Here is a 119,943-nt window from a genome sequence, read left to right as displayed (position 1 = left end):
CATTTTCATAGCCATTGTTGAACAGTTTTAAGTGACAATCTTATTCAAAGTCACTACATAGACATGTATAACAAACATAAATTTTGAGTCATAAACACTCATCTACTTACTAAATAATGCATTTTTGCAAAATATTAACTACTGATAAGACTAGTATAACTGTGTGTTTAAGAGCTCAAAACGCAAAAATATTAAATGACTGATGAATGCTAAAAGTCCGGTTAGAACAACTACAGTAATATTTATTTATGTCAATCATTTCAACTAGCAAGTTGTACATGAGTCCAGGTTTATTTAGAAAAAATGCAATTCGGTTTAAACTTCATTTACTAAATCACATAAGACTCGAACGTTACGAAATAAGTGACGGTCCGTGTTGGAATAAATGCAACTGTTTTATGAATATCAGATACTTAGATCAGGTACGGTTAAAAGCACAACAAGTACAATATACACAAGTCAGGGCTTTTCAAATCAACGACGGTCCGTTTAGAACCACTAAACATGTATTAAAGATTTGTCAAAGATTCTTAGATTCCCAAATGCTTAACAGAAAGCTGCTCAATGTCACGAGACCATTATTTGTTTCACGATCTGCATTCACTACGTTTAGTCTTCTCTGAATGTGACCATTTTCATTTTCCATTGTGCAAATAACCGTCTTGATATTTAATCTGTACACAATTTACTGATCTTGTGTGGTTCACAGTCACATGTTTTCACTTTCTCACTAAGTGTACTTATTTTCGCACTCAGTGTACTAATTGTTTTACAGTGTACTTATCGATCTCGCCCCAATCAGCATTTTTGCTCACAGTGTAGTTCATTAGTCCTGTGTATCATTTTGTTATTGCAAGGTCTTTTTTTACTGAGCGACATAGATATTCATATATTTACAAGTTCCGAGTTACAGTTAATGCACATGAGCAAGGGATGAATGCATTGACAAAATTACACTGGTTGCCATTTAATGAATGAATTATTAATAGTGTTGATTGTATCTACGGAAAGGCGAGCAATGTCATCGTATATACATGCTATATAGTACATGGAGTATGTCTAGGGCGCTCAACTAAGACCTACAAGTTATCTATATTTTCTGCTCCAAACAACAATTTTGAAACACAATACTTGACTCCGGAAACATCAAATTAAGTGCTCGCAGCAGAACGTTGCTACATTTAGAACTAACATTATAACTAACAGTAGATAGCATGTTTCATTGTACAATGAGTATTATAATAAGCTATAATAGATAAACACGAATCAAATCCAGGTGACTGTGCAAGGTCCTTTCAATGAGCAAGGGCGTACATAAAAATTAATTGATGAAAACTTTGAAAAGTTGTGTTGTTTTTCTGAAATTGTTCGCCAGTATATTTGAGTCAATAATTAATTGTTCTTTGCATTTCATAGTCTTGCAGCTTTATTTTGTTTATTAGGGGGTATGCGATACCAAAGAATAATCAATGATTTTTTGAAGCCTCTCAGTCGATGATATGATCTGCCTTTGTTTGTGAAGAAACATAACACCGCACTAAAACTATTGTAGCACACTTAAAAGCAGAAATCTCGTCTCTTTTTGCATTTTACACTGCAGGAATAAAGGTCCTTCCGGTTGATATGTCAACTTCAATAGTGTATGTGGAGAAAGACGGAGAAAAGGGGAATATATATACCCTGAAGATTGGGACAATAATGACGCCCAAGTCATGTGTCAACAGCAGGGTTATAAATCAGGACACGCCCTCAGGCCCCGGTATTGAGGAACACCGTTAAATAAAGTATAAGTAACCAACGACTGTAGCCGTAATTAAGATAGGGACAGTCAATATACATAAGAACGAATATGATAAGACGTTGACAGTTTACATTTTCAATGCAACTTTATAAAATTACTTTACTATTCATTACATGTAAAGTTTTAATGGGTTATTAAGACACACTCAGATCGAATCAAATATAGAATTAAGCAAACCATTTACCAATGAAGATAGCTTGTGTTATATGTTTGGCCTTTTTGCTTTAAGTAACTTGTTGCGTTCAGCCCTTATTATTGTACTTTTTAACGTTCTATTGGTTTCAATTTAGGCTACTGGACTTGTCTATGTAGTTTCCACTGTTTAATTACCATGTTTTTAACAGGATATCCATATCCATACTTGATGTCAAACGTGGAATGTAATGGGACAGAAAAAACACATCGTAATTTGCAAATATAATGAAACATCTCCTCTGTTACCTCAGAACAGTTACCGGCACGATTGCAAAGCGGCAAGAGTGCATTGTAAAAATGAAACAGGTATAGAAGTGTTGCATACGTCACTGAAAACTTAAGGATGCCCTCAATTAGTTCTATCTAAGTTTAATCACCGCGTTTACCATATAGCAATTGTTGCATACGTCATTGGAATCATAAGGAAACCCTCAGGGAGTAATAACTAAATTAAATCATAGCGATTATCAAATAACAAATTTTGCATACGTCAATCGAAACATAAGGAATACCTCAGGGGGTTCATACAAAGTTTAATCACAGCGTTTACAAAAATGCAGTTGTTGCAAACGTCATTGAAAACATAAGGAAGACCTCAGAGGGATCTAACTAAGTTTAATAATAGCCGTAACCCAATGAAGTCATCTTTAAAGTTAGGTTATGCTAGTTGTATCTCGCAGTCATGTTTATATTTGTTGGTGTGTGTTTGGTTTTGTGCGTTTAACAGATCATTGGTTATTGTAAGGCTATCGGGCTTTTCCATGTATATTTGTTGTTCTTTATTATTGAATCACACAACAATATTTGAAACATGTTAATAAACACCTAAATTACTTTAAGGACAACCAGATTGATCTATTGAACTTGGGTGAGAGACATAATTCAGATACAAATGTAATATTAACTAAATAATTGAGCAAAGCATTTTAAGATTCGTGTTAGATAATTATGAATGGTGCAAAATGGAGTAATACATATAGTTAAATTGTTTAAGATAAATACATTTTATAAATGAAACAAGTAAAGTCATCTTGATAAATCGAAATAAAATGACGTTATATGCATTACTTACACTGTAAAACAATTAGTACACTGAGTGCGAAAATAAGTACACTTAGTGAGAAAGTGAAAACATGTGACTGTGAACCACACAAGATCAGTAAATTGTGTACAGATTAAATATCAAGACGGTTATTTGCACAATGGAAAATGAAAATGGTCACATTCAGAGAAGACTAAACGTAGTGAATGCAGATCGTGAAACAAATAATGGTCTCGTGACATTGAGCAGCTTTCTGTTAAGCATTTGGGAATCTAAGAATCTTTGACAAATCTTTAATACATGTTTAGTGGTTCTAAACGGACCGTCGTTGATTTGAAAAGCCCTGACTTGTGTATATTGTACTTGTTGTGCTTTTAACCGTACCTGATCTAAGTATCTGATATTCATAAAACAGTTGCATTTATTCCAACACGGACCGTCACTTATTTCGTAACGTTCGAGTCTTATGTGATTTAGTAAATGAAGTTTAAACCGAATTGCATTTTTTCTAAATAAACCTGGACTCATGTACAACTTGCTAGTTGAAATGATTGACATAAATAAATATTACTGTAGTTGTTCTAACCGGACTTTTAGCATTCATCAGTCATTTAATATTTTTGCGTTTTGAGCTCTTAAACACACAGTTATACTAGTCTTATCAGTAGTTAATATTTTGCAAAAATGCATTATTTAGTAAGTAGATGAGTGTTTATGACTCAAAATTTATGTTTGTTATACATGTCTATGTAGTGACTTTGAATAAGATTGTCACTTAAAACTGTTCAACAATGGCTATGAAAATGCAGTCTTCTCGAATAGTGTTCAATGAAATGGTACATCAGGGAATTCCTTGTTTGAACGTGACCGAATTGATACGATGAACACGTTTGACGACGACGTCTGGCTTTGAGGATACCCCTGTGGATATCCTGTGGCTCCTATGAGATTCAATGTGTTGGATGATTATTTTATTTTTAAAGAATGTTCTGAACGTAAGCAAAGAATATACTTTGGCGTGTTAAAATGTTGATATGAATATTCAAGAATGAAAAAATGGATTAAATGTTCAATTACGGCTCTTGGTCACAGCTTATAACTTTACCAGCTGATGGGTTAAAGTGATAGTTTTGTTCTCGTCAAGTATAATGCTACATTCTTCTGAAACCCAAACATGTACATGTCATACCAGTGCAGCCGCTCGAAGAACAAAATATTAAACCGAAAGAATCTGAGTACACTGCGCAACGGTTTGCCAATATTCCCATACTAAACAAACAAGGTGGTTCTTACCTCCCTGCCCAAACAAACCGTGCTTTGTAAATGAATGCAACACGGGAGATAACCTGATACATTTGAAACAAAAAGATGGCCATCGCAAAATACGTTCACCTTTAAAGGGTTAAACACCCGACGACGAACACGTTGCACAACCAAACGACCCAAACTGGCGCCGTAGTTGAAGCAACGCCTCAATAGCCAAATGAAGCAGGAAATGTCAAGGAGCATAAGTCACCATAGCGTACGAATCAAAAGACGTATAAAAGGCACTCGTGCGAGCCGGTGCCAACAACTTCGAAAATGTAATTGCAAACACGAACAGGTCACTAAGTGATTCAAACATCATTTCTCGAAAGTATCCGGTACGGAGATATCGGCTGATAAACTAGGTTCAAGGCTACAATACGAATTAATTGCTTATTCACGAGAAGATTTGTACCCCACGAACACTATAACCACAGGTATGATATGCATGGATTTGAATGATATGATAAAAAGCATGGTATGAAGACCCAGGCTTAGGTAACATGTTAAATGAACACGTAATTAAGGCCGGTCCAGAGTTCATTTCGAGATTGATTTAACTATTCAATTGTATTTTTCGCGAACGAGGGTGTCCCGTTATCGTGACACACGAGTGTTCTAATACCAGTCTTCAAAGGCAAGGCGAGGATAAATCCGATCCCGCTTGTTATCGGCAAAATTCTTTGATACCATGTTTCCGCAAAATATTTGAAAAAGTTGTCCTTAATAAGCTCAACACTTTCACAACATGTATCAAACAGACTTTGATTGCCAACAACAACACGAATTTAAAAAAAAAAACGTGGGGTCCGGCAAGGTGGGGTCAATCCTACATTTTTGTATCCTGTCTACGTCAACGAGCTACTCCATACTCTAAAGAAAAGTAAATATGGTGCAAAGATGTTGTAATTTAAATGCAACAGCCTTATATCCGCAGACGACATTTCCTCATTAGCTTTCCATAACAATCTGCAGAGTGAAGTTGACGTCGTATATATATATACTGTCTTCGATGGAATGTTGAACTTAACGTAATAAAAGCATTAACAATAACTTTTTCAAAACGTCGTACTCCCCGCCCGATTAGTGTCGCCTATGGCGACGCTCTTATATCTAATGCACATTCTGCAAATCATCTTGGTAAAATTCAACAATAAAATTTGAAAATTGGCGAACGTATAATCGGTAGAGCTTAAAAGGCTCAAAACTCACTGTTTTCAATTATTTCACGGGGCGTTCACCCCTTATGCGTAAATCCACTTACTCAAGTAACTGTGTAATACGAGGGTTGATCCAGATTTACATGGACTTCTTACATATTTTTTATAGTTTTCGTCTAAATCATCTAAAAATTCAAGAATAACTTATTCAAAGTGTTCTGCATAGATAAAAAGAATTTAGGTCTGTAAATATAATGTGTAAAGAAAAATTACGGCTTTCAAAATAACGGGAACGCACAGTTGGCGCACGGTCTGAAATTTACGTTAACAAACTTTTTATGTATTTATCTCAACATGTTTTTCTTCCACGTTTGTCTAGGAAATTCTGCCAAATTACGTCACATATTACGCTGACATCATACGAATATACTTTTTAAATTTGTGACGTAGTTTCCGTTTAAAAGTCGTTATTTTCTGATTTGATTACAAGCATATTCTGGGATACAATATGGCGTCATCGGACTAGAAGCGCGAGCGTTGATAAAATTGTGAGTTAGATTGGGAAAAACACCGTCACAGACTATGAAGTATATGTATGTACGAGATAAAAATCATCTGGATTAGGATTCATTCCAGATATCCGCTATATTCTACAAAAATATAATATTGTTCATATGAATATTATATGATTACACTGTTTTGCTGTCCAAATATGCCAGAAAAGCATACGTTAAAAGAACAATCAATGCATGTGGTAGACTAAAATATCAAATGATCCAGAATTCAGTCACATTTGTTTTTCTTTTATATCATCCATGTAGTAATATGTAATAGTACCTACCAAGGACAATTGTCGCATGTACTTGTTGAGTGTTTACTGCATGTATTTTCTATTTGTTCAAATGACTTTGTAACCGAACTTGATAGACTCGATGCCATTGATCTGTCTCCGTCTTCTTGGCGCTCCTTTGCCGCCATTAATTAATAGCTCTAATGAAAGTGCTTTCCTCAACGCTTTGTACTCTTTTATTGTTAAATGCATGGAAACTTACTTCCTTTAGTTGAAGTTGATGAATGTTTAGGTATATAGACAAATAAACGACCTCTAGCAATACTATAATATTGATCAAGTGATAGATCATTTCATTGTTGAATCTGCTTTGCCCTCCAAATACGTTTGGTAAGCACACGTCAAACGCACAATCAGTGCTTCTGAAATTGACAAATGGAACTCTAGAATAGCAAATGATCAAGAACTTATCTTAAATTTTTATGTCGTTAATTGCATCAATGTATCCAACCATGTGTCATTTACGTCGTAAGTAAACAACGATCGTTTCGAAAGACGACGCTAGTTATTGCTTTACTATGCAAACCAACTGTCTAAAGGAGCATGTACTGTGTAAAATGTTATTGTACTTACCAAGAAAAGTTGTCGCATATAATTGCTGAATGCACCGACACTGTCCACTTACTTGATGAGTGCATTTCCAATTTGTTCAAATGACATTGTAATTAGTAACGGTTTAAGCCATAAAACATTATATTTCGAATGGAAATATGAAAATCTGCGGTCTGATTTTTTGCCAGCAGTCGTTCATCACTAGATTGCAGATATTTACGCATAATTTTGCCTATTCCAAGAAAACAAATATTTTTGAAAAACTGTAAATCTGTGAGAGTGCAGCTTTAAACTATCTGCATATTGCAAAATTGTATTATAGTGTTTTCATTCTATAGTAAACAACATTAATCATGTGTTCATTGCAAATACCTTCTGTTTCGTTGCGTGGAGGTATGTTTCACATTAAACACCTAATATATTTGTTTCATATTACTTGTTTCATACTTAATCAATAGTTTATATACATCCTATCTAAATGTGTATCTTTATTTATCAATTACTTTTGTATGTGTTTCCTGATTATCTATTCATTTTCCTATTCACATTTCTTCATTATTGGTAGCAATGAAGTAATGACTTGAATTGAATTTCATTTAATTCAGATTCAGTTGTAGTTTATAAAGAATGTCCTTGTACTTATTAAAACCGAAGTTCGAATGAATCACTTAATCATACTACGACTATTACCGTGAGAAAATGTAAATTTCAGAATGATGTATAAATTACAGCGCGCTGGCGAAATGAAGGTTTATGAATTTTATATTCAATTAAAATGTATTAAAACTTATAGCCTGTCTGTTTAAAAAATCGGAAAAGTCTCACCAGCTATGGTTAATATTATGGAATGTCGACTATGTTTAATTAATTTAGACCTAGTGTATAAAGTGTCGATTATATCTAATCCCAGTACAAATGTATCCCATGCAGAAGCGTGTAAACAGAAATACCACGTTGCATACATGTAAAGTTTAATTCGACTGCATCAAAATTTATATTGCATAATATTATACAATTACATGATTATATCAGTTATCAATATCCTTTTTATTATCCAATGTGTTATCAATTGTTCAGATGTAATTAACTTTGCTTGAGCTTTTAAGTTTAACTAAATGTCTCAATTTTGTATACAAATTAGGGTTTCATTTCTGTTTCCGTTTTAATTATACATGTATCTATATATATTCGGGTAACAGACTTCCTAATTTACCTCGATACAAACATCATACGATAGTTTTAATGATGAACTGTTGGTATATATACATGCTTTACCGATCAATTGCCATTGTGTATTAAGTAGCGCAGTTTCCTGGGCTTAAGTGTGGATAATCAAAGGTTATGGCCATGACGGTCACCAGTACTTATAAACACGGATTTTCACTTCCTAATTCTCGCTCTAACTTTTCATTTATAGTCTTCAGATACACTTATGTTAACGTATTATCATGGGAAAGTTGTTCATGCAAAGCGGATATTTTGTGCTATTGTCATTAATGATGCATATCGACTGTTCAGGTAATTTTTGATAATTTTATAAAGCGTAGTCGTTTTTGTTCACTGTAATGTCATATTTAAAAGTTAATAAACTGAGTTTATATCTGCTTATTTTTCCGCTAAGTACAAGTATATGTCCTCCGACTAATTATTTCGTATTAATTGTATTTGCGTTAATTGAGGGGTGAATGCGATAAGGTTCTAAGTAACATTCCATAAAGAAGAAGATGGAACCTTTCCGCTTTTACCCCTCGATTTGGGCATTCGATAAATTTACCGTGGGAATCTACAAAACGGGTGGTACGTACCGTGAACGATACAAATAGAACTAAATGATATAATGAATACTCCATTCTTGCCTATCTTAGAATAAATAATTATGGTAAATGTCCGCGAAATAAATAGTCGAAGTAAAAAAACACAAAGTATCAACGCGTTCATGCTCAGATATGGTCCAGTCTATGTTAGGGCTAAACTGTTTTGAAATTGATAGTTTAAAGCTTAGGTTCTTACATAAATTATTATCCCTTCCTTACCATTGTTTTACAAAGCAAATATTTACTTGCAAGTATAACATGTATATACGAGATATAAAAACAGTTAAACACGGATTTATTCCAGATATCTGGTATATTTTACAACAATATAACATTGTTCATATGAAAGATGATTTAATTGTTGAATCTGTTTTGCCCTCAAAATACATCTTGAAATCATACGTCAAAAGAACAATCAGTTCTTCTGAAAATCACATGTGAAACATTTCAAATGATCCAGAATTTATGTTACATATGTATTTTGTTTATTGCATTCATGTATCCAACAAAGTGCCATTTACATCGTAAGTAAACAACGATAATTTCGAAACATCTAGCTAGTTATTGTTTAACTATGGAGCAAAATTTTGACTTAAGGAACATGAAGTGTGTAAAATGCAATTGTACTTATCAAGAAGAATTGCCGCATGAATTTGCTGAATACGCAAAAAACTGTCCACTTACTTGATGAGTTTATAGTGCATGTATTGTCAATGTATTTAAATGACAATGTAACTGAACTTGCTAGCCTCGTTCCCATTGGTCTGTCTCCATTTTCTTGGCGCTCTCTTGCCGCCATTACTAAATAGGTCTAATGAAAATGTTTGTCTTAACGCTTTGTACTCTTTTTATTTAAAGCTGACTTTCATTAGTCGAAGTTGATAGATGATTAGGTATATGTAAAGTAGTGAACGATATATTGTAATATATTGTCAAGTCGTTACGAACTATTACATGACTCGTACATTGTATATTCATTATACATAGAAATCTTACACTATCTGCATAATGTGCAATTGCTATATAGTGTTTTCTTGCTATTGTAAATATTTATCATGCGTTCATTCAAAATACATTCTTTTCGTTTCGTAAAGGTATTTATCACATTGAACACCTGGTATATATGTTTCATATTTAATGTATGTTTCATATTTAGTCGTTAAACAATTGTTTACATACATCCTATCTATATGTTATGTTTATTCAACAATTACTTTTGTATGTGTTTCCTCATTTAATCAATTTCCTATTCACATAACTTCATTATTGGAGGCAATAAAGTCTTGAATTGAATTGAATTCAGCTGCAATTGCATTACATAGAAAATGCCCCTGTACATATTAAAAAGTTAGAATGAATCACATAATCATACTACTACTGTTACCGTGAGAAAATGTAAATTTCAAAAATATGGATCAAATCTAGCGCACTGGCCAAAGAAAGGTTTACGAATTTTATGTTAAAACTTTATTTAAAATGAATTAAAACTTATAGCCTCTCTGTTAAAAAAAACAATCGGAAGAGCCTCACCAGCTATGGGTTATATTATTGAATGTCGACTGTATTTAATTAGTAAAGACCTAGTGTATAAAGTGTCGATTATGTCTAGTCTAGTACAAATGTTTTCCATGCAAAACTGTTTTAAACAGTATTATCACCTTGCATACATGTAGATTTTAATTCGACTTGCAGCCAAATTAATGTTGCATAATATTATAAATTTACATGATTACATCAGTTTCATCTTTAATGTTATCATTGTCTTTTTTATTACACAAAGTATTTTAAATTGTAAAAATTGTTCACATGCTATTAACCCTGAGCCTTTAAGCTATTCTTCATGGCGAAATTATGTATTCAAATAATTTTCCATTTCTGTTTCGTTTTAAATTATATCTATATAAATGGGGTTAACGGACTACCTAATTTGCTTCGGTTTAAAGATTAAAGATTGTTTTAATGATAAGCAGTTGGCATACATACATACGCTCGATTGTCAGTTTGGATTAAGTAGCGCATTTTCCTCTGTATAAGTGTTGATAATAAAATAGTTATGACCATGGCGGTCAAATGATTGCCAGTACTTAAAAATTGGAATTTCACTTCCTAGTTCTCACTCTAACTTTTCATGTATAGCCTTTTTATAGTCAGATACAATTATTTTAACATATTATCATGGGAAAGTTTTTAATGAGAAGCGGATATTTTGTGTTTTTGTCGGTAACGATTTATATCGACTGTTCAGGTAATTTTTGATTATATTACAAAGCCTTGTTCTTTTATGTTCACTATAATGTCATATTTAAAATTATATAAACTGAATTTATATTTGAACAAATTACCGCTTTATACAAGTAATTATACTTCGACTATTTATTTCGCGAATATTTACCATAATTAGTTAAATGAATAAGAATGGAATGTTTGTTTTATTATTTACTGCTATTTTTATCGTTCACGGGCCACCAGTTTTGTAGATTCACACGGTAAGTAAATCGAATGCCCAAATACAAAAACGTTGTATCTATTGTCAACTTCTCAACTTATCTACTTTCTGCAAATATCCTACGTTACACTATCGATTATTATTTTTGGTTTTATATTGATCAATCAAAGTTAATTTGATTCTGTGATCTTTTGTTATTTCAACTTATATCTTATATATTTCACTGTACAATATTTACACCTCACTTTCAATTCCTTAAATGAATGGCTGTTTGGCAATTGCGATTATTATCCGATGCACGCAACATCTTCGGATCGCGAATGATAGCGTATGAAAATACATGTAAATTTAAAATTGCTTATCGTGTTATTGCTTCTTTTTTGAACAGGCCACAAGATACTCAAATCAGCGTGTTAAAAATATTATTTTAAGATTTGTTGAAATAATGTTGGCATTAGTGTTTCCATTTTTAGTATATTAAGTTAAAGTTTCCTGTTATTTTTCTCACTTTGTTAGGACGTCATTTGACAAACTTCCGGTTACCTTCGGGTCGTTTTATTTTCATAATGGATTAGAAAGAATAACTAAAATATTTTCTTTAATAGAATTTAGTATATTTTTTAACTATTCTGGATATAATACTGAACTGTTGGTGTGAATATAAATAATGAAATGCTTGATTGATTTCAATATCGGGGATATGAGTGCAGTTGGTATGGTTAAAGTACGTGCGCATTCTTTCGGACTCCAAGCACTTAAATCAGCCCATCTGCGGTCTTTTTCCGATAATGACATCAATCACGCAAATCATTCCGTAATAAAACAGTAAAAGGTAGTCTGTACCCAATTCAAGGATATTATTCCCAATAATTTTGGTCATGGAAAGCTCCTATGATATGGTGTTATTTTAATTATGTCTTTAAGAAGTTTGCACCCAACTGTATTCCAGGATATCTTCGACAAAAATCTTGTTCGTACTTCTTCTTAAATATTTTGTACGCATATTGAAACATTTCGTAAATTGCAACATTTTTAAAGAAGAAGCTTCAATCCATTTTGCTTTGAACATTTCTACCATATTCTTCAAAAGCGTCGTGTTGCGAAATGTGTTAAAAAGAAACTTCCCTATCCAAGGTCGTAGTTCAATTTAACCAATCATCTTACTTATTTTGTTGGCGAATTTTCCTTGTATACCACCGTCTTATTCTGCTTTGTCAGATTAATTGTCAAACATGGTTATTTTCAAACATCCTGCTACGTTACTTTTGTCCAGTGTTCACGGAGATAAAGGCCATTTGCCTCTGACCTATGCTCATTTCTGAACAACAACAGAATACAACAACCTTCATCACAAAGACCTTTTGATCAGTGGCCATAAGTGCCCTTGACAAAAAAATCTTGTTTTGAAAGGGCCATCTACAGTGCAAAAGTCGATTGCAGGAAACAATGTTAAAAACAATATTATTTTTATTTAGTTTTGACTATGACTATTACGCTTTCCTCACCAACAGTTGTAGATTACCCTTAACGATGATGGAAAGCGTTGGAGTTGGTCTTTGAAATGAATATGTTCAATCGCATGCAAAGCAATTCGTTCCATATAGGTGTATTACTCATGAAGGTGAAACGAATATATATTAATATAACTAACACTAAACCACATAACATTTCTCTATGTTTGCAGTTCCACTATGTGAATCCTATGCAAATGGGTTATTTTTGTTCGGCCGAAACTGTGAGTATCTGTGTCATTGCGCCGGGGGCCTACAGTGTGATGACGTCACAGGCGCATGTAGCAACGGCTGTGGTGACCATTGGTTTGGACCTGCTTGTCAGTATTGTACGTAAAAGTACTCAGATATTTTAACATTGCTTCATATCACTTTTAAAGCTTACGCTTATCATGCGAGTTTTTTATTCATTAAAAAAACCTATGCCAACGAGTGTGATCAAACTGTTTAAGAAATAATTTAACAAATCAACGGATGATCGCCCAATGACACATATTAACATATACTTTGTTCGCGGCCGCCACTGTTTGCTTTAAAATAAGCATATTAATTTCACATTCTAATTCACAACTATTTATGTCAATCGTTGGGTTATTTATAATTATAAATATTCTATTAAAAGCAAGCCCTGAATAATTTTACTAGGCACTAACGCTATATGTGCACTAGAAAACAAAATCATTTGAATTGTATTTAAAGAGCATCGGGAGATTGTTTTATGTAATAAAAAATTTAAATTATAAGAGAAATCCAAAGTATATTGTTGATTTACATTATTTCATTTTTAAATTTGCCACAATTTGATAGACTTCAGTTTATTAAGGTATTATTACATACCATGACAGCCATATACGTTTTACTTGCTACCTACAATAAGTACCGCGATAACTCGTTATAATAACAATTGAACAACTGAATTCACCTGCCGCCATAATTTTGTTTACCACCTACTGAAAATAATGTAAGATCTAATTCGGTCTGAAGATGTTGTTCGAAATGTTGATGATTTAGAAGGGATTGCTTGCTTTGCTCGCTCCGCGGGCTTTATTATCTTTAGAATTGTGTTCAATATATTCAAACTATTATTGCCATTGTATGGAAATAAGTATTACGAAAAGCCAGGAAGTCTTTAAGTATTTATTATGTGTTCACGGTACGGATATAAAAATCCAACCCGAGGGCACGTGCGTAAGCCGGTAACGAGGTTTGCTGAGTTACTGGCCACGCAGCACGCCCGTGGGTCGGATATTTCGATTCGGACCGGGAGAACATGACTTTTTCTTACATATCTTAACTTATCTAATTTTGTAAAATATCATGTACAAAACGCACTGTTGTACATTTCACCGAAACGCACGTGTGACGTTGTTTACTGTCGTCATAAAGCGAAGTAATTTTAAATCACTATTGGCGTCAACTAGTTCTTCTAAAAATAACCTTTTTACGATTATCTATTTTCAATTTTAATTATAAGGCTTGCACACTTATAAATTTGATTGTGCTTCATTGAAATGGCATACTATATATACATTTCCTTAACCATCGTACATCGGAGGAAAGTTGTAAGACGGGTTTTTCCAGCACTGTTCACATAACCGGAATCACACGTCCGGTATGCAAGAAAAAATAAATTAAAACTGAAAAATGATGTGTCTAGCTTTCAGGATAATACATGCTTTCGCCTATTATAATGTCATTTTCAAAGAGGTTTTCATACTTGAGATACCATCTACATAATGAATATGTTTTATAATGTAATAATATAGATATTGTTTCATTTTCAGATGATGTTGCACTAGGTGTAAAATCCAGACATCTAGACAACCAACCGGATTACCATTATTCGAGCGAGGCCAATGACGGTAACCCAAATACATGCAGTTATACAAACTACGCATCCGCTGCAAACGACAGACAAATTCCACCATACTGGATCATTTTCTTTCAAAAGGATGTCTATCTGTCTAAATTTGAGCTAGAAACATTCTCGTCTGCTCCTTATCAAGGTACATTTTGGATTCTTTATTCTTTATTCGTATGTATGTTCGTAATAAAAGTCATAAGAATTAGAAAAATTCTGAATAGTGTGAATTAATGGTGTTTGTTTAGATTCATGTTAAGATACCAACCAAAGAGATAATTCTCGAAGGAAGTAATGTAAACCATTAAGGACAGTTTTTTCTTTGAATATTCTTTGTTCATGGGATTTTAATGGAAAAAAGAGGCTGAATCTATGAACAAAGGAAGCGAGATTTTGCAAATGACTTTTGAGAACAACTGTACTTCTACCTTATGGATAACATTGCTATCCATAAGGTAGAAGTACAGTTGTTCTCAAAAGTCATTTGCAAAATCTCGCTTCCTTTGTTTATTGATAGTTTACTCGACTATCCATAGCATACTCTGAAAAATTATTGTAGATATCATAATCGTTCACCTCATGCGATCGTACTCAAATCTCAGTTAAGCAGATCACATGATTTTCATTTGTTCTAGGTAACGAGTACATGTTTTAAAACCTGTAAAAGGTACACATACTTTGATTATGTAGCACCCATAAAGAAAGACACACATGCACGTTAACGTATACGTAGTGTCTTGCTTCCTCTCCATTATGACACTAACGAAGATACGTGACATGTATAAAGTTAAATCATTTAAGTGCACACACTTGAATTATAGATTACGTACTATCACGTATCATTGTGAACGTGTTTTGGCTGATGCTTAATTTCGAATATATTTGAATATGTCCAATGATTGGTTTTAATTTTCTTTATGCAAATGTTAGTCTTAATATTATACATAGTGATCTGTTTACACTTATCGTTCCAATGCGTTTGTCCATACTTGAGCACGATATTTGAATGTCGGTCTCTGTGATTTGTGATGTAATATGGCTCTTTTTGCCCGCTTGGCATTAGCTCTTGTATCGTAGTTTTATGTCGGAAATACCTTGACTTCATTGTATTATCAAACAATCACAGTCGCCTGTATGTTATATATGCAAAATATTGTAAATGATTAGTTAATGCATGCGCTATTTAATCAAATTTTAAATGTAATTATATGATATATCATACAATGAAGTAAAATATCAGTTGAGGTTTTAACTAAAACACATGTTTTACAGGATTTTACGACAAATTTAAGCTTTACGTCGAAAATTATCCAAGCAATAGAATGTTGAATACTCCTGATGATAGAAACTACATCCCACCGGACGCGGACAGACAATTGTGCTACCAACATGATGGGTTGGACACGCCCAGTGATAAAATGGCTGTGAACTGTGGGCGGTCACTTTCTGGAAATTCAGCTAGAATTGAGATGATAAATAAAAGTACACAACTGGTGCTGTGTGATATTAAGATTAATATTGGTATGTTAACTGTTGGAGACAAGGTTTTTGCCATTATTGTAAGGTATATTTGGATGTAAGTTCGTTATTTCTTAAACACTCTGTTTCTTAATGAAACCGTTTTGCGACGACCAAGAGACTAAAACAACAACAACAATGTTTCACTAACCGTTCAACAAAAGAATAGATAACGCTACACTCTATATGTTTTTTGATCCTTTATTTTTAATGTACACACAGTTAAATCCACACAAAATATTGAAACACTATATGCGCTCTATTAAATTCCAACCGTACTTTCTGAATCATTCGCATATCAAGGTGGAATCCCATATTTGTGTTCAAATACTGGTGAGACATGGTTTGAACTATTAATATAACCTAAAGACTTCACTTCAGAAATGTTTGCCCTGAAAATAAAAAAAGAACGTGCCAAAACATATTACATATATGCTACAAAATTTCTCATGAACTTTCTTCAAGAAGATTCTTGTTTATTCTTATAGTTCTGTGCATGAAATAGGTATATTATTCTAGAACATTGTAAACAAATCCGGATAAATACATTCCAAAACTATCATAGTTTACTTCAATGAAACTAGATCACTTAACAAGGGCACTAGATTATTAAGCAATAAACGTTTTTTTTTTCAGATATACATAAATAAAAACATAAGATAATCTTCAACTGAAATTCAAAGAGTCATTTCAAATCACAATTATTTATGAAAGAATTGCCATATAATGTTTTTATTCGTCCAATAATGTGTTAAAACTCTTTAGATGTTATTGATAATTTCATTTCAACAAACCTATAAACTTAACTTTACTATAGATTATTACTATGATATGTTTACAGGAAGAAATGTTGCACTTAGGAAGACAGCATCCTATAGTGAGGACAATCAACAAACTTCTGATCCTGGAGCAGCGGTAGACGGTACCACCACAACACCTTGTGTCTTTGTGACTCCAATTAACCCTTGGTGGGAAGTCGACCTCGGCACCAAAATGAAAGTTAACAGGATAGTGATTAGCGAATATAGCACCGGTAAAAGCGCCAAACAGTTTATTTATGATTTGAACATTTATGGTTGTAAAATTCTTAGTATTAATTCATTTCTGAACAGAAAACTAAATATTGCGTTTTCAACAAAAATATATTTTTAAATCAAAACCAATTAGATTGGAAATATCACATACCTGCTTGTGTCCTTATTATAAAGTATAGTCAAATAACAAACAATCAAAGTACGTGAACATCAATAAAATATTGTAATTTCAAAATGATTCAAGGGCAATGACGTTCATCTACAAACCAATGTCAGCATCGAGCTCATACAATTACAATACAAACACATGTGAGTAATACTTAGATAACACTGGTCCATGAGACGTCGTGCTGTCAAAAAAACACCTAATATTTCAGGGTATTTATCGGGATATGCTGTCGAGACAGCCCAAGTTCCAGGCGGTAATAGAACTACAGTATTTACTGATAACTCGGGATTGACACCTACAGAAATATATACATCTGTCGAAGCAAGGCTTATTAGAATATCTAGGTCTGGTGGGACACTTGCATTATGCGAAGTTCAAGTATTTGCAGGTATTTTTCTTTCTGATTTATGTGATGTAATACTACTACTACTAATAATAATAATACGTTGAAACTCACTTTGAGCTAGGTTTACATGTGTACCTGCAAATATTCTAAACAGACAGTGAAAACATGTATGTAAAAATATGTAAAACAACTTTGCGGTAGAATAAATAGTTCAAATACAGTATTTAACTTTTGACTGTTTTTATTTAATTTTAGAATGCCCTTACCTACGTTGGGGAAATGAATGTGAAAACAATTGTGGCCAATGCCTTGGTAACTATTGCTACGATTGGAATGGATATTGCAAAAATGGTTGTAAGAGTGGTTACAAAACAACATATACGTGCTTGGATGGTATGTTAGGAAATAAACACATATCGGTAGTTTTTAAACACAAAAGTCATATTATTGGCCTGTGCATCATGTACTTACTCAATATCTAAGTATATTTTGTTATGTTGAATATTATAATTGCATGGTCAGATTCTAAACTCTACCATACATTAGTTCTTAATGTAAAACCACGTCATATTTCAAACTGCAGACTGTGATGATGGTCGATTTGGGGCGGGTTGTTTCGGTACTTGTGGTCACTGTCTAGACGGGTTGCCATGCAACAAGAGGACTGGATACTGTGATCAAGGGTGTGCACCGGGATGGACTGCAGACCCAACGTGCATACAGGGTGAGTTTAATATTGTAATATATTTATACATAAAAAGGCTCGTTGTAGAGGATATATGCATTCATTATTATTACTTTGTTTTAACACGTAAAAAACGAGATTCGATTAAGGGATGGATATTTCGTACATAAAAGGATGTTCTTCCAAACAAATTAAAAGAGTTGACAACAAAAAAGTGAAACCATTCATTGTTGTTTTGTTTTGCTCCTTTGATTTCGGAGCTAATTATCAAATACGTCCAATTCTTAACGAACGTACACACCTGGACTTTTGTAATGAAACACAAAATACACATTATAGAATGTCAAGATGGAAATTATGGTTTGAACTGTACTGGAGATTGCAGCTCAAAATGCGATGGTGTATGTAATAAGACGGACGGTGTTTGCCCAGCATGTACAAGTGGATGGCAAGGGCACTTTTGCGAGAAAGGTTTGTTCTTTTGTATCCGTTGTTTCAGTCATAATTTAAAGCTGATACAGTTGCACATCTCTTCTTATTTTCGTGTGGCATTATTAACTACTAGTCACTTAAAACGCAATCAAACTTATACCGCTTTCTATGCGTATATCTTTAATTGAAACTCGATGACAGATGGGTGATGATATGTTTTCTTCTAAACAAGTAATTTCTTGCATTGACTAGAATGCGACAATGGAACTTACGGCGCTGGATGTATACGTAACTGCTCCAACTGCTTTAATGGTGAACCGTGCGAGAAAAGTACGGGTGTGTGCATAAATGCTTGCAGTGCAGGATGGCAGGGGGAAATGTGTGACAGAGGTAATTTCGGAAGCAAAATGACATACCTGATTTAAATTGTTTTCAATTGCAGAATAATGATTATGTAACACAGATTTAAATACTCTTAATGCGTCAATCAATATATTTGGGTTTGCCACAGTTGAATGGTTATTTAACATACCTTTTAAAATAACAACATTTAGTTTGTGCATTGTAACAAGTTTTGCTTAGAATTCAAAACGTTTCAGAATGCGAAGACGGTAGATATGGAAATAAGTGCGAACATGTGTGTAGCCAAACATGCGATGGAACTTGTAATAAAATGTTTGGAGAGTGTTTCGCGTGTCTCAATGGATGGAATGGCACTTTCTGTGAGGAAGGTACTTCATTGTTTCATATAAGAGAATCAGCAACCTTAGCTATCTAACGTTGTTTTCTCAAGTTAATATATTATTAAAAAACACCAGAAATCAAACCGCTGCAAAAGAAATATTATTTGAACTTTCATGAACACTGAAATTATAAATGCCCATATCTCAGTTTCTATCTGATATAGTCAGCAATAAGCAATACGCTTACATAAATAGTTTTTTAACAACCCATTCCAAGCATGTGTTGTGCAACAGGTAGTTTAATACCATACACTACCATTTAATTTCCTTCATTCCATAAGAATGTAAGGATGGGACTTTCGGGAGAGAGTGCCAAGAGATGTGTTTGAACTGCTTCGAAAACGACACATGCAACAAATCTACCGGCAAATGTCCACGTAGTTGTCAACCTGGCTGGCAAGGATACACATGCGATCAGGGTGAATATTCGCATTTGCTCTATATGTATGTAATGTACTTGGGAGATGTTCCAGCGTTACTAATGATGCACCTTTAATCGTTGTCATTAAATAGTCTTGTAACGTTTGATTTAGTTTGTGTTTTATGAGAATGGTTTCTTTGAGAAAGTGTTGACAGTGAAGGTCGCACATGCTACTCAAAAGGTGGCCAACATTACATGTATATACCTTTAAATTATGCTCATTCTAGAATGTGCGGACGGAAGCTATGGATTAGCCTGTAATCAGACGTGTAGTAAAACATGTAATGGAACGTGTGAAAAGAAACTTGGTATTTGCCCTGACTGTAACCCAGGAGTAAGTGGCGACTTCTGTGACGAAGGTAGATTGGAAAAAGGGTGAACAAAATATCCTTTTGACGTGTTTATTTTTACCTTTAACTTACTATAGACAATGCTACAACTGCTTAGATGATCAATTATGATGATAATTATAAAAATTATAATAATAATGATAATACTTATAATTAACCTAGTAATATAATCAAAATCTTACAAACAAATTGTATTATTTATAGTAAACAAAAACAGCTAAATACTATAATACTTGTATATTTCTACCTTCTCTTAGAATGTCTTCCGGGAATGTATGGAGCTCGTTGTAAACACAAATGCGGCGCCTGTGGCAATAGAACGACCTGCCACACAGCCTCTGGAATATGCGCCACTGACGTATGTGAACCGGGATATAAAATTACAGACAAGTGTCATGAAGGTTTGTCAGTGAGGATGATAAAGTGAATTATAGGCATTTCATTTCAGACATCGCTTACGATATTTATAACACAATAAACAATTTGGTATTCAAACAAAACAATAAAGCTGTAGATAGTAGGTTCTGTGTAAAACACTAGTTGTTGGCCAGTACATATTTACAAATAAAGGAAATTGGTAACAAATGTAACAGATATTGATATGAACTAAAACGTAGAAGCAAGAGCCCAGTAGCCGCATGTTTAATCAAATTCTGGACAAAACAAACAAAGTGATATAGATTAATTCAATCATCTTCAATAGCAGCAACTAAAACACTACGGAACTTACAAAAAAACACGAACATTTCAACGAATGAATACCTGAAAACTGTTTTTTTCCAGTGTGTGACAATGGCCACTTCGGCCATAACTGCTCCCATAAGTGCGGCAACTGTGAGGGTGTTTGCAACAAAGCCAACGGACATTGTGAACACGGATGTATTGATGGGTTTGAAGGAGAAGCCTGTGTAACACAAGGTTTAATTAACTTCTTAACTTATTCGAATGCGGGTTTCGTTCGAAATGGGTTTTATTCCAAAAATACTAACCAAATTAAACAGGTTTACACATTTACTACAATAAGCAATAACTACATGTTTTACAGTCAATTTGCTTTATTTTTAATGTATGTTTTAAGCACAAGCGAGTGGTCCTGGTCTGGTTGCTGCTGTTGGTGGAAGCGTTGGTGTCGTTGTTGTGATGGCAGTGCTCTTGGTAGTTGTCCTCGTTTTGTATAGAAGAAGACGGGCCAAACCACTGTAATACTAGCAAACATTGCCTTTTTTACTGTTTTAAACCCTTGGACAAATTGAAAAATACACATTCATGCTCTTATCCAATTATATGTTTATATCTTTATGTTGAAACATTCGACTTCTGAGCTTATTTCTGTAGTGTTTCATATAAAAAGTGTTACTTATGGGATTGAAAGCAGTTCCTCATCTAGCATGTGCTTTTTGAGATTAAACCCCAAAAAACACTTCAATTACCATCAATTTATAAACGGTATACCGAAATGAAAAGAATGCACGGCATTTTCTTTCGTTTTAGGTGTTCTAAAGATGCCAGTGGATTTACAAACTTGACAGATGAAAATGAGAAGAGAGATGACTCAAACCATGGAGTGACGTCTTTGCCCCTATCAGAATATGTGAACGATGCAATTAAAAAAGAAACTGGTATATTACCCTAACATATAGTTACATATTAGTCAATATGATATAAAGAGGACAAATAACTTATTGTCATTTAAAGTAGTCATTGTTATTTAAGGCAGCCATTGTCATTCAACAAAGAAATTGAAGGTAAAAGAAATCAATCATATTAATAACGACTACTTTTTAAAATAAAGATAAACGTTCGAAACATAAAACGTGTTTGTAGGACACAATGAGGATAGTCCGGATGTTGACAGTGTCTATTACAACAACGAGGTTATTGTAAGAGTAGAACAGTGTTCAAAGACAAAGATATCTTTGGAAAACTTCAAAGAGTATTTGCTACAGAGCAGCATCACGTTATTCATGGAGCAATTCCAGGTAAGGAAAAGATTAACGAAGCAATACTACTCTACTTCAATCTGCTATATTTTTGGAATTGACTGCTTATATCAAAAACGGGTGTTCTGGGCTTACCCACTGGTGATCAGCAGCAGACTAAAAATGACCTTACTGCTCAAGTAAAAAATACCATGTACGATATGCTCAAAATGTGACACCTGACATCACAAAAAAATCAATAGTATATCAGCGTAATCAAAAGGTGTTGAGACTAAATTTAAAGATTTAAATTAAAAGCCAAGTTAAAAAATTACTGGGGATAAAGCAAGGAAGAAGTTTAAGCATATGATAATATCACATGCTATTGCGTCTTTATTCTTAGCAAAATTGGAGGTGGACATTTCACACTATATTAAGTTATACAGTAAATAGATGTGTATGTAACATGCAATCATTGCAGAAACTTCCATCAGGACTATGCCATGCCACGCATGTGGCCTCAGACCCGGTGCATAATGGAAAGAACCGATACAGGGGAATGTATGCATGTAAGTAAAAACTGATATGTGTCGTCCAGATGCATTGGCTTAACAAACACACTTCATGTTTAAAATTTATATTAACATCATGGTGTCCTTGTTATTAGATAGAAGATGGAAGCCATTTCCGCGCTAGAGATCACGTTTATTAAGTCTGTCCTCCTTTTGCCATTTCGTTTTTTTTTTACTCTTGAATGTCGATTTATATCTCTGTGTATAAAGTGTTTTTTTCCGTTCTGTTATGCCGTAGTACTTTTTCAGATGATCATTCCAGAGTTGTTTTGAAGAAACTAAAAGGGAAACCACATACTGATTATATAAATGCCTGCCATATCAATGTATGTTGTATTAAAATATTTATCGTTTTTAGTTATGGATGTAAATACTAATTTTTGGTTTGATATATAATTACAACGCCGAGATGTCTATATTATAGACATGTACTTATTTCGTTTCAACCTTTATATCTTTCTTATCAACAATATGTATAATTTCAACTACGTTCGACACACCATAATATTAAACATTGTTCATTGTTCTCTTTCTGCGCAGGGTTACCAAAGACAAAACTGTTACATAGCTGCTCAAGGTAAGACAATTTGATGCGACTGCAAATACTGAAGAGAATGATTAAATTTGGTTACAAGTTTTAACGAGTTGTCTGATTAACTTAAACGCGTAAGTTTGTATTAAATTTCTCTTTTTTGTTCAAAATTGTATTTCAAAAATGGCATAGTATCAAATTTGAAACAAGTTGAAATGTAGCGTATTCCTTTAAAGTCATAGCTTACATGTTTATAAACATAAAATGTGTTTAACCTGATTAATTTAGCAATAAGATATACCTTTGACCGATTTATCGTTGTAAATCGATTTTGCAGGACCAACCGAGGCAACAATGAATGATTTTTGTCGTATGATTTTGGAACAAAGAATAAATACAATTGTCATGGTTACAAATCTATCTGAAGAAGGACGGGTGAGCTTGCATCTAGTTATCTTATTATACTGTAAAGTAGTAAGCACTGCAAGCTAGTTGTTAAGAATGTGTTATACCTGTATGTCAACTGTTTCGGTTCCATCAGTTATAAAACATAGTAAGCAGTTTTAAAGTTTTTTTTTTTAATGTGTTCTTTGTGTTTTGAAGGGCAAAATACCATGCATCCATCCGTAAAAGATAGTATACTTGAATGACTAATATTCATATTTCAGATGAAATGTTTGAAATATTGGACATCAGAAAAAAACGACCAGCCTGAGAATGATGCTATTGTACTTGCTTTAAAACATGAACAAAAGTATGCAGACTTTACTATTCGTCGTTTGCGGATATATCAAGAGGTAAGCACATGCATTATACATATAGCGTTATGAAACGGTTACTTGTAAGTTATCTTGTGTATTAAATGGTTTAATGTTTCTATCGTTTTTCAAAAATTATAGGAAAAACTACAGAAACAAGCTCGGTAGCAAGCCAGGTTTAATGGCTATAAGTAAACACCTCAGACACATAAAAACAAAAACAAGAAACATGGAAGAACAGCACATAACTCCACAAACAACACAGTGCATACATACTATGTATAAAAAAAACTAGGTATGTTTATCACGGATTGTTATGTACTGCCTTGGAACGGACAGTAAAATGTAAATTTACCGGGGGTTTAAACCGTAACAAATAAAAACATATAATAATAAACTTATAGGTAAACCCCAAGTATTTCTATGGATAGAGACCCCAACTCTATATGCAGACGGAGGAATACAATTCAGAGCACCTAATGTAAAAAACTTTTCAAAGATACGATGCAGTCATTGTTTGAAGCTATGAGCATCACATACAATCTGTCTTATAAAATAAAAGGTTTAAAACTGTGTGATCATTGAGTTTCATAATAAAAAGCATCTTTGTACTAAACCTGGAAGCAAATAAAGAAAACATTATTAAAAATAAAAGCGACATATATTAGCTAATCATTTCTTCCAAATGATTACCTATGTAATCAAGTTTAAGATTTTAGAATCTGCTATTTCAAGTCACTCATTCATATTGTTCCGTGAGCGAATCCATTTTAAAGGCACTCACTCCTATATGCTATGTTTTAAACGATTGTTTTTAACTTTTTAAAGAAATACCAAACAACAACTTTCATATACTCATTTGAGTAGAATTTTGTGAATTCAAAAAAACAAAGACAATATTTGGTGATTTCAGTGTATAATTGTGTTTTTTTTTATTTCACGCGTGTCATAGAAAACATATTTTGCACAACGACGAAATATAGTTTTTTTTCTTTTATCATTGGTGATATTAAATCAACATTTTATTTCTTTTTTAATGTTTTTTATTCGGAGTTCTATTAGTATTTTTGTTTTATTTTCTAAATACCCCCTTTTTGAATTATGAAAAATGGTTTTAACTTTCTTATGTTTGATTTGTGTTTAAGTGCAAACGTTTCAATGACGTTTCTTAATACATTTATGTTCCAAATGATAACAATTAAAGGGAATAGACAGCAGATGGTACAGTTGGAAATAAATTGTCAAAAACTTACACATTTTCTGTATTTTTTAATTCGACATTTGCTGGGTTTATCTACCACGTAAATACTGGTTGATATAAAAATAGCGTCGGAATATGTATCTGTACTAATCACGCGTCTTTCACATGGTAATAATACACACTATAAATTGGGGATTCTTTTCGCACTATCTTAAATGGTTTGAAGACGGGTAGGGCTGACCACGCTTGGTTGTGGGTGGGGTAAAAAGAATCAATCAATTGGCGTATAAGTTTTTCTGGAAGTTTTTAACACAAAGTCATACAAATTGAAAAAAGATTTGATAGATAATATAACATCGAGTTTCAGTTGTTTTCTTTTATGTCTGAAGAGACGTGAATAAAATACTGTCATGTTTTATTTTTGTTTGCAACGTGTTTGTTACAAAGCATATACTTGAACATTCAACTTTAAGTTTTAGAAACGTATGAAAACATGTTTTTATGTATATTTCACAAAAGTATTTTTTTTTTTAAACTTATTCTTCCTTATTTTGATTATATATATAAAAAATTACTCTTAGCAATATTGACTGGCTCTTACGTGATACGTTTAGTCCGATCAAGGGAAAGTAACCACCTTCGATTTTAAAACGTAGTTCTTCAATTTGATTTTTCACTCCTTAGATTACAGTGAAAATAATCAAATTGTTAATTTTAACTGTTGTTATTTTACTGTTAAAATTGATGTTTCATCAAAAAGCATGAAATAAAACACTTCCACTTTTTCATAGTGTAACCAAAGATTTTGACTAAATTAAGCATTTTTTGTTTACATTTTTATATATAATTACCGCAAAGGCTCTTATGGTTTGTTTGTCGATGTTCTTTGCAACAAGCATACTATGGACAAACTCGACAATCTATGTTTCGATGTCTGGTTCTATAAAACGAGAACAAGTTACGTAAATAGGTTTGGTATTTGACTAGGGGCATCCCGATTCAACGACAGATGTAACCCAGTTTCACTATACAGCTTGGCCTGACAAGGATGTACCAAACAGCCCCGCAAGTTTGATACATTTCTGGAGAAGAGTTAGAGCCCATGACGAAGATAAGATCCTCCCATGGCTGGTGCATTGCAGGTGATACTATGTTTTTGTCAGGGTAATTTTCATATTTAGATAAATGTTGTTCAATGTTCATACACATGTCACTAAATAAATGCACAAGTATGATACACACCAATTCACTCAATGATTTTAATATTCATTTATGTAAAGGTACAAATCATTATTTTTTAGTTTTGTGACTTGATCAACATTTGTTTGTTTGTATGCTTCCGAAAGCAGAACGCGTCAATCCACCCTTCCTTTTTATTTCTCGATTTGTTTTTAAAATGCGTTCGACGCAAAAATGCAGTGTGTTGCGTGAAAGGCCCAAATTATATAAGTGATGGTCAAGGTCACACTTAGGATGATATCTAATGCAATCTATATGCACATACATAATAATATGTGGCCGTTTACGAGCTTTAACGTTACAAAACATGAGGTAATTAATGAATATCATCGCACAAATATTTTTGAAAAATTGTCATACTCAGTGACAGCTCTTGTTATACCTTTTCACGAACACCGTACGTGGTTTACTTTTCGACAAGTCCGATTTGATGAGAAAATAACGTAAATTGACGAAACAGAATTATGAATTCGTTTTTAAAATGTATAAAATCTTTGCCAATCCTGAAATTGTCACCAATTCATGATTTCTTGGTACTAATTATATTTCAGCAGCCTTTTATGTTGATTAATTTGAAACATGTAGTTTCGAAATATTTGTATTAGTGAGCGTTTGTTCATGTTTAGCGCCGGAGTCGGGAGAACTGGAACCTTCATAGCCATGGATGTGTTGTATGAGGCAGGTAAAGCATTGGGAACAGTTAACATATTTGAATGTGTAAAGAATCTGCGGGACCAGAGAGTCAATATGGTTCAAACTGCGGTAAGTGCCAAACAAGTATATTGGTATGTTAAATAGTTGCATAGTAGTTTAGTTGTCTTAACATTAAGCTTAGCGTAATTCGACCGTTTAACAGAATAGAGTAACGTATTCGCTATAATTACTGTATGTTTTATTTAAATGTTTCACAAAAACTAGTTCTCGTTTTAATAAATTACGATATCAGTAACAGTTTAATCACACTTTTGATAACATTTAAATACATTATTTCAGGGCCAGTACAGATACCTTCATACGCTGGTTAAAGAGATGCTAGTTTTAGCCAATGAGCCTGTGTCGACAGAAAACTTTGCTGAGACATATACAATTCAGGGAGAGGTAGATGTGATGAAACTGCAAGCACTTTACGAGGTAACATTGAACTTATTGCTAATCGAAAAATGCAAAACAACTGTTGTTTCAATATGAATTACTTTTATTATGTAATTTGCGTTGACACTGTCCCAATAAACGGTGATTTTTTTAAACTTTCGACTACTGTACATGTTTCTTTAGTTTGACCTATAAGATTTTCATTAAACAATGTATTTGTTTTCTTTATCTATACGTTTTAGATGTTGCAGACTGATGTTACGGATGTAAATACTTCCTTAGACGAACGCAAGAACAAAGCCGACTCACAGACTGCAAATTTGCCAGACAATATTGAGAAAAACCGATATAAGGAAATACTTGCTTGTATGTATAGTTTTTTATTTGAGATATAAAAGCACTTGTACTTGTTGAATAACACAAATATTTATTGCATGCGCTAGCATTTAATATGTTACTAATAAATGGCACGATTTTTTGAAACTGTCATGAACATATCCATCTCTAAAATGATGCAGGAAGAATATTATCACTCCATCGAAAAATGTATTGTTTAAACATACAGCTGATGAATATAGACCATTCTTAAACACACCCGTAGCTGGCACGACGAACTACATTAACGCTATTTTCATTCCGGTAAGCGTCTAAAACTCATCACATTTACGTTCAGTTGAGTGCATATAAGCTTGAAATAATAGTTTTTATTTCCGTTTAACATTTCTGTAACGAAACAAAGTGTGTTTCAAGGTTTCCCCTGAATTTTCAAGATCATATCAAGGTGTTAAATTGTCTTTATCTTTTGATGGGAATTATCAAGCAACTGATGTTAATGGCAATATTTTCCTGAATGTTTCCAATTCTTTCTATTCCTCTGTTTGTATTTTAATTTGCATTGAAGCAATGATATAGTAGTTTTTTTTTGTTTAACAAGCTCCTCAAAGTCAAATGCTTTCATTAACTTTTTGTTTCTTGTTAATTTAGGATTACATCAATGACAACCGGTTTGTCATATCTCAGACTCCTTTGAAAACAACTGTTATTGACTACCTACGGCTAATCCATGAACACAACATCCGTCTCGTGATAGCCTTCGATGACCATGGAGACGAAAAAGTAAATACGATTCCGCTGTATATAAGAGCGGCTCTGTAGAGGCGTTTGGCCATATATGTCTATTGCATTATTATGTTTAGAATGTTAACGACTGTTTATCTATAAATATATTACTTATTATAAACTGTTATATATATTTACAAATATATCGGTGTTAAACAAAGACTATTTCTGAATTTATGTTTTATTTATCATAAAAAAAATAAATAAGCATGCATATTTTAGATATTATGTAAATCAGTCATTTAAACGAAATGCTCGGGATCAAACCAATCGCCGGTGCAAATAATGCTTACTTTGTTACTTTGTTTTCCATAAAAAAGGTTGGTAGCTTTGTACCGACTGATGACAGTCCTGTTGTGGCAGCCAAGTTCTTGGTCAAGAAAATTTCAGAGACAACTCGGAGCTACTCGGTGAAAAGAACGTACAAGATGGAGTATAAGGAAACGGTACTCTATTAAAACATTTTGTAGCTCGTCTTACATAATGATTTGGACAAAAAATCTAAAATGACCGTAGTGGATAAAATTGACAGGGTCATATAAAAAGTATTATGAAAAGTATTCCTTTTTGCCGAATCAGCCGTGTATGGTTATCTCTATTAGGTATTTACAAACATGTACTTAAAATAGATAATATTAATTGAAAAACAGTTAAGTTTCCAATTTAAAAAATGCTTTCTTCTATTTCAGTCTTCAAATTTTGACCATATAACTTGTACGAAATGGACACCTAAAGAAAGTGTACCTGCAAATGTTGACCACATGATTACGCTTCAAAGCGATGTAGAACGCGCTCTGCCCACACTTGGTGACACTCCTATTCTTGTACAATGCTTGTAAGTGATCTCTTCATATCATTTTGACTCATGAAGTATACGTTTTTATGTGATATTGGACACTTTGTTGCTGAATGTTAAGACAAATGTTAGGTTGAGTACTCAAAATTCTGTATGGTTAGGTAAGTACTCCAAATTCTGGTTTAAACATCCAAATCAATTGATATTTGCCAACCGCGCCAAAGCGGCTCCCCAAACATATACATTATAATGTTATTTATTAGGTGACTTTATATTGGCCGAGTCATTTGTCCGGGTTTAGCTGTATTAGGTTACAGCTGACCTAGGGCAAATAACTCGACCAAATCACCTAATAAATGAATATTTTTTAATTGACTATTACGTATGGAAAGACATTTTCGTTCATTCACATAACATACCTTAATTTTACATTGAAGCCATTCACCATTCATTCACGGTGTCTGTTTTTCTAGACTTGATTATGCTTATGATTTTGACATGCATCCTTTAGTGACATAGAAGATACTTAAGAATAAAGCAGTTTGCAGTGTAAGAAAGCATGTCTTTTCGTCTTATTTTCGTAAATCATTTTACAAAATGTCAAATGTTTCACCTTTGTCATCCATTTTGTCGGTGTACAAAAACATAATAGTCGTAAAATCCAACAACGGGTTAAATACAACCGTAATATCAAACCGGACACAAAAGTGGCTGAATATTTTAAACATGTTTCTCATAAAAGGAGAGTTTCGACAGCCAATGAAAATTGTCCATTTTTTTCAAATCCTGTATTTGGCGAGTTTTGTAGCCAATCAAAAAGGAGGAAATTAATATTGGCCGAGTTTAGTTGATAGTGGCCGAGTTTGGTCGATATTGGCCGAGTTTTGGCATATATTTTCTTCAATTGTCGAGTATTGGTACCGTGATTGTCCCCATATCGCATCAAATACGCGATAGTTGATTAATATATATATATATATATATATATATATATATATATATATATATATATATATATATATATATATATATATATATATATATATATATATATATATATATATATATATATATTTCTATGTAAGCATTTAAATGTTTGTTGTTTTGTAAAAATGTGTGTCTCTCGCTCTAATATTGTGCATCCAAACACAGTCGTTAAAATTCTTGGGTCGCAGTAGTTCTCATTGTTTTGATATTCGGCCGTATTTAGGCATGACCTGTCATTAGATCTATACAGAATCCATTGACATTTATGTATATCTCACCAGGAATGGAGCCGAGAGGAGCGGCCTGTTTGTGGTACTCATTAACATATTGGAGAGATGTCGAATGGATGGAGAAGTGTCTATTCCTCAGGTCATCAGACATCTTCGGACAAGGAGACACCAGATTATACCCAACTTTGTACGTAAACAAAATCGTTTATGTTAAATGGTAATTTATATGTTAGAGAGTTATCGGATAGATGGTAGTATCCATTCTTCAGGTCATCATGCATATTAGGACAAGGCGACGCCAGCTTGTCCCCAACTTAGCATTTAAACATTATCGCCAATGTCTAATGTTTGTCTGACATTGATATATCGGATATAAGGATGTCTTAACGGACGAGTATGTATCCATTTATAAAGTTATAAGACAGTCTGAGGACACGGATAAGCAGACTTTATCGATTTTAAATGTAAGGTTAGAGTAGTTAGTGTAGGATAATATATCACATTAGTGATTACGACAAATGTCGAGTGGAAGGCGTGTTGTTAATTGCTCTTAGCATTACGCACAACAAGTCAAGGCTTCCCCAGTGATTACAACCTGTTAAATGCTATTGAGGTAGAAAACCTAATAAATGCTGATAAATATGGCAGAGAAAAATCAAAAGTACATTTGATTGAACTAGTTCTGGTATGATTCATTGTTTTTGTACCAAATATGAACTTAACAAATACGTATGAAGTAATTTCGATGTTTGTCTGTTGAAACCATATTCTGATTAAACTTGGACGGATTGACCTTAACGTTTTTAATTTGTTACCAATCATCAAAGTTGTTATCCCTTTTTTCAGGCACAGTTTATGTTCTGCTACGAAAGCGTTGTCAGTTACATGAATGATGAAACTACCTACGCAAACCTATAGTGTGGTTAGTAGCATTAATGATGAAACCAACAATGCAAACCAACAACGCTGACAGTGATATAATGAAACCACCTACACAATCTACAATGTTTTCAGAAATATAAAGACGATAAAACCATCTACTCAAACGGAGGTGTAACTGTTGCCAGTTACATGGATGCTGAAACCACCTACGCAAGCATGTAGATTATAATTACGCCTAAAGAAGAACATCGAATATGTTTCCTTCTGCATGTTATCCAAATGTATCATGTGTGAAACGTTACGGTTCGAGTGAAGGATTCAAGCGTTTTGTTTGTATCGTATTTTACTTGGTGATGTTTTTCATACGCACAAGTGTTCAAAATATTAAAATTCAATATAAAGCAATAATACTAGTGTACGTAATATGGACTTTTAATCTTTTAATTTATTGTGCTATTATTAAAAAATTTCAAATCCTGAGCAAATTAATCCGCAATTATTGTTAAACCAAGTGCCATTTTCTTTGACATAACTTACTACACGTATCAGTTTTGTAGATCGCAAGACTTGTGTATTCACTTTAATTTACCTAATTGTTGCATTACACAAGTAATGATTGGTTGATGTAAAGATATGTATGGTTGAACGCGTGAGAATTATGTGCATTCATTCCACTCTTTTTTTATTTCTTTCTTAGACTAGAAAAAATTATAATTATGTTTATATAACTTGAAAAAAATGGTTCTTATTGTAATCAAAGTAGAATCAGCTATATATATATATATATATATATATGAGTACCGTGTTTTAACATCATTAGGACGTTCGGTACTTTCGTATCACCTTTTCATTAGTACGTGTATCTAATTACGAGTTCGTTACAAACTAGTATACCCCATCCCAACAGTAGAATTTGTTAAAGTGACATTCTTATTCAAAATCAATACGTACACATGTATAACAAACATAAAGTTTGAGTGATATACCTTTACTAAATAATGCATTTATGGAAAATATTAAATACTTATAACAAGATTGTAATCGTGTATGTAATAGCTGTAAACGCAAAACAAAATGATTGGTAAATGCTTAATGAAAGATTTACTATGATCTATTTTAGTCCCATAAGCAATATATACCATGTTTTCTGCACCTTTCTTTCTAATTAAACTAGATATCCTTTATAAAAACAATTGTTTTTTACATTTGTTCATCATAAAAATTATATTAAAATGTATTAAATGTGATCAATCTTATTGGGAGTAGGATTGCATATTTAAGCTGTTCGTTTTATGGCGATGATTCTAGCAATTATTGGTAACAATATTGTGATCAGTTGTCCATCGGTATTGTCTGTAAATTGCGTGTCTCTCGCTCACTGTATACTGGTGCTTTAAGCAGAGTCCTTTTAAATGTTCTGGCTTCCTAACTTGTTCTGTAGTTTAATTGTATAATGCGTAGCATATATATTCGGACCAATCGATTGTAATTTTAAATGCCTCCTATAAGCTGTCAAACAAATATGCTATGATAAGAACTGTTTTACCTGTATTTGTAGCCCCAATGCACTGTTACAATTAATTTGTATTTTCCACAAAGCTTCAGAGTATCATATGCAAATTAGTATACAGTTATAGTATATATCTTTATTGTTAAATGTCATAACTGGAAAATTAAACAATGAAAACTTTTAACCAGACCCCGCCCCCCCCCCCCTGAATCGGTGAATACAGGAATTAAACACTTCAAACTGGTAGAACTTATCTGGAAAAAAAATTCTTTTGGAAGCCCACAAATACATTTTAGGTATGAACAAATGTATTGATTTCATTATAACTGCCATGTATGGCACATGTGATAGCTGCGAAAATGTCATATTTTCTAAATATTTTGAAACACAGAACATAAATAGGTACCAAGGAACTACAAGGCGAGATATCGTAGTCTTAATTTTAATTTCTAATTATTTTAGAGATCGCTCCAAGGGTGGCAGCTCCTTCATTGTGTTCAATAAATCAATGCAGAGAGCAAACAAATGGTCATAATCATCATTTGAAGAGATGGTGCAAATACCGGGGTTCATTCATGCTTTATGAAAACTTGGATTGTTATCCTGGTTTTGTTTGACTGATAAAGATCATGCCGGTATATTTATATTCAAACTAGCATACATATCTGGGTTCTACCGTTAGAAATAGATGACGACCGATAAGTTTACCTTTGATTTTTTACTGTAATAATAATGGGAGTTTTGAAACAACAGAAGTTAACTCCATAACTCTACGTCAGGCGGTTTCAAACTACTGCGTAATAAGTCCATGCTTTACATCATTTTAATAAAGAACGACTCGAACTTTTATTAAAGAATAATACAATGACATACATTGTGAACACAGCTCGAAATTGGTTATGATATAATTGGTCAAAACAATATCGCGCAATGTTACTTACAAACAGAATTCGTTACACTAGTTTAATTTCCGCAATGGCTTATTCAATCCATCGTACATCATATGGACATGTCTTAATTGTTATTTATAAATAATGGAGTTTCTTGTAAGTTAAGAACTCTTCACTGGTAATTTCCAGATTTTCGCACCAAAAGCGATTAAATGTTGCTCAGCTCTCAGACTGTAAACGTGTTCATGCGAATAGTTTGAAATAGCAAATGCAAATATTGATTCTTCGTTGATTTGTTTAAAAAAAAGCAATTACGAATTGGAGCATACAATTTATTTGAAGACAACGCATTGTTTGACTTTTCAATTGAATATGGTATTTTCTTTCATGCTTTACGATGAAATATGGGGTTTTAACAGTAAAATAACAACAGTGAAAATATCAATTGATATTTTCACTGCAAGATAAGGAGTGAAAATATCAACTTTCAGAACTACTTTTAAATTCCTTTGTTGTAACATGTACTTGCCTTGATCAAAACAGAACACTGGACTTCAGTAAATTATGTCAAAAAATGTTTAAAACAATAAAGAAATATTTTATAAATTTAAATAAATATATAATTGGAAAATAACAACTTACCGTTTATTACCGGGTATCCCGTTTATCAAACATTTTACTGATCCTTGAAGCTATATCATATGTTCGAACATTTGCGTTCATACCAAACAAATTACAGACAAAAACAACTGTTCGAACATAAATAAAAAAAATTATCATCGTTCAAATGTATTTTGAACTGTTAACCATTGTAGTACGTAAAATGAGCTTCCTGGAGAATTCACACAGCAATTTACAGATAGATCCGATATTTTTAACCCCACCCACACCTCAAAATGTGTCAACAAACTAGCGTGACATTTACTCTTTATCTGGAAAACAAACATTTTAAAGCGAAACAGACTGGTCTCTGACAGAATATTAACTTACTATAAAAATACGCGTACATGCAGTCTTAAACTAAGAAGAATGGTTAAAATCCAATGAGTATCCACATTTGTTTTGCTAACGCATTTGACCTTCCAAATTTTCATTCATTAAATCGCGGCGTAGTAATTTGGTTATGTATTCATGCCCATCTTAAAATAAAAAGTGTTTTCATTATTTTTGGAACATATGTGCACTAATAATACTTCATTGTTTACTGTTCATAAAGCTTTGCAATAAAAAACGAGCGAATATTAAGCTATAAGAATGAATAGCAGAGAATTATTTCTCAGCAAACCGAAAGTAGAAAAGTTGACAGCTATAATTATGCATGAGGGGCGCCCCACGGGTAGCGGCGAAAAGCCCACCCTTTTCAAAAAGGGGGTAATTCAGAAGTAAATAAAAAAAATAAAACTCCGAAAATAAGCATAAAAGAAACAGAAAATTTGTTTAGTTCAGTGTAAAAACGTATTTAATTTCACTCGTGATCATAAAAAAACTACATTTTCACTCGTGGCTGCGCCACTTGTGAAAATATGTTTTTCTATGACACTCGTGAAATAAAATTCGATCTTACACTGAAATAAACAAATATCCTCTATATCTTATACTATCAAGAACAAAAACATATACAATAAAAATGTGCCCGTCAGATTTTTTTTAATTTTAAAGAATATAGCTTGCAAAAAGGCGACCATACGATATTCTTGTTGACAAATGTCACTGTACCCCAATTTGATAATGGGAGACTTATGATATGAACGTGTTTTTGTAGTATGTAATGGGAAACACAATCATGTTATCGGCGTAATAAAGAACACTATATCCTTATTTGGTAAGGACAGATATATGAAATGAACTTGTATTTATTGTATGAAATCATTTCAATGACCTTATTTCGTAGTGTGCTTATTTAATTATCTCCCCATAAGGACAAAGTTTTTTTCCCAATTAAATATGTTTTTGTGGTAAAACAAAATAGGTTTAATCAGTATTTGTTTTAACATAACCTTTTTTAAACTCAATATGAAGACAATTGGAGTAGAAACATTAAATAAACTATGGTAATAGTACTTGCGCAATAATACGTGCAATGGAAACATGTGAAACATGCACAAAACAAACATTTTAATAGAATGGAAAAGGACGCTTTGAAATTTATACTTTGCATGGCTTGTGGAATAAATTATTGGAAAATATGAAAACATATACATGTGCTAGAAAGATAGACCAAAAACAAACAACAGTCGTGCATATTTTCAAATTAATTTTTATCAAAATAGTAAACTCGACATTATTAAATGATTCTATTATTATTAATTTTATTTTCATTTATTTATGTACAATAGTCTGCATTCGAATTGATAAATAAGGCGCTTCATTATTTATTAAATACAAAACAAGTCCACTAGGACCAAGTACATTGAAAACATTGTTCGCCCGCACCAAGTTCTTTAAACATATTCTAAACATAGTTCAATAGCCTAGGATCAAGAACTTAAAGCTAAAATCTTTGTACAGCAAAGTCCTTTGAACACATGCGAGATCTTTAAAAATAGTCCTAAAGCCCCTTTTTTTAGGGTCTACAGAAACAGTTAGATTCTTTGAATGTGTGTTTCGTTAAAGGCGTTTGGCAAGATTGTTGAGGTGATGTAGCAGATACATGTTATCGGTTGTATAACAAAAGACATCCTGCCGTTTTTACCTTCTACATAAATTTACAGACCGTGGTAAGAACTCAGCACAACCATGTATGAGTTACAGATAGCAACTTAGTATCAACGATATGTCTTGTATGAAATAATAGACCATATACGCGTTAATATAATAATTTGATTTAATTACTAGTCTTTTTATGTATTGTAGCAAATGTTTAGCATAGCTTATATTTTACATATTGGCATGCAGCATTAATTCTAAACGAAAATTGGTATGTTGTCTTAGAAACGTTTTACTTCATTATCAAGATAATAACAATTTTGGTTGCAGAATGCTTGTTTATGAAAAGACTGGTGCCAATGAATTTAAAGGATTTATTTCAGCCGTTTTTAGCCGTTTCATGAAATCTCACTTGTGATGTGTTCACCTTTTATCCATAACAGGACATCTCTGTTGGAGTATGCCATTTATCAAGTGCTCGGATCAAAGGTGAAGCCATTGGGACGCTTTTTTAGTAACGACCGGGAGGTGGATCTTGGCAACCATATTTCTATATCTGCTGCTTAAGCATTTTGCTATAAAAATGACAATAACTGTCGGTGTTCCTTCCTTTAAACAATCAACAAACAATGACTTCATCAAAGATTTAAACTACGGTGTCGGTTCTGATCCTTAAGCTTGTACCTTCATTTATAATCAACATTTTGCGTTAAAGTGGCCAAAAGTTGACAACATTAATATTGCTGTTTACGACAAATGAACTTCAATACTAAATAATGTCACAAGCTGTTTAATGATAGAGACAATACATGGTTGGTGCCGCGATGGAGATCTGGCAGGTGAGAAATAGTGTGTTGACAGGCTTAGCGTGCTTGAGTTAGCTTTCGTAGCAAGCAAGCAACCCCAATCCGGTTGGCCATGCTGGAAAATTTTCCTGTGAAGTATATCGTGGTTTTAGAGAAAATATGGATACAAGTTTAACCATCTCTTACACTGTGTCCTATCATCGGATTCATTAATCTTCACCTATGCAGTAAGGATACTATGAAAGGGTTGCAACGACAACGAATAACACGAGTAAAGGGTGAACAATAACGTCATACATTGACCTTAAATGCCCACGAGAGGAATTTGTATAATTTGTATAAGCTACAAAAAAGAAAAGTGACTTAAGTAAGAGAAGATGTTAGGAACATGAACGATTTCGCCACCTACATTTCGGGATACTTTTCGGATACGAATACATCTTGTTCCGAGAACACCTCTAGTAATTTTGTTGCGAACATATATATATATATATATATATATATATATATATATATATATATATATATATATATATATATATATATATATATATATATATATATATATATATATATCTACTACAGATATTAAGGTGACCATATATATATTAATCTAGGCATTATGGGGACCGCTGGTTTAAGGCGACAAAAATTGGTCTCCTTAATATTTCAGTTCAGATTTGATGTATCAAATGTCAATAAAAATGTCCACTAACAGTAAGTTGATAAGCTTGAATGTTTATTTACGAGATCATTTCATTGTTTTAAATCTTATTCTCTTGTAATATTAAAAAAAATATTCTTAAACTTTTGTGTGCGTATATTTGTGTATCCATAAAAATAGCTATTAAGGCGACCAGGGAAAAAATCATAATTTTGGTCAAAAATAGCTATATACTAAGCATTTTCTATTTGATTTACTTTATTTAAAGCCTATTGTATATTATCCCGAAGTTTCATTCCATAAAAAACAGAAATAATGAAATTCGATATTTCGTGTACCATCAGCATCCAAATTTTCAAGTATAACTTTCCGGAATATAACGGAAATTTTCGGGTATCTCCGTGGTACCATCTCCGTGCAATTATGCAGTATGGCGTTCATCTCTTACGGAAAGAGAATGGTAAGTTGATAAGTGTTTAAAATACATATTCAACGTTTTTTTCGTTTATTTTTTATGACTTTTGTGCAGTAGTATAAATCGTCCACCCTTTGGATGAAAAGCAAATGATTTATCCGGATTTTGTTCATCCGAAACTAAATCACTAGTATCAACATCCGGTGTAATTTTTGCTTGTATTTTGGAGAAACTCGATTGATTTCTAGCAAACTTGGTTTACCACTACATCGTCGCTTATTATTATTTGGTATATTCCAATCTAAAAAGGGATTTGCTCCCTTCACATCTCAGATTTTAATAAATAAAAGACGAAAGGATACAAATGCCTTACATTTTGTTTGTCATTGTCATGTCATTACTACATTAGTCATTCTAATCACCTTTGAATGGCAGAACAGAACAAACACTATCACCAATTCGTATTGTGGCTTTTTGCATGTGTCTTAAATTCTCATATTTGATAATAAATGCAACAATAAAATATTTCCCTTATTCTGCCACAGTTATGCACCAATTATGCGGTCAATTGTACCCATGGCCCCCAGGTATTGTCTATACCGGGGATAGCAGGGGAAATGGGCCATGTTTTTACCTTCCAGGTGGACCGGCAGTGCTGAGTGAATGCGGTGTTATTGGTTTTTGCGCTGAAAACAGGGAATGGGCCTAACCTAGGATGTCCCCAGGGGCATTTGACGGGGATCTGGTCATTTCGTAACCTTACCATTTCTTAACTGCTGAATCTTGGTTATTTCGTAACCATTCTGTTAGTCAATTCGTAACCGTCCAAAAATCAATTGCTCATATGGTAACCACCATTTAACAACGTGATAAATAGTACACTTAGCACCTCGTTAAGTGTATTGTTCGAACCTGGATGTATATGGCACAGCAACCAAGACACCAATTGGGAGACATTATTCAAATTCTCACTAGTAGCAAGCCAATAATTTATGTTACTCAATAGTTATTAGATATATATGCTAAATCAGACATGATTTGTTATACTACCAAAATATGTTAATTATTTTCTCACATTTTGCTTACTTATAAACAATAATTTAAGACTGATTGCGGTGTATTTTTACTCAAATTACGTTTATATCAATGATCATTCTTGACCTATTTCATTAACTATATTTGTTAACTATATTTGTTTGAATTGTTTAAAACGAACAAAATTTTGTTCTGTTCTTTTCTCAATTGATCCATATTCTGCATACTTTATATCAGAAACCGACAAAAAACAGCCTAAAATTATTAGTTATGGTATTAATTACCAATAACAAGATACAAAATTAAACATATCGGCACATTTTTAATACAATAAGCATATAAAAAGCGCATACTCTCATTCGGCAAGCTCACTACATTTTACAATACTTCTATGCAATTTAAAAAAAATGAAATTCTAAAGTTATATGGTCTATATATTTAAAAAGTATTGGCTTAAGGTCACAATTCCTCTCAATGGTAGAACATCTATGAATTAAAAAACTATTACATTTAATATTCAGCCTACTTATAATATTTCCTTCGCAACATAAAAAATAGCTAGTGTGAATGTTTCTATTTGTCATAGTTTCAGAGTTTATTGGCAAATTGCACTACACTATTAGGAATTAATAAGGAATACAACTACTAGATTTAACTTTGTTTATGTTGTTATTTTTATGTTTTATACTTACAGTAAACTTATTTTGTAAATTCAAATGGTATTAAATTAATTCTTCATAATTATAGGAGTCAACGGTTAAGATATGACCATTCGATTTCTTAACGGTTACGAATTGACTAACACAATGGTTACAAAATGACCAACTATGAGCGGTTACGAAATGACCATAATTCATTTGAGAGGGCTTTTACCAGCTGTTTGTCTGTGCAGAGCGGGAATTTTACCTGGGATTGGCTGGACCGAAAGTCAAAGTCCCAGCTATTAGCAGGACCTTGGGGGCCCATGCTGCAGTTGACTGTTGCATTATTTGGATTTTTTCTTAACTTTACGACACGCCCCCCCCCCCTACAGTACATTTTGTATTTTATAGTCAAGTTAAGTAATATTTATTTACAGAAATTGGATAACTTAACAAGTAAAGTAAACTGTACTGAGCTTTTGAACAAACCTACATACTTATAAATCAAAATTGATATTTTAGGGTCTACACTGAATAAACCCAAAATGTTAGTTTTGATTTGCTAAATTTGAACAGTATTTAGTCTATCCACACAAAATTTACAGGATCATCAGGTAACAAATTTTCTAAATTCTGTGACCAAAAAAATACTGTTCAGAATTGTGAGTATTCATTTATCTTTCGTTCAGTAAAGAGCATGCAATGGCATAGTGGCTGGATTAGATAATCTGACAGCGGTGCTGGACGTCAGGAGTTCAAATATTGTTGTGAGTTCAATGTACCAAAAGAATACCTTTGGAATACACAATTATCTATAAAAATGGCAGAGCAAATTGCCCATATTGTAGTAATGTCTTAGATCCAGCTTGGATAACTTGGACACAGTAAGCGGTTCACACCCAGGGAAATTCTCAGATAAAACAGTGCCTATAAACTTGAACATTGCATTTTTCATTGAGACAATTAAAGAAAATACATTTTTGCTGATCTTCTGAAAACAAATCTTCTAACATTCAAATATTTAATTTGCTGGATGAACTAAGGTTTATATTGATAAGAGATCGCTTCAGTTGGATTTAAACTAATCACCAACAAAAATATATGCATTTAAATCACACAATGTAAACAACTGCGCCACATATCTTATCTGTATGTTTTGGGTTTTTAAAATTTAGCAGTTAAATATAGATAAGCATACTGGTAGGTCTGGTTGGTCTGTTGCTTTAGTTGCTAAGTAAACATAATGTCAGTGATTTCATCACTATTTCTATTAAAATATCAGTTTTCTTCTTCAGGGCTTCTCACATTTGCACCATTTTTTTACCAATTGAATCATAAAAAGATAACAAACACAAGAACTTAACACTTTGTGAATATTTAAGGAATGTAAGGGGTCAGATTTCAGATTGCTCATTATTTCTGGAACACTAAATACTTTATTTGATTGTGTACACTGCACTTTCTTGTTAAGCATTCATCCAAATCATTTGGGTACATTTTGGCAGAAAAACTGCTTTTGGATTTATACTGGTCATCAAAACCGGCACTGACGAAACATAAGACGTGTTTAATTAATGTGTAGGAAAGAGGTTTAAAGGTGTCGGCCGACAACGAAAGGCTTGCGGGTTGCAGTACCCGTTCAAGTAGTTCTTGAAAAATAATGATTCTCTCAGGTAGCATTTGATTATGTGTACATTGTATTCTTGTATGTATTTTCAAGTTTACACATGATTTATATAAGGTTTGTATAATTTTAGTTTTATTTAAGTTTTAAAATTTTGACATTTTTTTTTAAGATTTGCCTGCCCCTATCTGAACACTTAAATTCTTGGCCTTTGGACTATTGTCTGCAACTTCAAAACACACTTTTTGGAACAGGACACATTTTCCTGATATTTTATCCATAATTACCTGGTAGTTATTTGTTAATTTGTTTTAATTCATGGATAGTTTTATTGCGAGTGTCATGGAAAGCTGGAACTTTTCAGTACACAACATGCAAACTGAGAATGAACTGTGTGTGCCGGCTTTGTGAACAAAAACGCAAGGCGGCTATGGTAAGTTGCGTCAAGATATCCTTGGGACCCCCCCCCCCCTCCCCGAACACGCAATACAATTCGTGTTTCGCTGATCTGTTGGCTGGGATCAGATCATCCATTTAGGGCACTCTGCCATGAATGTGAGGGAGTTTAAAGCTATTTCTTATTTTCCTGTGTAACTATATTGATGTTTGATTAAAATTACGCCGTCGTGTTACTGAGTAACCATTTGAAATTGGGCCAAAATCATCAAGCTAGAGCTTTGCATAATCTTTTTTAAACTTCTGGGAGATTTCTGCTCTTGAAAGTATTTGCTCGCAGACCGCCTCAAAGTTACACTTTGTTCAGTATTTAAAGCTTTCAGATACACTTTTTGTTAATTGAGATCTTAATGACGCTGCATTGTACTTCTAAGTAAATAGATGCTCAAAGTAACAAGATGCTCTGGGTGTTCACTGGGTGACAAAGGCTACCCTGTATTGGTTGTTTCTTTTTTCTGAAAAGATGTTTCTAGTGAATTGCCAAGTTGCAGTGGTTTTGACGCCACAGAACCAGCACAGCTCCATGACAGATATATATATATATATGTTTTCGTCATTGATGTCGGTACTGCTGTATTGGTGGCCTCACAATTTCTGTGTGGAAATGTCATCTGATACACTCATAACTGCGTATTTCTAGCATAGCTTTCATAAGTGCATGGCCATTCTCTGTCATTTTCAGATACACTGTGTTGTGTGTGGATAAGAAATGCAGAGTGGTACCACCAATCACCTAAGCCACCATTCCCCTTACAGACAAAAGGCTCATGGGGACAGTTCCTGCAGTTTACAGCAAAGCTCTCAATTGTAGCCCTACAAACTTCAGGTAAGTGATAAATCTGGGCTTCAAGATATCTCTGTACTCACTTTAAGTTTATACTTCATTTGAACAAAACTTACAATTTCAGCATCAAAATCCAGGTTTAGATCCCAGACCGAACCTTGTCTCCTTTATTAAACTTCATTTCAGATGATCTATAAGCCACATACATGTTCACTACTTATGGCGGATAAGAACTTTCGCAAATTGATTATAAATGCGTTTTCCCAGATATACAACCTCCTCTTGCAGATACTGCCCATGGTGAAGCTTGGGTGCACTAGGCCGGTTATCCAGCCGTGTGGAATCAACATCTCCAGCTGAACTTGGGCCGGGAATTATATAAAAATCCTTAGCAGCATGGTGAGCTTTTGTGTATTTATTTCCAGGCTCGTATACCCGTCCAGACTTCTGCGTTTAAGCTTTCCTTTCGTCATTTTTTTTAAATAAGGTATCTCAAGTCTTTCAATGAAATCACAACTTTGGAGGCTAGATTTAAATTAAGGAACCATTATGTGTAGAAAGCCTTTTTGGTGATTTAAAATCAAATTAGTATAATTATAATTGGCCTTGTGGACCTTTCATTCTTTACTTTGGTAAGAGCCGCTTAAGTATGTAAGAAGGGGGAAGGGGGGGGGGGGGGGTACAGATGTGATAGTAAACAGTGTTTAATAAGGTATATTTGGTTTTATTTTATCACCATTTTGAAGGTAATGATTGTGTTAAATCAGGGATAAGTAACAAGTTTAACACAAACACTGTAACATGTTCTTTATTTCAAATAAAGCTATAAATTATCTCTGGAGAATTTAGTCTGATCTCCATTTCTCAGAAAATGTAGCTGTCTAAGTGCCTATTCCATCAATGAGTATCACTGTCTTTAAATTGCTGTTGTGGTACAGTTTAAATAGCAAAAGTTTTATGGCCCTGCTTGTTTGCAACTCCTCATTCATTTTTGTACAGCGAGAAAAGTAAGGAAATTCTAGAGATTTACTAGTATTATGGATTGTTTTTCTTGAGTTACACAGTACATAAGGAGGAATTAGTGTGTACACAACTCGTCATTTTATTCCTTTTTATTATTTATAAATGTAACATAGATGTGTACAAGACTTACGGTACTGTAGAAACATAACATAAAAGAGCTCACTTTGATTAATTTTCTCAAAAAAAGATATCTTTACTGTTAAAGTAAGAACTTTTACTGCATAGTAAGTAATGTCTTCTGCTCATCTTTATGACATCATTACATGGAATGATGTCAACTTCCCAAGACACATTTCCACATGGCGCAGCTCATTTATATATATTGCTGATGGATTGTTTAGAATGGGACAGTTTTAATTGGACATAATGTTTAAATCGCCATTTTACAGAGTGCCAGCCAGTCATTGCTGTTCTTTGCATTGCTGAGGAGGACAGTCCTGCCAACATAACAGTTTGTTCAATAAAAGGTAAAAAACTGGTCTCACTTTACATTTTCAACCACTGTTCGATCGTAACAATTATCGAAGAACCGGCTAGTCTCAATCATGCAGCCACTCTAATTAGAGTCAAAGAACGATATAGATCCGGATACAAGCGTCTAGATGATCGAGACTAAATTGGCAACATGAGAACATTTATTTCACTTCCTGATTCTTGAAAATTACGTGAACAAATCCCATTTAAAGTTTGATTAATTTTCGGACAAATGTGTTTGTTTTAATTTGCCTTCTACTTAAAGTAAACGTATATATACTGGGCAAGAAGTGCTTAATTTCATCGTGAATGACAGTGATTACCCAAAGTTTGAATTTGGTTTGGACATGTTTGATGGGAATTCAAAGACATTTTTTGTCAGCAGTCTTATATCACAGGTTTCCATGCATTTTCGCATAAATTGGTTCATTCCAAGATAAAAATTATAACCTTTTTCAAAATGTTCAATCTGTGAGAGTGCAGCTTTAATAGACCTGTAAAGACTTGTCGATGTGAAACTTAACTCTCAATCAAACTATGGTAAAAGATCAAATGTGGGGCTCTGTGTGCGTCATAGACTGTGTTAATTTTTATTTAATATGATGAAGAGGTAGTTAAGTTATCTTTGTTAAAAGTCTTCATTTGAAGCAAAAAATGTTTCAATACCCTGTATGAATTTTCTTCACCGAATATTGATTCATAAAAAAACATTGCTCCAGGGTGCGGAGCTATTTTTTCCTATATGTCTATATGGAAAAATCTTCTACTCAGAAGTCAACTTTGTTCCCCAATGTGCAAGGCACAATCTGTGAAAATAATTTCAATAAAAGTCACTGATTATTATTATTGTTATTATTATAAATAAACTTTTACTATTTCAGGAGACAAACAGAAACACAGAGGTGCTATACATTTCAATGGAAAAACAAAAGCATCTCCCATCATTTTGGCGTGGCTCAGATCAAGAGGAGAATTTCAAGAAAGGTAATAAAGCAACTAAGAACATGCAGGTTGCACCGGTTACAGTGTTAGACCCATCTCGCTTCATAAGAATTGATAATCATCAATGTATTAAATCAATAAATTGAAAGCAAGTGTCTTGTCTTTTGCAGTGTTTTTGAAATAGAATATAATTTTTTAAAAAAGACTAAATAATTTTTTAATATGATTGTGAATATGTGATGTTTTCTTCTGATCATTCTCTCTCAAAAACCAGATACAAAAAACATGTTTGCAAATTTTTTTGTTTTACTTGTAAATATAGTTTTAAGGTTGTATTTTAGGAAAAGCTTTTTATTCTGCTAAATACAAACTTAAATATTGTAAGAGTTATGGCCCTTTGTAATTTTTAAACAAATACATTTTTTTCTTCATGTTTTTGTAAGCCCATTATACAGGGACTTTTAATATTTTCACCAGCTGCATAATAAAGTCAGACCAAAAGTGTTCAGTAAGTGTCCAAACAATAACTAAGTTAGAATCCTTTCTCAAATCAAGTGAGCGATATAGGGCCATCTCTGTGTTTGTCTGACTAAAAAACAATAATCAATCTTTGAGGTAAATTGACAAATATTGTTGTAGAATGTTTTGTGAAGACATACAATTGGATTACTTTTGTGTCAATAGGGTTTAGGTTTCTGCACATAAAAGATATTTAGAATAGCATTTGGGTCAGTCGGTTCACGTTCAATATTACTGATAGTATAAGTGGAAGCAGTGACTTAAAATTAATTACCAAACAGTTTCTGCTCAATTGCTTTGAGTTAATTAACATACGAGTTATGAAACTTGGAATACTAGTTCTTGGTGGCATAAATGAAAGACCTTGTTTTGTCACATTGACTTGTAATCAAGCACTAACTTCCTCTAAAAAAAATTCAGGTGATGGTTGGCACACACAAGAAGACATAGATCACAGGTGTCCAGGCATATGAGTAGACAGGAGTTTCACACTCTGCCAAACTTACTTCATCAGAGGAGCAGAAGGCTTCTCAAGATCCCGCACTGCACACTTAGATATAGTCTTTGACTACAACAAGGGGATGAAAGTACAGAAAGGTCCAATTGAAATCAATTCTGTGCTGCGTCATTTCTTCATTCTGGAAGTCGATGGACATAATTTATCATGGCATCAAGTGTGCAGTTTGTCGACTATCAGCAGTCTTGTTCACCAGTTGTGCAATTTGAGCTGGTAGCTTTATTGCTTGAAGCCACAGCATAAGAGGGGGAAGGTGCATGCTCATCAAAAAGTCTCAAAAGTTGAAACTAGGAAAAGAAGTTTGTGAAAACAATCGTTAAAATGATTTGGTTTCCTTTGAAACTTAATACATACTATGTGAATTTTGAATGAATTGAGATGCTTAAATAAAGAACCGCTATTCAAATATCAGGAAACTGCATTTTTCATACTAATGGGTAAATGATGTCGCCATTTCCTGTATGTATTTAAATAAGATATGTTTCCACAATTAATATTTTTAGGGAATTTTTCTCAACCTAATGAATGAGATTAAATTGTACAGCGTTATATGAGCTTAATATGTGTTTTCTGTTTCTTTAAAATTGGTGAAAAATTGTCAGAAGATAATTAGACCAGTATCCATTACTGCAATCATACAATCAAATATACAGGGATATATAATATAATTAAACCCTGTTTAGGGGCACGAGGCAAACAGAGTTACTTTCAAACGTTAAAGCTGCACTCTCACATTTTGGACGTTTTGACAACTTTTCTCATTTTATGTCTTGGATTGGAACCATCCAATTTTTGCGAAAAATTAAATGGTAGATTTTTCTATTTAAGTTAAAAAATTGATGTTTTATGCACTTTTCTTAAACCGTTAGTAACATTAATTTTCGAACGGAAATATGAAATCTGTGATCTGATCTTTTGTCAGCAATCTTTTATCATTGGTTTGCAGATAATTACGCCAAAAAATGCTCATTCCAAAACAAAAAAGGTGTGAAAACGGTATAACTGTGGGAGTGCAGCTCTAAATGTTTAATTTCTTGATTTTACTACTGTATTAGAAATTACAGGGGTTGGGGCATATTTTTAGTGTTTTTATTCCTTTTTTATGATTCATACAGTCATACTTTATTCCTCAGGGCATAACTTACAAATAGACAAAACTGGAAAATGGTCATTTCAAAAGGTCAAAGATAATGCAAGTTGAACAATCATATTGTTCATGGCTTGTATTTTTGCAATATTTTGTTGCATATGCTATAGAAAAGTTGAAAGTTAAAAATAAATTCATAGTTGAAATGATGGCTTTGAATGGTATTGTCAGATGAGAAACGGCACTATTAAGAAATAGGTATAATGGTACTTTATTTATTTTGATCAATTTTAGATATTGTATGAAAATTATTATCTTATGTAGTACATGAGACCTTTTAAACAGTTATTGACAATATAACAATGTGTATATGAAGCTTTAGATCAACACTTAAAGCTGCACTCTTATAGATTGTCAGTTAAGACACAACATTGTCTCAAAATCTGCTGATTAGGTTATCATTCCTTTAATTCAGTCATATTAGATAATTCACAATAGAACCAATCAGAAATGTTTGGTAAAACTGCCGAAAATTTCATTTACATTAAATTGTTCGCAATGCTTTTAGCCATAAAACATCATTTTTTAACATGATATGATAAACTGCAATCTGATCTTTTTTCAGCAGTCTTATATCACTCAAAATTGGGTCTAGACATTTATGCAAAAAAATTGTCCATTTATAGACAAACAATAAAAGAGTACCGGTAGTCAAAACGATCAATCGGTGAGATTGCAGCTTTAAATACACCTTTTAAGACCGCTGTAAAATTCCAATGGTTTGCCTAAATTTTTAAAGCTAGCATACTGTTTAATTGACAACCATACTTTTTGTTTAAAAGTGTCATGATATCTTTGTACAATGTTTTTATATAATTCATTAAAGAAGTCAAAACAAATTCAGTTTGTTTATCTTGTAAATTGTTTGCTATTATTTAAATGACCCAGACAAAAATGGGAACGTCAGTGCTAGTTCTTTTACTATTAACATCCCATGAAGTTTCTATTGGTGTAGCAGCAAGGAGGTGTTATATTACGGATGCATCATTTAAACCAAATTATACATTCATATGCACAACATACAGGCGTGTAGCCGCCTATACGTGAATACGCGGCTGAATCCACATGATTCTGACAAAAAAACCAAAGTTGCAGTATGCGAACTTGACTACATGAATCTAAAACTGGTTATTTTCCAGTACTAAATAATGCACATCGGAACGCCCAGAATGCACTAGATTGCACCAAGGGTTTCAAATTTTTCAAGTTTGCCCCGAACCCCCCAGCACATTTATGAATCCACATGAATAGAGGGGTAGCTGCGCCCCTGACATAATTGAAACCACAGTGTGGCTAAACAACACTTGTATGTTTATCCTACGCAGTGATCTCCCATGGAAATGCAATCGTCAAAAAATCTGAAGGGGATGTTTATATGGACTACATTTGAAATGCATCAAGTGTTTAAAAAAATTGATTTCAGTCACGAAGAGAGTCAACCATACCCCACACTTGTTGGAGTAAGATGAAATGTCCATTTTCCACGAGAAAGAAAGTACATTGAAAATGTTCATTTGATTCAAGTGACTATTTTTTATAAATATGTTGCAATACATAAAATACGTTATTTTTTATAATTGTTTACCCATGTTGAATTTTATTTGGCAAATTTATAAGAGATTTATATACGAGGGCATAGCCAGAATTTCGTGGAAAAGCTTGATTAAATGAAAACAATATGCAGGATATTTTTTAAACTTTCATACAATAATAATCAGGTAATTTGAAATTAAGAATGCGAGTTTCATCGTAAAGCATGTTATAACGACAACGTAGTGATCACTATGGAAACAGGTGGTCGCGCATTCCTCCGCAGTTGCTAAAATAACGGATGACAATATCTTGTTTTGTTGACCACTCACATTGAAAGCAATTAAACGGCGCGAAGGTTTGCACAATTGACGTGACGTTAAAAACGTGTGATGAAGTCAAGTTTTAAGCCAGTGCGTTTGTTTATTTATTTCAAAGGATACATTTTAGCTTGAACGGTATAGTTAAATTTTGTTTGATAAAACGGGCAGTGATACAGTTCTGTGTGAACCTAGGGAAAACTCCATCGCAAACACTTAAACTGATGAATGAAGCATCGAGTGAAACTCAAGTGAAGCGAATGCTCGTTTACAAGTGGCACAAGCGGTTCAGTGAGGGGTGGCAAAGCATTTGTGACGACGTGAGGTCTGGGCGACCGGTTTCACAAACTACAGAGTGTGACGTCGAGGCCGTGAAAAACATCGTTGACGCTGATCGTCGAGTCACTCTTTATGAAATATGCAAGATGTTGGACATGAGTTATGGGTCGGTACGGAGGATAATGAAAGACAGTTTGAAAATGAGTCGATTGAGTGCGCGTTGGGTTCCACGGCTGCTGACAGAAGATGAGATGAGCAAAAGAGTACGGGAATCATGCCGATTCTTAGCTCGGTACTAAAAGGAAGGAATCCGTTTTCTTGAGAAGATAGTCACTTGCGATGAAACCTGACTGTTTTATTACGACCCTGAGACAAAACAGCAAAGTAGTCAATGGAAGACTACCGGTTCCCCGCCTCCGAAGAAGGCACGACCATCCTGCTCGATAGGAAAGTATATGTCCATTGTCTTCTTTGATGTGCAAGGTGTTATCCTACTCCATGCAGTTCCGCAGAGCCAATCTGTGACGGATGCTTCCTACTCGAAGGTAAAGTAATATATAACAAAATTCATTTTTATCAATATTTAGGACTGCATTAATCTGCATTAAACAATGTTTTAAAAAGTTTATGATTAAAATATGGGATTGAATAAGTGTTAGTTTTAATTATAATATTTGATGAAGTACGCAATACGCGACAAATGTTATAAGCCTCAGTTATGTTCTCCATTTAAGGTTTTGAGGCGTGACTTGTAGAGGGCGATGGCATTTAAGAGACTAGAGGCGTTGCATGATGGGTGGATTCTTCACCAGGAAAATGCATCAACGCATAGATCGGAGGAGGCACAGACTACCGCGACAATCCAGCTTGAAGCGGAGATCCTTCCCCACCCCACCCCCTTATTCGCCAGACCTACCACCATGCGATTTTGCCCTATTTCCGAAACTTAAATGTGAACTAAAGGTAAACGCTTCAATGACTTTCAGGCACTACAGAGTGAAGCTCAGACACGCCTGTATTCTTACAAGTCAGAGTGGTTCAGTGACATTTACCGGCAGTGGGTAGCGAGACATCGACGTTGTATTGCGGCGAACGGCTCTTACTTTGATAAGTTATGACGTTGACGTCAGATTTTGACGTTTGAACTGATACTGACCTCATGTTAATGAAAAAGCTGTAGTTTCCTTTATATTTTATGTATCAGTTTGAAGTTTTATATGTCATTTACAGCTGAAATAGATTTTATAGCGAGCTGACGTTCGTTGAAAAATATTAAAAAGTGTTTATTGTATTAAGCAATTCCACGAACTTTTGGCTATTCCCTCGTATTAAGAAACTCGGAAAGTATGTGAATGGTTTGGACCGGCTTCCTCAGCCGCTAAAGAGGATATGAATATGACATACTTTTTTTAAATCTTTCGAACATGAGTTTTTGAGTTAATATAAGCGAAGCGTTAAGGGTTTTAAAAATGCATCTTTTACTTGGATTTTATAGATTGTTATTACGAAATAAAGTATGGCATATCAAACGAAGTGTTAAAACTAAGCTATTGATGGCTGAAACCCTTCAATAAATGTTGATATGTGCTAACATACAGTCTTTGAAGTCCAATATTTGGAAATGCGTTACTAACCCGATTCAACAAAAGGCTATTGCACAATCAGTTGATTGACATAATCACGTGATAAACCAATAACTTCCATTAAGGTTAAAATATTCAACACCTTAGTATGAGTCCCTGTGGGCGAGTGGATAAGCGATCCGTTTTTTATTCTATGTGTTATTTGCACCCATATGTGCTTGCTCCCAACTTGAACAAGATTATTTTTTAATATTTCAATCGTTTTTTTAAAAATGCAATTGAAGTATAAAAGAAAATCAACCTGGTTACTATTATTTCTGAAATTTCAGTACCAAGGAGTAAAATAAATATGCATGTAAGTGTTTTCAGATGCATTACGAGAAAAAATATGTTTGGTGCCAAAACATGAGAGTCTCTTTAAACGGAAAAGTTTTGGCAGTTTGTCAGTCAGTCAGATGGTGATAAATATAATGCATAGCATCATTGCTCTGGAGTACGATAACGTTGTATACAGAGTATGTTTTTTACTGAACATGCGTCTGTTTATGTTGATGTCATAACAGGTTTAAACTGTTTAAAGGAACTATAACATTATGAAACAACAAATCTGATTACAGATATCAGTGGCAGATCCAGGAATTGACTTAAGAAGGGGTACGTGAAACTCATGGGCTTAATCTTTCCACATCCGTCCCTCCGTCGGAACAGTCCCGCTGGGACCGATCCCCCCCCCCTGAATCTGCAATTGGGTACATGCATTAAAACCGTCTCCGTAGCCGATTGGTTAAGGCGTTCTATACCCTTCATTCAATTGACTTAATACTTCACACAATTGTTCAGGACCATCAGCCAATGAGGTTACATAACTCCATATCCTTAATACAAGTTATGGCCCCTGATTGACTTAGGTTAAAGTTTTAGGCAAGTAAAATTTCAGGGGAAGTTGGAATTTAATAAAAAAACTTCCATGGGTCACAATGAACCCAATGAACAATGTTCTTTAATCATGAGCTAACTATTCAAGCGTTAACAGACACATTCGTATTCAGACGAAGCTTGTATTGTTTTTACAAGCACAGAACTTGTATTTAGCATTTACAGTTTATATATAATTCAACTGAAAGTACTATTTAACCATAATATATCAAATATTAAGTCACCAATCACTAGCGGATTGAGAAGGGGGTGCAGTTGGCGTGCGCTCCCTCTAAAATCGTCCAAGTTTACTTTTTGTGTCAATATATGAGAAGAAAATAATAAAATATACACATAATGCATCATTTCCGACTACAAATTGTTAAAAATTTCTTGATTGAGTAACACTCAATCCTCCTGCAAACGCACCTAAGTAACGCCCCCTTCTAACGAGAATTCCTGGATCCGCCACTGGTCATTATATATTTTGTTTATCAAACGGTACAGAGACCAAGTGACTGAATCTGACTTGCATTTAATGAATGAGATGGTCTGTAAAAGATTTCTGATGAATATCCTATGAAATTTGCAGTCCTCACGTTCGACTGGTCATTGTTTGTGGATTTATTATACACAATTATAAAAAATACTATTACCAAGTTGTCTCTTAAGGTTACGGGAGCCTTCACTGTCAAAAGTAAGATATATATAATTTGTCTCCCTAATGCCATAAAATATGGATGGTCCCCTTAATGCCTCAAAAATAATATTATATATACACTGGTCTCCATAAACCCTTCTACATATATACCGGTCCCCTTAAAACCTGCAACATACTTACAAATTATTAAGGAGACCGCAAATTACGTATATTTTTTGTTAATCAATTTAAGAAGCCTAAATTTTGTACTCATAATAAATGATCATTTTAATACTAAATTATTAACAAAATAAAGTATAAAACAAAAAATATACAAATTGTCTCCTTAATGCCATAAAAAATATACGGTCTCCTTAATGCCCTAAGTATATATATATATGTAAATATGTCATGTACTCACGGGGAAATTTTAAAAAGAACTACTGCTGACAACATTCTTCATGACAACGTCAACGATTTTGAAATAAAATATCAACAATACTTCTTCATCAAAATTATATAAAACATATGAACAAATGTTTGTAATAATGTTATGCTTTATGCATGAACGAACATATGAACAAATGTTTGTAATAATGTTATGCTTTATGCATGAACGATCAAACATAAGACATTGTTTGGATACAACAGCACTGAAACAGCGTTTCTATTCATGTTGATAATTGATGCATCAACCACATTGGTAATCGCAGTCAGGAGTGATACACTCTTAGGATAAAAATTACATTTTCAAGGAACTGTTAGTTTTCGCCATCGTCTTTTTCTGATGATATAATTGATACATCTCTGAAAGAACACATACTCATTAATACTCCTCCTTCACAGCACCATCAACAAATGCATACGTTGTAAGTTCGATTGGAATACTAAAAGAAACAAAACATAAAAATCAATTAACTCTAAAACAGACACAGAGTAGCAAACAAGCTCAATACATTTAAATCGTTTTTTATAAAAGGAGTAAACTGTACAATGTGTTCACATGTAAACACATGATCAAAAACCTCAATTCCATCGGCCATACATAAATTTAGCATGCCATTAGGCTGTGTGTTGGCTAAGTTTCAGAGCGAAGAAACGAGTACATAATGGCAAGCCAACACAGACAATCCCAAAGCAATTTCTTTTCTTGAGAATTTTTCATCTTAGGTTACAGTGAAACATCCCACATTTCAAAACACACCATCGAACTAAAATGTACACAGGAAGTTGTATTATTACTTTCACCCTCAAAATAATTGTACTTAAAATGATCAGTGAGCTCAACATTTTACAGCAAAGCCATAGGCAACCGTTATGACACAAAGATCAAAATAATTAAAAATCCAAACCATTAAAAAGGCAAAGGCGACACATACTTTCAATTACATTTCAAAATGTATGACACCGAAAAATGGAAACAGTTACTAACCATAATTATGACGCAAACAGCGATGCCTGCTATATATAGCGTTACCGCATACAACATCGAAAAATTTGGACAACATACATGCCATAATTATGACTCTAACAGCAATGATTGCTATAAAAACGATAGCGCACACCACATCGAAACCAATGGAAAACTTACGTGCCATAATTATGACGCAAATAGCGATGCCTGCTATAATAAACGTTACCGCACACCACACTATGAACTTTCCTTCACTTCGCCGAAACTTCGGCAGGTGTTTATCAGTGATAACGGACCGGTAAAATGGCCCTCGCCCGTAAGGATGGAAGTCCTCTTCGATTGGATACTCCGTTAAATTCCTCTCAACATTAGGATATGTCTTATTTTGCTTCGTTAAGAATTCATCAGATTCGAACGATTCATTTTCAAGTCCTCTTTTCTGAAATAATACATAAATAATAGAGAGCATAATACATCGATCAAGGATTACTTCATTCTTCTAGGTGAAATGCCATGACAGGTTTTCGATAGTTTTAGAATGTATATAGTGCGGGACTTAGACAATTGATAATGACACAAAACTATCTTGGTTAAATAAAGTATAACCAGCTCAGCACTGTCTTAAAGTATGCTATTGAAAACGTTTGACTGTCCGTGTTGATTGAGTATTTCATAATGATTAAACAATTAATATGAATATTCTTTAGTTTAAATATAGTTATTATGTCCCTTTAAAAAACAATTTTACCGTGTTATCATCGGAAGCAGTTTGGTTGGCACATGGCTTATAACGTCGTGTTTGTACACTGTCATAACAACCTGCCCCTGTTTTCGAATTTGTATTGTTATCATATTCCCATGTTTCGCTCTTCAAGCTAACAATTGCACTGACTGTACGTATTTTAGCCATGGTTACACCTATGTGTGATATTAATTACACAACATATAGTCACGGTACGCATTGTTAGAAACACAAACGTTAATGATATGTCCGTTCACTTGATAACAAAATGATTTATTTTGTTTGAAAAATTCTGACTCTTTTTAAATCACCACAAACAAAACAACGAATGTCAAGTAACGTTCACAGGAATTTAACGTTGAGCTAGTTCTCATCTTACAGAATATAATCATCGGCTTGTATGCCAATAAGCGCTTGAGAACAAATTTAAAAAAATGTTAATAAACCTCTTCTTGTCACGGAATTCAGCTTTGAACTCCTCGCAAAAGTCATTTCACACCAGATAAGGAAACAGATGATTAGAAACGGTATTTCTTTCACTTGATATTTTTTTTGCACACGCCAGACTCTTATCAGTTCTAGTTGATGGAGGATTCTTTTCTAATTAGAAATTATCTTAAGCTTAGACTTGATACAAATCACTGGAGCTCAATCAAACATTTCTGTTCGCTACGATTACCGAAAAAATCGTTGCTACAAAGGAATATAATTTATAGTTTGTTGTAGAGAAAATATTATTAGGTAAATCGATGATTCCGACAAGTATAGTAAGCTGTCAGATAATGTAAGCTCCTACATGGATTTGAATGTACATTGATATTAAATAGTTACTTTGAAATCGCCGCAAAAATAATTTGGTTTGATTGTAGATACATATGACGGACATTTATTAAGTAATTCAATTTATTCGTCTGCTGTGAATATTTATGAAAGCGACATGTTATAATGTGAACACTAGCTTAAGCAAACTTCATTACTTGAAGGTTTCTGCAGAATCCTTCTATATCTATTCGAAAACGATGGCTACTGTAGTAAAACACTTATATAAAATGTCAGTAAATATATAGCATCAATAATGTCATTCATTGAAAAAAAAAACGTATGAGAGTCCAGATCCATACAATTTTGTTATAAACATGTCGGCTTTGGCATTTATTTCTGATGACAATATAAGTATCTATCATTTGTTTCCGTAACGGATAAAAGTATCCGACCAGAGAGCACGCGCGAAACCAAGTTACGAGGCTTGCCGATTTACCGGCCATGCAACATGCCCGAGGGTCGGATTTATTTATCCGTACCGAAAAAAACATTATTGTTTTTTTTCTTGCATATCTAAAATTATCGATCATGTAAAAATTGATGTAGAAAATGCACTTTTTACAATTCAACAAAAGGTGCATGCGACTTCGTTCACTTATGTCAAAAAGCGCAGTAATTGTAAATCAATATTGGAGTCAAATAGTTCCTCTAAAATCGGGTTTTTACGATTATTTATTTTGATTTTGATTAAAAGTATTGCATACTTATATATTAAAGTGTGCTTTATTGATATGATATAATACATTTTTCAACAACCATACAATGATAAAAGAAGTGGCGCGCTATTGCGCGTGACTCGTCTTACAATGCGGTGTAAGACGGTTTTTTCAAGCACTGATCACATGACCAGAAACACACGTCCGGTATGCAAGAAAAGGTAATGTCAAACACCGGCTGACCTGTAAGGCAAGAATCAACGCTAATAAAAATACATTTAAACAGATAAGTCAAACGCTATTCTTTTCAATAAAACATTGTGTTTGATGTTTGAAAATACACGATATTAGTTTCATACTCTGTATAAGTATGCTACAAGTTATATATAAATATATTTAAATAGTTATATATAAGTCAATGCTTATTCATCCTACTTTAAGTCTATAATTCATTTTTCTAGGCCATTGAAAACAAATCAACATTGTCTGTTGTGTGCTATAAGGATTCCGAAAAGTCCGAAAACACTTTAAAAACATACTCTTTTGTTAACGCATTGACTGATCAGAAGATCGTTCCTAAAATCAAATTACATAACAATAAGAATGTTTGCCTGTACGTTTTCCTCGTAATTAGTTAACAGAACGTTTCCACAATCGCGCTCCTTCCAATGACCGAGGACAAGCTCAGCCCATGAACTAAATAAAACTGAAGCGCTACGAGTACTTCAACAATACATAATGCAGTAACCATTAGATTCTGTAATGCACTGGAAACTATAGGCCCATCAGCCCCAAAACTATTGTGAACTTTTGCATGTCTTATTAACTGGTCCAAAATATAGTAGGTCATTGATTTTTGTTAAAGCGGTATGATGGTTATCCATTGTTTTCGACATCTATATTTAAATATTCATGTTCTGCAAAATCATTTGATACGAAAAAACGCTGCCATTTAGACCAATGAATTAAGAATACACATAAGCAGCTGCAGTTTACTATCAAACTACTACAATGAAATAGTAAACTTAGGCTGAACGTGTTACTACAGACCTTAGTCTGCCCAAAATTCTTAGTGTTGGATAAAATGTTTTGATTGTCTTTTTTGTTCTTGCATTAAAACGCTGTTAGTATAATGTTGTGTATTCTTTAATTCAATAATTGAAACTACAGAGACAACCACAGCAGCCTAAGATTGAACCTATGTCGTATTTTAAGGCACAAGGATCAGTCCCCTAGACATCAATGAGAGACACACAACGCCACAATACAGTTCACATTCACTAATAAAATGATTTTCTTAATTAAGTATCAATCTGTTTATAAACTCAGGTTTTTATTATATTGTTCTAGTATTTCTTTGCTATAAAGATAGTTGGTACGCGTGAATAACAGCTCGTGCTACATATACGGATCTTACCTCCCTTTTCCCATGTTAAACCTGCTTTGGCAAACATGATAGGGACGATGACGTTTAACAGTTCTTTATTGTTTGGGCGCTTCCACGGTATCCACACTTTTAATGTGTTTTATTTAGTGTGAGCGCAATTTCATTCATTGACATTGAGTGTAGTTTTAAAGAACCCCAGTCACTATCTATATACATGTGCTTATCAAAAATCTGACAACTGACTTTTAACAATTTCACATTTAAATAACTTATGTTAAATAGACCTAGTGCGCTTCACTTAGTTAAATGCTTAAATATATATAAATAACTATGGTTAAACAGTTTTAAATCATTTTGTTCATATCTGTTTTACTTGTTGTTTACGAAACATTTTTCTAAAAATGACATTGTTCCTCTGCTTCAATAATATGTATTGCAGTGTGTATTATAAAAACAAGTAGTTTGTGAAATTGTGTAGTTGATGCAAGGATGGCACTTGATTAGTTCGGCTTTTGCGGCTGGGCCACGCCTTTTCCAACTACAGGTCCGCATTCATGCAACAACAGCGCAGGCCAGACAACAAAATCCACTATTGATCCTGTACAGGTGTATTGTTTGAAAACATTTGAATCAAACTTGTCGCCCCGCAAAGCTGTTTTAAAACTCATAGGTGGACTTTGAACGACCATCATCCAACCGATGTAAAGACACTGCATAACGAAAGGTTTGAGGCCATGTAAACAGTGCTTCCGCCAGCTCGCCTCCATGTAAGCCTACGGAATAAACAAATATATTTTTCTCTGGCTGCTGAAAAACCTTATTATTTTATTGACGTAGAGTAGTCGCCGGAATCAAGATTTGCCAACTTAAAAACATTTTTGTACTAAAACATGTTATTTTAGATCGATTGCAGTGTCTACGAATTGTCGCTCGTTAAGAAATTGTTTGATAACGGTTTATGTTTGCATATGTTTATAAATACATGATAAACATTCCTCTCACTCTTTGCACGATTGGTAATATTGACCGTGAAACTTCTTTTCTGACTTTCGTCATCTGTTCTTCAACTTTTACGTGTCTTGATGCCTGTAAAGTTAATTTTTGCCTTATGTATTGATCACAAAATGTGTATCAATTTAGTTAGAAAAAAATCAAGTGTATTCCAATGCCTTTATATTGAAATAACCGAAGTACATACTTTCAATATTATGCAAACATTCAAAATATCGTTTTGTGACACACTGATCTAAGCCATTTTAGCCAAATCGTTAGTAAACATACCACTTCAATTTCATTTTTTTGTTCGGTTTCATCAGCGTAACTTTTTCTCCTCTTAGGTTCCCATCGTTTTTGAAGCTGCATGTCTTCTATAGTCGACTGTTCTTTGCAATATTTTGCAAACTTGGCAAGCTTCAATTGAAAAAGGACAAAATGATATACACACACACACAACATCACAACATCACAATCCGATTAAAATCGTATTCATAAAACGAGGAAAGTCGTTTACTTAGCTTACAGTAAGTAAGTTAATTTTGGAAACACATCACGATGTTTTTTTTTATTTATGTTGAATTTCTTACTGGTTTTCGTAATAATGCTCTCTTCAATGTACATAAGTTTGCATACCTGTTTACGGGAAATCGTCAGATGTACTGGAATGTCCTACAAAGCAAATGCATTTTATAAAATGAGTCTGGATTATAAGGAAAGCTTCCGGAACAGAAATAACACCACAGATTATAACAACAAAGCATATATACTGCATGAATAAGGAATTATTTATTTGTCGCTTGATCCGTTGGGTTGTACCAATGCGATACGTTTGCGTAGGTTTAATGCGATGTATCGTTACTTAAGCAAGACACGAGAACTAATGACTTTGCGTAATATTGCGAAAGTTGATTTGTGCATGCACCCTTGGAAAGTGTGTGGTACAGACTCAGGAAACATTGTGTTATACGGTAGCATCTGAACACTTTCCCATTACGTCATATAAAGTTCACAGAATATTTCAGACGGAAAATTAACACGCATTAAATAAATGCATTTCCTACTACCTTGAACACTGCAGACTTCCGGTATTCATCAAACAGGAGGTTGACAGCATCATCTGTTTGCTTAAGTATCTGACTGGCTTTCTTCTCGCAAAATTCAAACGCGTTCTAACAAATGGAAATTTTTGAATTGATATAACACTGTGGAAACGACTGCGTTATCAGTTGTTTAGCGCTCATTTTATATTAATAACATGTAAATGGAAATCGCTTTAGTATGTCACCGGATTTTCTTAACTCATATCTTTTTTTGTGAAATATCCAAATTGTAATTCTAATGCTTTTTATAATTGAGTGTCAATTGTGAGTAACTCTTTGTACATCACTCCATGAAATCAGGTAAAATACTTTTACCAATAACGTGAGGTGCAGTGTCTCAATCGATTCCTCCTCAGTGTAGCCAACCTCGGTCAAACATTCAAACGCATTGGTCCACTCATTGTCATAAAGTTCACTGTACTTTTCACCAAGTTTCAAAGGTCTGTCCGAATCGTTAAGATCTGTAATGTTGGGATTGTCTTTCGTCAGCCTATCTCCTGCAATCTTACTCAATCTACAAAGATGAATATTAAATTAAAAATCATTTGGATTTATACAGCACTATATTAAAATTCTCTAAATTGCAATAATGTTTAACAGTTAATGGTCTAACACAATGCAAAAGTGGATGGGGACATATAACAGTTGTTTCAAAGGTTCATGATTTATAAAGTTTTGAGAATCAATCTTTTGCATGAGTAATACATCTTTTGCCACATGATTAAGGGGAATAGGAAGTTGACAAAATGTTACAATAAAGTATTTTATCAGACTTTGAATCCAAAGAATTCTTTTATTGGAAATGTCAAAAGACAATATAACTATAATTAAGTGTGTGAAAAAGCCACAGACTACCCAATGAACAATGTCTCGCGGGTTCTTCAATATATATTCAAAATATTCAAAAATATAACTACAAAATTGGAAAATAGTCATTTCTTTATCATACAAATGCAAATATCTGATAGGGTTGACTGTTTTGACACAAAAACATACTCATTTTGTATAACGAAATTTCCGAAAAAAATACAATGCTTCTGCAATTGAAATTAATATGATATAACTTGTTACACCTTATCATGTTGCAACGCATATGATGCATGTAGCATATTAAAAATCCAAACTAAATACAAATCAAACAAAACATGAACATAAGTGTTTTTTGGACATTCAAATGTTTTGAACTCTGTGAACGGCCCTTAAGCCTTAGATTATGTCCTTAAATTATACAATTTATAGTATCAATACATTCCAAACGTTTATCTTTAACGAGGGTGAATTCGTTTAAAAACGTCACTTCAAAGTGTTTTTTAAGTTATTTTTATATACGACTTTCTGAGCAAAAGGTAAATACAAGGCATTTCTTAAGGATTTAAATATCTTTGAATTTGCTTATTTTCAGCAATGGTAGCAGCAACATCGTCACAAACCTCTTCAATCATTGTAAGTGGGTTAAGATTTTCAAAAAAATAAATAAGTAATATTCAAGGACCCCAAAGAAACAGATTACTATGACTTCACCGACTAATATCAAACCTTGTTAACAGTTCCTCATTTTCAGCTTTAAACTGCTTAAGTTCGGTCTTTAGTTGATCATTTGCTGCGAGTAACCGAATTGTTTCATCTTTCTCCAGCTCCAGTCGCTCCCTGAAGTCACACATTTGTTGGTGTATCTTGGTATACGGTTCTGTCGACTCTTTTTCTATAGTCATGGACACTGTGGAGGCATTGTTGTCAATAACTGTTTTCTGTGCAATACGAACGCACGCAGCTTCAGTGCTTGTTTTGCTTTTTAACGTTGGCTGTCGATAATATTCTGTAGACTGACAGCTGTTTTTCTTTTGTTCCTTGGCTTGTTCGGAGGTTTCATATCTTTGTAAAAAATCTTGTGGAATCTGAAGCAGTATTGAATCAGATATGTGAAATTACTTAGCAGCAAACAATTATATCATACTCGAAAAAAATGAAGAAATATGTGAAATTGTATCTGTTTTTGTATAGCTTCTATGCAGAATCGCGTTCGACGCCTGTGACGCTTTCTCCATTGTCAGACCAGGAGTATAACAGTTTCAATTAAAGATGAGCTTAGCCGTTGGAAATAGATGCATTTGTCTGATTTTAAAACATATTATGAAGCCAATTAAATATTTTGTTTCCAAGATAGAAATAAGCAAGCACGAGAAGTTGGAATTTATTGAATGGCAAATGGACTTGTCCGACTGTTTTACGAGTTCTATTATTTATATAATGAAAACCCCACAATCTTCCTATCAGTTATCAAATAAAAACAACATTAAACAATTGAGCCTAATTTGTTAAACCCTCCTATTTCAATTGTTAATCCGAGTTTTGTTTACAGTGTTTGGAAAAAAAGTGTCTGCGTTCTCATTTTTAAGAAATATATCTGTTCGATATTCATTTTCACACAAACAGCATAAATCAGTAAAATTATGTTTGAGTACAAAGATGGAGAAAATTGCAATCACCCAAACCGCATATAAGGAAGTTAAATTATATTTGTGTATATACATGTAGGGAATAACTGTCACCAATACCGAATAAAAGGAAGTAAAATAATGTTTGTGTATCAACATGTAGATACTAACTATCACCAATACCGCATAGAAGGAAGTAAAAATTTATTTGTGTATAAACATGTAGAGAATTGCTATCACCCAAACCACATAAATGTGTAAAGATATATTTGTGTATACACATGTAGAGAATTACAATCACCAATAGCGCATAGAAGGAAGTAAAATTATATTTGTGTATAAACATGTAGATAATTGTTATCACAAATACTGCATTGAAATAAGTAAAATTATTTTTATGTATGAACATGTACTGAATTACTTTCACCAATACCGCATAGAAGGAAGTAAAACTGTATTTGTGTATAAATATGTAGAGAATAACTGTCACCAATATATATGCAAAAAGCTGCAGAAACATGCTCAGTAGCAAAATGTTTAAACATAAACCCGGTTTAGTGGCAATGGGCAAACGACAAATACCGCATAGAAGGAAGTAAAAATATATTTGTGTATAAACATGTAGAGCATTACAATCACCAATACCGCATAAAAGGAAGGAAAATTAGATTTGTGTGTAAACATGTAGATTATTATTATCATCAATACTACATAGAAATAGGTTAAATTATTTTATGTATGAACATTTACTCAACTACTGTCACCAATACCGCATAGAAGGAAGTTAAATTTTATTTGTGTATAAACATATAGAGAATTACTATTACTTATAACGAAAATAGAAGTAAACCTATAGTTCACATTGTTTATACGTGTACCTGTTTTAATAAAACTTCAGCCGCAACCTTCATTTGTGTGTAAAAATACCACTTTATCTCCTCCGCAGAATTGGAATCAATGTTTCCTCTTGCTTTAACGATTTCCGTTTTCCAAAAGGTTATTTTCTCTTCAAATTGGTTTAAAAGATCATCAGCTCTATCATGTTCGAACATGCTACTTTCTCGTTTATAAGTGCGGGTATTGTTCCCTGCTTTGGGAACACTCGCAAAACTTCCATTGTTTCCCATGATTTGTATGTCATCAATGTTAAATATTTTAATTTTTAACATTTGCATACTTATTTGACCAAATGCTGTATAATACTGCGTAATTTACGCAGTCCACAAAAGACTTCCTCCTTCGTAATATTTAATCCTCTGCTTATTTTACAATTTAAACGTAAGATTAAGTTGTAAGCATTGTACTTGTTTTGAATTCAATGTTATCACTAAATAAATAAGCGACACCCTTAAATCTAATCGATGGGATATCAAATGTGGAATCCCAGACAATAAATTAATACTCAAAACGCAAATAAAATGTGTTTTTTACCATGCGCCAAAACGTTTAGAATAACTGAAGTAGTCCATGTATGTTTCTTACTGATTTTTTTCTGTTTCTGGATTACAAGTAAACTATTGGAATTGATAGGAAGTAAAAACAACTATATTTTGGTTGCTGGCTGTCAAATTTTGTATTTTTCATTTTTCATCTGACAAATGTATCCCATCCACAAGACTACTCGTCCTTTAGCGAGGTCCAATAATGTTTGCATCTGTAAAGAACGAATCTGTAACTTAAAACCTAAATTAAGTTGTCAAATTATTTTGTACCATGACCTGAAAGCACGAGGTAATTTCGGATGCGTGAGATCAGCATGTAGCATATCATTTACTAGGGTAAGGATTCATTTATAGGGTGATCAATACATATATTTTGACCTGTCATTAAATCCAGGTATGTATGAAGCAAGGTATAAAGTAGTTTCTCATTTGAGACAAAATAAAAAAAAGAAATACTTATAAATGATGATTGTTCGGCTCAGAACGTAAATAGATAATTCATTTTAATTATAATTTCTATAAATATTTCGACTAGGTTCATCAAATAAAAGTAATCATATTTTCATTGTCTTTGTAATCTATGTTTAGGTAATATTCGTCACACATGTCGTACCACAATAACAACATTTAATTTTATTACAAATATAATTTACAAATGATGAAGTGTTCATTTAAATAAACATTCATCATATAATCGTGTTAGTGAACATTCTTTATTACACTAAACATACGAAACCGTTGTAAACAAATTGTTTTGTATTACAGCTTTAAATTATGATTGCGCGGTGTTAGGTTAGGTCAACTTTTGTCGAAAACGGATGTAAGTTTGAACTAAACATTGTTTCAATGCAAATTAATCCTGGAATAATGAAAAGTTCATTCAAAGAATTCTTGTGGAGGCATGAATACATTCTAAACTCTCCAACCGTTATGGTTAAATGTTACTGAACTTCACACACACACACATGCAAAGTTACATTTAAGTAAACAAAGACAAAAAAGAAATATGATACTTCAGAGCCTGCTAGCGTCAACGTCAACACTTGTCCTTGCACTATTCAGTTAGGATCTATGGATATGATTATGTGGTTATTACCATTTAAACTATATTATACATTTTAAAACTAACAATCGTATGCGTTTTTCTAAGCGCCTTATATCAGGAACTGTCCGGTAAAGACTCGGTTTTATGTTTTTCACTAGTCCAATATTTATGTGAAAAACTACAGAAACAACTCAGTAGCAAAAAGTTAAAACATAAATAATATCCTTAGTTTTATCAAGACTAGATCATTAGTGTGCTCCATGTTTCTTATATTAGTATTATACTTGAGGACAAAAATCTTAAAACATTTGTAGTTTAGTTAGAGCAACACAACAATATCATTGAAGGTTCTTAGTACAGGGGCTGTTGGGTTAGAAAACACTAAAATTATAGTATAATTATAGTATACTAGAGATCAGTATTTTTGGACCAGGGACATTCCACGGATAACTACTACACCTATATAAAGCATGAGTCTAAGATCCTTTTTTATAATAGGCTTACAGAGATTCTAAAACAAAAACTAGTGATTTAAGCCGTACTAGTACTTTATTATACAGCCTACTTTACATATCGATTACACCTTTTATAAAGGAATTGATACAGAAACAATACCCCAAACTGAACTTTTCCGTTGTTTTCAAATAAATTGACAGTAACCGGTATGGCTTGCAACCTTATCAATGCAAATTACGATTAGTTTTATTATCAGACAGTTTCAACAATGTGCATTTCACTAGTAGAGTACGCCGTGAGGGTACCAATTTGCATGTGAAACGAGTCGAAATATTTCATAGAACATGTGACTAATTTAACACGCAATGTTTGTAGATTTAAAGTAGTTTAAATATATAGTTTTAAGGCCTGTACATTTTTAAACTATTGGCAGTGTTCATCATGGATGGTAAGACTTCCTAAGTGTTGTTCAATTCTATACGAATGGAAAGTGGCATCAGTGTACTGATGGGTTTTGGAGGAAATATGTGAAAGTTGTGTGCAGGCAGCTTGGTTTCAAGGTACCGTTTCTGTGCCTGGAGGCTTATAATGCATAAACAGACACATGTCAGGTTAAAATTGAGCATGATATGTTACAATAAATAGCGATGTATCCACATTTGATGTCGACAACTCTAATAACACATTCTGTGAAGATATGTGGGTGAGTGATCATCTATAACAACCTGCAGGCAATTTGTGTTAAACGATAGACAGGAAACGTATTACACGTTTTGTTATTTACGGTACGTGTGCATATTTTCAGGAGATAAGTACAGTTTTTGTGATATACCTTAGGCGTTCGATCGAGTCTGGCAAAAAGGCCTTATTCACAAACTGTCTTCTTTTGGCATCAGAGGGGATCTTCGGAACAGGATTACATCATATCTTACCGGTGGGAAACAAATATTTGTTGTTTCGAATTCTTCTTCATCTTGGTCTGATGCTTGCGGGAGTGCCTCAGGGCTCTAGTATTTGTCCTCTTTTTTCTCATTTATACTAATGATATCGCTGATGATATTAAAGCTTACGCTCGTTAATTTGCAGATGATACTAGCCTGTACATTGTGGTCGAGACACCTGAAGCTGCTGTCATCAATTCTAATCTTCAGAAACTATCCACTTGACCTTCTAAATGGCTTGTCACTTTCAATCCTTCTAAAACAGAATGAATTATTTTTTTTCTATAAAACGGGATGGATGGATTCATCTCCTTTTGTTTATGCACACTACTCCAATACAAAGTGTTCGTTCTTACAAACATTTCGGACTTGGCATTTCTGATGATGCTAAATGGAAAGATTATAAATGGAAAGATCATATCATTTCCGTTCTCGACAAAACTTTAAGATTGGGTATCATGCGGGGTCTTATAAAGCTTATATGTATATGTCAATGCAGGCAGTATGAATTCATACTGCCTGCCTTATAAAATACATATTGGCTTTATAAGACCACCTTTGAAGTATGGAAACGTTGTCCGGGACAACAGTTATGCTTATTTATGGAGTAAAATCGAGGCTATTCAGACGGAAGCAGCGAGGATGGTAACCGTGGCCACTAAACTGTGTATCAAACAGGGTCTTAAGCTGATTTTAAGTGGGACACCCTTGCAGTTAGAAGGCAAAATAGGCTTGTTTTTTATAAGATGAAAAGCTGGCATCACACCAGCATATCCAACCTCTTTGATTCCATCCCAGTCTCAGGTCATAGAAACTCGAAAAACGTTATCCTACCAGTTTGTCGAACCCAGTCATAAGCGTCATCATTTCTTCCTGCTAAACTCCGAGATTGGAACTCCCAATATCAACTACACAATCGAAAACAGTCCAATTTTAAAATACAAACTTCAAACACACTCTACAAAACCATCTACGTTTTACAATGTCGGTTCGCGCCGCAACTTTATTATGCATTGTCGTTTCAGACTTTGCTGTAGCTCGCTTAACCAGGATCTTCACAGAAAAAGTATCATTGACTCTCCTCTATTTACATGCACCACTATTGAAAATGTTTTCCATTTTCTGATGAAATGCTCTTTCCAGAGACAGAAATGTTGCAATGATCTTCCTTAATTTTTGGTGACGATCGCTCTACTTTTGAACAAAACAAGGACATATTGTTGTGAGTGTAGAGGTTTATATCAAGTTCAACGCTTCGACACTTGATGGGGACTGCACGGATAGTGTTTGGTGTCGGGGGGGGGGGGGAAGGGATGAGCAGTGTGTCATGCATGAGATGCTAAACCAATTATGTAGCTATTAGACACGTGTTCCAGTGAACGAACGTTTTAAAGTGGAAACCTCATTATTTATCGGTATATTTATTTTGATTAATGTGAGGTCTTTCTGTATTGTTTGTTTTTAATAAGGAAATGTCATATGGTTTTAAAACGTTTCTATAGGTAATTTATGTTGATGAGTGTGACGTCTGTCTGTATTATTTGTAATTTAATGTGTAAATGGTATATTTTTTTAAAACGTTTCTATTGGTCATTTATGTTGATGAGTGTGTGTTCTGTATGTAGTGTTTGTACTTGTGTATGTGTTGGTTTTACGTTTGTATCGGTAACTTAATTTTGATGATTTTGTGCTATTTGGGTTGTGTTTATACTTGGTGTTTTTATGTGTTGACTTCTTTAATGGTTTGGCCGTAGACTTGTGCCTCCAAACATGGTGTTTTTGTTACATTCGACTAATTGGTTTGTCTCTCTAGTTTCATTGTATTATTGTTATAATTGTCATATTTTTAACAAAGAAACATAATCTTTCCCCGGTATTGTTAAAGTTAGGTATTAAGTATTTTCATTTTTAGGATAAAAATCAAAGAACCAAATATACATACTACTGTTAGCCAACAACATAATCATTCTTCAGCACAGGGCGAACATAGATTGTAAATTTTAAGACGCCAATCTATAAATTTAGACAATTTTTATTAAACGTAACAACCTCTATCATCTATGTCCTTGTCATCTATGTTTACGTGACATCCGTCACGCTTGTCGCACAATTATGACAACAGGATTGTACTATTGTTCAAATTATAATCTTCAAAATGATGAAGCGTTTGTTTGAATAAGCATACGCCTTTGAATCGTTTGAATCGTTTTAGTAAACACACTTTGGATAACTTTTCATAGGTGTGTTTCAAACGAGTAATTTAGAATTAAAGCTTGAAATATTTCGTTATATTAGTACGTGGTATTAATTGGTAATAAATGTTGACATAACGGATTGTTATTTGAAATTATCATTGAAATACCGAATAAGCTCAATATTAGTTTCAATGCGCATTAATCCTGACTAATTCAAAGCATAATCTTAAAAGAAAACACGAAAGAATCTCAAAGATAAGATAGGCTGTTGGTTAATGAAACACAAAAACACGTGGACACGTTTTGTTGTTTAAGTGGATAAAGAAAAAAAAGGAATATGATATTTCAGAACGTTTTAGCTTTAGCGGCAACACTTGTCCTGGTACTCATTCAGCTAGGATCAATGGATATGGTGCGTTCTTCTGAAGGTACGTTCTTACTGGCAATTATTTTGTAACGGAGTATTTTGTGAACAGGGGCAGTCTGGTTTAAACCACGACAATTAAATTATGTATGAGTCCAATTTTCGTAGATCGTGGACAGTCCAGTAAGAACCCCTAAAACTACGTTATCCATGCTCGAGGCACGTCATTGATCAGCGAAAGTCCGCTAAGAACAAAACCAGCTATTTATGAATTAATCCAAGGTACATAGATCAGGGACAGTTCGGTTTTAACCACTTGAACTGTAGTATACAATTAAGAACCGACGTCGCAAGGTATTCAACGATGGTAGTGCAAATTACAATAATCAGACAGTTTCAACACTCTGTATTTCACTAGTATTGTTTTCCCTAAAGATACCAATTTTTCTTATGAGTTATAACATAATTATTTTATTATTAATATGAATAATTTTACACGCAATGTATGCAGATTTCAACAAAGTTTTATCATCTTTAACTTCCGTGGTTGTTTCTAGTGCGCATCACAGGTGGCAAAGACTTCCTTGGTGTGGTTCAATTCAATGAAAACGGAACGTGGTCTAGCCTTTGTACTGATGGGTTTGGGAAGACAAATGCGAAGGTTGTGTGCAGGCAGCTTGGTTTCAAGGTACCGTTTCCGTGTCTAAGGGTTTATGCAATGACGTACAGTAGCATGTAATTTAAAATTGGAAATTTCCCATTTTAAAACTGATCTTTTCTTCCGTTGGAATGTTCATATTTACCAAATTTTCAATGTCCTTCTAATAACCGAATCGTTTCCCATACCTTGAATATCAGTATTCTTTGTGTTTCAGAAAGGTATTGCTTTGAAAATGAGCTCTTTTGCAAATGCAGTTCGTCCGAACATATCTTGTGTTGGCAAGGAGACCTCAATATTGAAATGCAAATATAACATTGGAGGGCGTTGCAAGGAAAGTTGGAAAAATGCCGGAGTTCTATGCTACAATCAAAACAGTGCGTTTGACTCTTGTTTGTGATATATAATTCAAGATCATATAATAAATCAACCCGTGATAATAATACATGCATAGGCTTATATATTAAATGGTAATCCGATATAGACGTTATATAATGCTCTCAATTATTCATTGTGAAAGGTTTTACCTAATTAAGCGTAAAAGCTGTCAATATATCAGAAACATGCTTGAATGTGCGTTCTTTTGCATAGAAATGTCTGCTTAACATTTTTAAATGTTTTGTTCACTATTTATCACTAAAACACTGGAACGAATGTTTTTAGAACCTTCAGTTCGCATTAACGGTACACGAAACTCCGGTCGTGTTGAACTTCAAGTTGACGACATCAATTACACATTTTGTGAAAGTATGTGGCAGAGTGGTCCATCTAGAACAGCCTGTAGGCAATTCGGGTTCAACGACGGGCTGAGAAGGTAGCACACGTGATTCACGTAACATGTGCATATTTCAATGTAACAGTTACAAAATTGTGCATCCATTATATACAACGGTTATTATTACATGTGCATGTGATATTTTCACAAAATCGTTTTATTTATAACTAGTTCAGAAACTTTGCAAACATTTCATTCCATGAAAGACAACTGACCATTCATTTGATGAAAAAACAGTCTTTGTTTGCTTTTAGATTTCTAAAATATATTCTGTATCTGTTGTAGCAGCTGTATTGAAAAACAACAACAATTTAAACGTAATCTCAATTTTACCGACAATGAACACATTTTATTAAGCATTATATGAAACAGTCATCGATATATTTGCAAACTTATACCAGGATTTATCCGAATGGTAACATGACCATGCTAGCTATCAGCATCTGGTGTGACTATAAGGACCAATCAATTTTCTCGTGCTCCTGGTTCTTGAAAGACGATTCCACATGCCTCGAAGTGAATAGAGCTGCTGGCGTGGTGTGCTATAATAATGGTAGGTGTTCTAAAGATCATCTTTAATAAATTCGTTGGGAACTATTCTAGAAATGATTTTGTTCTACTTTATATAGTGAAAGCGCCAGTCAATCTAAATCAAGGACATACTTTTAACAGGACTTTTTCAAGTATTTCACCGACAATATCAGCGGTGATATACCGTTTACTGTTGTACTTTGTTCAAACACACTTAATACACACTTAAGGTACTAAGTCCTAAAACAAATTCAAGTCGCATGTATTATTAGATGTTCAATTATGTCAACTTTGTCGTTTACTTAGTTCACTCTGTTGTTATTACTTTTCCTCCACAGTGTAATTATTATTTTTCGTCTAAAGCGTACTTGTCCTTTTTTATCCAAATGATAGTAATTTACGTTTCTGGCCAGTCGCAATGAGTGAATTATTCAAAGATTCACAGAGTTGTGCATTCAAATAGAATACTGCCACTGCAATGGGCTTTGATAGTACTGCACTTGCCATTGTTGTCTAGGTATGATGTTTTTATGCCCCCAAAGAACTATTTTCTAAATTTCTGGTTTAATTCAAAACATATGTTTTGTATATACACAGTGCGTATTACTGACGGTTGGGAGAACGACACAATGATTGCTGGTGTAGTGGAAATGTATTATCCCGACTATGTTGCTACAACGAATTGGTTTACCATGAGCCCTACTGGTTTCGACGAAAGGGAGGCACTGGTTGTGTGTCAAGAACTTGGCTTTCCTTACAGTAGACTTTTACCGTTAGGTAAGACATTTTATTGCGCACTAATTTACTGACTGAAATCTTGAAAAGCAAGCAATACCTGAGGTACAATTATTTTATATCGATTTAAGCAAACGCATTTCTGAATTCTTGTATTGTAACTCATATAACAAGGACTTTTTTCCAGGATTATTTGGGGCAAAGAGCATCCCCATTTTCCACAAATTTAATTGTAGTGGAAGTGAAATTAGTTTTGCCGACTGTGATTACGGAAAGGCAACCCAAGAAGACTTCCACATCGTGTATGCCTGCTATATAAGACCATATGGAGATTGTTGGCAGCGGTCAACTATGACCTACGAGTACTCTTCTATTGTCTGCTCCGTATACCCATTTGGGAACGAAGGTATAGACTCCGGAAACTCACAATATAATGTTTAATTTGAAGCTGGAGATAATGTTCATACTTTTCGAGCAAACCTGATGACTAAAGGTGGAATATATGAATATTTTGGACACAAAGAATCAAAATAAGGTGTTTTTTTTAAACAAAAAATATTTTCAAATTCAATTTAATGTTCAATGACCTCTCTACGATCAGGTACGTGTCCGAAAGACATTTTTTACAACTATATAACTTTTCGAATTGTTATTCTTTTGCAGTCCAATGCTTGGAAACGATTATATAGGAGATCTGATATTAATATATATACATGCCTCTGACATTAAGAAACTAAATTTAATTGCATACACAAAACAAGTCAACCTTTTAGCATTTTCTGTCATATGTTTAATTGAATGATAAATGTAACATTTGTACATACTTATTATCACAAATTGACCTTAACGACTTGTTACAAATAGGTTTTATGCTCACTTCATGAAATGTTTACCTACATTCATTCGCTTGAAGTAATGCTCCTTTTGAAAAAAATGAAAGATAGATAAAAGTCAATCTTAAGATGATTTTATCGGTGGATGTAAGAGTTACACAGTTAATCCTTAAAACATTATTTTATTAATATCCCGTCTTTTTGAGTGATTCTTGCAACTTTGTCTTGTTTGTAAGTGGGTCGACACTATCAACGAGTAGCCAGTGCATTTTATCCAGCCATTTTGTCTCTGATATCAATCATCAGTCTATGTTTAGAAACTATAGACCAGGTAGAATCAGAGACCAGAAGTGATCGATGTATTGCATGCAATTCATTTTGCAGGAATGAGGGTACTACCCGTTGACCATTCACCTACCATAGTGTATGTGGAGAAAGACGGAATAAAGGGAGTTATATACCCTGAAGATTGGGACGATAATGACGCCAAGGTCATGTGTCAACAGCAGGGTTATAAAACAGGTGTAGCCCTCGGGCCGAAGTATGCAGGTAAATCATTTAACGAAAAGTAAAGGACATTGATAGTCAACATGTTGGGTGTACTTTTATTAGCTTACTTTACATCCATTGCATGTCAACTCGTGAAGAGTTAGTAAATCCTTTTTAGCTTTGTTCCAATACAAAATGACCCCAACGCTCACTAATGACGATATGTTGTGTAATGTGTTTGGCCTGGTTGCATTCTGTGACTTTTTTGTTTTACCTTTGACCGTGTGCCTTTAAATCTGTTCTTGTAGAAACTGTAATCAACTGAGGTAGTCTCTGTAGTTTTAATTGTTGTATAACAACTTTATATTCAAAGATCCAAGTTACCCATACTGGATGTCAAGCGTGCAATGTGCTGGAACAGAAGGACACATTGAAAATTGTACCTTTGAAGAAAAACCTCCTCTTTGGAAAGCATTCTCATTCAGGGACTTTCGCAGCGCGGCACAAGTGCATTGTACAAATGGCACAGGTAAAGCATATGTTGCATAGGAAAATTTAAACATAAGTAACTCCTCATTTAGTTATCACTTTATGTTCACTTAGAATTCGACAGGGTTTATCAAAACGTTTTCAAATCGTCAATATTTCGAAAGTTGTTCAATGCTTGTTGTAATTTCGCTGCCATGTATTTCTTGTTTAGTGATTGTTTCGCCTCTACACATGCTGTTCTTTAAATGAAACATATTGGGTTTGTCTCTGTATGTTCCATTGTAAACAATCATATATACACATCAATTTCAAAAGTATGTACAGAATGAGGTAATGAAGACCTGATAAAGGTACAACTAAAAATCCTCTCTAAAAGTGATATCCTTCAGACGAATGCAATCTACATACAACAATCGGAAATAGCAGCTCCTGATTGACTGTAACTATGAAAAGTAAAACACTGGCAATACCCTCTTACTTCCATGAGTCATTAAGACATATAAGTATAAAACTAACCCGTCAATAGTTTTTGCTAATTGACCGGTATTTTTTTTATTTTATCTTTGTTCATTGCTATCGTTTGTTTGTTATACTTATTATCAAGAACATTGGAACAACACTTACATTTAATTTATTTCATCAAAGTTATCAATTCTTGTTATTAAATTGTGCTCCAAAGTTCGCGTGTGTTTGTTTCCTAGTAACAAGGGAAATCAGTCCGGAATATGATGTAAACTTCTAATTGCCGGTGACCGGTACACGTTTTTCCGACTCATTACACTTTTATGATGATTTCATTGTGATTACTCCTCCAAGTTACATTGTCATGTTAGACACAACTTATTCAATGGCGTGTCGGTCAAAAACAAAACAAATTGCACCCCGTCGGGTCTTAGCTTTTTGCATAAATATTGAAAGACCAGAAAATAAATGAATACTGTGTGTAATTTTATTAGTTATAAGGCGGACCGTGTCATCGATTGTATTTGCGTGAGTAACTGAGAATAACATTCCAAATTGTCTTACCGTATTTTCCTTGTCGTCCATATCTGTTGTAGGTGTCGATATACAACTTGATGCAGGAACATCGCCAAACTCAGGAATGGTGAAGGTTTCTGTTAGCGGGGAGTGGGGCGTTATCTGCGATAGAAACTGGACTAATATGGATGCGAGGGTAGCCTGTCGGCACTTGGGCTTTTATGACGGTCTTGCTGGTACCAATGTTAACAAATCATTAGGAAAAGGTAATATAAAACAATATAATGATATTTACTTTGAATAATGAGTTTAATAGTTCAGCATGATTATTTTCATTCAATTTGCCAGATCTGTAATTTTAATAGGTTATATACAGGCCTACGCATATGGACCAGATTTCAACTTTTCCCCAAAATTTCCTATGCATTGGCCAGTGATGGGCATTTATTCATATTGAATATTTCATAAGATCATCTTAATTTCATAAAACTTTCACACGAAAAATAGATAAATACAGACGATACCAAAACATGTTTCAAAAACAGTATACATCGAGCTGGGATTTCCAGGTAAGACCTGACACACTACATCATATATACCGGTTATTGAAGAAGGTTTTATGAAATATACATCAACAATTAAAAAAAGATTGTAATTTTGGGTAGTTTGTATGTTATTAAGCATAAGTGTTTAAATTCACCGCATGTGTGTTGACTTTAACCACAAAACAAAAAAAATGTAGTTACCGGAAGTAACATTAGCGACATCGATTTTGGATAACCACTATCGATTGTCGCCGACATAGCATTGTCATGGTGAGCTGTTGTGATCGCCCTGTGTCCGTCGTCCGTCGTCGTCGTCCGTCGTCAACAATATGACTGTTAAAACTCTAGAGGTCACAATATGGGCACAATCTTAATGAAAATTGGTCAGAAGGTTACCCTCAATAACTAGGACAAGTTCGATATTGGGTACTCTGGGGTTAAAAACTAGGTCACAAGGTCAAATTAAAGGAAAAGCTTGTTAACACTATATAGGTCACATGTATTACTGTTTCTTCAGGAAACTTAGTCAGAATGTTGATATTAATAATCTCTAGGTCAAGTTCGAATCTGGGTCATGTGCGGTCAAAAACTAGGTCACCAGTTCAAATTGAAGGAAAATCTTGTTAGCACTCTAGAGGTTTATAACTGTATCTTCATGAAAGTTAGTCAGAATGTTTATACTAATAATCTTTAAGTCAAGTTTAAATCTGGGTCATGTGAGGTCAAAAACTAGGTCACCAGGTCAAATCATAGGGAAAGCTTGTTAGCACTCTAGAGGTCACATTTATGACTGTATGTTCATGAAACTTAGTCAGAATGTATATATTGATAAGCTCTAGGCTAAGTTCGAATCTTGATCATGTGCGGTTAAAAACTAGGTCAACAGGTCAAATTAAAGGAAAAGTTTGTTAGCAATCAAGAGGTCACATTTATAAATGTTTCTTCATGAAAGTTAGTCAGAATGTTTATATTAATAATCTCTAAGTCAAGTTTAAGTCTGGGTCATATGCGGTCAAATACTAGGTCATTAGATAAAATCATAGGAAAAGCTTGTTAGGTCTAGAGGTCACATTTATGACTGTATGTTCATGAAACTTAGTCAGAATATTTATATTGATTAGCTCTAGGCCAATTTCGAATCCTGGCCATGTGCGGTTAAAAACTAGGTCACCAGGTCAAATAATAGGAAAATCATGTTATCACTCTAGTGGCCACATTTATGACCATATGTTCATGGAACTTGACCAGAATGTTATTCTTGATGATCTTTATTGGATCAGGTGAGCAATACAGGGCCTTCAGGGCCCTCTTGTTTAAAGCAAAGCAGGAAGTTGGCAAGATTGTTGTTGTTGATCAATCTCGACCCCTTGTTGTATTTTTGTTGAAGGTTACCCAAAAAAGCTTCCTGTAAAATTCATTGAATTTGGACCGGCAGTTTCAGAGGAGATGTTTCTTAAAGCAAAACAGGACGTCGCAAATTTGTTGTTGTTGTTGATCAATCGTGACCCCTGGTTGTATTTTTGTTGAGGGTTGCCAAAGGAAGCTTCCTGTAAAGTTTCATTGAATTTGGCTTGGTAGTTTCAGAGGAGATGTGTTTTAAGCAATTGTTGACAGACGGAAGGACGGACGACAGACTTCGTGCTCAGGAGAGCTAAATATACAAAAAATATCCATATTGCCTTATTATTTCATTCATTTTTCTTTCAATTTAATATGATGTTAAAAAACGTTAAAATAATAAAGCATACAACTCTTCTACTTTCTAGAATGTCTTCACTCAATATTATATTATGAAGAACTGCATCTGAAGAAATTAACTTGACCCTTCAGAAATCAACTTTACCAGCCCAGATAAGATCAGAAAAGGCCAATTTGTGATGGCTGGGCTTTCAGCTGAAGTTAATGGGAGATTAACAGTTATAGGTGATTTACTAGCTGATAAGCCCTTGCTGAGTTTCAGTTGCTCTCTGGTACATATGCGTAGGATTGTATAAACAATTTGACCGCGAAAAGCACATGCGACACATCTCTTAAATGGTGGTTTGGTCAAACATGTGTATTCAAACTGTTGCCCTTGTAGGTCGTTTGTGGTTGCACGACATAGAATGCAGCGGTGAAGAAAAGTCTATATTCTCCTGTCCGGGAAGTTTTAATGTTACGAATCAACAATACTATGATAAGTGCATGGCGTATGTTTTCTGTACGGAAAAAGGTACAGTCACACCTACCTTAGTTTAGGTTTAGAAAATAAGCTTTAATCTTATCTGTGTAAGGTAAGGCTTACCAGAACATTACTTTCTTAATAATACACTTCGTCTGATATCAAATGAATATAAGTAGAAAATGAGATGTTTACTTTCTTGTTTCGCTAAACTGTCATACCCGCGATTAATAAATACATTTTAATATCATGATTTTGAAAAACTTATAAAGCTATTCAGATAATGGGATGAAGAAGTGTTATATTCTTTTTGAAGATATGCGACTTTACCTATATTTAGCTATTGAAAAATATATTTATGTTATTCCTTAAACACACACATGACTTTTATCGTAACAAGTTCGACTTCAACCCAATGTGACATTTGGCGCTGTTCAAGTATGGGACAGAGACAACTATCATCTTGTGTGTGCAGAAGGTTTTGATAAACTTGCTGCTCAAGCAGTGTGTCGATCCCTTGGGTTCGCTTATGGAACAAGCATATGTTGCTCCGCTTTGGGACAAATGGAATACGATATTGTATATAGCAATTTCAAATGTACTGGTATCGAGTCAGACCTACTCGAATGCGATTATGTTAAATACTTTCCCAACTGCACCAGTGGACATTACGCTTCTGTAGCCTGCTCGAACCATCTGGAAAATGAAGGTGTGTTCATTTTTGACCGTTTTGTTTGTTATTCACAATTTATCATTCAAAAGTTTAATGAATAATGAACTGTTGTTCTTTGTAGAAATGTTTAATTGTCCTAAAAACATAAAAGTATTTAGGTTTAAGAAGTGTCTTTTTATCGAAATGTTCAATATAATTTAAAAACAAAACAAAACAAAAACGCTTGTTTTGAGAGTGATCAAATGATTTACAGCATTGTTGTTATTTTCGAAATGTTTTTGTTTCCTATTGCTTTCCATAAATCATGTATTTGGCAGATTATGAATTAAAGATCCATACATCTGGAAAAGTTACCATAAGACATTTTGATAATTCGGGCTTTATCTGCGCTAATGGTTTTGATGATGCAGCAGCGACAGTAATTTGCAGAGAGAAGGGATATAAAGGTGGATCTGCATATTACCATTCCAGAAATACTAAATATAGCACCGTCCCACTTTTAGGTATATGAATTATTTGTTTCAATTATTTTCAGAATAAGCAAAATATTTTCGTTCCAATAGGTTTTGAACTCAGTAAGATAATAGATTAACATAACACTATCTTGATTTTAAATGTTAAAATCGTTTGGTTGTATTATATCCATACGCAATACATGTCGCAAACTACGGTAGTCTAATCCGTATTCTCCTAAAGGGCAATACGACTGTATTTCACTCTACTGGTGCTACATCAGTGCGTATCATTGCGCGAAGTTAAAATGACGTCATAAAACAAAAAAGTGTGTCATTAAAACGATATCTATTATGAAATGTGGTGGGTGCCATTTAAGTGATATGATATCATACGAAGTGATCAGGAAAGTATATGATAAATGTGTTTCGATTCGGCATATCGAATTTGACCATCTTGGATAATTGCAGATTTCGATTCGTTGAGAGGAGAAAACAATCTCCCAGATAGTGCATTACTAATAACCATATTGTATAAAAGTGATATACATGTGTATCAATTCAAATAATGAATTTGAAGATTAACTTCGTTTTAAATGTGTGTCTTTAAATTTTATTCTAGGTGTTCCATGGTTAGCAAACATTGCGTGCAATGGAACCGAATACTATCTTGGACAATGTGAAAAAGACAAATGGGGCTTAGTTGGGACTTGCGATGAGAACAGAATACCTGCAGTTTACTGTTACAACCAAACGGGTACTTAAGCATTTTTTAATTGGGGAACAGAAGCGTATTTCTTATTCTGAAGTTATTAAGCTCCTATTCAATACGGGAGCTAGAGCTTGTTTTGGCTACCTATATTTAATCTTACTCAAGCCTAAGGTTGCTCAATAATATTCAATAATATTCATGGCAACAAGTATTAAAAGCTTAGGCTAAGCTTACTTAATCTTATTCTAGGCTACGGCTTACTTTGACTACGTGTAATTGAGCTTTTCTTAGGTCGCGGGTATGCGCTTGATAAGGCTACCTGAAGTTAAGTATATTAAAGATTGTGGATATTTTGTTTTCCTGTGTTCTTTGTATAATTATGTCAATGGTGAATCTGCAAATATTTATCCTTTTGGCTATCAGTAACCTACAAGTATTTTATTTTAATTTCAGAATGTATTAATTTTCTTCTTTGTATATATGCAAATTATATCTCTTTCTTACCAATGACAGTCATCTGCATTCATATAGTATCTCATAAATAATAACAACGTTCTATTTTTTCATTACAGGTTTCGTTTTTTCTCTTGTAAATGAAACAGATAATGGTAATGGACTTGTTGTGTTCACGGTAGATGATAAAAGCGGTGCGATATGTGTACGCGATTCCGTTTTTGGAGAACGACAAAAACTTGCAGCCATTGTATGTAAACAGCTTGGCTATGGAAACGGCAGCCTGCTTTTAAATGGTACTGAAGCTGAGAATGACGTCGTCGGAATGGAAAAATTTCCTGGAAAGTTGGATATGTTTATAACCAAGGTCGAGTGTACCGGAAACGAAAGCAGTATAACGGAGTGCACGTTTAGGATTGTAGAAGACTGGTCGACGTTCACTGAAGATTGGATATCGATAACAACAGATGGATGTCACAACTGGTCTTGTATGAGAGAACGAACTTACAACCGAATGTATGCGATAGAAAAAGAACTCTCGTGTTGGGGAGGAAAACGACGTTTAGCTGTCAAATGTTTCCTTTAAAACCGTGTAAATTACGAAATGCTAAGCATACATAATATATATAGCAATTGATAAACAATACTATGACCTTATATTTATTGCTATTACAGGACAGAAAAATGTAAAATTTTGTCAGATAAGCCAAATGATTAAAATACTTGGAAATATAATTTGTAATTTCCGATAATGAGAACATACTAATAAACAAGAAATTTGTTTTTTACATCATTTGTTACATTTATTGTATTTTTATGTGTTTATTCCTTTATCTTCATCTATATTAAGATTTTGTTCCGAGTAACTAAACCTAGCAAATAATTTCCGTAACGCATTTCCATTGATACAAAAAAAATAGTTTTACATAAACTCACAAAAAATAAAATACTCATGTTATCGTATGATTTAAACCAGTACTAAATCGTTCGTATACTCATGAACAGACTTGGGAATCTTGCCAAATTACCATATACGGCAGCAATGCGTGAACACATCAAATTGTTTTAAGAATCTGTTGGTATCCTGTGCTTTATAGAACCATAATAAAGTGTAGGACTTTCCATACCATATCAATGCATCAATTTGGTTAAGTGTATCACTAAGTCTTATGTCTTAATGCATAAGATCAAAAGGTTTATTAGAAGCGAACAAAGCACGCATTGTCTGCTCCGATAACTTTGATGTGCTTTCGAATAATTCTATGTTGTGATAGAGTAAAGCCTGGATAGGTATGTTTTTTAACAACATCAATTTTATAACTATCATAGTGCAAATCAACTATTATTTTCTGTTTCCTTTTTCTCAAATCATAGTTTTTCACTACATTTACAGACATATTCAACAAACAGTATCACCTGCAAACGAAATATATATGACAAAACATAAATACCGTCTACAGTACTTCTTTTGTCATTATACATATTGACAAGCTGTGAGAAGGATAAAAACCATCTGTTCATTTACACAATCGAGGATCCAGCAATATAGAAACTGATAAAGAAAATATTCTTGTAAGGGTTGCAACTTTATAATTGCAAACATTATTATTATCTATATTTATAACAATTGTACAGGTATGCACTTAGTCTAGTCATTTTGGTAAACATAGTATATACATATAATAACACAAATTGTTGCAAAGATATCGTTGCACTCAATAAATATTCCTGACGTTAAGTCATCAACAACACCCATTTTAAATGAACTTTTACAATTTCTTCTTAAGTAAAATCTATATCTATATCAACGATTTCCTTGTTCCTAAGTTTTTTATTCAGTTTTATTGAAAATTGGCCTGCTTCTTACCTTAACGCGTGATACAACAATCATTTTTATGTTTCATATACTACAACGAACGGAATTTATCAGTGTAATGTTTTGTATACATTTTTTTTCCAAATCTCAATTTACGCTTTAAAATTTCAAATTAATTGTTAAACCAAGAACGTTTATATTGGGCTGGAAGGTTTCAGTGTTTAAACCAGAAAAGGATTCAATGTTGCTTAGCTCTAAAACTGACAACTTGGTCATGCAAATAGGTTATTTGGTTATATAATGCTAGCATAGATTCTTCATCTATTTGTTTTCAAAACGTTTTCAAATGAGAAATTTATCAAAATACAACACATCTTTTCTTATTAGTTAGTATACGCTATGAAGAATATATAAAATGAAGAAAATATACCCGTTCATTTTTTGTTTCTCTAAACATTCAATGACATCACTTTTGAATACATGACCTTACGATATAATTGCTGACAAAATACACTGTACCTCCCATGTTATAATGACATATTCATAATATTTGTAATTATAGTTTGTAACGTGAAACTACAATCATGTCGATGGCTTATGAAAATGTCACTTTAATCCAATTTGATAAACACAGATATCTACATAACGTATGTTTATATTATTAAATTATGTCTATGACTTAATTTCATAGTGTGCAATTTTGTTTATTCAATCATAAGAATTTTTTTTATAACTATTAAAATCTCGTCTGAAGAAGCCACGAGCAATCGGTTTAGAGTTGTTCCGCAAATTCGCTTTGAGATATCATGTAAAAATAAAAAAAATGTTCATTTTCAGAAAAAAATAATACATAGTGTCTTCCGTCGAAAATTGGCGTACGTAGTTTTATTTGTTAGTTGTAATAAGATCGCCATGAAGTATCTCCATATAATTCTTATCTAGCAATACAAAATATCTAATTCTTAATAACATTGCTTTATATTTTAACTTAAATAATTAACCTACTGGCAAATTAAAACAAAATGAATGTACTGAAAATATATACTAATTCTTGCATCATTATGAAGAAAAATTATGTCTTAATTTAATTAAAAACAATTCATAATAAAAATTGTAACTTATTACAATAAAATGCTATCTATACCTAAAATAATGTTCAAAATTATATTTTGTCTTATTGCATGGAATTATTTTTCTGAAAGGAATCATCTATTTAATTAAATTTATCATCATTTATGACAATAGCCTAGTAAGTTATCTGTTTAAACAGTGTTTACATTTGGTTGTTTGAGCACACAGCAGAGGTATGGCTTACGCATTTTGGTGTTTGCTGTACCTGAATATGCACCATCCAATTAACTTATTTGTGTTTTGCACATAAACAGTTGATAGATATTGAAAGGGATGGTATAAACATAATATAATTATAAACATCTACTTTGTTGAAGTAAATTAGTAAGCATTCACCAATTTATCAGTCGAATGACATTAGCCATTCTTGTCTATTAATTCAGATAAATACTTCACATTACTTAACATTTAAACATACGTAATATGGTATAATTATAAAACTTCCAATTGTCTTGATTTTCCTCTCGATGTGCTTTCCATATCTGGTTCAAGTTTCTATGGATACACCTCAAGCAATGTTTTCAGGCACCTATGGTGACAATTAACATCTCCTCTTCATCGTTGTCTTCTACATTGTTTAGTCTTGATACGTTGATACGACTAGCAGTCTCTCGTTTTCGTATTTCTCTTCTACCTGTCCGTCGTGTTCTTAATTGCCCCATTTTTCTGACTACAAATATTGCTTGGTCAATGGCCAGTTCTATCAATTCCATACGCAATACATGGCCACTTTTCTCAAGGATTTCATGGTCACTTTACAATCAAATGTTAGTTCTAAAGAATGGCGAGATTGTTCTTACTTATTTTATTACGTTATTGTGGAAAATACTGTATTAAAAACCAACAATAAAAATATGAAAAATCATCGACGGATAAGGCAGGTTGTTGATAATATTTGTTAATAGAAAGTTAAAGTATGTCAATCCCATGATGGAATATCCGGCCATTCTTGCGGCTGGAGCAAAGATATCTTTTAAAATGTGCTGGACAGCTTTATGTCAACCCTGAAATGCTTGTTCGCTCAAACTCGCAAAATTCGGCTAATACGAGTTTCTGCCGTTTTGATTGGCTACGGAAATCGCCAAATACGGGATAATAGGAATGGACATTTTTCATTGCCTGTCGAGGATGCTGCTTTTCGTTTTACCGAATTAATATTATTATGATAACAAGTTGAAACTTCATGTTTTAATACCTATGCCTATAACAAAAATTAGAACAGCGTGGATGCGTGAATGCATATAATCATCCAGTATCCAACTGTATGAAAATGGTTAATTCGTTGATTTTGTCATAAATAGCATACGCAACTATTAAGTTATCAATAAAATCGTTTTTTTAACATTTAACGTACAAAATCACTTATACCTGTACACAAGTCTTTCCAACATGAGAAAAACGTTTCCAGTTATTTAAAATATTAACTGTTTTAGTTTTATTACCTTATTCAATTTTCTTGTTTAAGGAACGAGTTGTGGTGATGATGTTGTTATCGGGGTATGAATGCAGTATGGCTGGTTAAAATTTGTGGAGTCCGAAGAACCAATAATTTATTGTTTCATTCACGAAATATTAGAAATACATCGTATCATTTAAGAAAATGTAACTTTAATTCTTTCTTACCCATTCTGTAAATAGAACCACAAGACGGTAACCGGAAACTGTTTATCAAATTTAATTTAAAAAAAAAACACACGGGAAAAGACAAACCACTTGAAATCACTTTAAACGTACAATTGAAACATTTTGGACAAAAACAACACTTAACATATCATAAATAAACACTTTCTTAAATGCTGATTGAAGTTTTTTCGGTGCCTGTTGACACAATACAAATAGTAACAAGATAATTATTATTAAATGTTCATGTATATTGCTATGCGATCCTAACATGTCCGAAGATGTTCCGTTCATCGGAAAGTATTTGCCGAAAGGCACATCATCTAAGGAATGGAAGTTGTAGTGTAAATATATGTTATTGAAAGTGTTTCAAAAAAACAAAATTCTGTCTACCATATTGTGATGGAAATGGTCAACGAATGCAAACCTAACGTACCGGGCTTCGAATTCTGCTTGGAGTGATTAAGACTTCTACATTTTTAAAAGTTGCATAATCGTTTCTTATTTGATAACATCAAACAACACTTAATGAGCCTTTAATATATCAATATATCTGTTTAAACACAATACCCACAAAGTCGTCTAGGAACCTGGTTTTGTGAGAATACACCTGGGTTTTAAGTTGTATTCGTCAATCACAAAGATGGTACGCTTGTTTTCGTTTCATGAAGTGTGCTTATTATTGTTTGAAAATGTAAAATTTATAGCTTTAGAAGAAGTATAATACGTGATGTTATATCCAGTATGCAGTAAAATATTCAATGGAAGTCCCAATAAAGTGTACAGGTCTTGGTTGGTCAAAGTATTTGTCAGGTATGTACATACAAAAACATAGTATGTAGATCCTTGCTATTCACCCGGCTATCTGAAGGCAAAACGTGTCCACAAAAAGATCACCGAAGACAACAAGCCTGGAAATATTGACAATGTTTGAGTCATTTTTTAAATGGTACATGAAACCCTCAAAAACTGTTTCTTATGATCAAAAGTGAAATGTTTGCGACCATACGATAGTTTTTTAATATGTAAGTATATGCCTAAATTGGTATGCAATTAGAGGGTTACGTTTTAAACTAGCCTTATGCGCACTAACGTATGATATTCAAAGTGAAACATACCTTTATTGTACTCTATTTATAGACAGAAAATACTATTTTGTGTATTCTTATACACCAAAACGTTCCACCAAACACAGACGTATAATGATAAATCATTTACAAGTTACAGCAGATCAGTCGTACCTAACATTAAATAATATTTTTAAATTGATGTTTTAAGTGTAATTTGTGCACATGGCATGTAAAACTTGAATATAGATTTAATGTTTGATGAAACAAAATGTGAAACCTTTGTTGATGAATTTTCCAACGCCGTCCCTGTGTGCATGTACTTGGAAAAATATTCTCCATTTGTTGTCGGGTTTTGCCTCATTTGGCTTATGTGACAGTGCTCACTGATCTTTGTGACATCATCTTTCGTTAGGGACTTGCCTACAAAGACTGCAATATTTTGCACTGCCTTATAAAATCCTGAAATAGAAATTGTCAAAATGTAAAATACAAACCGTATAAAGCATGCATTAACTAAATTAACAAGCCCTTGGAAAAACGACACGGACCAAATATTCTGATCTATGTGTCGCCATCTTCCGAGAGAATCCTACAGTAAAATATACAAACCCATTCATGGAGTTTTTTCCTAAATGTTCAAGTACTATAACAAAGTGTTTTATTATTAACATTTTGGTCTTTATGTTTTCGTTTGAATGAACACGCTCACTTATTTGATGTTGTTGTTGTCAATGATTGTTTAACCATTGCTATTTCATTTATATTAACGAATAAACACGAGAACAGCGCCTTACAGATACTCATTAATGCCGACCTTTTTTCTAAATCCGATGACTTTAATAGCTTCTTGTTAAATTTCGTGACGAACGTTTTACGGCAAGACAATGATAAGGCATTTTCCGCACATTTAATAATTATAAGAGTTTGATTTTTTTCGGATTTTTTTATCCTAGTTCACATTTTGTTCAATTTTCGCACGATTTTCTTGCAGATGTCTGACCGTGTGAAAGGTAAACGAGTCCCTTTTACACATTGAACTTAAATATCATATACAAAAATATGCTTATTTTGTTACATAGGTCTATCAGATTCATTGGTATAATTCAATTTGTGGGTCCAAACATCATTTATCAAAATTTTCTCCTTGCTTGTACAAAAGTTTCTGTTTACACAATGTCATTTTTATTTTTTTAAAAATTGCTTCTTAGTCCATACAATACAAAATAATAAGAATTTAGTGAACAGAAGGTTTCCACAATCACGCTTCTTCCAATAACCAAGGACATGATCAGCCCACGAACCGTACTGAACTGGAATTGTAGAATTGCGTGTCTGCATGGTATATAAATTATCTAATGTAATGCTATTTTAACTATATAGACAAGTCTAGCAACCAAAATATACAGTGATTTCCGTGATTTTTTTTATATGAATGAGATTTTGATTATTTTGTACAGCAATTAAATGTTAAAACGACGAATCCAACATTATTTTGCTGCAAAGAGATATATGATACCAAAACACATTGCCGATCGGATGAACGTTCATAACATCAACGAGAATAATTAAGCAACTATTTAAAATGAAGCTAAAGAAATTATAATACCTTTGCCATGTGAAAAATCATCAACGTATTTTTCAAAAACTTCGTCAAGCTGGTCATAGCACATCATGAGGCTATAAAAAAGACTGGACAACGTCCTTCGGGTTGCGAGAAGTATAAACAATCTACAATGAAACCATTTCATTTTAGAAATAGAAACAGAGTAATTTCTGGGCGTATTATACAATGTAAACAGGGTGTAAATGCTGATACAAATAAGGTACCAAACATCCAAGATAATTGTTAGAAGTTACTTTGCATTATGTTGAATAAAACTCTGCTTGTGGAGCGGTTCAACGCGTCATTATCCTCAGTTTCAAACTGGTAGGGTGAAGACGATCAACGAAATGTTACAGCTGACATTGTATTGGCTTTTACGTGATCTATTTTTACAAGTCTTATATTAGAGCCAGTAATACAATGACAATTACCAGGACAAGCCCATTAGTCTAACATACAAATATGGACCTTGTTTAGAGCGTTGACGCCAAACTGCACCTACACACATTATACCTTGCAGCAATGCTATATGTACATTTTCGTCTACAAGCAGACCGCGAAAAGTGAAATGAGTTGCATTGCAATAAACTTATTTAACCTACAGGGACAAGCTGAGTTGCATAAACGTTAATCAAAATACCTCTTAAATCAATACAAATGTAGGCTAGCCAAACATTTAAAGAGAAAACATAACGCCACAAGACAAACAAAATGCACACTCACTCGTATTACACTGATCTAGAAAAATAAAGTGTGTGGGTGCAAACGTGTCTTTTTGCATTCTAAAACCTTGAGTTACCGAGTCCGAGACTAAGTTTAGATTTTTAAATTTTTGCAAACCTTGTTTGTTGTTGTTAATTTCGTCTTCGTCAAAAACTGCTCGCTCAGAGTGAACAATGTTATTTTAGATACATTAAAGACAATTATAAAACTTTAACCTTCCCTTTCCCATCTGTGAGCTGATTTGGAAGGAAATCATATGGAAGAAGCATTTAACAGTTCGTGGTCGTTTTAGCTCTTCAACGGCATCAACACCTACAATGTGTTTAAATGTACATTTTCTAAATAAATAAACATATAAACTTGAAGTCAAAAGATTCATGCAAAACTGAAATGATTGAAAAGGCAATGCAGTTTTGAAAAAAAAAATACGGCAACAGAAACAACAATCATAACATCCAGTATGAATACACAACATCGTGGTGATATGTATACGGAAAGGCATACATTAGTTAATATCTAGTGTTAGTAGTTTACCAGAGATCGCATAGATGATGATTTATTGGATTACAAATTGCAATATTTACACCTCAACTTCCATTCCTTAAATGAACTGCCTTTGGGGAATTGTGTTTATCAATCGATAAACGCATCATCTTCGGATATGTTCGGATCGCAATTCATCGCATAACAATATACACGGATTTTTTTATCTTGTTTATGTTTGTATTGTTTCAGCAGGTGTCGTAAAATATAAATAAACATTTTAGAAAGTGTTAAATAATGATTATCAAATGTATCGTTGCTATAAGTGATTCAACTTTACGTTTAAAAGTGATTTCAAGTGGTTGATCTTTTCCCGCGTTATCGTGACGTCATTTGATTAAACGTTTCTGATTGCAGTCGGGTCGTTCTATTTACAGAATGGGTAAGTTACGATAACAGAAAGTTTTTCTTAAATGAAATGAAGTATTTTTTTCAACAATTCTTGAATGAAATGATGCACTATTGGTGTACATATAAGTAATGTATTTCGGGATTGATGTCATAATCGGGGATATGAACGCAATTTGGCTGGTCAAAGTGTATGGAGTCCGAAGGAATCCACGCGTTTCGGACTCCACGCGTACTTTGGAGGTCCTATCGTACTTTTACCCATATTTCATTTATACCCCGATAATGAAATCAATCCCGCAATTCATTTCTTAAATACAAACTAGGGAAACATACTTCGAAATGTTGGAACGTGTTTATGCTCCCCGTCAATCCAAGGGACTCTGTCGTTCAGATATGTCGACAATGCAGTGTCGAAATCCAATGTTTGTATCAAATACGACATTTCTTGTGTTAATGTTGTCCCTAGTCAAATTGTATCGCATTTATACATTCTTTGTTATTTTCAAACTGATATTGTTCTTTGTGTCTCAATTTATGGATACCAATCAATGAAATAAATAGTCCTCTTTGAAATTTTGATTTGTTTTACTGGAAAACGTGAGTATCTATCTGTAGAACCAATGAACGGGAATCGTGGGAACAAACACTTATAAGCGTTCGAAGCAACGATTACAAACAATTTAACATCCATTCTTACCTGATCTCGGAAAGGAGCAAACAAAGACATCGTCGTCAAAAATCTCGATGTGTTAAATTCGTTCCATGTCACATTTAAAGAGTTCAACCCCTTCATAAACCATTAACTCAAAAACAATTCGGGGTGGATTCTCGATTACTTGTTCCATGGTTTAAATGTTTAATTCAGTTCTATCGCCTATGTTTAAAACAGTAATGCAATACAATAGAGTTACAATTTATATTCTGCACACCAGTTTGCATATCATAATGTGGATGGTCGTTGTGAATACTTATTAATTGTAAAAGTGCAGTAGGGTAAGCCTCTTAATAGGTGAATTGTTTAGCTTTTGACTTACTTGTAAAATACGGTGCGTCGTTATGAATGGAAGTCATTTTATCGGCCGACCCTTATTAAGGCTATATGTATACACGTTTACAATTAGCCTTACTTTCTTTTGAAAGTGCAATCACCGTTAGCATAAAAATGCGTGAATGGAATGAAACCACTATTATTCGGTCAATAAATCATATAGAGCGCATGAATGCCGGATACCAAAATCTCATCAGGGCGTGATGAGACTGCATTCGATAGTTTTCGTCATCGTTAATTAGGCACTTTTCGTAAAAATATTAACATGGAAAAAGAAGAAAATTACATGCAAAACAAATTATCAACATATTTCAAAGTATACTTATAAAAAAAATACGAACAGTGTGGGCAAATAACGCACAGAGAAATTATGACCCTTTAAGTTTTGGGAGAAAAATACTTTGAATTATTTTTTTCAAAAAAATATGCATACACACGGTGGTGAGTATTTAGGCTTCTTCGGCAGGCATTGTTGGATTTTGGAATACATTTCGGACACTATTTAATATGCATTTGTTCTTGATTACAGATATAATTTTGACCTTTGTCAACACTTAGCAGAGTAAGTCACGGAAAAGGTGCTGTATGATTATGTTGTTATATATACTCTCAGTTTGACAGTTAAGATGGGCATGATATTTAGTGTGTTCTAATTATTTAAAAATCACTTTGACTGAGGTAGTGACAGAGTTTATGGGAGATTGACTTAATGTGGCTCAAACAAATAGTCAACCAATAAATAAAAAAATGAATATTGTTTGGCAGGCATTTCTTTCCTGTCATGTAATATTTCTGCACAAAGCTACAGAAACAAGCTCAGTAGCAAAAAGTTAAAACATAAACCCGGTTTAGTGGCACTGGGCAAACGCCAAAGACATAGAACACAAAATCACAAACAGGAAACATAGAAGAACAGCGCAAAAGTCCACAAACAGCACAGTGCATACATATACTTTATAAAAAATAGGTATGTTTATCAAGAATTGTTGGGTACCACGTTGGAACGGTAAGTAAAATATAAATTTATTGGGGGGTTAAACCAGTTTATGTGCACAAACCTCACTCTTATCCCGACAATCCTTAATAAAGATGGAACGTAAAAGGTAAATTTTATCAAAGTATGCATTAACTTGAGGAAACTTATCAATAAAAGAAATAATAATAAACGTATAGGTAAACCCCAAGTACTTCTATGATTATAGATCCCAACTCTATCTGCAGACGGAGGGAAACAATTCAGAGCACCTAATGCAAAAACTTTTCAAAGAAATGATGCAGTCATTATTAGAAACTATAAACATCCCACACAGTCTGCCTTAAAAAATAAAAGGTTAAAACTGTGTGATCATAGACAACACTGACCCTGAGCTAGTGAAATATACATAAATACATTACGGGGAATGTTCGGTCGGGGGTGCCCCCTCCCGGAAACAAACACCGTGTCTTGTGAGGGATATTTTAACTAAAGATATGGACATTGTAGTGTTTGTGGATACGGGTTTGGACCGGCCGGCGGATACTTGGTTGGTTGGGGAAAAGTGCTGGTATAATGGTGGTCATGGGTTCCATGTACATACCGGGCACACTTTTCCTTCCAGGTTTATTTTATTCGCGAGAGTATCTTCTATTGCCATGCATCACTATGTCTGTGTGACAGATTGGCTGCGTGCGAGTTAATGACCTAAAATGGATGCTGCTGGTGCTGACCGACACCATGGCACCTATCAACTACAAACATGGCTGATTATTAAATTGAAACTAAAAAGAAGGCGGGAAGCGTGTTGAAATTTGTTTCGTATTATTCGAGTCAAATGTATAACATAAAGGTGCACTATGATAGTTACGTCACCTACGGACATATTGATTGAGATCATCCAGTATAAAATGCGTAAAAGAACGCTTGAATAATAGTGACTTTTCAATTTCAGCAAACAAAATTAGTCCTTCTTTGATATTTTAGTAATCAAACATCACACAATTTCCCTCGTAACAGATGCATGTTTATTTATCTGACATAGATGTATAATCAAACTGTTTTTATTGCAAATGTCTCTACACACACTCATACACTTTGCAGATTAACAAAATCACCCCCAACCAATCATTGATACAAATACTAGAAAAAAGTGGAAATAATATATATCATTATAGGCACAAAACGGAGAGTTTCAGGAAGCCTTGACCATTGGTATGGTTAACACCCCCTCCTCTTTTTTCACTCTTTTTCGTTTGGAAAAAAATAATTAGAAACTACTGAACATTGTTGTATTTGGTTAACTTTCAAAAGGTACGGCGCCAACAAATCGATTATTTTAATATGTACAGGGGCGCATAATTGTGAGCGGACATTTTCAATTATGAGGGTTGCGGTTATAATAAAGGAATATAATATAAAGGTCAACCTGTTTTAAAAAAGTGCGGGGTATCATTGGTATTGTGCTCATACTCATTACGCAGATTCATTTAGATAAATTAAATTAAAGATTCATTTTTTGCATGGCGACCCCATACCTGTTTTCGTATATATATCGTAGTCCATACTGAAATCCCACTTATTAACTATATAACCTAGTAACAAGACCACAACAGCCTGTCTGCATGAGGATATTCTTTTTTTTACATATTCTTCTTTTAGACATAAAACCCTTTAAGATAATACAAAAGTAACATCCAAACACCCAGACATCCAAAATTCACATTTAAGAACTTAAACATGTTACAGTTTTACTATGATACCTTTTACAATGTCTGGTTTGCATGTCAGCCTGGAACAAGAGGTGTTAATGTCTGAGATAAGTTCTCGCCTTGATGATGTTATGGAACAGGTCGCAGGGAAAGGACCGTCTTCTGGCTGTTGTAAGACACAGCGTTATGTGAATATGTGCTTTGCACTTACAAATCATACACATATATATTATAACCATTTCTTGATAACCTTTTAGCCGTGCTCTAGATGGCATTAGTACTGTCGTCAACATTATTTTATGATTTTTATGTATATAAGTTAAAACTTAAGAGGATAATTATTTTTATAGTATGTAAAATTATAGTATAGTTTATTCAGTGTAAGATCTCATAATAATTCAGCGAGATAGCAATAAATTTTTCTTACGAGTCCTTACTCAATTATCCGTAAAAGGAGAGAAAAATTGTTGACATGTCAAAAATCCTTCTTACGAGTGTCACTGGAAGTTAGAGAATACTTCAATTAAAAAAAAAAGATTGAGCAATAATTAGTTAATTTTCTGATTAAAACAATGAACTATAATAAATAAGATTAATATGCAAATGGGTCTTGGGTGTGACTAAAATGTTAAATGAAAGCATTGTAGTGACATATTAACATAACATAAACAAGGATACTATTTTCCTATATTCAAATCATCCCTATAGCCCAGGTACACAACTGCAAACATAGCGTGGTTTCATTCATTTTGTTTTTGTTTGTAATTATTATCAAATAACTAGGTTTACTGGGAAAAATTCCACATGATTGTCTGTGAAGAAATATTCCAGATGTGCAATGTTCATGTCTCCTCTGAGGTCAGAATAACAATAGAAAACATTTCCGTCTGATTCATTCTTCAGACGACACAAAAGAACCTAATTTCAGGCCAAGCAATCTTTGATCGAAATATATTCTGGCAATGACGAGTACAATTTGATACAGTCATTATATGGAAAATGACAACTCAATTAAACAAATTGTCAATATATATATTAGGCCAAATCGAAAACAATAAATGCCTCTAATACTTTAAGTCGTTGTTTTGATTATATTCCTAAAACCCAATATACAACATAAATTACAATATTCAAATGTGTGTCATTAGATATAAACGGTCTATATAGTTGTATGAATATGTGCACCATCCTTTTAGATACTCGCCTCTCACATTATACAATTATTGACCAGTGCGCCATTGAATATGATTTGATATTTACTGAGAGTAAGGCATTTCGATCGAGGTTTGGTATTATTCAATTGTATTCGTAAAATAAACCAAGCGGTATTTATTGGGCATTTCTTAAACCATTCGTTTATTGAACCCTTGAGTAAGTAGTCTACATGCGTGCAGAAACTTAAATCACTGTAGATCAACTCTAATTGTATGTAAAACTATACTTTTATTCCTGTTGATTGCAAACTCTTAACATGTTTAGTTTTTTGCATTTTTTTATTCTAGTGCACAATCGTATTTTAATGACACATGGTCCTAGGAGTTCCAGGCATGGAGAGTATTCTGAAAAATACTAGAAAAATAATCAAACGAGTGCTATTCTGTCGAATTTTTAAAAAGCACAAAACATGGAATTAAATGAAGCATCTGACAGCGAGACGTCGTTTTCCTCCCCAACATGAGAGTTCTTGTTCCATCGCATGCACTCGGTAGTACATACGTGCTCTCATACAACCCGCGTCGGTACAGTCATTAGTAGTTATCCGTATCCAGTCCTCAGTGAACGATGACCAGTCTTCTAAAATCCTAAACGTGCACTCCGCTAGGCTGCTCTCATTTCCGTTACACTTTACATTGGTTATAAACATTTCCAACTTTCCAGGAAATTGTTGCATTAAAGCGACTTCATTATCAACATCAGTACCATTCAAAAGCAGGCTGCCATCTCCATATCCAAGTTGTTTACATAGTATCGCTGCAATCTTTTGTCGTTCTTGTATACGGCTATGGCGAAGGCATATTGCGCCTTTTTTATCATCTAGGGTGAACTCAACAAGCCCATTCCCTTTATCTGTTCCATTTACTAGCGCGAAAGCAAAACCTGTATTTAAAGGAAATAAATTAAAACGTAGTTATCATGAAACACTATGAAAGATTATTCGATGATTTCCATTATTGTTACATATAAGTGTTTGCAAATGTAAAATTAACACCCTTGTACCCGTCTGGTTGTAACAGTAAACTGGAGGAATTATGTTGTGTAGAATGCAAAGGAAATAAAAGCAGATAACAAAGGTAAAATTATGATGATAAGCAAGACAAGAAAGCACCATGATTGGAACATTAAATATCCTTAAGTAAGCGTTTTGTTGTATCAATAAACTGTAGATATTCTGTGAAATAAAAGTAAACTACTGGTTAGAACTGGCATTGATCATGAAGATCAGATTTTGACTTTACTATAAACATAATAAATATTCAAAGTATGCAAGAAATCGAGATGGCCGCAGACGAGGCATGCTTCAACACAAGCATGCACTTTAACTCGTTTATATCTGTGGCCTCAAATACTTAGAGCCAAATGCAAGCGTTCTTTCCCATAATGAACAATCAGATAAATATAGCTAAATGTGAGCCTATGATAAGTACCTGTTAGCTAGAATAAAATTAGAAATACGGAAGCCTAACTTAAATACACAACCGTCTATACTAAGCTTAAATAAAGTAGCCTAGAACAATGTTAAGTTAGCTTAGCCTTAACTGTTAAAAACTCGTAGCATAAAATATTAACATTGAGCAGCCGAAGCCTAACTTTTGCTGAAATACCCGTATCCAGAAATAAGGTTAAGAACCATTGGTAAAAAAATCTAGAGCAGCCTAAGCTAGACATATGCTTAGGTACGCATGACCTAAACTAAGCTTAAGCTCAACAACAAAAAACGTATGTACCCGATTTGTTGTAACAGTAAACTGCAGGTATTCTGTTATTATCGCAAGAACCAACTGAGCCCCAATAGATTTTTCCACATTTTCCTAGATTCTTTTCGGTTCCCTTGCAACCAATATTTGCTAACCATGGAACTCCTAGAATATTATTGAAATAAACAAACATTTTGAAATGTGTTTTTTTTTCTAAAATATTGAAATCGATATATTAACTCTATTCTGTTTTATACTGGAAACATTTGATCATACAGAATGAGTTTTATCTAAACAGTAAATCATCAATGATGAGATATATTTGAAACGGAAACCGTTCTCCTCATTCGGGATTACATTATAGTAAAATACTTGATTCACCTAGAAGTGGGACTGTTGAATATCTCGTATGCCTCGAATGGAAGTACGCAGATCCACCTTTATATTCCATCTCCTTGCAAATAACTGTCGCTTCTTTATCGTCAAAACCATTAGCGCAGATAAAGCCCGAATTATCAAAATGTCTAGTGGTTACTTTTCCAGACGGATGTATCTTTAATTCATAATCTGTAAAGAATGTTTTGAGACTCAGTTGTTTATGACAAACAGGTAAAGACAACTACATATTGAGTAATCAACAATTCAACTAACACGAAATACTGCATACCATCGCATTCCGAACAAACATGATTAAAACTCTATCAGACGTTTGATAAGAAGACAATTGTGAACTGTTTCAGTCGCTTCTAAACAGAAACATATGAGTGACAATTTAGAAATTCATTCAAGTAACAAACTGTATGTGTTTGAAAAATCAAACGTGTGAACGACCAAAAAGGTTCAACATACCTTCATTTTTAGGATTATTTGAGCACGCTACAGAGGCGTAATGTCCACTTGTACAGTTTGGAATGTATTTAACATAATCACATTCGAGTAAATCTGACTCGATACCAGTACATTTCACATTGCTATAAATAATGCTGTATTCCATCCTTCCGAAAGCGGAGCAGCATATGCTTGTCCCGTAGGCGAACCCAAGAGATCGGCACACTGCTTGTGCAGCAAGATCATCAAAACCTTCCGCACACACAAGGTGATAGTTATCCCTGTCCCATACTTGAACTGCGCCAAATGTCACATTTGGTTGGAGACGAACTGGTAACGATAATAGTGATGTGAGTGAAAAGAAAGTAGCAACAACTATACCATTTTGATAATTAATTATAATTTCATATAAACGCATATTGCAACAATTCAGAAATATACATTCGTATTAATGAATTATGTTTTTACATCAATGAATTCATGTTAATAAGGGTTTTTTAATCGCAAATTCGTATATTTTCCAAACATATAAAATGTATAAATACACAATCCTTCTGCTTCATCTATAGGCACCGGAACGTTCCAGACTAGGGGTTCTTTGTCAGACCCTCATTTTCTAATCGTAAGCTTCAATTTTGAGCAAACTAAACAGATGCAGTAGTAAGCTTATCTTGTGCAATATATCATACAGTTCATTTCGTTAACTTGAACAAATGCCAAAGTGACCGTACCTTTTTTTGAACAGAAAACGTACGGCATGCAGTAAGCATTGTACTGTTGGTTCGTAACATTGAAATGTGCCGGGCAGGAGAATATAGACTGCTCTACCCCAGTACAATCAATGTTGTACAACCATAAACGCCCTAACAAAACAAGACTTTGAACACACATATTAGATCAAACCACCATTTAAGATGTTGGTCACATACGTAATTAAAACATACTAGTTGTTGAAATTGTCACTCATTGATTTAAACATTATCATTAAATGCTATTTAAAAACAAAACAGAACTGATTTGAACAAAAAAACAGTCATGCCTGAATTATTAAAATCACTTCTAAAAGAGAACCATTTTGTTAGTATTGTACCTGTTCCTATTGATTTGATAACCTTGGTACCAGCATAACCGTCTTTAAAACCCAAGTGCCGACAGGCTACCCTGGCGTCCATATTAGTCCAGTTCATATCGCAGATAACGCCCCATTCACCGCTAACAGAAACCTTTACCATTCCCGAATTTGGCGATGTCCCTGACTCAAGTTTTATCTCGACACCTACAACAGGCATCATCACGACCGAATCACCTTATACGGTTAGACAAAGTGGACGGTTATTGTCATTTCACACACTTACAACCGACACGTCTTTTATTATAGTATGATGTAATTAATTTGGTCATTTTATATTGGCCTATTGGTCTAATGTGTGCTAATGAGTCTTACAATTGTCATTGAAAGCGATGACATTATATAACTTTTCATAACTATTAATTAACAGTTTAAATCCAGCCAGAACTTATATTTTAAAGTTTTGGAAATAGTTTTTCCCTTTTAGTGTATATTTTAGATGTACCTTTATCAATGCATATAACGTCAATTTATTTTGATGTATTTTGTTTGTTAATCCATATTTGCATTCATTTAATTGTTTGTATTTATCTAACATTATTAAATTGGATGTATTAAATCCATTTTCTACCTTTTCATAATTATTTTTGTTTGCCAACATATAAAAACAATGTTTTTATTTCAGTCAATCTGTTGTTATATTTTCTATTTGTATCTGGATTATACGACAAAACTTGATTACAACTCTGACAAATGCTCTTTTAAATTATTCGTTATGTCAAAAATTCATGTTTGTCTTTAAAGTGATTGATGTATCCATTAACATGTTAAAAATTACTTTCTTAGACTAGAACAATGCAAAATTGCCGAATAACGAAACATATAAACAAGGCCCTGTATAAAAGCACATTGTTGAAGGCTAAACAGGCTCCAAACAATATAAACACGACTAACATTACACTACTTTCAGATGTTGTCAATTGGTAAACAATGTGATAAATCAGACCTCTCAGTGGGCTTCCGTATGTCTCAATATACGTTTGCAGCAATTGCTATACCTGTTCCATTTGTACAATGGACTTGTGCGACGCTGCGAGATCCCCTAAATGAGTTGTCTTTCCACAGAGGAGGTTTTTCATCAAATTTGCAATTTTCGATGTGCCCTTCTGTTCCATGACATTGCACTTTTGACATCCAATATGGGTATCTGGGATCTTTTGTTATAAATAACATATATTTGTTAAACATATGAAACTTCAGAGACATGTCAAGTTTCTTGGAATGTTAATAAATCAGGTTTACAGGCACAAAAATAAAGTCAAAACAAACAAACCGCAGCAAGGTCTCACATATCATACAATCTCTTCATTTAAGGAATGAATTGCGGGGTTGATGTCATTATCGGGGAATGAACGCAATTGGGTTGGTCAATGTGTGTGGAGTTCGAAGGACTCCACGCGTACTTTGACCAACCCAATTGCGTTCAAATCCCCGATGATGACATCAACCCCGCAATTCATTCCTTATATTTACACCAATAGTTCATTATTTTATTTAATTGTTAAAAAAATACTTCAGTTCATTTAAGAAAACCTTTCAGTAATCCGTTCTTACCCATTCTGTAAATAGAACGACCCGACTATAACCGGAAACATTTTTTTCAAATGACGTCACAATAACGCGGGAAAAGATCAACCACTTGAAATCACTTAAAAACGTAAAATTGAAACACTTCTGGTACCAATATATTTAAAATATAATAAACTAACACTTTTAAAAATGTTGATCTATATTTATATTTCATCGATTGATGAACGCAATTGCCGAAAAGCAGTTCATTTAAGGAATGGAAGTTGAGGTGTAAATATTGGTAAATGTTGGGCTTATTTTATATTTGGTTCGGCGTGAACGTTTGAATTATTTACTAAAATTCTATATGCAATGGATTGTAAAGTAATTTAATCAATAACAATACATTACACATGCTAACCATCAATGTCCTCTGCTATTCGTATGTACGTTTTATAACTATTATCACAATAACACTGGCTAGAGTCGTCTGTAATTGATAATTTAATTAACGATATACCTGCATTCCGGGGCCCGAGGGCGACTCCTGTTTTATAACCTTGCTGTTGACACATGACCTTGGCGTCATCATCGTCCCAATATTCAGGGTGGATGACCCCCTTTATTCCGTCTTTCTCCACATACACTATTGAAGGTGACTGATCAATGGAAAGGACCTTAATTCCTGCATTGCGATAATAGATGCAAAATATATACAACGGTTTTGCTGGTATGTGTGCTGCGATCGCTTTTTTGCTGTTTTAAGTTTCGAAACATACGCAGGAAGATCATATCATTGACTGAGAGGCTGGTTTAAATTATATATTATTTGTCTTTGATATCGTCAAACCACTAATAACAACATTAAGCTGCAATACTATAAGAAGTTGGGAACAATCAAATACACGAGTGAACAGCTAAAAGGCACGTTTTATATTACATTTCCGGTGTCGTTACCTGTGTTTCCTATAGGGTATTCGGAGCAAACAACAGAAGAGTATTCGTAGGTCTTGAATGATCCTCCCAAACATGCTCCATGTGCACTTACGCAGGAATACTCGGTGTGGAAGTCTCTCAGGTTTGCCTTTACGTAGTCACAGTCAATAAAGTTAGTTTCATTTCCACTACAATTAAATTGGTGGAAAATGGGAATGCTCTTTATTCCAAATAATCCTGGAAAAAAGTCCTTGCTATATGAATAACATTATTAGCAAGTTGCTATGACGTCCGAATTAATTCGATTTAAATCGATATTGAAAATAATGCATTAGTTGCACGGCAAAGCAACGCTTGCCTTTCAAAGATCTGAGCTAGAAAACTTGTATTTGCTTAAACAAATTACCTAACGGTAGAAGTTTGCTGTAAGGAAATCCCAGTTCTCGACACACAACCAGCGCCTCTCTTTCGTCGAAACCGGTATGACCCATGGTGAACCAATTTGTATCGGCAACATAGCCGGGATGATACATTTCAACGACACCAGCAATCATTGTGTCGTTCTCCCAACCACCAGAAATACGCACTGTTGTTATACAGCAATATGCAATTGAAGTAAATACATTTTGAAAAATGTTCCTTCAAAGCACAAAAAAGATCATACTAGACAATCATGGAAAGGGCAACACCGTATGCATTCAATTGTGGACCATTGTCATACATTGATCGCGATATTGTGAATAAAAATAAATAATTTTCTTTCTTGCCTTGGGTTGAAATATGGAATATTAAATGATAATTTTACTGCAAATTGAAGAGTTAACATAATTACTTCTTTTGAATTCATCTCTTAATTTTAGTAGTTACTTCCCATTCATCAAAACTGATCACTTCACCTTTGAACAATTAAGATATGTCAAAATAAAAATTTGATCTTAAAAAAGAATTGCATATCATTACCTTATATTCTATCGTACAACACATAAGACGTAATCAAATATTCGAACACACATTCTATATTTTATAATATATTTCTTATCTTTTTAACAGTCTTATTTCGTAATACGATTGACATTGAGTGGGATTTAAAAGTTATGTATCATACAACATTTATAATGAGATAAACTATACAGTTTAAAAAACATTTTTGATACGATATTACAATGAAATCAATAATTTATCTTTATTCGCGTTACTAAAGCACTACACTTTGAAAAAAAAGTACACAAAGGCGAAAAAGATGACTACACTGTAAATGACAAGTACACTGAAAACATGAATAAATGATAACAATATGTACGAAAGTGAAAGACTACACTGTGAATAAAAAAAGTACACTGTGTATGAAAACAAATAACTTCATGGTGGATCGAGGCATGTTTTACACTTTGTACGAAAAGGAATAAGTACACCCTGGACGGAAATAAATAAATGTACAGTGGACAAAAGAATAACTACACTATGGACGAAAACAGATAAGTTCACTGTGGCCGAAACTAAATGAGTACACAGTGGACGAAATAAAACACTTGTACTGAAATTTGTCTTAGATCGTAGATTGTAGATGACTTAGATTTTACTCGGCATAACAATCAACGGTACAATTTGATAAGATTTCCTACGCTCAGAATACTGAAAAAAACACTAGAGAAATCATGTTAAAAAGTCGCATATCTAGTGCTTCTAGTCTACTAGTATATTTTTATTACTTAACATGGCTAGCGCTTTCACTAAAAAAAGAAATCACTCAGCTCTTTTAAGAAAACGTACCATTACTGTAGCACACCACACCAGCAGTACTATTCTCTTGTAGACATTCGGAATTGTCTTTAAAAGACCAGGAGCACGAGAAAATGGATTTGTGGTTGTTATCACACGAGAGGCTTACAGCTAGCATAGTCCGGCCACCATTTGGATATATCCTGGTTAAGGTTTATAAACGTCTTAGTTAATATTTTAAATAATGTCCTATACAATCAAACTCATATTTAAAGTAATGTTGAATTATATTTTTAAATCAGATGAAGAGTGTACTCAAAACCAACCTCAATCAAAAACTGTTGACCACATCTTACTTTTTAAATCATTGTATGCAATTCATTTTTTTCACAATGCCGTCCTTTCTCCATTTTTTTTGGGAAAAGCGCGACATTTTCATGGGAAGTATGATACACAAGCTTTAAAGGTTTAAAACAGCATAAAACACGACCAAATAATGAATAGACAAGTTCTGTTAGTAGGAAATATCTTATCTGTAGTGTATTTTGATACGTTTTGCTTTTATTAACGACTACGATTGTAATTGAGGGTGTTTAAATATATTATATTTTGTCTACTATTGTCACCTTTATTGTGCACAAAGTGTTTTAATAAGAAACGTTATGTATTTTCAACTTCTATAAAAAACATTGCTCACTTGAAAAGTAGCTATATTCAATGTGTGTATTAAAAGGTGATGAAGTAAGTCAAATCGGTAGGAATAATTGTTAAAAAGGTCAGCTTAACTTATATATCTTATATTTATAATCAACTATGTGATACAATAAGGAAATCCTCGTACGTTTGTTTCGAATAGAAACTATTTAAGATAAATGTGGAAATTCAACTATTCATGTTATCAATGTTTTGTTACTTTATATGTATTTCGAAAACCTATCACGGAGTGCCAAGACATGGTTGCTGTCTTTTGGGCAATATGTTTCACGAAAAACTGTGTCAATACCTTCCATTCTTGCATAAGATTCGTCGTTAAGAAAATACATTAAAACTCGTAGTCTGTGGCAATGTTTTTGAAATTGGTAATATATACCTTGAAAGCACAAACCAACGAGCGAAAGTTTTTAACTAGAGAAGTAATGCAATATATGTAAACACACTCTTGACCACCCATTATGTACATGTAGACGCCATAATTGGCATTGACTTGTAGGTTAACTAGAACAAAGCCTTTTTAAAATTTGATGGACGCGTTAACATTTGTTGCGACATTTTCACGGGGCAACATGCCTTTGAGAATGCAGTTTATGTTATTAACTCAAAGATTAATGAATAAACCAGTTCAAATTTCGACACAGTAAGTGTGTAGTTCATCTTGCCGTGCTTCTTCTGGATCTGTTTGTTTATAAATTTTCAAAGCTTGTCGTGTTTTCCTGAATAATTTGGGAAACGGGGATAATGTGGAGAGAACCAAATACATACACAGATCCAATAATAAAAAGTGGTCATGCTACAAATAAACATATCAAATTATTTGCTTACTTTGATGATATTTCACACCTCTGGTCTTGTTTTCCACCACAAACCAGTGTTATCCCACATCTAACCAATGTATCCTCAATCACTTCACCCCGTATCGACTAGACATGTTATTTCCATCAAATATTGGTACTTGTATTCTGTTTATATTTTAGGAACTAGTAGAAATGATTTTGATAAAAATGCATATTTCCACTCAGGGTACTTGAGAGCAAACGTCACTTGTACAATCCTCTCAATACTCCATACTATCTCTTTGATGCACTAACTACATAACGTTGAACATATGCACACTTCACAAAACGTGTTATACCTGTCTTTCCCATCGTTGAAGCCTAGTTGTCTGCAGATTGTGCCAGATGGACCATGCCCCCACTGTATATCCCGCTGACGTTCACATATTGTGAAATTATGGTTGTCCACTTGAATCTCAACCACACCGGAATTTGATGTACCGTTCATTCGTACAGTAGGCTCTGAGGAATCAAATCATAGTGCTTTATTGAACACATAGTGTATGGCTGTTTTCAAGAGGTCAATGCATGTGTTTCAATGGAAACAATAAAGTAAAAAAATGGGGAAAATGTTAGAATAGCTAAGTGGCAGAATTGCAAAATGATCATATCAGAATGCTAATTAATATATACGCAAGTAATAACAATCCCGGCAAAAGTAAGTTTTTGTTCTGGAATTATATGAAACATACAACCGTCTCACGCACTGATTTGGTTGTAGCATATAACTCCGGCATTTTTCCGTCTCTCCTTGCAACGTCCTCCTTTGTCATATCTGCATTTCATTATCGAGCTCTCATTGCCCTTACAAGCAATTTTCGGACGAACTAGATTCAAATGTCTTCCAGAACTCATGTTCAAAGCGATTCCTATCTGAAACATATTTTGTTTTATTTATATTCATTGCAAGAAATATAATTTCGGATACAAGAAGAATAGTTTAAAATGACAGGTATTCATACTCATTATTTTTACTTGTTAACTTAATTTATGAACATGACATGTCCAGGTACCCTTTATTGTATAATGAGCCTTTAGGGATAGAACAGAACCGGTACCTTGAACCCAAGTTGCGTGCACACAACTTTTGCATCGTTTCTACCAAACCCATCCGCACAAAGGTTATGCCACGTTCCGTTTTCATGTATTTGGACCATACCAAGGAAGTCATTGCCACGTATGAGGCGCACTGAAAACAACCTAGACAGTTAAAGGTTCAATTCTACTTGAAATTTAAAATATGTTGTCTACACGCATTGCGTGTTAAATGAGTCGTATTTAATATCGTAAAGTCGATTGAATTGTACATGCAGATACATTTACATATACTCTGTGATATACAAATTGTTGATCCTGTCTGAAAGAAGAGAAATGTAAATTGCAGGTATGACGTTTATTTCGTTATCATCGTCAATCATTGACTTGTAACGGATTTAGTAAGCTTATGTAAATAAAGTGGAATGGAATTGGTTCTAGGTGTAATCGATGTAAAGACCGTTCAATAAATTTCCAGCATGGCAGGAAACACGACATTGTAGCGTTTTAACAAACGAATACATTTAAGAATCTTGGACTAATCTTAAATTGTTGTTATGGTTTTAAACCCGAATGTCGTTGATTTGAAATGCCCGGAAACATGAATACTATAATTGTAGTGAATTTAAGCGCCCTTCTTCTCAACCTTAGTACCTTTAACTTATGCTTTTATACTTGTAATGGTTCCAACACGGACCGTCCTTTATCTAAGAAATCCTATATGATACAGTAAAAGAGGTTGAAACAGGGCGTCACCTGTTCTAATTATCTTGGAGTGATGTACAACTTACTTGAAATGGTGATTTTATTAACATATAGTTGTAAAGGTTAAAACCAGACTGTCTTTGATGGAATAAGCTTTGACCTATGTATATGTCACGGTACCGATACCGATAAAGGTGGTGAGGAGGTGTGTAAGCATTCCGGTAGCTCAGTCGGTAGAGCACTCGCCATGATAGCGAGGGGTTGCGGGTTCGAGCCCCGATCTGGCTGCACACTTTTCTCACCCCGTGACATTTGTCGCCCAACAAGGGACCGTGGTAGCACTGTTTGGCAGCATAACGCGCTCTCAGTGTTAATTATGTGAATTCCTTAGCACTGGTGTTCCTCAAATTCGAGGACGAATTTCCAGTTTGCGGGGAAGTATGTCACGGTACCGATACCTATACATGTGTTGAGGAGGTAAGCGGTTCGGTAGCTCAGTCGGTAGTGCACTCGCCCTGATAGCGAGGGGTCCTTTTCTCACCCTGTGACAAATAACAGTTATTTTTGTTGTCCTTGATCTAATTGTCTTTGATTATAGGAAAAAATGTGAGCGGCTATAACCGAACTAACCCTGATCAAAGAAGTTTGGACAAATAAATGATATAATGGTTGTAGTTCTAATCGGACTGCCTCTAATATACAACATGGACTGATATATTTTATAATGGTTGCAGTTCTACGCGGACTGCCCCTGATATACAACTAAACTGATATATAATATAATGGTTGTAGTTCTAACCGGATTTCCCCTGATATACAACCTGGACTGATAAAATTATAATTCAGTGGTTGTATTTCTGACCGGACTGCTCATGATATACAACATTGACTGATATATAATATAATGGTTGTAGTTCTAACCGGAGTGCCCATGATATACATTATGGACTGATATATAATATAGTGGTAGTAGTTCTAACCGGACCGCCCCTGGTCGAAGATGTTTGGATATGTATATGATATAGTCATAATATCTCAAACTGGACTGTCTTTGATTTAAACGTTGAAAACATTTATTATAAAGTGGAAGTAGATCTAAGAGGCTTGTAATCGTTCGTACTACACTGCCCAAGTCCTTAACACTCGAGACTCATGTATAATATAATTATTGTAGTTATTTCTTGAATGTCCCGTTTCCTAGAATATGACACTCATGATATCGGTATGATATATGTGTTGTAGTCCTTACTTGGATGCTCAAGTTCTCAGAATTTGAGACTCATGTTAAATAAAGATAAAGTGAATCTATCCGGACGGTCCCTGAGACGCTTGGACTAATTTCGAGTACAGTTGAAGTGGTTCTAACATGAATAATAAAGTTCCTGTGGTTATAGCATTACTGTCCCTGGTCTCTGTCATTGGGCTCATGAACAATTAGCCTTATTGACTAAAAACGGAGTGTCCTTGATCAAAGAAGTTGTCTGACTATGTTGAATTATATTTGTAATGGTTGTAAGCGAACCAGCCCCGACCTCAAAGCTGGGACTTCTACATAATACAGTTTTGATGGTTATAACCAGAATGTCCTGTTCACAAAATATTAAGGTATGAGATATTTGCTAGTAACAACTTACCTTCAGAAAAACCCACCACATCCATATATCCTAAATGAATGAGTGCAACGACAAGTGCTGACGTTGAAGCTAGAACGTTCTGAAATATCATAGTTCTTAGGTCTACATCCACTAAAACAAAAATACTTTTCTGCCTTGGCTTGTGCTTAAGTACAATTCAACAAAACCGCTTGTAATGTTCAGAATTCGTTTATGTTCAAGATTATAATTTATCAGGATTAACGCGAATTGAAACTGCCATTGAAGTTATTGGCAATTCAATTTAAATTTTAAGTTAAATTTCAATCCTTTATCGACACAATATCTTAACACCTTAAACCACGCAACGAAATAGTTTTAATTATAAACAACTCGTGCAACGTGTTCGTATGATCAATGTAACAAAAGTATATAACTAAAACGATTATAGGCGTATGATTGTTCAAAACAACGCTTCATCATTATGTTAAATACAATTTCAAAGCGTATAATCCTGTTAACGATGTGGTTTGAAACGCGTGGTTGATGTTGAGTGAACACATACTACTACAGATGTTTTGTAGCACTCCGTGCATTCTCTTCGCTATCTGATGAATATTGGTCCTATGACTTTAAATGCCATTTTGTAATTAACGTTTCTCACAAAGGTCTGACTTGATATAAATTGAATGTGTTTTTTTGTGTTTTTCCTAAAGCTAACTTTAAGTAACGTCATTATTGTTTGTTCATAAAGTATATCAATAATACCGTAAAGTAAGGTTCAGCTCTAACTTTAGATTTAGGTGTATCTTTGGGCAAGCACTCAAATGATTCCTATACATTCCATATACACACAATTTCTTTACTGCAATTGATATATCAGCATTTGAATGCGTCTGTGCATGTATGTGTTTAGTAGAATGGATTATCATAATTAAGTAGAACAAAGCTATAAATTTACCCGTCAGCTAGTCTATTTATAAAATGTGTTCAAGAGCCGTAATTCAACATTAAACCATTTTTCCATTTTTGAAAGTTCATATTAACAAATGAACGCGTCAAAGTCGATTAGATTTGCATCATTAAAGTTGCATTTGCTTAGCTGAGAACTCTATTTAAAACAATTGCGTATTGTAAATATTACGAATTTAAAATCTGGGTATTTCACATTTATTGCATTTATCATGCATTTCATATTAGCCAATGTGGAGATATTTATAGTGGGTCTCCACCATTTATTGCAATTATTATGCATTTTATATTAGCCTATGTGGAGATAATTGTTGTGGGTCTCCACCATTTATTGCATTTATCATGCATTTCATATTACCCATTTTGGTGATATTTGGTGTTGGTCTCCCCCATTTATAGCATTTATCATGCATTTCATAATTTACGATTAAATTTACATATTTATTGGTGGTCCCCACCATCAATTGCATTTTTTTCTGCATTTTATATACACCAATGAGGAGATAATGGTGTTCTAAGGGTTTCCATCTATCATGGCAATTACCATGGAATTAATAAATATATATCTGCTAAGGTGATATTGGTTGTGTGTTTCCACCGTACACGTCATTCCGTATGCAGTTTATATCACCGAATGATTGGTTGTGATTATAACAAACATGTTTTTACAGCCATGTCAACACATTCCACAATTAAAATGAATTGCTGATGCTTATATGTGCATATTGTCTTGATCCGTTTTAGATCCGATGTATACTTACTTGTTTCGGGTGTATTGCTATATTAATTAATATTATTTGTGCTTGCTTTAAGTATCAGTTTATGTAATTATATATAATTAAATATTAGCTGTTTCCCAATAATTATATGATTTTCATATCTGCCAATTTTGTAGGATTTACATCACCGTTATACTGTTTTGTTAGTTTCCAATTTTACATACTTTTATATCCATAAATCATACTACTTCGTCATTCTGAAATGCAACATAGTCATATAACGCATTGTTCAATGCTACTTTGGTTGGACTTGGTTTGGGAATATTATATAAGTCCAACTTTATGGGACTTTTACCTATTATTCATCTCATATTTAAATTGACTGTTTAAGACCATTACATATTTATGAAAACATATCCTATTTGAGTATAACAAACAGCATCATACATAAAAATCCTATTTTATAAAACGGCCATATAGGCCATTGTGTTACAGTATGAACAGTGGCAAAACTGTATTTATTTGAATTTTACAGTTTTTGTTACTGTTGATCTTGGTTGTTGTTTATTGATACTGCCTGTTAAATTTTAAACGTTTTATGAACTTCATATTCATATTTGTACTGCTCATGTCTAAATATAAGTATATTTATATGACATTGACTGTTTAATAATGATAATCTTATCTGCAACGGTATTATTTGACATGTGTATACTATTTATTTATTGATATACAGTCGAAACGAACATTCGACACATCCGAATTTCAAAAATTATTATCAATCCCTACATATTTTTTGTTTGAGTTTGATTTATGTACGTCATCTGACTTCTGCAATTGAACTGTCGACATAGTGAAATAACCGAGACTACTGTGAAATCATTAATGTTCGTGGGGCATTAATGTTCGTGGTTTTCGTGGGTTGGGTGATCCACGAATTCAAGATCCCACGAAATATAAACCCTTTATTCAGTTTTTCAATTGCCTTGTTACGTACATACTTTAGTATATTATTTACAGATGTCGCAGTATACAGTGTTAAAACCTGTCTCACTGTATAACTTACGATTATTATTCTGTTAATATATTATAACTGCCTTTAACAAATAATGAACCAAATCAATTAAATGTGTTTTATGCAGCAAATGACAGTTATAAGCACGTGTTTAAACGTGTGCTGTTAATGAAAATCTCCAAGTTTACAAGATGTGCGTGATGAGTGTCTGTACTCGAATTTTTTTATTTAATGAAATAATTAATCGATTACTAGTACATTGAAGGTTACTAAGCACCGAACGTGACAATATACGCACCTTTTCGGTGTTTTCACAGTTTGCAAAATTCTTAATTGGCATTCAATGGCTTCCCCTATCTGTATTTATGATCAGGGTACATCCTCTTTTATTACCTTTATTTCCAATTAAATCGATAAGTGACATGGGTATATGCACTAATTGGCATGTCGTACCACATTAGCGAGTGTCATAAACCGAGTGACGTAGAAGACGTAAATCACAGGCCAGTGCGTGGATATTATGCAGACAATCTAGGACGATCGCATCTTCGATTTTTTTTTTTTCAAAAATGAAAATCCACGAATTCAAGTACCCACGAAATTGTTTTTTTTCGGCAAACCACGAAATTTCATGCCCACGAACATTAATGATTTCACAGTATATCGACACAAGCAGATTTATTTTATACAGAATAAGAAGGAATAAACTCGGGACCGGAGAAAAAAGTCGATACAACCGGGAAGTCAATATATCCGACGTCGACATAGCGTGTTTGGACTGTATATATAACTCTACTATTATTCCTGTTGATAACAAACACTTTACATAATTGATAAAGTACTTTTTCTTGTGCCCAATCACATTATAATAAAACACGGTCAAATGCTAACCATACATTAATGTATGAAAACTACTTGAAAATACTCAACGGATGTTTTTTCTATTATAATCGATAATTTGATTAACACAGAATTTGTTATTAAATGAAGCATTTCACAGCGAGACGTTGTTTTCCACCCCAACACGAGAGTTCGCTAAAAATCGCCAACCATCGATTGTTTGCTCGTACTCTATAACATAAAGGGTTAAGACAACCATCCATAGTAAACGGTATCCAATCCTCAGTGAACGCCAACATTCTTTCAAAAATCCTAAACGTGCAATCTGATAGGCTGCTCTCATTTTCTTTACACTTTATCTTGGTTATAAACATATCCGACTTTCCAGGAAATTCTTTCCTTGCAATGACCTCATTCTCAGCATCAGAACCATTCCATTTCCATATCCTAGTTGTTTGCATACTATAGCTGCAAGATTTTGTCGTTAACCTATATCGGAATCGCGTACGCATATCGCACCCTCTTTATCATCTACGGTGAACACAACAAGCCCATTATCTTTGTCTGTTCCATGTACAAGGGCAAAAGAAAAACCTGTATTTAAAAACAATATGACGTTATTATTATATTGTGAAATAAAAATGAAAGACTAGTAGATACTTGTTGTTGACTTTTCCTATCGGAAAGATAAAAATGTTTACCAATGTAAAATTAACATGCTGATTTAACAAAGAAGACATCTGCACACCGGACCCTTGTACCGTCGCGTGTAAACAACAAACTGCAGGTATTCTGTTTTTGGAATGCAAAACAAATTTGAGTAGATGATTTTCATTTGTCAGAAGGATAAATGTTTCCAACTGTAATTTTACCATGATTAACATACACAAAAGACAAAAAACGGCATGGTTGCAGCTTTAATAACGTTAAATACCCGTTGTGTTGTATTAATTAAATGCAGTTATTATGTGAAATAAAACTGAAATACTGGCATTTGTCAAAAATATTAATATTTGCAGATTTACCATTAAATATAATCAGTATACAAAGAACAAATTAAATCAACATGGCCTCGTCCGAAACATGCTTAAATACACGTAGCAGTAGTGAGCGTGGGATAAAATTAGTATATAACACGTTGCCAAAAGTAAGCGTGCATTCCCATAGCCAGCAATAAGATTAAGTAACTGCAGCTAAAATTAAGCCTTTTTGCCAATAATACAATCAATCACCCGTCGCCTAGAATAAGATAAAGAATACGTAAGCTTAACCTAGCATTAGCTTAAATACACAACGGTCCTAACAAATTTTAAATACCGTAGGCTAGAACAATATTAAGTAAGCTTAATCTAAACTATTTAATATCCGTTGCCTAGACGAACATTATGTACACGCATTCTAAAGTAACCTTAAATACTCGTACCAACAAATACAGTTAGTACCCTTAGCCAGTCATATGCTTAAGTACCCATGGCCTAAAGTAAGCTCAAATTCACTTATCCAAAAGTACATTAAGCCAAAAATTAAGTTTAAGTACCCGTTTTGTTGTAACAGTAAACTGCAGGTATTTTGTTTTCATCGCAGTTACCTGAGGCCCAATTATTTTTTTTTCCACATTTTCCCAGATTCTTCTCGGTTTTCATGCAGGCAATATTTGTTAACCATGGAACTCCTTGTATATCATTGAAAAAAACACCTTTTAAATGTTTCATTTTCTAAACTTAAGAATTCGAGATATATTAACTCTAACCGCTCTCCTATTTCATATTGTTATCAACAAGATTGAGTGTTATTTAAACAAAATATCATCATTGATTGCCAATCTCCAAGATATATTTGGAACGGAAATTCTTTCGCCTCAGTCGAAATTTGATAATAGTAAAATATTTGATATACCTAGAAGTGGGACTGTTGATGTCTAGTGGTAACTTTTCCAGATGTGTGGATCTTTAATTCATAATCTGTAAAGAAAAAATGCTTTATATGAGAATACTTTGCTTATGAAAAACAAGAAGAAATAAATACATTTGAGGAAACTACACATCTAAAGCTGTATATCATTGGATCGCATTTCGAACATGGCCTCAAGGGACTGATTTGACAAAAAGACATGCACTAGCGGATTCAGGTGTGGGGGCGTGGGGGCTCACCCGCCCCCTCCCCCCACAGGCGAACGAAAGAGATGCACTAGTAGCCTTAGCTTACGCATAATAACTTCCACTTTACTCTATATACTTAAACAAATGCACATTTGACCGTACAGAAACATACTGCATGCAGTCATCATAGTAATGTTGATTCGTTGCATTAAAACGTCTCTGACGGGGTAATATAGACTGCTCTTCCCTATTGCATTCACTAGTGTACAACCACGAATGATTTAAAGAGGCACGAGTTTAAATCCACATATCAGATCAAACAATCATGAAATATGTTAGTCAAAAACGTCATTTAAATATACTAACTGTTGAATTTGTTACTCATTGTTTCAGACAATATCGTTACATGTTATTTAACATAAAAAACAAAACTGATAAATTCAATGAAATAACCATGCCTGAACAAATAGATTTTTTTTAAAAGTACCATACTGGTATTATTTTATATTTCCCTCATGATACACGAATACGAACATCCAGTCAATTTGGCCAGTTACCAAACTAACCGGACAATGGTTGGATGTAATTTATGCCTTTGAAGGATCTCTCTTTCGGAATGTTTTTAAATAAAACTACCTCTATCAATACCATTAAGTAATGCATATTACGTCAATTTATTTCGATTTATCAAGATTTGTTTACTTGTTTCGTTTATAAAATTGTATGTATGGATCTTAAATCATTTAACTGTATGCATAACTCCATTTTGCACCATTCATAATTATCTTCACAAACACGCATTTTAAAATGCTTTGCTTATTTATACAGTTAATATGCATTTGTATCTGAATTATAAAATACCGCCTGTCACCCAAGTTCAATACATCATTCTGGTTGTCCTTAACGTAATTTATTTGTTTATCAACATGTTAAAAATATTGATGTGTGATTCAATAATAATGAACAACAAAATATACAGGGAAAAGCCAAATAACCTTAAAATAATCAATGATCTGTTTAACGCCCAAAACCGAACACACACGATTAAATATAAACTTGACTACAAGATACAACCAGCATAACACTCCTTTAAAGATGACGTCATTGGGTTACGGCTGTGATTAAACTTAGTTAGATCCCTCTTAGGGCATCCTTATGCTTCCAATGACGTTTGCAACAATTGCTATTTGGTAAACGCTGTGATTAAACTAAAAATCCCTGAGGGTAATCATCAACCTACGTCATTTCCGGTAAGGGGCGCAACTCCTCTGTGTCAATTTAGCGATTAATTGAAAGGGTGTAAAGAATTCTTTTTAACTATGTTTACTTAAAACACAGACACTTCAACACGTGTGTGTGTGTGTGTTTCAGTTACCAAAACTACCAAAACAATTAGTGTTTAGATTTACATAGCGATATTTCTGGCATGATTAATTCGCATTGAGACTACACTTGAGCTTTATCTGATTGGACATTTAATGTATATCCGTCATCAAAACAATTTATTAACAACTAAAATCTCGGGTACGAAATATTTTAAGCTTTTACTCTGAACTATTCGTACGCAAGATTTTCGTGTGGTAACTGTCACAAAGAATGTTCACTAAAATAATTAATAGGCGTTTGATTAATCATATAACACTTCATCATTTTGTAAAGTACAATCCTGTCGTCATTGTAATGCGACATGCGTGACGAATGTCATGTAAACATACGTTCTTAATATGGCTGGATTTACGCGTGTTTGAAGTTTAAAATCTTCATACTTGTACACATAAGCTGCTATTGCACCTTTCTAGGAAAGCTGTATTTAATAAAATCATTTTGACTGCTAAATGCTATATGATACATTTACTTGCGGCACAGACGTAAACAGGTCAAATACTTGTTTCGAAAATCAGGCTTCTTACAACGCTTTTTAGTAATATAAAGTTTTCATTTTAAATATGAGCTTTTAGTATCGTTCTTTTCATTCTTTTCTGGAATTTTATTAATTATGCTGGAAAAAAAATCCTTTTAGATGGAAGTCTGTCTTGGGAGACATACTCAATAAGATCTTGAATATAGCATTTCAGCCATAGTAACACCAACACAAGAAAACGATACGTCTTGTTAGTAACACACGTTCATGACTTATCCGTTCACTACATAATTTCATTTGTGTTGACTAAATTTGACACGATGTAATTATGAATAACAAAACAATAAATCGAATGGCATGTTAATTACACATGAAGTGAACGGTTTTCCACATATGTAATGAGAATGGGATCCATGTCTTGTGGGCCATTGACATCTCCGGAACAACAGCATCCTAAAAAGGTTTGTAAGTGTCTCCTTGTCACGGATTTCAGATTTAAAGTTAGAACTTCTCGAGAAAGTCATTTCACACCAGATAAGGAAATGCATAATTAACAACGGTTCTTGATATGGTTTTTGCATACGTCAGATTCTAATCAGTTCTCTTTTTTGTCGGAACTTACTTTTCTAATTAGAAATTTTCTTAAATTTAGAATTATGATGTTGCATATTGAAATTAATACAAATCACTGGAGCTCAAGCAAGTTTTTTGAGAGCTACCATATCCAGAAATCGTTTATACATGGGAAAATGATTAACGTTTGTCACAGAGAAGATTTCAATCGGTTAATCGATTATTTCGATTTATATACTTAGCTCTTATGCATGTATGAACATGAATGCAAATTGATATGAAGTTATTACTTTTAAGTCGTCAAAAAGCATAAAACAATTCCGTGGAGAAAAGCGAGGGACATTCAGTAAGTTTTTCAACCTATGTTCACCTTATAATGTAAACATCGGCTTAAGCAAATTAAAACATCTTTGAGAATTCTGCAAAATCCTTCGTAATGTGTCGGTCGTATGCGATGGTTACTATAGAAAAAGATATTTTTTTTAGTAAATGTAAAGCTGACTGTTTTAAATATATATCACCAGTAAGTTTATGCGCTAATGTAAACTACTATAGATCTATTTACAACATAAGCCAATGAGTTCATTACTTTACCAACATGGTGTATCTAAAACATGTAAAATAGACATGACAGACAGATGTAGCGTCGTCATAATGTTGTTTTATTAACTGTATTCAAAAGTTTCGGTCTAAGTCTCGATATGTTTTTCAATGGTTGGGAAAGGCTTCACATTGCGAACTCTTTGTCAAAATGTTTTCATGTTTGCCTTTACTAGCCGAACAACAAATTTGTAAAAGATTGAAACCATGAATTTGTTAAAATTTAGAATTGCAACCATGACTTCAACAAGTATAAATTACTCAAATGATGGAGATTTCTGCCTTATTCAGCGATCTTCTTGTGAACAGCGCTGTTTAAAACAAAAAGCCGCCCTAGTTTTTCATTTTTAGACAAATTGTCTTCATTATTGAACACATTTCTATCATATTATATCGATAAACAAACAGTCGAATATGGACATAAAAATACAATTATGTAACTTGTTTTAAATCTGAATAAATTGTGTAAATCTTCAAAATCAAAATACAATCGAAAGAGAGTCCAAATTCGACCAGTTTTGTAATCAAAAAGTTTAAAAAAACTCATTTCAGGTGTCAATATGGTAGACTGATCCCCAGCTGTCCTGTAAAAAAGTTGACAAAAATTAAAGTAAAATTAAAATTAAAGGTAAAAAGCAGTTAAAAGCGTAATGTTAGGAACTGGTATAATGATCATATAAGTTATATATGTATAGCTTATAGTTGTAAATAAGTCAATGCTGATAATTCCTGCTTTAATCATTCCAATCATTTAAAAGACCAGTGATACTATTGTTAATAAATTTTCCAACGCCTTCTCATGTGTGCATGAAGTTTGAGTGACATTAAAGTTTGTTGTCGGGTTAACCCTTCTTTGGTTTATGTGAAAGTGTTCACTGATCTTTTTGAAGTAATATTCCGTAAGAGATTTTCCAAGAAAGCCTGAGATAAATTCGCACTGAAAAAAATGGTTTAAATGATGCACTGTCAAGCATTGTTTACCTAAATTAACAAGATCTTGAAAAATGTATTCCTACATTTACGAGATCGTTAAAGCTCTTTAAACGCAGAGTGGTTAATGTCATTCAAATTCCATAAAGCCAAATCTTTGTGAGGTGCGTGAAATTAGGTTTAACAGCAAACGGTAAATAGGATCATCATTTAGACGGCGTTCCTAAAGAGAATGCACAGACCGTTTTGTAAATAAGTATTTCAAATACCAAACACGCATTGATCCAGAAATGAAACGAATTATTTCTGTTTCTCCTGCAGTAATCTGTGTTTTCGCGACATCAATCACGCGTATCAAACCACATTGTTAACAGGCCTGTATGCTTGCAATTATATTTTACGAAATGATGGAGTGTTGTTTTGAGTAATAAAACGCATTTTAATCGTTTTCGTGAACTCATTTTGATACACTGATCATACGAAACTGTTGCATACGAGTTGTTGATAATAAAAACTGAAATTATTTCGTTGCGTGGTGTTAAGTGTAAAGAAATTGTGTCAAAACGGATATAAATTTGACTTAAAATATAAATGCTGAGTAAGCTCAGGGGCATTTTCAATGCGCATTAATCCTGACAAAATATTAATTTAGATAATGGTCTTGAACATGACCGCATTCTAAACCTTCCAATTGTTACGGTTAATTGGTATTGAAACACAAACAAATACGCAAAAGTATATTTGTATTAAGTGGATATAGACAAGTAAGAAATATGATATTCCAGAACCTTCTTGCCTCAACGTCAACACTTTTCGTTGCACTTTTTCATTTAGGATCTATGGATGTGGTGGGTTTTTCTGACGGTAAGTAACTTCTGGCAAATATATCACATTGGAGTAATTTATGATCAAGGACAGTCTGGAAAGTCTGGTAAGAACCACTACAAATACCATTAAACATGATCAAATCACTTCCTTAATCAGGGACAGTGCGTTAAAACAGGGGTAATACGGTTAGAACCTTTAGTACTAGATAATACATCAGTCCAAATTTTTCGATCAGCAGCAGTCAGGTTAAAACACCTACAACTCTACCCTATACGTGTCAAAATATATTTGATCAGCGGCAGTCTAGTTTGAACTACTACCACTATATTATATATCAGTCCAAACTTCGTTAATCAGGGACAGTCCGGTAAGAACTACTACCAGTATATTAAGTCTAAACATCTTTGATCAGGGGCAGACCGATAACTACTACATCTTATAAGGGTGTGTAAGCTTATTTATACTCGCACTCGGGCCTTGCCCATTCGGCGAGTGCTCCGTTAAGAGTGTTAGTCATTTTAGGTTTTTGGAGCATAGTGCACAGACATAATGTAACCCTGGTTAGAGCTACCCTGGTTCTTTAACGTGCACCAGTGTATAGCACTGTCACACGGGACCCCCATTTAACGTCCCTTCCGAAAGACGATTTTATTGATGCGACGGGGGATCGAACCTGCGACCCCTGGATTGATAGTCAAGTGTGTTACCTCAAGACCACGAATCCGCCACATATACTTATATGAGTCCAAACATATATGTCCAGGGACAGTCCGGTAAAAACTACTACGATTTTATTGCATAGTGGTCCAAACATCAGGACATAGAACATAAAAACAAAAAAACAAGAAACATGGAAGAACAGCACAAAACCCCACAAACGACACCGTGCAAACATACGATATATAAGAAACTATGTATGTTTATCAAGGATTGTTAGGTACCTCCTTGGAACGGTCAGTTAAATTTACTGGCGGTTTAAACCAGTTTAAGCGCACAAACCTCACTCTTATCCCAACAATCCTAAATAAAGTAAATCTTATCAAAGTATGCATTAACTTGGGAAAACTTAACAATAAAACAAATAGTAAAAAATATTTGTAAACCCTTCTAAAGGTACTTCTATGGTAAGAGATCGCAACTCTATCTGCTGACGGAGGAATACAATTCAGAGCACCTAATGCAAACATTTTTCATAGATACGATGCAGTCATTGTTGTAAAACGACTACCACTTTATTATGTAGAACTTCAAACATCTTTGATTAGGTACAATCCGTGTAGAACTACTACCACTTTATCAAATATGAGTCCAGACATCTTGATCAGGAGCAGTCCGGTTAGAACTACTACCACTTTACTGCGTATCAGTCCAAACATCTTTGATCAGGGACAGTCCGGTTAGAACTACTACCACTTTAAACAAAATATGTCCAAACATCTTTGATCAAGGAAGTCCGGTTAGAGCTACTACCATTGTTTTATATGTTTCAAAACCAGTAGAGCTAATATCACTACAACTAAAGAATACACGAGTCCTGTCTCCTTAAATCAAAGACAGTCCGGTTATAACCATTACAACTATATTAAATATTCTAAGTCTCTTAGATCTTTGATCGTCAAATGTCTATCACAAGACTTCCTGAAATATTATGACAATATTTTTGTTGAATCACATCAATATCGTTGTTCCGGTCACGCTAGTATTTTGTTGAACAGTTTTTACATCGAATTAATTTCGTTACATTTTATGAACATGGGATCACAAGTCGGTATTCGACGTTCATGCTACAAAACACGTCAAATTTGCATATTGAACATAGGTTCAACAATCTGCTTTTTACTAAACATAGTCTTCTCTGAATGTAACAATTTGAGTATACAATGCAATCAACTATATCAATGTAAATACGACTCATTTACAGACAAATCGAGTAGATAACGTATTTCAAATTCTAAATACTTTTTAAGCCTTTAACTTTCTTTGTTGTATCTAGTGCGCATCACAGGTGGCAAAGACTTCCTTGGTATGGTTCAATTTAATGAAAACGGAACGTGGCATAGTCTTTGTGCGGATGGGTTTGGTAGAAAAGATGCAAAAGTTGTGTGCACACAGCTTGGGTTTAAGGTACTGTTTATGTGCCGAAAGGCTCATTCTACAATAAAGAGTACATGTCGTGTTCAGAAAATAACTTTAAAAGTAAAAATAAAGAGTGTTTACATGTGACATTTCAAACAATCAATCTCGTATCCGACATATTTCCTTACCTTGACTATGACTTGTGTTTATGTTTCAGAATGGAATGGCTTTGAACATGAGCTCTGAAATAATTGCAGATCGAGGATTAAAAGGTAAAAGGTGCCAACTTAAGTTTTGGTCCAATACAACATGTTGTGTTTTTGTTGTTGTTGTTTTCAAGTATACAAGTCACGCTTTATATTTGTTGGAATTTTCTAGTTAAAGTTCATTCAAAATTGAAAGAATTGTTTGGGTCAAATCCTTGAGAGAAAAAAATCAGGTGCACCTGGTACATTCAATGCAAAAACAGTTTAATTGTTTCTAGTGAAACGGGAGCTATCTTTACTTTTATCAATGAAAATAGGCTTCATTCATACATTATTTAAAGTTTTGTTGAGCATAAGCATGACGACGGAAGGAAACCAATTACTAGAGAACGAGAAGAAGCACATTCAAAGCGACAATTTAGTCAAAAGTCTACATTTAAACTTACACCTCATAAAGAAGCGGCTTTCAAAAGTCCAGATGTTAACGTTTGAATCGTAATTAAGTTGTCAATAAACAATTAGGAGTATCGAATGGGATAAAAGAAGCCAGATCCAAAAGCCTTGAATACACTAGTAAATCAGGAAATGCATTGAAAGCTAGATCCATGAAATACGCAGATTTTTCTTATTGTTTAAATGATCATATTTTTGTTTCAAACAAACTATGCAGTCAGTGATTATGAGAAAAGAGACAGTTTATTCGAAGTCGTATTGAAAACAAAGAGCCAGAAAAAATATGAAAAGGCAGGAACTCTTATTTCTTTTGAATGGAATTGGAAATTACATGGTTTGTAGAAATAATGTTTCGAAAACACTGGATATCGGCAAATTAAAACGTAATATAACAAGGAGGTTTGTGTGTGTGTGCTGGATTAGATAAAAGTGGGAGGACACTTCCAGCAAATATGCGCAAGAAAAAAGAAACATTTGTCAGAGAACATATTGAGAGTTTTCCAACTGTAGACTCTAACTTCACCAGAAAGGTAACATAAAGTGAATAGTTACATAATATCTTAGCATTAGAATAATGTTTGCACTCTATGTTGAAAAGTGTTAAGTACTTGGCAAATTACACAAGTTGTTTACAGAAATCTATACAACTTGTCATGTTTACACAACTACTACCCCGGAGACCCCCACAAAAACTGCCTTATGCCAGGTGTGTAACCATTATGTACGAACATTTAAAATCTGAAGGGAAGCTAGACGATGCATCGAGGAAACCAATGGTACGACAATTAAAAAAATGAGAAACAACCACCAGTTTTATGCATAAATATTTAAGTTTGATTTACAAACTGTCCTATCAACAATC

General features: G+C 33.7%; 5 protein-coding genes and 1 long non-coding RNA gene across 10 annotated transcripts in view; 4 read left to right on the top strand and 2 right to left on the bottom strand.

The window, feature by feature from the left end:
- Positions 1-8,309: 8,309 nt before the first annotated feature.
- On the top strand, positions 8,310-32,718 carry LOC128228443 (receptor-type tyrosine-protein phosphatase kappa-like). Of its 3 annotated transcripts, XM_052939757.1 has the most exons (34): positions 8,361-8,423; positions 11,189-11,205; positions 12,850-13,005; positions 14,461-14,682; positions 15,810-16,058; positions 16,897-17,088; positions 17,467-17,646; positions 17,860-17,997; positions 18,188-18,328; positions 18,629-18,760; positions 18,974-19,111; positions 19,321-19,452; positions 19,746-19,883; positions 20,113-20,244; positions 20,493-20,636; positions 21,019-21,153; positions 21,314-21,434; positions 21,727-21,854; positions 22,060-22,214; positions 22,636-22,723; positions 22,976-23,052; positions 23,267-23,303; positions 23,596-23,693; positions 23,927-24,055; positions 26,205-26,359; positions 27,083-27,218; positions 27,450-27,587; positions 27,791-27,914; positions 28,114-28,187; positions 28,533-28,664; positions 28,988-29,113; positions 29,357-29,502; positions 30,732-30,867; positions 31,527-32,718. In XM_052939757.1, the coding sequence occupies exons 5-34, from the start codon at positions 15,860-15,862 to the stop codon at positions 31,596-31,598; spliced, it is 3,873 nt and encodes a 1,290-aa protein (XP_052795717.1). In that variant the 5' UTR covers positions 8,361-8,423; positions 11,189-11,205; positions 12,850-13,005; positions 14,461-14,682; positions 15,810-15,859; the 3' UTR covers positions 31,599-32,718. The 3 variants fall into 3 exon arrangements, with proteins under 3 accessions (XP_052795716.1, XP_052795718.1, XP_052795717.1); XM_052939756.1 differs by lacking the exon at positions 11,189-11,205 and having other exon boundaries at positions 8,310-8,423; XM_052939758.1 differs by lacking the exons at positions 11,189-11,205; positions 28,114-28,187; positions 28,988-29,113; ... (1 more) ...; positions 30,732-30,867; positions 31,527-32,718 and having other exon boundaries at positions 8,310-8,423; positions 28,533-28,624.
- Positions 32,719-38,491: 5,773 nt separating this feature from the next.
- On the top strand, positions 38,492-46,709 carry LOC128228441 (uncharacterized). Of its 2 annotated transcripts, none has more exons than XR_008259919.1 (6): positions 38,492-38,538; positions 42,932-43,075; positions 43,322-43,432; positions 44,446-44,523; positions 45,412-45,514; positions 46,412-46,709. It is a non-coding gene; the product is annotated as an uncharacterized LOC128228441 (long non-coding RNA). The 2 variants fall into 2 exon arrangements; XR_008259918.1 differs by lacking the exon at positions 38,492-38,538 and adding an exon at positions 42,102-42,226.
- An 11,312-nt stretch (positions 46,710-58,021) lies between these two features.
- On the bottom strand, positions 58,022-63,666 carry LOC128228440 (uncharacterized). 2 transcript variants are annotated; one of them, XM_052939754.1, is made up of 8 exons: positions 63,353-63,665; positions 61,576-61,934; positions 60,355-60,553; positions 60,004-60,108; positions 59,573-59,608; positions 59,225-59,353; positions 58,946-59,029; positions 58,022-58,716 (listed from the first exon to the last, which is right to left on the bottom strand). In XM_052939754.1, the coding sequence occupies exons 1-8, from the start codon at positions 63,647-63,649 to the stop codon at positions 58,444-58,446; spliced, it is 1,482 nt and encodes a 493-aa protein (XP_052795714.1). In that variant the 5' UTR covers positions 63,650-63,665; the 3' UTR covers positions 58,022-58,443. The 2 variants fall into 2 exon arrangements, with proteins under 2 accessions (XP_052795714.1, XP_052795715.1); XM_052939755.1 differs by having other exon boundaries at positions 58,494-58,716; positions 58,926-59,029; positions 63,353-63,666.
- Positions 63,667-68,529: 4,863 nt separating this feature from the next.
- LOC128228439 (scavenger receptor cysteine-rich domain superfamily protein-like) lies at positions 68,530-80,189 on the top strand. Its single transcript, XM_052939753.1, has 15 exons — positions 68,530-68,981; positions 69,475-69,605; positions 69,793-69,952; positions 70,239-70,389; positions 70,752-70,903; positions 71,479-71,658; positions 71,804-72,022; positions 72,834-72,998; positions 73,312-73,467; positions 74,486-74,671; positions 77,031-77,162; positions 77,512-77,820; positions 78,102-78,287; positions 78,859-78,993; positions 79,521-80,189. The coding sequence occupies exons 1-15, from the start codon at positions 68,891-68,893 to the stop codon at positions 79,985-79,987; spliced, it is 2,820 nt and encodes a 939-aa protein (XP_052795713.1). The 5' UTR covers positions 68,530-68,890; the 3' UTR covers positions 79,988-80,189.
- Positions 80,190-93,414: 13,225 nt separating this feature from the next.
- LOC128228438 (scavenger receptor cysteine-rich type 1 protein M130-like) lies at positions 93,415-106,344 on the bottom strand. The gene is made up of 15 exons (XM_052939752.1): positions 105,952-106,344; positions 103,636-103,766; positions 103,285-103,450; positions 102,877-103,039; positions 101,079-101,230; positions 99,715-99,894; positions 99,330-99,545; positions 98,893-99,057; positions 97,862-98,017; positions 96,825-97,010; positions 96,466-96,597; positions 95,756-96,064; positions 95,288-95,473; positions 94,937-95,071; positions 93,415-94,088 (listed from the first exon to the last, which is right to left on the bottom strand). The coding sequence occupies exons 1-15, from the start codon at positions 106,040-106,042 to the stop codon at positions 93,622-93,624; spliced, it is 2,835 nt and encodes a 944-aa protein (XP_052795712.1). The 5' UTR covers positions 106,043-106,344; the 3' UTR covers positions 93,415-93,621.
- A 9,628-nt stretch (positions 106,345-115,972) lies between these two features.
- The window catches only part of LOC128228436 (scavenger receptor cysteine-rich domain superfamily protein-like), a 15,066-nt gene continuing 11,095 nt past the window's right edge, over positions 115,973-119,943 (top strand). Inside the window, exons 1-3 of the mRNA XM_052939749.1 lie at positions 115,973-116,382; positions 118,340-118,470; positions 118,640-118,694. Of these exons, the coding sequence (XP_052795709.1) occupies positions 116,292-116,382; positions 118,340-118,470; positions 118,640-118,694 (277 nt within the window). The 5' untranslated portion in view covers positions 115,973-116,291. The remainder of the gene's footprint in view (positions 116,383-118,339; positions 118,471-118,639; positions 118,695-119,943) is intronic.

This window comes from Mya arenaria, chromosome 3 (assembly GCF_026914265.1).
Source record: "Mya arenaria isolate MELC-2E11 chromosome 3, ASM2691426v1".
NCBI classification, from domain to species: domain Eukaryota; kingdom Metazoa; phylum Mollusca; class Bivalvia; order Myida; family Myidae; genus Mya; species Mya arenaria.
The sequence above is the reverse complement of the archived record's forward strand: the minus strand, read 5'-3'. Positions and strand labels throughout refer to the sequence as shown.

Excerpts from the sequence above, each read along its gene's own strand:
- LOC128228443 (XM_052939756.1), top strand. The coding sequence starts at position 8,354 with ATGGGAAAGTTGTTCATGCAAAGCGGATATTTTGTGCTATTGTCATTA. Across the intron at positions 20,637-21,018 it reads TACAGACAAGTGTCATGAAG|TGTGTGACAATGGCCACTTC; the intron begins GTTTGTCAGTGA and ends GTTTTTTTCCAG. Across the intron at positions 29,503-30,731 it reads CCTATTCTTGTACAATGCTT|GAATGGAGCCGAGAGGAGCG; the intron begins GTAAGTGATCTC and ends ATATCTCACCAG.
- LOC128228438 (XM_052939752.1), bottom strand. The coding sequence starts at position 106,042 with ATGATATTTCAGAACGTTCTAGCTTCAACGTCAGCACTTGTCGTTGCA. Across the intron at positions 103,767-105,951 it reads TGTGGTGGGTTTTTCTGAAG|TGCGCCTCATACGTGGCAAT; the intron begins GTAAGTTGTTAC and ends GGTTGTTTTCAG. Across the intron at positions 94,089-94,936 it reads TTACTGTTACAACAAATCGG|GTTTTGCTTTCGCGCTAGTA; the intron begins GTACATACGTTT and ends CTTTAAATACAG.
- LOC128228439 (XM_052939753.1), top strand. The coding sequence starts at position 68,891 with ATGATATTTCAGAACGTTTTAGCTTTAGCGGCAACACTTGTCCTGGTA. Across the intron at positions 69,953-70,238 it reads TCTATGCTACAATCAAAACA|AACCTTCAGTTCGCATTAAC; the intron begins GTGCGTTTGACT and ends GAATGTTTTTAG. Across the intron at positions 70,904-71,478 it reads CGTGGTGTGCTATAATAATG|TGCGTATTACTGACGGTTGG; the intron begins GTAGGTGTTCTA and ends GTATATACACAG.
- LOC128228440 (XM_052939754.1), bottom strand. The coding sequence starts at position 63,649 with ATGCAAATGTTAAAAATTAAAATATTTAACATTGATGACATACAAATC. Across the intron at positions 60,109-60,354 it reads CACTGCACCTCACGTTATTG|AACGCGTTTGAATTTTGCGA; the intron begins GTAAAAGTATTT and ends TCCATTTGTTAG. Across the intron at positions 59,030-59,224 it reads AAAAAAATGAAATTGAAGTG|GCATCAAGACACGTAAAAGT; the intron begins GTATGTTTACTA and ends TTAACTTTACAG.